Below are 144,179 nucleotides of genomic sequence, written 5' to 3' on the forward strand. Positions count from 1 at the left end.
AGTGTGAAGACGGTGGGTGGAAGTAAATTCATCTAGAAAATGCCCCTTGCGCTGATGGCACAAGACTGCGCTAACGGTCTGTCCAAATTGCTGCAAGAAGAAAAGCTTTCATTTGATCTAGAAGTTGAGATAATTTATCAATAGGCACTAACAAAAAAGAAGTGCATAGGTTCGTGAACCTTGCAAAAAGGATAACTTGCTTGAAGGGTTCTACTCTGATATGCCGCAAGGGGCGTCTGCGATATCTTTGGGGCCTTAGCTGCTATAGGAAACGTGGCCCGACAAGTTTTACAGTCCGCCGAGCTGAGAACAGCATGACCGTAGTCAACGAAGAGTAAGCAATTCTTTATTTTCCTCGTTTTCTTTTTTTTATTGCGTGCATCAGTACGTCTTAGCGATGGAGGCACTTGGCGTAAAGGTGGCCCGGCTTTTGTCATAGTCAACCTATGAACCATCTGGAGTTATATTGGCATGTCATAACCTCAGTTGTCAACTGTGTGAGGTGCAGTAGTTGCTGTTTAATTTCTGAGCGGGCCGTGAATATTCCGCTACAATGGGGTTTGCGCTTTTTAAGCGGAAATACATTCGAGCACAAATTCATTATGGGTGCTTCAGTGATCCTTCTGGTGTGCTGTATAAAGCGAGACTTGAGGCAAATAAGCTGCTCAAAGCTGATTTAGGACAGGGGCCGAGTTTCAACGACATTCCGTTTCAGTCACTGCAGGCCGGGCACTCCTGTAACACACAGGGCTATCTCCCAGTCAGATTTCTTCGTTTTGATTGCAATATTATTGATCGACTGCTAAAGGCACCATGTTGTTCGGCGTCTGCGTCCAGCAAAAAAAGGCCTCCTTGGCCAAGCTTACGTTCATGGTTCGAGCCCAAGTACGTTTACGTTTTTTTTTTATTTTCCGGCATTTTTGTAGAGAAACTGCTCAATTTGATCAGTTCTACGCGTTCTTCTTGTAAACAAGGGTGGTTCTGCGTATAGGTCAGTTTTGGTGTAGGGTAGAGCCTATCACCACTTTTAATTAACGTTCTTCATTGCTATGGGATTGTCCGGCCTCCAGAGCTTTGGAAACGGAATGCCGCAATGTTCCATCCAATGCTGCAAACGACGGTCACGACATTCTCATCGGAAATAACGATTTTTATGCGAGAAAAAAAATGAAGCCGTGCAACAGTGCTCCTTACCGCAACCTCTTACGACTCCTCGGCCCGATCGGTTGCAGTGATCGAGTAAACTGTCTTTGCTCCTAGCGTTTTTTTGCGTTTTTTGCGTAACCGCTCCAAAATTTTATACACCTATTTTGCTTTCAAGAGTTTAAAACAGCGGGTAAATGCGCCTCCATCGTATCTGCCGTGCGCTGTTTTGGTTCAGAAATAGACGTTAAGTAAAGGAGCCTCCAGGGTTGGTGACATGTAAGGCCATGAAGTGCATAACTGCGGAAGATGTAAGCTGTCAGTAGCCTCACCGCTTGTCACCAAAAAAAAGTTTATTACTTGCACAGTTACTTTTAGTACGCAAGTAATAATGGTAAACTGCATCAGTTACGGGAACTGTGTTAAATAATTTATAATAAATAAAACCTACAATGAAGAAACGCGCCCTTCCTCCCCAGAGCAACGACGAGATGTCCGCGTCAAAAACTTTCCGAGCTAGATTTTCACCGAAAATAAACCGATGAATCAATTTCAAGATATCACGAGGGATGTTTAAAACTTGCTGACAATGCGGGGCGAAAGCCTATTTTGAGCTTCTGTCAGTTTGTGGTTGAACTCGGAATTTAACCTTACGGCTGTGCCAGGCCCCTCTTGGCCCTACCGCTGGACGGCATGCTCGAAAGCTTGTCCGACTCGCTAGCGTCCCTCCGGAGCCCCCCATTCGCCACAGCCAGCAGTTTAATTTGCCTAGGAGGCTCGTACAGATGTGTGGCAGCAGCGTACTCTGCTCCGTCACTGCTAATTATTTTTCCTACCTGTGGATTGTCTGTATCTCTCATAACCTTCCTCACACCTGCTCTAGCGCTGCTCTTTCCCTTTCCCGCGGCGCACTCGCTATATCGCCCTGTTATTTTCTGCGTCTCACAATTTTTAGCTTGTGACATTGTGTTACAGGAAACATAAACATATTTATTTATTTATTTATATACCTTGAGGGCCTCTAGGGCATTACATAAGTGGGGTTTATACAGTAATCAGTGACAACAGTAATTTTTAGCAAGAAAAGAAGAAGACAAGAAAACATGCGCAGGATACACAGTCGGTCAACCAAAATAAGCAAAAAAAGAACACAGCAACGTTTTTACAGGCGAGCACATTGAAAAAGCTGCACGACACGTTGTACAGCAGCGAAAAAGTGGCAATGGCTAAGATTGTGGAATACATTCAAGGAACGCAAATAATGCGTTCCTTCTTGAGGCCTTCTTGTTCAAGAGATGTGTAAGTTTATTTGGTTCGAGTCTAAAAGGTGGTTCCCGGCCCGTGCTCGCCTAATCACAAATGACACTACACCCAGGATTACAGATAATGGTTAGAGTACCCGCGGCGGACGTTCACTGGCTAAGAGCTCGTGCTGTTAAGCAGGAGTACGCGGGTTCAATGCGGCCGTGGTGGCCCCTCTTGTAATGGAGGCGAGAAGCAAATAATGCAAGTGTGTATAGATTTCAGCGCACTCTAGAGATCCTCAGATGCACAAAATTAATCAGGAGCCATCTGGCCCCCGTGTAGCTTTTGTGCGTTAAAATTCAAAAGCAAAGGATCACGATAGAATAAGGGTGAGATTTACCAGGTCTGCCCTTTTGTTACTCATGATATGCGAAAAGAATTAGGAAATGTATCGTCATGGATAGCTGTATTCCAAGTTTTAAGTGTTAGCAAAACCTAACTCATTGCTTCCCATTTCAAATGATGGCAAAGAAACTTGCCTGATTATTAGTGGTAGGCGCTCGCCTAACGAAAAAAAAACAGCGAATATTTGTATAAGCAAACAGCGAACTGGCTCAATCATCTGCGTGGGTCGCAAACTCTTTTTATGTGTCCACGCAACTGGTATCGAGAAAAAGGGCGGAGGGTAAATAGTACACATGAGAAATTGAAGTGATGTGAAGCGGGAGAAGGGAGCAAATGCTCTTTAAAAAAGCTCATGGCTGTAAGGGAAGAGAAATGCATTTTTGTCTCATGATGGGGGTGGGCAAAATTAAGAGTTCAGTTGCCCCATAATCTTAGTTCGGGTATCTATAGGCCACCCGAAAAAAGTGTATTGATTCGTGAGTATTTTTGAAGGAAAAGCTGACATCCACCTAATTACAGCCGCACGTCCACAAAGGAAAGCTACACAGCTTTCTCGAAAACATCGCAGATAATTCTGATTATCGAATCTTCATAGTGCGGCACCCTGATACGGTCCCAAGTAGGAATTCTGATATCTCACGGGACACCTCAGCTATCGAAAGCGTCGGTTTGGAGGTCGGTGTGAAGGTCGGTGTGAAGGTCGGTGTGTCGGTGTGCCCGACCGCGTTCAGGATGACAGAGCCAGCAACTATTTTTTACTTTTTTATTGAGAAAAACTACGGACGAAGGAGGCAGGATGGGCGCGGAGTCACAACTAAGCGCCTGCGCCCGTCCTGTCCCCTTCGTCCGCGTTCCATGTTTTACGCGCAGTTTTTGTAAAATTTGTGAGTCTGCGTCCGTCCAATCTCTTTTGTCCTGGTCCTTTCTTTTACGCGTAGTTTTTATATTTGTGAGTTTCCACACGTCGTGTCTTTTATGACCTGGTCCTGTCTTTTACGCACAGTATTTCGTAATTGTATGTCTGCGCCCTTAGGTGGGTGCACAAAGAGCAGCACAACCGTAATCAGAATGAAAGAGCTAGCGGCCATTTTTCAATACTATTCGGTTGAAAAACTGTGCATGAAAGACAGGCACGGAACAAACCAGGGAGGACGGGCACATACAACTACGCGCCTTCCCGCTCTGTGTCCTTTGTCCAAGTAATATCTTTTAAGCCCAGTTTTTCTACTTACAAATTGTTAGTCTGCGCTCGTCAGTATCGTTTCTATAGTGCTGTATTTTGTAGGCAGTTTTTCTACTTGTTGGGAGTCTGCGCCCGTCCATTCTTCTTCGTCTTTATCCTGCCTTTTACCGCAGTATGTCTTTTTAAGATGTGTAAGTCTGCGCCCTGAAGGTCTGTGTGCAAAGAGCAGCATGACCATGTTCAGGATGAGAAAGTGAGCAAGGGTTTTCTTCTTCTTTTAATTATAAAAACTGCGCATACAAGACAGGACTGGGGCAAAGGAGGCAGGACGGGCGCAAACTCGCAACTAAAGGAATGCGCCAATCCTGTCTCCTTTTCCAAGTCCTATTTTAAAAGCGCAGTTTTCTACAGTTTTCTACTAAAAGTTGTGAGCCTGAGCCTGTCGAGTCCTCTTTGTGTTAGTCCTGTTTTCCACGCGCAGTTTCGCAGTATTTCTTCATAAACTAGCGCTGAAATGAATTTGTCAAGCTCCCGTTTATGCTTTCACTGCATAGACTGGCTCAAATAAGCACAATTTTCACCGTTTATCCGGACGATAAGGCAGAATTATGTTAATAAGCGTGAAAGAAGAAAAAATAGCATGCGCGGTTTGTGGTGGCCGCACCAACAAACAGCAGGGACCTCTGTAAAACGCGCTACGTGATTGGAGGGTACAAGATTCGCATTCAAATATGTTTAGGTTTCGGTTGTGTGAAACATGTTTGGAATCCCACGTTATCATTGGATGGACATTCTCGAGATCTCATAAATGGCATACCACGTTTCTGCCATGTTGTCGGCTGTAAAGCGCGTCAGATAAGCCTACAAGGACGGCTTGTAATCATAGCAATCACTAACCGAGGCGTACGCAGTGCGTGAACGCCCTCCGCGTCAGCGCAGAGCTCGAACGTGATGCGCTTTACCATCCTCTTTGGAGCTTGCCTGGCGCACACCTGTTTCGCAAACAGCGTGTTCGCACCAGGCCAAGGGTCTGCTGACTTGGGACTGTGCCCACTGCCCGCACTCAGTCGGTGCCTATGAAAACAGCACGCCAACGAGACCCGCTAGCGCGTCTGCGTCAATAGGCGCGTGTTCTGCGAACTCGCTCGTGAGCAATGAATGTTACAGCTGAAAAATGGCGAATTAAGTATAGAAAACATCGGCCAAAAACAAAAGAATCAACTTCAAAAAAACGTTTCGGAGATATCTCCGTTGGGATCCTAAGATGCAAGGCGCGGTAGTAATGCTTTCGACTCCCACAGAGCGTTTTCATACTCAGTTGCTCCATTTCCAATCTATGCTTCAGCAGTACTACAAGTGATCGAAAAGAGAAAACTAGCAACGAGGGTTTTATATCGCCTCGCACAAGAGAGAGAAAGAGTCTCTGCGCTTTTATGGCTTAAAATGTCAGCCCGAATGAATGCGGATGAGAGGTGTTGATAAGTATTGACGAGGAGGAATCAGTGTCAGTGTTTCTAAATGTTTATTCTGTGTTGTCTATATCAGGATGAACAATTTTGCCTTTTTTGAAGCGACAGAGAAAGAGAGATATCTTTGTTCAGGAAGAAATAATTCTGGAAGGAAAATGGGGTAAAGAGATGGCAGGGAGCTCAAAGGTGGAGCCTGAGTCTACGGCACCAGATGCAGCAGCTCCTTTCCTTGGCCTTTCAATCACCTCGCGCTGATCATGAGGTAACTAGCTGGTCTAAGCTCCCTTGTATGTCTCGAAGAAATGGAATATGTTAATTGAATTGTCCCCTACCCACACCCTTGGACATGGCCAGGTTGTGTGCAAGCTGGTGGCTGTTTCCCCTATTTTAGCACAGTTTTATGTTAAGTCTGACGTTTCCACAGAATACCTTAACGCTGATATATTTAGATGTTCTTGGGGTGGTTTTTCGTCAACGGAGTTTCTAATTCTTCGGCATTGAGACGTCGTTGGAGCAAGGGGAAAGATCGTGTCCTAGGCCTAGCATGACAATTCGTTCTTAACGTTTTTCGTTGTAAGTGTGGTAGTTGTGGTGACAAGAAGCACGGTACGGCAGTTCATGCGCCTTTTGGGCAGTGCGTCGTGCTCTTCCAGACCATTGGGTCTAGGTGTCCTGGTGACTATAACTTTTCCTATTGTGGATGGGAATATGTCACCGGAGCGCTTAGGTATTCTTGGCTGTTCTTGGCTGTTTCCTTTTTTGGCACCCTATTCATTTATTTAGTCGCTTCATTCGTTGCACCGACGGGCGGCGCTTTCGCTCTTTTCTCTTCTGCTGCCATCCTGTCCGTCTGCTCCTCCCGCTTTCACTGTGGGCACGTGTAGAAGTTTTGTAGTATGCCTTGAAGATGAAACTTTTGGTGTCTGTGAGTGCAAAAGTGCTAATAATGTAAGAGAAACTGAGAAAATGACACAACGCGTGCTTCGATGCTGTGCTGTGGGGAAACTCGGAGAGGAATAGCAGAGCGAAATTTTCCCGCTTCCGAGCGGACGGAAGGTCAGCACACTTTTTATTCAGTCAAAGTTATCAAGAAGCAAGCGCTATCCTTATCAAAAAGGTCGCAGGGCGAGCCGACAAACCTTCTGCTGTTGCTTTACAGTGAATTTTTTTTTGTTTGGTACAACACATTTGTCAGTAATGTTGTAAGCGTGTGAAGTTACTTGTCGACAGTTTCTTATGAGCAGATTCATGCCAGCCGACACGCAAACGGAAATTTCGCTTCGGTATCGGTTTGGTCAGCTGTTGCTCTTCATTTTCTTTCCACCAGAGAAAAGCTTGGAATTTATGTTCGCCTAATGTGCTTAAATGCTTCTTCGCCGAACTGGTTTGGGTTTAGAGCATTCCTACGATCAGTTTCTTATAGTGACATTACCACCTTTGAATGTTTATTAACATGAAAGGAGCACCGAAAAGTATTTACGTGGCAGCTGATCACTTGCATTCCGTGTTACGAGAAGTTCGAGTTACCTGCGCGACGGCCGAGCTGCACTCCGCTTTTCAACCTGTGCAACGACACATTTTTTGTACCGTCAAGAGAGTGAAATGCTGGGCTCGTTGGTTCATATTGTTCAATTGTTTGTCCAGCGGTGTTCTGTGTGTGCCTCCTCTTCTCGTCCTGCGACCTACTCGCTTGTTTCCCCTTTTTTGTGCCTTGTTTGCACTCTCAATATTCGTCTCGCTTTTACGTGTTGTTTTTTGGTATCCATGGTGGTATTTCTTCCGTTTACTAGGTGTGACGTACGGCGAAATTACGCATAAAATTCGCTAGCTATAAAAGGTCTTTCTTGCTAGCTAGTTTGCGAGAATAAGAATATGGAGCGGTTGTTAATAGTGGCGAAATGAGCTGGTCATCCCCCGTCATAATCATTTTATTATTCACAAACATGTGTTTTTATGAAATACCGTTTCTGTAGAATTGTATTGTGTACAGCAAATGAATATGGTGACCTCTGCAGCAATTTTCTGTATACGATGAAATGTACGAAGATGTCTCTTATGTTTGTGTAACCGAGACAGAATGCAGATATTTGTATTTATTACACCAGATACATAGCTCTGTGCTATTTTGGCATGTATTTAACTTCGCTTACGATACGTTCCTAATAAAATCAGTGAATAAACCAAATTTTCCGCCTGCTACTTTTTCTGCCCCAAACAAAATTTTCATGCTTCTGGCGTGCTGGCTCGCGCGTATTCAACTAAGAAAGATATCCAAACAAATGTTTTGTGCACGTGCTGAGCGTCTAAGCAAATTAGCAAGTCAAAGCTGTCGAAAACAAGATGTGTAGCAGCAACACAATCTGAAAAGCCAAATGCAAGCGGTGTCCTGTCTTTCACGCGCAGTTTTTGTACTTGTTTTGGGTCTGCGCCCGTCCTGTCTCCTTTCTCTTATTCCTTTCCTGTATGCGCAGTGTTTCTTCTTAAAAGTTGTGAGACTGCACCTGTCCCGTGTTTCTATCCCTAGTTCTGCCTTTCACTCGCACTTTATTCAACTAAAAGTTATAAGTCTGCGGCTATCCTGTGTCCTCCGTCTTAGTGCTGTCTTTTACGAGCAGGTTTTCTGCACCAAAGCTGCAGCACCAACTAGCGCAACAACAAGTAAACTGAGAGTTTTTTGCTACTTGCTGCAATTTCGCTTTGAAACTTTGAATGGTAGTGCCGACGAGGCGTTGCTGCGATATAAAAATTCTAGCTTCGTATTCCGTGGTAAGCCATGAGGAACCTACTTAGACATTGCGATGCCCCTGCTTTAGCTGTGATGTGCACACCGATGAGTCTCTTTTGTATTATGCTTACATGGTCGTAAAGTTCTCCAAACTGTGTTGTGTGTGTACTTTGAGTGAGCCTAAAAAGATTTGCCTCTCTAAAATACATTTACCGCACTTCATTAAAACTACTTAAGCGGTTGGCATCATTGTAGTTTGAAGCGGAAATCATGACAAAAGCACTTAACAAGAGCGCTCTCAAAAAGTATGAGAGTTGCAGCGGAGCTAATGGAAGAATCGTAGCGGGCATTGAACACAAGAAATTCTTTCTTCGTGAGCAAAAATGAAAGAAGGTATCAGCATGCCTTGCGGTGTGGACTGCTTTAGATAAGACGTTTTTGTTTTTCTAGGAAATGAATGACAAGGAGTTACTTGTAGGACGTCGAGATGACTGATTCCATTTGAGATGAAATCGCTGATTTCTTAGTAGAAGTGTGTGTTTACACAACAAAATGGGTCGGTTTGTTTTAATCAAAGCGGAACAGGTGCCAGGAAACTTTCTCGCCGTGTCTACCAAGATCTCTTTGCGGGGTCAGCCTCGTCTGTGGCTCCCAGCAGAAGTGATATTTTGCGCAACAAAGGCGCCCTTAACCGTCCACCGGAACACTGGACTTGGCAGTGAGCTTTCAACTGTCAGACAAATTTCTTTCAGACAAATGCGTTCTTTTTGTGTGTATCTCTGTGTTGGAGCAGTCATGTGTATCCCAGCCTTTTTTTCATATCTCTTCATATCACCTTCGCCCTCATCTGGTGTAGCAATTCCGGATAGCGCCGGACTGGTTAATGATGCACGGGTCTGTCGCTTTAACCGATGGATGGGGGCCCACAAGCTCCAAAACGTCGTCTTCTCGCTGCACGAGGTAGGAAAGACGTGGTTTCTTAACCACATACACACTACCCCAGAATGGGCCAGCTTTACCCAAGACATCCGGAAAATTTTCGGCAGCCTATTCGTCCACTGAGACGTGGCCAAACGAAAGGTTGGGTCTCACACCCAACAGCCTGATGAGAGATTCGCCTCATACATTGAGGACGTCGCTCTCCGCCGTCGTGTGGATGAAAAAAAAAAACAGGCTGACAACCTGCGCCATAGCTTGAGGGGGATAGCGACATTTGCATTTAACGCCCTTTGTATGCGAAATCCGCCAGAGTTAGAGACGTACGCACAACTTGTGAACGGCTGTACCAACTGAAGTTCATAAATGCTTGGACCACTCACCATCATGGGGACTCGGACCTGCGCAGTCTCATACGTACGATCGTACGCGAAGATCTCCAGCACCATGACGCGCCTTGCTTCCACGTGACCATTGTAACAATAAAGCGCCTGAGTTTGAAGATATTGTCAGAGAGGAGCTAACATTCGTAAGGGTATATTCACTCACGACTCCTCCTCTTGCAGCCATCTGTGTGCAGTACTACTCTGCGATTGCGGCGGCACCACCCTTGCAGGTTGAACCACCATCGGCGTAGGCGCATGTGACGATTGAAGCAGCCCCTACTTTCTCGGCTTATTACACCGCCATGCATCCCGACAGCCAAATTTTATTGCGATCGCACCTTGTGTTTTTACTATGGAATTGTGGGCCACGTCGGCGGCTTCTGCCGTCGGCGTCAGCAAGTAGAAGAGGTTGCCCTCCGTAAGATGGCGACTACACCAGCTTTCCCTACAGATATGGCATCCCGAACGTGCTATACCGCCGCGCCGCCCATCGTCGCCTACAGTACCACTCGACCCCCCTCCCAGTGACCATCCTGCACGACACCGGTCACCCTCTCCGTGCCGTCGTTCCTTGTCGGCCCTCCGCCCTGCCATCAGCGCAACTAACAGCCAGCAGGAAAACTACCTACTGTGGTTTTTAGGGGGAAAACTGCACTAGTGGGGAAAACGACAACTCCTCCAGACAGAGCCTCGAACACTGTCAAAGTCGATGTAGAAGGAGCTATTGTCGATGCACTTGTCCACAGAAGAGCCAGTATTTCAGGGATTGATGAAAATTTGTGCTTGGAACTGCACAAACTGAAAACGACGTACAGTGGCCCCACTTGTGTAATGAACCAAGGTTCTATCGAACCTACAGGATATTGCACAGTGAATGTTTTCATTGATGGAATTCGGCACCACATGCAGTGCGCCCTACTACCGCATTGCATTCATCGGCTCATTTTAAGAAAGGGCACCCGCTATTATCTCCTGTCACTTCACAGACATGAAACGGACGAATGCAGATGATTCAAGTGTTCCTGGAGAACCGCATCAGTGGTTAGCAGCCAGAGGGGATAAGGTCCTCGGTCCTGCCTGCGAGAAAGTCATATCCGTTAGTTCCACTCAGTTTTGCGATGGTGACGTTCTCATCATTACCTGTCCTCACTCTCTTCCTAAAAGTCTGGGGATCGCTGCGGGTCTAGCGCGTTTTTCACAAGGAACAGCTGCTCTTCTCGCGCTTAACAACAATTGTAAGCCAGTGATCCTAGTTTGGCGCACCACAATTGCTCCTCCGGTTGACTCTAAAGTTAGCTGTATTTTCACTCTCTGTGTGGTGCCATCTCGCACTCATCTTCATTCTGACTCTCCTGACTCTGCTCTAACCGCCACAGGAGTTCTGACCTCTCCCCGGCTGAGACTGAGACTGGGGCTTCTTAACCAACACAAGACTTTACTTCATTTAATTGTACCCATTGGCGGATACAGAGAGGGGGGGGGGGGGGGGGATGTCCGGATGTCCTGACCCCTCACTTAATTTTTTTATTTATACTCCAAAGAAGATGACCCCTAAGGTCGTACAAAAGGTCTAGGAGATGGTTCTTTTATATTTATTGAAGTTTTGATTTTCCGAAATGTAGGTGAATAAACAAGGCTACTCCTCCGCCTCTTCTTCCTCACCATCATCACTAATAGAAGCTGACAACTTTTTCAGAAAAAAACTTAAATGCGCCCCTGATTGTATTGCACTAGGTCAGACGTCGGTGGCAAAGCATCATAGCGAAACCGGCGAGTATCGCATTATTCCCCGCCGTCGTTAACATGCATCCTCACCAGAAAGGAACGTTAGGAGTGACGCTACCAAAATGCTTCCGCGGAACATAATTCTGCCATCAACGAGCTTCTGGTCACCCCAGTTCTGCTACTGCAGAAAGAGGACGGATCGGAGCGATTTCGCGTCAATAATTGCGAATTCAACACAATTACTCGAAAGGCGTTTAGCCGATCCCACGGATTCATCACGTCCTTGATTGTATACAATTCGCTGAATAGTTCTCACGTTTTGATCTGTGCTCGGGGTGCTGGCTTGCACGAGGGCGATAAAGAGACCACCGAGCTTGTTACCACCAATGGGCGTATGAATTTGTCGTCCTGCCATTTGGGCTTTGGAACACCCCTGCAACATTTTAACGAATGATTGATACTGTCCTCCGCGGTCTCAAGTGGAAAACATGCCTCTGTCCCTTCGGTGGCATCGTCATATTTTCTTCAAGTTTCTCTGAGCACCTGAAGAAACTGGATGGAGTTCTAACCTGTCTATTCAATGCGGAGCCTCAGCTCGACACTAAGAAGTGCCGCTTCGCTAGTCCAAGCATTATTTTTTGGATATCACCTCTTTCTCATACCAATCCTCATCATCATTCGTGGTGCTGGAGTTCTGGGATACGCTCGGAATAAACACGCTGGGCCGACTTCCTTTGAGACGCCCCTCTTGTGCAACGGCTGTCCTTTACATAGCCCTGAATACAAGTGTAACTTACGCACGCTTGATTCGCTAGGTTCTAAAGGTAACACGTGAAAAAGACAGTCAATGGAACGAGGAGAGGAAAACTCGCAGGTGACGACTGAGTAACCGCTTATCTAAACAAGGATGGGTTGTATTTCGTAGTAATAATGCGAACGACGTTGTTTTTAGAACGCCTCCTTGTGTTCACAGTACTACTGGCCTTAAAAAAAAACATCAACATATTTGTAATCTATACGAAACGTGATTCTAAAGAACGGGTAAAAACTTCTTGGAGAGGCGTCCGTCCAGCTGGGGACGTCAGGAAGCTGCGGATAATGGTTAATCACAAAAGTAACGATAGGGCGGGTAGCGAATTATGCTTCCGGTGAATGTACTCTGTTCTTGCGATTTCAACGGGCGTATGTCCTGGCGTGAGGTTAGGCTAACGTTTCGTGCTGCCCGCTAACGACGCCGACGGCTAGCCAGACAGACTTACGTATACAGTGAGTATGCACATGCTTGGCACATCGAAGGTCTTAATGTTACTCCTTTCTCATGTTAATTAATCCTACATTTTCGCCTCAGGCACCCATTGGAAGAGGCGCTCAGCCATAGCAGAGAAAAGAGAAAAAAAGCAAATGAGAAAGAAATACTTATCCCTCTATGAGGTGCCGTCTAATTCCGCATTCCAAAACAAGCCTCTTTTTGTGTGCGCGTGATTCGGAAGACTTTGCCATCTAAGCATCATTATTCCGGATGCATCTAATCAACAGAATATTACATGCACTTTATGTTCTGGTGTAAATCTCGCCTTTGTGGTTCGCGGCCATGCGACGACGTAACTTTCACTCAGCTGTGATGCTGGGTTCTGAAGGTTAATTTGTATCTCTTCATATCAGGACCTTCCGCTACTGAAGTATGTGTACGGTACCCTGGTTCCGGTGCCAGTCCCAGGTCAATGGAGCCGCTTACCGGCAGCTGGACTATTATATATAATAAGCACTTGGGGCTGACACTTTCCACCCACCTACCCTTTGAGGCAAAAAATTTTGCCTACGCAAAAAGGGATATTTCACTTGCATTTAATCTCATCTTTCTGGTGCAAGTCGCTCAAATTACTAAGGAATGTATAATTATTCGGTTATTGGCGTTGTTGGCGTCACAGTGGACGTTCATTTAACGCCTTTAATATATGAAGAGAAATTTTTTCTTTGAGGCTGCATCAGAGTAGAGTCAGCGATTTAGCTATATTGCGGGGCCCCCAATATCGGCGTGTCCGTTCAGCCGTCGGAAACCGACGCTTTCACAATGAAGATGCCATAGGAAGTGGTCATGTTCACGTCCGCGTGCGGCGCGTAATAGGAGCTAAGCGTTCGAACGGATATCTTATCAGCTGACGGTAGCTGAGTTTCCTTTGTGTGCTCCCCGCCAACATTTCGAGATATCCGCGGTCACCAGAAAAAAACGTTTCGAGATAAATGGAGGCCAAATACATGGCGCCTATGGGAGGTAAATGCACGTCAAGGAAAAGTTTCGACCTAACCGATATTTCGAGCTATCCTTGTTCGAGCTAACAAGGTATTACTATACTTCATCGTCCACCACCACGCTCTTCGTCGAGCGCTCCCTCGTCCTTGAAGACCTGCATTGCTTTTTCTGTTGCTTGTTTTTCTGGACAATTGCATTCTCTCCTGGCAGTGCGGCGCCCTTCTCTATAAGCCGCTTTTTCTAGCGTCGGGATTTTCTTTGCAAGCCCCAAAAAGATGCGGAGACAGTTCTAGCGCCGCCCCCGCCGTGGTTGTCAGTTTTATCACCACAGAGGTGTCCCGTTGCAACGCGGATCGAGTGAGTTCAGGAGCAGACGACAGTGGTTTTATCGGCGACGCTGTTTGCTCAAACGCTCTCTGCGACGTGCGCTGGATTTTTGTTTTTCTTTTCTTTTGTGAGCCCCTTATGTTGCGCAAGCCTACGCGCAATCCCGGAAACGTATGTGAGACTAGGCGCTTGCCCTGTAACCGTTAATTCTATTGCTGTTCACAAAGTTAACACTCTTGTTCTGACCTCTACATACAATTTTTTAAACAATTATTGGTTTTGAATATATGCACCTTCGTCATTAAAATACCTACGTCCCTAGTTTACCTTTTTATGGAGCAGGGGTATTAACCTTCCTTGCTCCGGATTCCTGGGCGATCCCCAGCGTGGGTATACGCGCGGCCGCGCGCTTTCACGAGAGGCACACTCACGTGCGCTCGGCATTTTCTTCGGATTTTTTGTGTTCATTCACGGCGCAACCAAGAGCGTAAACAGTCTCTGCTGTTAAAATAATAAAACAATTGAATCCATTGTTGTGTTTGTGATAATCACTCCCGGATAAAGACTTTACGGAAAGCGCACTTTACCACCACGCTTCATAGGCACGTTGCTATCGGCGGTACGAGAGGTACGCAGGCGTCATAACGTGTGTCAGCGCGGTAGAAAAAGATGATTTCTATTGGCCAAAGGTTGACACAGACTACCCATCAGACCATCTAATATTCAACAGTTGAGTCCCAGCTGGTCAGTTGTTTGGAGCCGGCTAAAAAGGAAGTTCTTCTTGTCCCGAACTCATGTTTTTTTTTTTTTTGACCTGGTGTAGTATTATTTCATAAGCAAACACTGATCGGTTTTCCTCACACGGGTTTCACTTTTGACACTTTTATAGATGTTCTCGAAAGTTAAATTGGATATCCCGTGGTCATGCGAATCTGTGAAGTACATAAAAGTTCTTTGTATTGCTTACAAGCGGGCATATTAATTCGTTTTGAAGGGACGCGAAATAAAAGAAGGAGTTGTAGTACTATTGATCCGTAAAAAAATGCTGGGTATGTGGATGAATTTTACAACATGGGCACTTGTTACAGGCAGAGCAATTTGCTTTACCTACGACTACTTTCCAAGAAAAATCTTGCGACACTTTCGGGGAGACAGGTAAATTGGTAGAAAATAAATAAGACATTCAATATACTACGATACAGTGTGACTAGAACGCCCAAGTCTATAAAAAAATCAAGAATACCTGCGACGGGAAAATTCGGACTAATCACTAAAAGGAGGCGCAGTACTCCATCTGCCGGATTAGCAGAAGAAAAAAATTCAGGGGAGCTGGCACTAACGCGCAAGAGTCTAATGGCGAAGCTGGAGGTTGTAGGTGAGCATTGCTGGACATATAATTACGTTTCAGTTTCATTGTGTATTTACATAGTTGCCGTAATTGTGATTGTATGCATCGAAGAGGTCCTCGTCTTCTTCGCGGTGACTGGTGGATGCAAAGGCATCCCCAGCATCGTAGTCTTTCACCATTTCTTCGTCATCTACTCGAGGCAGCGTTGCGGGATCTGCAATTCGTCTCGGGAAGGATTGGCACACTTGTAGCCACGTCTCCAGTCACATATAATGGCTTCTCGAGATTATTTTGTTATTTTGTCTCATAGTTAATGCTTAGTGTTATGTATCGCCCTTCTGTAATGCATGCAAAGGAAAGCAAGCATCAAATAAATAAATAAATAAATAAAACAATGAATAAATAAATGAATAACAATAAATAAATAAATAAATAAATAAATAAATAAATAAATAAATAAATAAATAAATAAATAAATAAATAAATAAATAAACTTCCAGAGGCGCAAGTTTTCCTCCGACGGGTTGGGAACCCTACGCATTCAACCTTGACCAATAAAATATTTATTGCCCTATTCGTTGCAGTATGCAAGGTTTCCTGTATGCATGCTACCATTGCTACGTTATTTGTTTGAAACAAATTATGGAACTCTAATTTTACGCCTTTCCTTGCGTGAACACAGAGGAATACAACTGCAGCCACCTGAAGCAGGGCGTCATTCGCAACGCGTCTAGTTTTTGAACGTAGTATAACATTAGAAGAAAATTAAGTTCTTTTGGACTATTAAGTGGTGTCGACGTATACTCATGAAAACAATATTAAAATAGATTGAAAATGAAAGTACCTGTTCGCTCCTTCTTAGGATCAGCCCTGCGCAAGATCATCAGAAATGTTGATCGAGCAGAAAATGTCTTTGCAAGAAAAATGGGCAAAAACTGGACATACTTTTTTGTGAAGGAGTTATATTAAATGCTCCTGAGTGTTTTGTTGAGAACCAAAACGCTTCGTAAAGGCATTCACACCGGTTTTATATACATCAAAATTGGTCAAGCAACTCTTATAAAAATAGCTTATAAAAGCGGCGCAATTTATCTCTCTGAAATTCAACCCACTAAAGTATGCGCCCTCCGCCGCCCCCCCCCCCCCCCCCAACTCCTCTTTCCCCGTTTATTACAGGTAAGCCGCCCCACAGAGGATATCAGTACCTGGACAATACAACTATTCAAGCTCTACAAAGAACTGAATATTTTCTGTGTTCGGCAGTAAAAGAGGCACAGCAATTAAAGGAACGACAATTTGTGAGCACTGTTTAATAAATGAATTTTGCTGTCAACTGAGGCTGGTAATTAAGCAAGGCTGCGCTGAAAGCTTGACGGCTGGTGGTTGCGCGCTAGCTCACTTTGATATGGCTACATTGGACCCAAAATGCTGGGTTTGGGCTGCTTCTGCACTGCGCGAATGAGTCATCTGCTTGCGCGACATGCAGTGACCGGCTTCAGTACAGGTAACGTACTGTGGCCGAACTGCAATGCCCGTAGCACGGCCGTATTTCCGGTAGCTTTAGTCCGGCTGGAGTACGACGACCGCATCTCGGCTGTCCTCCGGCGGCCGTACTTCGGCCGTACACGGGTGGCTTTGGAATGGCCGGAGCCCTACGGCTGGAATCTGGCCGTATGACCGTAAGCCGGTCGACTGGCCGACGGACACTGGCCGTTGGACAGCCATGGGAGTACGGCCGTATACGGCCAAAAGGCCCACATTTGGACATGGGCCGAACATGGCTGCCGGAAAACGGCCGGACAGAAAATCACCGGCCTGTTTTAGGCCGAACAGTTCTGTGCTGCCTGGGTAAGGCGTTGCGCTGCTGAGCACGAGGTCGCGGGTTCGATTCCCGGCCGCGGCGGCCGCTTTTCTGATGGAGGCGAAAAGCAAAAACGCCCGTGTGTACGAGATTTCGGCGCACGTTAAAGATCCCCAGGTGGTCAAAATTAATCCGGAGCCCTCCACTACGGCGCGCCTCATCGCCTGCGCTGCGTCGGCGCGTTAAACCCTACAACAATCAATCAATCAATATAAAATATATATATATATGGTGTGTGTGTGTGTGTGTGTGTGTGTGTGTGTGTGTGTGTGTGTGTGTGTGTGTGTGTGTGTGTGTGTGTGTGTGTGTGTGTGTGTGTGTGTGTGTGTGTGTGTGTGTGTGTGTGTGTGTGTGTGTGTGTGTGTGTGTGTGTGTGTGTGTGTGTGTGTGTGTGTGTGTGTGTGTGTGTGTGTGTGTGTGTGTGTGTGTGTGTGTGTGTGTGTGTGTGTGTGTGTGTGTGTGTGTGTGTGTGTGTGTGTGTGTGTGTGTGTGTGTGTGTGTGTGTGTGTGTGTGTGTGTGTGTGTGTGTGTGTGTGTGTGTGTGTGTGTGTGTGTGTGTGTGTGTGTGTGTGTGTGTGTGTGTGTGTGTGTGTGTGTGTGTGTGTGTGTGTGTGTGTGTGTGTGTGTGTGTGTGTGTGTGTGTGTGTGTGTGTGTGTGTGTGTGTGTGTGTGTGTGTGTGTGTGTGTGTGTGTGTGTGTGTGTGTGTGTGTGTGTGTGTGTGTGTGTGTGTGTGTGTGTGTGTGTGTGTGTGTGTGTGTGTGTGTGTGTGTGTGTGTGTGTGTGTGTGTGTGTGTGTGTGTGTGTGTGTGTGTGTGTGTGTGTGTGTGTGTGTGTGTGTGTGTGTGTGTGTGTGTGTGTGTGTGTGTGTGTGTGTGTGTGTGTGTGTGTGTGTGTGTGTGTGTGTGTGTGTGTGTGTGTGTGTGTGTGTGTGTGTGTGTGTGTGTGTGTGTGTGTGTGTGTGTGTGTGTGTGTGTGTGTGTGTGTGTGTGTGTGTGTGTGTGTGTGTGTGTGTGTGTGTGTGTGTGTGTGTGTGTGTGTGTGTGTGTGTGTGTGTGTGTGTGTGTGTGTGTGTGTGTGTGTGTGTGTGTGTGTGTGTGTGTGTGTGTGTGTGTGTGTGTGTGTGTGTGTGTGTGTGTGTGTGTGTGTGTGTGTGTGTGTGTGTGTGTGTGTGTGTGTGTGTGTGTGTGTGTGTGTGTGTGTGTGTGTGTGTGTGTGTGTGTGTGTGTGTGTGTGTGTGTGTGTGTGTGTGTGTGTGTGTGTGTGTGTGTGTGTGTGTGTGTGTGTGTGTGTGTGTGTGTGTGTGTGTGTGTGTGTGTGTGTGTGTGTGTGTGTGTGTGTGTGTGTGTGTGTGTGTGTGTGTGTGTGTGTGTGTGTGTGTGTGTGTGTGTGTGTGTGTGTGTGTGTGTGTGTGTGTGTGTGTGTGTGTGTGTGTGTGTGTGTGTGTGTGTGTGTGTGTGTGTGTGTGTGTGTGTGTGTGTGTGTGTGTGTGTGTGTGTGTGTGTGTGTGTGTGTGTGTGTGTGTGTGTGTGTGTGTGTGTGTGTGTGTGTGTGTGTGTGTGTGTGTGTGTGTGTGTGTGTGTGTGTGTGTGTGTGTGTGTGTGTGTGTGTGTGTGTGTGTGTGTGTGTGTGTGTGTGTGTGTGTGTGTGTGTGTGTGTGTGTGTGTGTGTGTGTGTGTGTGTGTGTGTGTGTGTGTGTGTGTGTGTGTGTGTGTGTGTGTGTGTGTGTGTGTGTGTGTGTGTGTGTGTGTGTGTGTGTGTGTGTGTGTGTGTGTGTGTGTGTGTGTGTGTGTGTGTGTGTGTGTGTGTGTGTGTGTGTGTGTGTGTGTGTGTGTGTGTGTGTGTGTGTGTGTGTGTGTGTGTGTGTGTGTGTGTGTGTGTGTGTGTGTGTGTGTGTGTGTGTGTGTGTGTGTGTGTGTGTGTGTGTGTGTGTGTGTGTGTGTGTGTGTGTGTGTGTGTGTGTGTGTGTGTGTGTGTGTGTGTGTGTGTGTGTGTGTGTGTGTGTGTGTGTGTGTGTGTGTGTGTGTGTGTGTGTGTGTGTGTGTGTGTGTGTGTGTGTGTGTGTGTGTGTGTGTGTGTGTGTGTGTGTGTGTGTGTGTGTGTGTGTGTGTGTGTGTGTGTGTGTGTGTGTGTGTGTGTGTGTGTGTGTGTGTGTGTGTGTGTGTGTGTGTGTGTGTGTGTGTGGTGTGTGTGTGTGTGTGTGTGTGTGTGTGTGTGTGTGTGTGTGTGTGTGTGTGTGTGTGTGTGTGTGTGTGTGTGTGTGTGTGTGTGTGTGTGTGTGTGTGTGTGTGTGTGTGTGTGTGTGTGTGTGTGTGTGTGTGTGTGTGTGTGTGTGTGTGTGTGTGTGTGTGTGTGGTGTGTGTGTGTGTGTGTGTGTGTGTGTGTGTGTGTGTGTGTGTGTGTGTGTGTGTGTGTGTGTGTGTGTGTGTGTGTGTGTGTGTGTGTGTGTGTGTGTGTGTGTGTGTGTGTGTGTGTGTGTGTGTGTGTGTGTGTGTGTGTGTGTGTGTGTGTGTGTGTGTGTGTGTGTGTGTGTGTGTGTGTGTGTGTGTGTGTGTGTGTGTGTGTGTGTGTGTGTGTGTGTGTGTGTGTGTGTGTGTGTGTGTGTGTGTGTGTGTGTGTGTGTGTGTGTGTGTGTGTGTGTGTGTGTGTGTGTGTGTGTGTGTGTGTGTGTGTGTGTGTGTGTGTGTGTGTGTGTGTGTGTGTGTGTGTGTGTGTGTGTGTGTGTGTGTGTGTGTGTGTGTGTGTGTGTGTGTGTGTGTGTGTGTGTGTGTGTGTGTGTGTGTGTGTGTGTGTGTGTGTGTGTGTGTGTGTGTGTGTGTGTGTGTGTGTGTGTGTGTGTGTGTGTGTGTGTGTGTGTGTGTGTGTGTGTGTGTGTGTGTGTGTGTGTGTGTGTGTGTGTGTGTGTGTGTGTGTGTGTGTGTGTGTGTGTGTGTGTGTGTGTGTGTGTGTGTGTGTGTGTGTGTGTGTGTGTGTGTGTGTGTGTGTGTGTGTGTGTGTGTGTGTGTGTGTGTGTGTGTGTGTGTGTGTGTGTGTGTGTGTGTGTGTGTGTTCAAGCTACGATTTACTTGGTGGGCAATGAGGGATCTGCATATATATTTGGTTGCCTTACTTTATCTGTGAACTTCGCGCCATGAAGTATTCCATGTTTTATTCTTTGATAACCGCTAAATTCTTCCAATCGCCGGTGGATGGGTAGTTTTAGTGAGCCTAAAATATACTCGTAGGTTATAACCTTCGATGGGAATCGCATAAAAGCTGCTTCGGTGGCTGGTCGGGCAGCCGCATCAAGCGAGATACGTGACGAGAAATGGCCACAAAGAGTGGCGATATCTCTGCTAAAAAAGAAAAGCGTCCCACTTACTGACTAGCAGATTCATTAGCGCGAAGCCGGAACTGCTGGACCGCACTTGAAATACCGTCATGTTCCCTAGTACGTCTTGTTGTTCAGAGATTCTACCCTTAACGGCGCACTGGGGAAATTATTTTCACATGGTCGTGATTGTCGCTGCGCCATCGATGTTCTTTTTGGTGATATACATGGTGTCACAGCTATCATGCGCCAAAATTTCAAAAAAGAGCCATGGTGTAACTCGAACAAAACCTAGCGCATAATATTTCCAGTAAATTGGTGTAGGGGCGAGTAATGTTTTGTAAATGAGATTTAATTAATTTATTATATAAATATTTACCTCGAGAAGTAGTGCCCTCATCATTAAACAGCCAATTTGAGACTTGCAGGCACACGAGAGAAAATTCACGTGCGGTATTTTTAGCGATGAACTAATTTCGTGCAAATACCTCTCACTGATAAAGAAACCGCGCGAAATACAGTTAAACCTGGATGTTACGAATCTGTATGTTACGAATTTTTGGATTTATTTAGTTTGTAAATTCCCCATTGGTTGCTGCATTAAAACACATGCGTTTGCGACCTCAATGTAACGAAGACGTCACGACACTTTACCTTGATGTAACGAATTTGTTACGCTGATGAGCCATTGATTTGGCACTTTTTCTAAAAGTTCGGCTGGACAAATGCACTAATTTAGCGACATTCGCCGGCCCCGCAAACTACCGTGCGTTTCCAGTGCGTGAGTGCGGTGTCGGTAGGGTGCTAGGCCTGCTTGTCGGCGTGTGGTCGCGCGTCTCCACTGCGATCTGTGCTATCGGTACGTCGGTGATGAATTCTTCTGCCAGAAAACGAAACGTCTTGTCTTTTCAAGACAAGTTAGCACCATCAAATGCCGTCCCCGCAGGCGAGAAAGAAGAACGTCGGCCCCAGGTAGTGCAGTATGCCAACTGGCACCCTCTCAGCAATTTTGAGTGGATCAAAGAGCGTCAACTTCGCAGAAAGGCGCCCTTACAGCATATGTTAGGTCCTTGAAACGAGTTAAGGCCCCGAAAAATGTCAAAATGCAGAAGTAATACTTAAGTACCGTTTACGAATACGGAAGTAGGTGCCCTTGCTTTATGGAGCGCCGTGTACTAAGTTCACGGGAAAGCAGGAGAAGGAACTCACGCAGTGTTTCACTGCAAAAAAAAAACCGTTAAGGGTCGCTTCACCAGCAATTATCACTGGTATTTTGGTTTCATTTCTGCCTCATTCACGCAAGCCATAGCTCGAAACATACATGTCACAAAAAACCTGCATCTAACGAAAAATTAGAAATTTTTGCCGACTTCGTTATGTAGAGGTTTAACTCTATGAAAAATACCTCGTCACGGCGCTCCCTCGCGCATCATAAATCAGTGCCCTCCAATAACCTGATTGAAAGCAACTGCTTTTCCCGTCACACGTCCAAAAAGAAAGCGCATCTCCTTGATAAGCAACAGCACGTTTCGCGGGGCGTGTTTAAGAGATAGGCAAAAACTCGGTCACGATGGCTCCTTTCTTTCTTTTCTTTATTTCATTCTGGCCAACTCAGACGCAGATTGTTCGAGGGCATTGCTTTACGATGCACTGGAAACAGGCGTCACGTGGAAATTTTCATATTCTGCTGGGTTTCTTTATGTCAGAGTAAGAGAGTACCCAATTAGTTCGTCGCTGAAAACACCGCCGTTAGATTCTTTTCGTGTGTACCTTTAAGTATCTCATTGACACTTCTATGATTAAGGCACTACTTCTCGAGTTAGATAACTAATTACAATTAATTAGCTGACTCATTAACGAAGGAATACTAACCGGAACACCTCCATACTGCAAATATTATGCGCTAGGTTTTGTTCGAGTAACGCCTGCTCTGTTTTAAAATCTTGGTGCATGGCAGCTAGAACACCCTGTGTGTGGCGCATCAAATTTTCTCAAAAGTATTTTCAGGGTTTCGCCCTAACCAACCCATCTAGTGTAAATCTGCGTTGCGGATTGCATGCTTTTCCGTACATACGTTTGACCAATTGATTTCTGAAATAAGGTTGTTGCAGATAACTACTACTAATGCAAATGTACATAAACCGTTCTAAATTATTTCGCAGGCAGATACCTTTAAAAGGGGAAAAGAGCCAGTATTTTTATACTAAACCATTAACATTGTAAACATATACTCTGCAGGTCCCGGAGGTTTGAAATGTAGTTAGCGCATTCGTATCATGCTCGGGATATTCGGTAAAGCTAAATAAAGAAAAACCCTACCGCTTAGAGGGTGAAAAGGGCTTAAACTTTGTTTCATTGATTTCTCCATACACACAGGCCCGTTGACATGTTTAACTGATTTTGATGGTAGAGATTACCTATTAGGATACATAAAAATGCTTCAAAATGCTTTCGTAAAAGGTTTGGCCAACAAACCTAAAAATAATTTTGGTATGTTTTAAATACGCGTTATCCAGATTTTTCCAGAATTCACCACCAGTTCGTGAAGAAAGTCGAGAGAGTTCTTATCACAGTCTTTCGCTAAGCCAACTGGTTTATGAGGAAATGTATTAGTTTTTGACAGGACGCCATGGGTCCAATGGGTCAGAAGGCCTTTGCTTTAATAAATGATCAGCCCAATGATATGTGTAATTTTCGGTTTGAAATATTCGCCCTGCGAATCGCGAAAATCCTTACATTAGGAATTTCTGCCAGGAAACATGGAAGAATGTGAGCAAGATTTCTTTAAAAATACACTGCTCAAGAAGTGAAAAAAGGCTTAGATGTGATACCGACATCCACACCCAAATAATGGCTGTGAACACATGAAATTACTTTTGGACATTCCCATGATGATGAAGAGGCTCAATTACATCTAATTTCTACCAAAGCCCTCAGAGGAAGAGAACAATTATGTGCGGGTCCGCTTCCTTCCGCGGAAATATCGTAAAAGCTGATGCCGCAGCGCTCGGTGCGACACAAATACCGCTCGGCCCCATTTAACTCCCAGGGTGTTTTTCTCCCCTCTCACAACCACCGCGATACTGTTGTCCAATAAATTCAATTTTTAGCCGTTCACGCTGCTCGCCCACCATCTTCTCGAACGCAGAGCAACTCTGACGCTGCCATTCAGCGACTTGTCATTTGTTAGTTTGCTTTTCAAAAAGCCGATGCAACGTGATTTTGAAACCAAAAGAACTGTGCTACTACTGTTTCGTGTTTACGTAGGACAAAGGCTACAATTTTGAAAAAAAAAGATGTTCGTAAGTCACGGCGTGAACATTGTTGAATGAAGTTGTTGTGAGCGTTGTTGAACATTGTGAACATTGTTGATTTACCAGGGCGCAGCCGCCACGCGTGAAAAAAGAATGGCGCAGTTTGCACTAATGTTGCAACGCTGAAGAGACAGCGGAGCTTGGCGGAGACGTAGCTTCCTCCAGTTTGGCTATGTTTGATAGCTTTTGCTAGGTTTTAGATATTCTTGCTGGGATATGCTAAATCTTGAGGGGTGAGGCCAAGTTTAGCCGTATTTTCAAAGCCCGGTCCGGTCGGTCTTTCCACTGACAGCAGATCCCACAGGGGAGGAAGTTAGTACGACCTCCAGCTTAGCTGTTTCTCCAGCCCTGCATCACTGGGGCAAGCAGCAAAGGGTAGACCGTTTGCGCTTCTTTAGCTTATCAAAGACAATCACGTTTAATGTGGTATAGCAAGTAGGCACACAAAGCGCATGGCCATACGCATATGTTCATAGTTTTTGCTCACACCCAAGCCGGCGCGAATAAGAGCTTCACTGTTATAATGCGATAGCTTTGGTGGTGCAGCTTTGAAAGGCGGCGCAGTTCTTTCATGCACTTTTTTGCTAACGCCACCAGACCAAGCTTACGCTAAACAGCTCCGTTGTTGAAACCATCATTATTTATAACTATCGATTCAGCATTCTTTTCAAATAAGCAGCTTCTTCCTTAACCGCACCTCTTTTGACCTCTGCGGCCCCTCCCTCCGCTGTCGCGAGGAACAGGGTGTAGCAATTCTGGTGTAGCAATTCCGGCTGCTTGACTTGTTGACCTAAGCTGCCAATTAAGATATTTATCTTGTTCTCTTTTCCTAAAATGCATAGGCCGGAATGTAAAGATACCAAATAAAAAAACAGAGAATATTGAGACAGCGTCTCAAGTGACGCGAAACAAGCGATATGAAGGAATATCTGCAGATGGTGGAGGGATAGCAGACGCCGACCAAATAGGCCGAGGTAAAGCACTGCGACAAATTCACAGTTTCAGGGTAGGATTAACAATTCCATAAGGGCAATAAAGGTTTGCTATTTGCAGCTCATATCTGCGGTAATAATAAAAATATCAGAATAAATAAGAAGTGCTTTAAAAAAGGTAATTTATACACTTCAACAACTGGGCTAACGGGGGTCATATTCCCCCACACTTTCCAATGTTTCTCTGTGAATTTGAATGTATCTTTCGCTGGGGTTGGTAGTGTGGCTGGCGACGTTCAAAAGGTGACATAAGATGAAGTGAAAAAGGCATTCAAGGAAATGGAGAGAGGCAACGCCGAATAAGCCGTGCGATATCCTCAGTTCTAGAGAACAGGCGATTTTATAGTAAAAATTCATATTCTACTACACTTTCTGCCGTATAAATATGTATATTGTGAAAATAAGTGTCTGCAATGCGCTAGAGCCAACTTCGAGGAGTCATCGACTAGTGTACTTGTACTGTTTCGGCCAATTCACAGGTGTACTTCATCTGCATCTCACGACCATTATCATCATGTCGTACCTCATCTCTTTCTCACACTCATTCTCATACTAATTCTTGATTCTGTATTTATGGGTACCACTCTGAAACAAAGCGCTGCACCAACTACCTTTAAGACACCCCTCCTCTGTGAATGCTGTCCTTAACGTAGCCATCAACTGGTAAAGGTGCACTCGATCCCGTCCGCTGTTCTTCCCAGTCGCATCCTTGGAGCTCTGGTCGGGTCGCCGCTTGCGTCTGAACGTGCAGCAGGAGAGCGGCAATAACCCTCTCTCCCAGCGCCTCAGCTGCCGCGCCTGTAGCGTGTACCACTACGAACCCCCAACGCGATCTTCCAGCTTTCGCTGGCCTGCAAAGTGAGGACGCGCCGGACTGGTTAATGATGCACGGGTCTGTCGCTTTAACCGATGGATGGGGGCCCACAAGCTCCAAAACGTCGTCTTCTCGCTGCACGAGGTAGGAAAGACGTGGTTTCTTAACCACATACACACTACCCCAGAATGGGCCAGCTTTACCCAAGACATCCGGAAAATTTTCGGCAGCCTATTCGTCCACTGAGACGTGGCCAAACGAAAGGTTGGGTCTCACACCCAACAGCCTGATGAGAGATTCGCCTCATACATTGAGGACGTCGCTCTCCGCCGTCGTGTGGATGAAAAAAAAAAACAGGCTGACAACCTGCGCCATAGCTTGAGGGGGATAGCGACATTTGCATTTAACGCCCTTTGTATGCGAAATCCGCCAGAGTTAGAGACGTACGCACAACTTGTGAACGGCTGTACCAACTGAAGTTCATAAATGCTTGGACCACTCACCATCATGGGGACTCGGACCTGCGCAGTCTCATACGTACGATCGTACGCGAAGATCTCCAGCACCATGACGCGCCTTGCTTCCACGTGACCATTGTAACAATAAAGCGCCTGAGTTTGAAGATATTGTCAGAGAGGAGCTAACATTCGTAAGGGTATATTCACTCACGACTCCTCCTCTTGCAGCCATCTGTGTGCAGTACTACTCTGCGATTGCGGCGGCACCACCCTTGCAGGTTGAACCACCATCGGCGTAGGCGCATGTGACGATTGAAGCAGCCCCTACTTTCTCGGCTTATTACACCGCCATGCATCCCGACAGCCAAATTTTATTGCGATCGCACCTTGTGTTTTTACTATGGAATTGTGGGCCACGTCGGCGGCTTCTGCCGTCGGCGTCAGCAAGTAGAAGAGGTTGCCCTCCGTAAGATGGCGACTACACCAGCTTTCCCTACAGATATGGCATCCCGAACGTGCTATACCGCCGCGCCGCCCATCGTCGCCTACAGTACCACTCGACCCCCCTCCCAGTGACCATCCTGCACGACACCGGTCACCCTCTCCGTGCCGTCGTTCCTTGTCGGCCCTCCGCCCTGCCATCAGCGCAACTAACAGCCAGCAGGAAAACTACCTACTGTGGTTTTTAGGGGGAAAACTGCACTAGTGGGGAAAACGACAACTCCTCCAGACAGAGCCTCGAACACTGTCAAAGTCGATGTAGAAGGAGCTATTGTCGATGCACTTGTCCACAGAAGAGCCAGTATTTCAGGGATTGATGAAAATTTGTGCTTGGAACTGCACAAACTGAAAACGACGTACAGTGGCCCCACTTGTGTAATGAACCAAGGTTCTATCGAACCTACAGGATATTGCACAGTGAATGTTTTCATTGATGGAATTCGGCACCACATGCAGTGCGCCCTACTACCGCATTGCATTCATCGGCTCATTTTAAGAAAGGGCACCCGCTATTATCTCCTGTCACTTCACAGACATGAAACGGACGAATGCAGATGATTCAAGTGTTCCTGGAGAACCGCATCAGTGGTTAGCAGCCAGAGGGGATAAGGTCCTCGGTCCTGCCTGCGAGAAAGTCATATCCGTTAGTTCCACTCAGTTTTGCGATGGTGACGTTCTCATCATTACCTGTCCTCACTCTCTTCCTAAAAGTCTGGGGATCGCTGCGGGTCTAGCGCGTTTTTCACAAGGAACAGCTGCTCTTCTCGCGCTTAACAACAATTGTAAGCCAGTGATCCTAGTTTGGCGCACCACAATTGCTCCTCCGGTTGACTCTAAAGTTAGCTGTATTTTCACTCTCTGTGTGGTGCCATCTCGCACTCATCTTCATTCTGACTCTCCTGACTCTGCTCTAACCGCCACAGGAGTTCTGACCTCTCCCCGGCTGAGACTGAGACTGGGGCTTCTTAACCAACACAAGACTTTACTTCATTTAATTGTACCCATTGGCGGATACAGAGAGGGGGGGGGGGATGTCCGGATGTCCTGACCCCTCACTTAATTTTTTTATTTATACTCCAAAGAAGATGACCCCTAAGGTCGTACAAAAGGTCTAGGAGATGGTTCTTTTATATTTATTGAAGTTTTGATTTTCCGAAATGTAGGTGAATAAACAAGGCTACTCCTCCGCCTCTTCTTCCTCACCATCATCACTAATAGAAGCTGACAACTTTTTCAGAAAAAAACTTAAATGCGCCCCTGATTGTATTGCACTAGGTCAGACGTCGGTGGCAAAGCATCATAGCGAAACCGGCGAGTATCGCATTATTCCCCGCCGTCGTTAACATGCATCCTCACCAGAAAGGAACGTTAGGAGTGACGCTACCAAAATGCTTCCGCGGAACATAATTCTGCCATCAACGAGCTTCTGGTCACCCCAGTTCTGCTACTGCAGAAAGAGGACGGATCGGAGCGATTTCGCGTCAATAATTGCGAATTCAACACAATTACTCGAAAGGCGTTTAGCCGATCCCACGGATTCATCACGTCCTTGATTGTATACAATTCGCTGAATAGTTCTCACGTTTTGATCTGTGCTCGGGGTGCTGGCTTGCACGAGGGCGATAAAGAGACCACCGAGCTTGTTACCACCAATGGGCGTATGAATTTGTCGTCCTGCCATTTGGGCTTTGGAACACCCCTGCAACATTTTAACGAATGATTGATACTGTCCTCCGCGGTCTCAAGTGGAAAACATGCCTCTGTCCCTTCGGTGGCATCGTCATATTTTCTTCAAGTTTCTCTGAGCACCTGAAGAAACTGGATGGAGTTCTAACCTGTCTATTCAATGCGGAGCCTCAGCTCGACACTAAGAAGTGCCGCTTCGCTAGTCCAAGCATTATTTTTTGGATATCACCTCTTTCTCATACCAATCCTCATCATCATTCGTGGTGCTGGAGTTCTGGGATACGCTCGGAATAAACACGCTGGGCCGACTTCCTTTGAGACGCCCCTCTTGTGCAACGGCTGTCCTTTACATAGCCCTGAATACAAGTGTAACTTACGCACGCTTGATTCGCTAGGTTCTAAAGGTAACACGTGAAAAAGACAGTCAATGGAACGAGGAGAGGAAAACTCGCAGGTGACGACTGAGTAACCGCTTATCTAAACAAGGATGGGTTGTATTTCGTAGTAATAATGCGAACGACGTTGTTTTTAGAACGCCTCCTTGTGTTCACAGTACTACTGGCCTTAAAAAAAAACATCAACATATTTGTAATCTATACGAAACGTGATTCTAAAGAACGGGTAAAAACTTCTTGGAGAGGCGTCCGTCCAGCTGGGGACGTCAGGAAGCTGCGGATAATGGTTAATCACAAAAGTAACGATAGGGCGGGTAGCGAATTATGCTTCCGGTGAATGTACTCTGTTCTTGCGATTTCAACGGGCGTATGTCCTGGCGTGAGGTTAGGCTAACGTTTCGTGCTGCCCGCTAACGACGCCGACGGCTAGCCAGACAGACTTACGTATACAGTGAGTATGCACATGCTTGGCACATCGAAGGTCTTAATGTTACTCCTTTCTCATGTTAATTAATCCTACATTTTCGCCTCAGGCACCCATTGGAAGAGGCGCTCAGCCATAGCAGAGAAAAGAGAAAAAAAGCAAATGAGAAAGAAATACTTATCCCTCTATGAGGTGCCGTCTAATTCCGCATTCCAAAACAAGCCTCTTTTTGTGTGCGCGTGATTCGGAAGACTTTGCCATCTAAGCATCATTATTCCGGATGCATCTAATCAACAGAATATTACATGCACTTTATGTTCTGGTGTAAATCTCGCCTTTGTGGTTCGCGGCCATGCGACGACGTAACTTTCACTCAGCTGTGATGCTGGGTTCTGAAGGTTAATTTGTATCTCTTCATATCAGGACCTTCCGCTACTGAAGTATGTGTACGGTACCCTGGTTCCGGTGCCAGACCCAGGTCAATGGAGCCGCTTACCGGCAGCTGGACTATTATATATAATAAGCACTTGGGGCTGACACTTTCCACCCACCTACCCTTTGAGGCAAAAAATTTTGCCTACGCAAAAAGGGATATTTCACTTGCATTTAATCTCATCTTTCTGGTGCAAGTCGCTCAAATTACTAAGGAATGTATAATTATTCGGTTATTGGCGTTGTTGGCGTCACAGTGGACGTTCATTTAACGCCTTTAATATATGAAGAGAAATTTTTTCTTTGAGGCTGCATCAGAGTAGAGTCAGCGATTTAGCTATATTGCGGGGCCCCCAATATCGGCGTGTCCGTTCAGCCGTCGGAAACCGACGCTTTCACAATGAAGATGCCATAGGAAGTGGTCATGTTCACGTCCGCGTGCGGCGCGTAATAGGAGCTAAGCGTTCGAACGGATATCTTATCAGCTGACGGTAGCTGAGTTTCCTTTGTGTGCTCCCCGCCAACATTTCGAGATATCCGCGGTCACCAGAAAAAAACGTTTCGAGATAAATGGAGGCCAAATACATGGCGCCTATGGGAGGTAAATGCACGTCAAGGAAAAGTTTCGACCTAACCGATATTTCGAGCTATCCTTGTTCGAGCTAACAAGGTATTACTATACTTCATCGTCCACCACCACGCTCTTCGTCGAGCGCTCCCTCGTCCTTGAAGACCTGCATTGCTTTTTCTGTTGCTTGTTTTTCTGGACAATTGCATTCTCTCCTGGCAGTGCGGCGCCCTTCTCTATAAGCCGCTTTTTCTAGCGTCGGGATTTTCTTTGCAAGCCCCAAAAAGATGCGGAGACAGTTCTAGCGCCGCCCCCGCCGTGGTTGTCAGTTTTATCACCACAGAGGTGTCCCGTTGCAACGCGGATCGAGTGAGTTCAGGAGCAGACGACAGTGGTTTTATCGGCGACGCTGTTTGCTCAAACGCTCTCTGCGACGTGCGCTGGATTTTTGTTTTTCTTTTCTTTTGTGAGCCCCTTATGTTGCGCAAGCCTACGCGCAATCCCGGAAACGTATGTGAGACTAGGCGCTTGCCCTGTAACCGTTAATTCTATTGCTGTTCACAAAGTTAACACTCTTGTTCTGACCTCTACATACAATTTTTTAAACAATTATTGGTTTTGAATATATGCACCTTCGTCATTAAAATACCTACGTCCCTAGTTTACCTTTTTATGGAGCAGGGGTATTAACCTTCCTTGCTCCGGATTCCTGGGCGATCCCCAGCGTGGGTATACGCGCGGCCGCGCGCTTTCACGAGAGGCACACTCACGTGCGCTCGGCATTTTCTTCGGATTTTTTGTGTTCATTCACGGCGCAACCAAGAGCGTAAACAGTCTCTGCTGTTAAAATAATAAAACAATTGAATCCATTGTTGTGTTTGTGATAATCACTCCCGGATAAAGACTTTACGGAAAGCGCGCTTTACCACCACGCTTCATAGGCACGTTGCTATCGGCGGTACGAGAGTTACGCAGGCTTCATAACGTGTGTCAGCGCGGTAGAAAAAGTTGATTTCTATTGGCCAAAGGTTGGCACAGACTACCCATCAGACCATCTAATATTCAACAGTTGAGTCCCAGCTGGTCAGTTGTTTGGAGCCGGCTAAAAAGGAAGTTCTTCTTGTCCCGAACTCATGTTTTTTTTTTTTTTTTGACCTGGTGTAGTATTATTTCATACGCAAACACTGATGGGTTTTCCTCACACGGGTTTCACTTTTGACACTTTTATAGATGTTCTCGAAAGTTAAATTGGATATCCCGTGGTCATGCGAATCTGTGAAGTACATAAAAGTTCTTTGTATTGCTTACAAGCGGGCATATTAATTCGTTTTGAAGGGACGCGGAATAAAAGAAGGAGTTGTAGTACTATTGATCCGTAAGAAATTGCTGGGTATGTGAATGAATTTTGCAACATGGGCACTTGTTACAGGCAGAGCAATTTGCTTTACCTACGACTACTTTCCAAGAAAAATCTTGCGACACTTTCGGGGAGACAGGTAAATTGGTAGAAAATAAATAAGACATTCAATATACTACGATACAGTGTGACTAGAACGCCCAAGTCTATAAAAAAATCAAGAATACCTGCGACGGGAAAATTCGGACTAATCACTAAAAGGAGGCGCAGTACTCCATCTGCCGGATTAGCAGAAGAAAAAAATTCAGGGGAGCTGGCACTAACGCGCAAGAGTCTAATGGCGAAGCTGGAGGTTGTAGGTGAGCATTGCTGGACATATAATTACGTTTCAGTTTCATTGTGTATTTACATAGTTGCCGTAATTGTGATTGTATGCATCGAAGAGGTCCTCGTCTTCTTCGCGGTGACTGGTGGATGCAAAGGCATCCCCAGCATCGTAGTCTTTCACCATTTCTTCGTCATCTACTCGAGGCAGCGTTGCGGGATCTGCAATTCGTCTCGGGAAGGATTGGCACACTTGTAGCCACGTCTCCAGTCACATATAATGGCTTCTCGAGATGGCGTGCCCGTCGAGCCCTTCTCAATCCTGGTGTCTTTTAAATGTTAGCGCAGGTATTTTTTTACATGCGCGTTAGCGCTTGATGGCAGCCCTAGAGTTGCTTTTACTACGCTAAAGCCACTACGCGGAATGGGAACTCGGCGGTCGTCGCAAGGCACACGCTCACGGACACGCACCATTTTCTCGCTCCTCAGCAATTTTGACAGTTTTTTTTGGTAAATCCACGGCTTGTGCCGTAGACACTGGGCGGTCGCCGAGTGGCAACCCGCTCACGAGCACATTCTTCCTGAATCACAAGAAAAGGTAATAGACTTAACAATGCACCAATGGCCAAACTAAACCTCGAATTCCCGTAAATAAAATGGCGAAAGAAAATATTGAAGAAGTTAATAGCGACGTTAAATAACCGTCTCGTGACTGACGACGAACCTGAATGGCGACGAAACTTTTTAAGGTCTGTTCGGGAGACAGATTAAAGGTTCATTCAAGCAAACAGACTGTGGTTGAGCCTTTACGAGGAGGTGTTTTGGCCCCTGTCGAGGTAACCTTGGACCTTGGATGCAAATTTGGTACTGAGGACCGCTGAGATCTGGGCCGATTATTGGAGGTTATTGCTGGTGAGCTTACCCTGCCATGGCCGGGATGGTTTAAGCTTCGCGCGAAGTTTTGCGCTAATGCGCTAAGGAATTCAGACTTGTGCTTCCGAACAAAGTCGCAGTCTTGGGTGAATATGACAAGAGTATAGGTGTCCAAAAGAGGACCCAAGGAGGGATATCATCATATGAGCAGAAGGAGAAGAAAGAAGACAAATTGGGACTCTGCATCGGAAACGAAAGAACCTAAATAAAATGCACAAAGGTAGGAGCATGAATAAAGAAAACGGCTGACGATTACTATAGTCTCAAAAGCAAAATTTGCGGTCAGCGTGACCTTCAGTCTTCTAGGTCACGGCATATAGCTACTGCATCTAAAAAAGTAATCAAGTGATCAACGAACGCACGGCGGCACACGCTATATTACCGTTATCTGGCAGATCGCCGCCGTCACTGAGCATGTTGTAAATCCTGCCTGGACGTCCGCGAAATTATGTGGTTCGATTGAGCCACGCAGCAAGGAGTATTCCGAAGGACAACATGCAGCACGCAGCAGGGGCTAAGCTTCTGCTCGGCTGCGCCACCCTCACCGTCACCCTTTCGTCACACTTTGTTGCTCTATTTTAGTGCGCAGATCTCACGTGGTTCGGTTGAGCCACGCAGTTAGGAGGACGGCGAAGGACCACGTGCAGCACACAGGCATGCTGGACTTTTTCTCAGCCACGCAGCCGTCTCCTTCGAACTTTCCCCATGCTTTCCTCCGCCGTTTTCCTTCTGATTTCGCCCGCTCGGTGACAATGCCGCCGCCGATGCCAAACCACTCTAACGAGCGCCAAAGTGTTGAGCACTAAAACTAGGAATGTCTCTCTTGCTGTCCAGATGTAAGTAGACATGACCACATTAGCAATTAGTTGCGGTTGAGGATTCACCGAGAATGGATATGCATATCTCTTAGGAATAGATGTACTGTAAAACCTCGTTAATTCGGATCTCAAGGGAGTGAAAAAAGTCCTATTTATCGGAATGTCGAATTATAGAATGAATAACAAAAACACACATACTCTACTCTTTTATTCCATACCTTTATTTTGAGAAGTCCGAAAATGCTTGCTCGTTTTTTGCGGACAACTGAGCGGAAACGACTGGTTTGCGGGCATGCGACAATCCATATAGCGCAAGCGTATTCCCTGGAACATCGTACCTAACTCCTCTTCGACTGTTTTGCTGGAGGTTAAGCGACCCTTCCTGTGGTGAATCGGAACACACATGTGTGCGTACACAGCCGCACGAACCGAAGTTAACGTCCTTGGCGCTATCCGTCGACGGCCTACCACAACTCATATCGCAACTGTTTCTGGAGGAGGCGTTGCCTTGATTTCAGCAGCGTTCCCTATCGTACATTTTCGAAACAAAATCAGTTATCCTTGGCCTCCACGATCAACTTAGACAGCACACCGCTGCTGTTGACGGATGGCGACCGATGGCGACGGGTGGTACTCCGCGATGGCCAAATCGGTCGCTTTTCGCTGCCTCTCAAAAAATTACACCATCCTCCCGTGGGGAACCATGACGAGGATGCGAAGTATCGTAGGGGTTCTATGTAGGTTTTCTTATATATCCGTTACGTTGGTTCATTTATCGGAGCACGAATGGGAACGTAGTGTGAACCCCCATGTAGAGACAGAGAAATGTAGAGAAACGTAGAGGAATGTAGAGAGAGCGAAGAGAACTACACCCGCGTTACCTGATCGAACACCTCCTGGTTCTCGTCTTTCTTTATGGCGTGCTCACGCTCCTACCCCGCGGCCCGCCATCTTCGTCCTCTTCTCTGGTTGAGCTTAAAGGCGCGTGGCGCTTCCCGAAACAGCTTTCCCACGGGAAATTCAACATCCTTCTCTAAAGTTTTCAGTTCGTCGTTTCCGGTGACGTTGAGCTTCGCGTGCCTTCGTTGTATCAGTAGCTTCTTGACGTAGTTTGAAAGAGTGAAGGACATAAGGCGCATTCCTAGCACGTGCTCCCGTCTCGGTTTGTTTGCGCAGTGGGAAGAGCGCCACGTACATCCCGTTGCGGCCAGAGAGGGGTGGGTTGGATACCGGGCGCCGCCTAACTATTTCTTTTATTTATAGTGGACTGCGCTGACGTCAGGGCAAACGCTGACGGGGCTGAGGAGTCGCGCATGCGCAGTAGAGTGCGGACGGTGGAAAAAATGACAACTAGGGAGGGAGGGACAGAACCCCGTGCATGAGATACCTATCTACAATTGGCGTGAAGATGGTTTAAACGGTAACGATACGTGCTCCGAAATCTCGTTTCAGTTGCGCCGTCCTTCACTTGCCTCCAGTCCGAATTAACCGGTGCACGTACAATTTTGCGTCGAATTAGCGAATGTTCGTTGCCATGCGGCTATGCACATTTTTGGAGGGAGGGGCCGGGAATGGCGACTTATCCGAATTTACAAATTAACGGGGGCCGAATTAACGAGATTCCACTGTATATGTTATTTTGAGTCAAGAATAAGGCAGCTGCGACAGTCCCGTATTCTCCCATAATCACAAATGGCAAATACGCAACGCTGAGAATGATCAGGAATAAATGGAACAGAAGAGAGTCGTGTTAAGGTTTGGTGCAGACGGGATAGCCGGGTACGATGTGTAACAATGTGGACCAAATCTTACTAATTCACAAATTCGCGTTTATTCTAACCGAAAAAAATGCTCAGTAAGGGTTACTGTTACAGCTTAGGGAAAATAAAGATGGACATTTTACACTGTGGCCTACGTTACTAATTAAAAGTAGTTGTACCCAGCGCTGTTTATCTTCTAAGCATCTGGTCAAGTGAGCTGGCAAGACGGGACGTAATAAAAATCAGCTCACCAAATACGAGACAGAAAAGAAGGGACTTACAGAATTGCCTACCAATCACAGCTAGTTTTCTTTTGAAGGAACACAGTTGACTTCCCACTTCAATCAACCAAATATCGAAAGGTCCTAATAAATAGACTCATTGGAATGACTGCTCATTTTCAAACTATTTTATCGGCCTGCCTACAGTATTCGGGGCTATGTTACTGACACGAGCGGCAATATAAGCTGCGTTTCTTCGAAAAAACTAGTGAGAGTGCAGCGCTTTCCTGCGGGTCTGTTTTAATGTTTTCGTTCCTGTATTCTGTGCGATGAAGGTTAGTTACAATCATACTACTCGCCGAACTCACGGTCCTGCCAGAATGCGTACAAAGCAGAGAACAGTAAAACCCCGACTTGGGGAAAAACAGAGTTACGAAAGTGCGTGGGCGCAAATACACTTTGAAGAGGCGTCTTGCTGTGATAAAAGGATGAGAAATTTTATGTTTTCTTTATCTTGCCGGGAGGTGTAGGCCTTCAGTTGTAGAGAACCTCAGGCAACTTATCCATAGGTCACCGCCGCGATAAGAAGTGTATAGATTCGTAAGTCAGGAGCAAGCACAGCAGTTATCGGCGGTTCAACGCTTCGCCGCCTGGCATGCGTTGAACGCGTATTGGTGACACCTTCCAGGCCAGTCGTAGTAGAGAAAGCGTCGAAGGACGAGTCCTGAACGTCAGGGCCCTGAGAGCGGCATGTCTACGGTGACCAATGAAGAGTAAGCTGCGCTTCATTCATAATCTTCGTGTTTTTACAAAGATGAGGAGGTGTTGCGCAGAATGTTTACCTGTGTAATATCTTATCTAGGTATATATCTATGTATATATATATATATATATATATATATATATATATATATATATATATATATATATATATATATATATATATATATATATATATATATATATATACAGTAAACCCTCGTTAACTCGAACTTGCATATCTTGAAATCTCGGTCGAAACTTTTTTTCGCCGTGCATTAACCTCCTATAAGTGCTATGTATTTGCCCCCTCTAATCTCGAAACGTTTTTCGGAGGGGACAGCGGATATCTCGAAATCTTCACCGGGAGGGCAGAAGGAAAGGTCCCCTTCTCACGCCCCGGAATCGATCGAAGAAGGCATTGGTGCAGAATTCAGCGGCTGTGATGAGCTGTGCAATGAAGTGTGCAAGGCAACTGGCTGTGTGAGCGATACTGAAGACGGCGAGATCGCCTTTGAGAATTATGCGCTCTACGAGGCGGACGTACCCGTTACCGGAATGCTGTCGGACGCCGATATCGTTGAGATGGCCGTGAACGACGCAGATGACAATGCAGACGAGGAAGAGCCTCGAGAAGTGCCTACGATGACAGAAACACGTAACGTGCTGCGTTTGCTCCGCAACAAGGTCGAATGCAGCGGTGGCGACCAACGGCTCATGCGATGTGTTGAGCAACTGGAGAACGCCAATCTCGCACCGAACGCGAACGCGAAACAGGCGAGCATCACGCAGTTTTTTTACCCTCGGTCATAAATTTTTTTCCCTGCGAATTCTTGTGCCTTTGCTACGGTAGCTCTCTCGTGCAGTGGAGCTTTTCCTGGCAGCACTGGCTTTTCTTTTACAGTGACCTGGGCAAACATTTTCGGCGTTTAGCTTAACTCAAAATACCGCTCATCTCGAAATTTTTCCGGGTTTTTACTACTTCGAGTTAACGAGGGATTACTGTATATATATATATATATATATATATATATATATATATTTATAGTCGTGAAGTGGAGTCCTTAGTTGCGGCAGGAATACGCACAAAGTAGAAGTACGCTCTTCGGAGACTTTATTTCCAACGTTTCGACCTGAGACAGGTCTTCCTCAGGAATGAACGCTTTGGGTAAAATCGTACGGACTCAGAGTGGGGGCGGCTTGTGGCTTGTGTTTCGGGGCGCCGCCCCCACTCTGAGTCCGTACGGTTTTACCCAAAGCGTTCATTCCTGAGGAAGACCTGTCTCAGGTCGAAACGTTGGAAATAAAGTCTCCGAAGAGCGTACTTCTACTTTGTGTATATATATATATATATATATATATATATATATATATATATATATATATATATATACATATATATATATATATATTGATTGGTAAGGCATTCGACATGTAATCGAAAGGCGTGGGTTCGGTCCCCACTCTGGGAGCGTGTTTTTCTTTCTTTCTTTCTTCTGTATATTTAAAAAAATGTTTACTTAATTAACCGTAGTGCAAAAGAAAAGAGCCTAACCACACCCCTATGCCTCCTTTGGCATTGTAGACTGCCGACCTATCTTTCTGTATATATATATATATATATATATATATATATATATATATATATATATATATATATATACACACAAATATATATAAAATATATACCCGCCGCGGTGGCTAAGTGGCTAAGGCGTTGCGCTGTTGAGCGCGAGGTCGCGGGTTCGATTCCCGGCCGCGGCGGCCGCTTTTCTGATGGAGGCGAAAGCAAAAACGCCCGTGTGTACGAGATTTCGGCGCACGTTAAAGATGCCCAGGTGGTCAAAATTAATCCGGAGCCCTCCACTACGGCGCGCCTCACCGGCTGCGCTGCGTCGGCGCGTTAAACCCTACAATCAATCAATCAGTCAATATAAAATATATATATATATATATGGTGTGTGTGTGTGTGTGTGTGTGTGTGTGTGTGTGTGTGTGTGTGTGTGTGTGTGTGTGTGTGTGTGTGTGTGTGTGTGTGTGTTCATGCTACGATTTACTTGGTGGGCAACGAGGGATCTGCATATATAATTGGTTGCCTTACTTTATCTGTGAACTTCGCGCCATGAAATATTCCATGTTTTATTCTTTGATAACCGCTAAATTCTTCCAAACGCCGGTGGATGGGTAGTTTTAGTGAGCCTAAAATATACTCTTAGGTTATAACCTTCGATGGGAATCGCATACAAGCTGCTTCGGTGGCTGGTCGGGCAGCCGCATCAAGCGAGATACGTGACGAGAAATGGCCACAAAGAGTGGCGATATCTCTGCTAAAAAAGAAAAGCGTCCCACTTACTGACTAGCAGATTCATTAGCGCGAAGCCGGAACTGCTGGACCGCACTTGAAATACCGTCATGTTCCCTAGTACGTCTTATTGTTCAGAGATTCTACCCTTAACGGCGCACTGGGGAAATTATTTTCACATGGTCGTGATTGTCGCTGCGCCATCGATGTTCTTTTTGGTGATATACATGGTGTCACAGCTATCATGCGCCAAAATTTCAAAAAAGCGCCATGGTGTAACTCGAACAAAACCTAGCGCATAATATTTCTAGTAAATTGGAGTAGGGGCGAGTAAAGTTTTGTAAATGAGATTTAATTAATTTATTATATAAATATTTACCTCGAGAAGTAGTGCCCTCATCATTAAACAGCCAATTTGAGACTTGCAGGCACACGAGAGAAAATTCACGTGCGGTATTTTTAGCGATGAACTAATTTCGTGCAAATACCTCTCACTGATAAAGAAACCCCGCGAAATACAGTTAAACCTGGATGTTAGGAATCTGTATGTTACGACTTTTTGGATTTATTTAAGTTTGCAAATTCCCCATTGGTTGCTGCATTAAAACACATCCGTTTGCGACCTCAAGACGTCACGACACTTTACCTTGATGTAACGAATTTGTTACGCTGATGAGCCATTGATTTGGCAGTTTTTCTAAAAGTTCGGCTGGACAAATGCACTAATTTAGCGACATTCGCCGGCCCCGCAAACTACCGTGCGTTTCCAGTGCGTGAGTGCGGTGTCGGTAGGGTGCTAGGCCTGCTTGTCGGCGTGTGGTCGCGCGTCTCCACTGCGATCTGTGCTATCGGTACGTCGGTGATGAATTCTTCTGCCAGTAAAAGAAACGTCTTGTCTTTTCAAGACAAGTTAGCACCATCAAATGCCGTCCCCGCCGGCGAGAAAGAAGAACGTCGGCCCCAGGTAGTGCAGTATGCCAACTGGCACCCTCTCAGCAATTTTGAGTGGATCAAAGAGCGTCAACTTCGCAGAAAGGCGCCCTTACAGCATATGTTAGGTCCTTGAAACGAGTTAAGGCCCCGAAAAATGTCAAAATGCAAAAGTAATAATTAAGTACCGTTTACGAATACGGAAGTAGGTGCCCTTGCTTTATGGAGCGCCGTGTACTAAGTTCACGGGAAAGCAGGGGAAGGAACTCACGCAGTGTTTCACTGCAAAAAAAACCGTTAAGGGTCGCTTCACCACCAATTATCACTGGTATTTTGGTTTCATTTCTGCCTCATTCACGCAAGCCATAGCTCGAAACATACATGTAACAAAAAACCTGCATCTAACGAAAAATTAGAAATTTTTGCCGACTTCGTTATGTAGAGGTTTAACTCTATGAAAAATAGCTCGTCACGGTGCTCCCACGCGCATCATAAATCAGTGCCCTCCAATAACCTGATTGAAAGCAACTGCTTTTCCCGTCACACGTCCAAAAAGAAAGCGCATCTCCTTGATAAGCAACAGCACGTTTCGCGGGGCGTGTGTAAGAGATAGGCAAAAACTCGGTCACGATGGCTCCTTTCTTTCTTTTCTTTATTTCATTCTGGCCCACTCAGACGCAGATTGTTCGAGGGCATTGCTTTACGATGCACTGGAAACAGGCGTCACGTGGAAATTTTCATATTCTGCTGGGTTTCTTTATGTCAGAGTAAGAGAGTACGCAATTAGTTCGTCGCTGAAAACACCGCCGTTAGATTCTTTTCGTGTGTACCTTTAAGTATCTCATTGACACTTCTATGATTAAGGCCCTACTTCTCGAGTTAGATAACTAATTACAATTAATTAGTTGACTCATTAACGAAGGAATACTGACCGGAACACCTCCATACTGCAAATATTATGCGCTAGGTTTTGTTCGAGTAACGCCTGCTCTGTTTTAAAATCTTGGTGCATCACAGCTAGAACACCCTGTGTGTGGCGCATCAAATTTTCTCAAAAGTATTTTTAGGGTTTCGCCCTAACCAACCCATCTGGTGTAAATCTGCGCTGCGGATTGCATGCTTTTCCGTACATACGTTTGACCAATTGATTTCTGAAATAAGGTTGTTGCAGATAACTACTACTAATGCAAATGTACATAAACCGTTTTAAATTATTTCGCAGGCAGATACCTTTAAAAGGGGAAAAGAGCCAGTATTTTTATACTAAACCATTAACATTGTAAACATATACTCTGCAGGTCCCGGAGGTTTGAAATGTAGTTAGCGCATTCGTATCATGCTCGGGATATTCCGTAAAGCTAAATAAAGAAAAACCCTACCGCTTAGAGGGTGAAAAGGGCTTAAACATTTTTTCATTGATTTCTCCATACACACAGGCCCGTTGACATGTTTAACTGATTTTGATGGTAGAGATTACCTATTAGGATACATAAAAATGCTTCAAACTGCTTTCGTAAAAGGTTTGGCCAACAAACCTAAAAATAATTTTGGTATGTTTTAAATACGCGTTATCCAGATTTTTCCAGAATTCACCACCAGTTCGTGAAGAAAGTCGAGAGAGTTCTTATCACAGTCTTTCGCTAAACCAACTGGTTTATGAGGAAATGTATTAGTTTTTGACAGGACGCCATGGGTCCAATGGGTCAGAAGGCCTTTGCTTTAATAAATGATCAGCCCAATGATATGTGTAATTTTCGGTTTGAAATATTCGCCCTGCGAATCGCGAAAATCCTTCCATTAGGAATTTCTGCCAGGAAACATGGAAGAATGTGAGCAAGATTTCTTTAAAAATACACTGCTCAAGAAGTGAAAAAAGGCTTAGATGTGATACCGACATCCACACCCAAATAATGGCTGTGAACACATGAAATTACTTTTGGACATTCCCATGATGATGAAGAGGCTCAATTACATCTAATTTCTACCAAAGCCCTCAGAGGAAGAGAACAATTATGTGCGGGTCCGCTTCCTTCCGCGGAAATATCGTAAAAGCTGATGCCGCAGCGCTCGGTGCGACACAAATACCGCTCGGCCCCATTTAACTCCCAGGGTGTTTTTCTCCCCTCTCACAACCACCGCGATACTGTTGTCCAATAAATTCAATTTTCAGCCGTTCACGCTGCTCGCCCACCATCTTCTCGAACGCAGAGCAACTCTGACGCTGTCATTCAGCGACTTGTCATTTGTTAGTTTGCTTTTCAAAAAGCCGATGCAACGTGATTTTGAAACCAAAAGAACTGTGCTACTACTCTTTCGTGTTTACGTAGGACAAAGGCTACAATTTCGAAAAAAAAAGATGTTCGTAAGTCACGGCGCGAACATTGTTGAATGAAGTTGTTGTGAGCGTTGTTGAACATTGTGAACATTGTTGATTTACCAGGGCGCAGCCGCCACGCGTGAAAAAAGAATGGCGCAGTTTGCACTAATGTTGCAACGCTGGAGAGACAGCGGAGCTTGGCGGAGACGTAGCTTCCTCCAGCTTGGCTATGTTTGATAGCTTTTGCTAGGTTTTAGATATTCTTGCTGGGATATGCTAAATCTTGAGGGGTGAGGCCAAGTTTAGCCGTATTTTCAAAGCCCGGTCCGGTCGGTCCTTCCACTGACAGCAGATCCCACAGGGGAGGAAGTTAGTACGACCTCCAGCTTAGCTGTTTCTCCAGCCCTGCATCACTGGGGCAAGCAGCAAAGGGTAGACCGTTTGCGCTTCTTTAGCTCATCAAAGACAATCACGTTTAATGTGGTATAGCAAGTAGGCACACAAAGCGCATGACCATACGCATATGTTCATAGTTTTTGCTCACACCCAAGCCGGCGCGAATAAGAGCTTCACTGTTATAATGCGATAGCTTTGGTGGTGCAGCTTTGAAAGGCGGCGCAGTTCTTTCATGCACTTTTTTGCTAACGCCACCAGACCAAGCTTACGCTAAACAGCTCCGTTGTTGAAACCATCATTATTTATAACTATCGATTCAGCATTCTTTTCAAATAAGCAGCTTCTTCCTTAACCGCACCTCTTTTGACCTCTGCGGCCCCTCCCTCCGCTGTCGCGAGGAACAGGGTAATACATTGAAGGTTCATTTAGTTATATTTTCCCGCGTTCGCATGCCTCGCAGGACATGTGTTGGGAGATGCTTATTGTTTTTTTGCGGTACAACTGTGATTCATAGTAATTCACAACATCGATTGACACAAAACGTATTATGGTTACGTATTTCTTACAGCACACGCACGTAGTACAGTGTTTTAGGCATATTTTTATAAAGGACGACTTCCAGCCATTTTCTACGACCACAGGCGTCCGGTAGGACCGTAGTGCCGACAGCAGAATAAAATTTCTGGCTGAGCGCGTCTCTATAGTCACCTAATTATAAAAGTAACAAGTAACTCAACATGCGTTGTCCGCATTTCTTTAATGGCCCACAGCAGCGCCAACGGCTACTAGCACTAGTTTTTTATAGAATTCTTACTGGCAGTTATCCATGACAATTACTGACTCAAAACTTCTTAACTTCTTACGTGTACGTAGTCGTTTAAGCAATGCCGTGCGATTTGTTTCGGTATAGTTCTGATATAACGCGAGCACTAACCTTTATCTACCACCACACGAATCTGGGTGGGGGCGATGTATTTGCAGCAGGAGGGAATTCGTAGTTGTGTACGACTCATTTGTCAGCTAACTAATCATGTGACAAATAACTCAACACATCCTATATTTCTTGCTGTACTGGTCCACCCAGACAACGCTAATACTAGCGATAGTATGTTATATGATAAACTTTACTTACCCAAACAACAATTCGTGCTTTGCAGAGAAAATGAAAAGGGTAACAACGTGATTACGGTCAGCTACATTATGCAACTCCGCAACACTTCTTTTGTAAGAAGCTAAGCAGGTTAATTGTTAAGAGGAACCTTCCTCATACCTTCTCGAGAGAAACGGCCTTTTCGGATTCGATTTGTAACTTAAACTAGAATTTTACTGTAGTGGAGCAGCATGTGGAAGTGAAATGGATCGACAGGCATGTAGCTTTTATGAAACATACGCGGGAGCCCCGCGTTTAAAGATCTGGGTGTTAAAATGAATTCAAAACAATAACTGCGTCACTGATGTACTGAACAAATGGTTTGTGAAAGTAGTTGTTTTACAAGTGAGTTCTGCCTAGGTACCTGCGTATTGATTGAAAACTAAATATTTAGGTCCATTTGCGTTTATCGTGCCGGTCCGTGGCCGCTGCTTTTCTGCTATTTCTTGCCCTAGGCCAGATAGATTGCTACTTTCGGACTGCCGCCGATCCACGGCGGCACAATCTAAGCATAATATTTTATGTACTCTGATGAGAGCCCTAGGTCGGCGGGAATCCCTAGGCTTCTTGCGGACTATCCGGAACTTGTATATAGATGAGGCACATTATTACAAGTCAGTAAAATTAACGCTTTTAACTTCTTTCCCACCGTTATTTGGTTGTTCGTAGGAGTGCATAGGTGGAATTTCTCTTTTATGGATATTTTGTGTATTTTATTCGACTACAGAACTGGTCACTGACGTTTTATGGGTAGTATAAAGTACGTCGACCTGATTTCGTGATTGGTGCAAAAGTTTCGAGTGAATCAGGACATCTTGCGCCCTTAAGTTTGGATTCTCAAAGCTTGCTGCTCGAATTGAAAGCCTCTGACTAAAACTAATTGCATGTATTCGCAGCGCTGTTTACCACCTGTTTCTTGTTGGTGAATCCAGAGTTGGAAAGTCGAGCCTGCTGAAGAGGTTTGTGGTAAGAATACTTCAAAAACTTTAATTCTTCGTGTTCTTTGTATAGGAGGAGCTGTTCTGGGCTCCCCTAAATGTCGGAAAGAATAATTGTTTCAAGATAAAACTTTCTGTGCCGAAACAGCCTCATTTTTACACAACTCAAAAGCAGGTATTGAAGTAAGAAACAGCGCAATGAAAAAGGTTTCAAATCCACCAATGGTAGCTAAATTGGTGCTGTAAGCAAGCTTAGGTCAGCTTTTATGGACGGGTAGTTTGCGTAGCTTTTTTCCCTAGTCTTCACTTCAGCGTGCTTTATCGCTTTGAATACACCACACACAATATGTCGCCTATATATACCACCTGGTACAAATTTTAAGATTTCGCTGAAAAAGCAGGAGCGTTGGAACACATCATTCAATAAAATAGAAATGCTTGCTCCTTATTATTTTTGAGAATGGTAGATTGACACCTCGCTGTGGAAAAAATGAAACTTGGGAACGATTTTTCAAAGGAGGGTTGATGAGAGTACTGAAATTTTTTAAATTTAAAAACCACACAAAATCCTAAAGGATGTTACAAATAATTAAAGTCTTGTAAAACGTTAACGCAGCGCACTCTTTTTTCGGTGTGTTTTTGTTTGATATAAGATGTAATCTATGTGAAGTTACAAAAGCGGTTTGTTATATATTTTTTCATTCTCACAGCGGGGTACCTACAAAGAAGAGTATTGGCCGACACGTGGAATCGATTTTGTAAGCCGTTCAGTTATTTTATTCTTACTGTTGCTAACTTGATGACGTGAATTTATGCTATTCTTACTGTTTAGAAGTATGTTGCTTTAAAATGACGGATTTCGAGTCAGATACATGTATGAATATGTATTCTGAATGTTGTACTACGTAGGCCCTCTTACACCCAAGATACGAAAGTATCAGGAAAGTGCAGAAATACTTCAGCGATCCGTTCAAATTACAGATCCGCTACAGCTGTTCTTCGTAGAACATAGAAAAGCAGTATACCTTTTCGGCTTCAATATTTCTTGGGTGTGGTTGTTTCAGGGAGAACAGGGAGAGTAAGGAAACAAATTGGGGTATGCTGGAAAGGGCTCGAGCACCCCGCTGTGTGAACAATCGGGTTCGTTGCTGTTGCCCGGTACAGAAAATGCCTGCCATTTTAAACAGTGTGAATTGTAAAAGACTTGAGTTTGTTTGAGGACTCCATCTAGGTTTTTAAGAAGGATTTGTTCGCGTTAGAGAAATGCTGCAAGAGCTCATTGCATTGTTGGAACAAAGGTCATCATATTGAGAGTGGCGCTGGCGGCGGCACAGGTGACCATAATAGCCCTTCAGTGGACTAGGCGCACTCCACTAAAGGAGACCTCTTAGTGGTTTACAAGAACATGGCTATGTGAGAGGGAATAGAAAATCGGTTCATTCTAAGAGGGAACGCCCATATTCACTGTTTTTTGAGAAGCGCCCTCATGCGGCAGCATGTAAGTAGATTAGAGGTCATGAAAACGTATGCATCACGGGACCTTTTTCGTGGTAATTTTCTGGTATTGCTTTTAGAAACCCAATTTTGTTCATTTGGGCCATATAACAAAAACATAAAAATACCATAGTACCTACGAACAGCATGGCGGCTCCACCCGAAGCCCACCAATGTATAATCAGGGGTTCATCTGATCTACGTCAATTTCCGCAGACTCTCAGAGCAGCTCGGGTCACACAAAGTGACCAACGCATACAAAAGAGCATAAGCCATTTAAAACGATATCTAGAAATGATTTATATGACGTTAGAATGTATCGGTCTTGTCAGAGAAATTGCGCCGAGCTTTGTTCTTTTTTTGGTGCGCTCCATCAATTGAGAGATCAAAACGAAGTAGAGGATGACATAGGGAAAAAGCGAGTGGGGAGGACTGCCTTCCTTAATGAAGACAGCGGCATTCTCTACGCTCTTGACATTGCCAGGAAGACGAGATTTCGAAGCGCGGCGTTACTGCCCCTTTGATGGGTCTTGTGACTCCCAGCGTCGCTTGTAGGCGTCGAATAGTCGAGTGTGCAGCCATTGCAGATGCAAAAGAGAGAGCAGTGGGAACGGTGGTGGCCAAACGCCGATAATTCTCCGGTACCGCTAACAATGGTACTACAGTTTAGACCCAAAGCATAAAGTGTAGACTGACCGACCAGTCAGGCGACTCAATATAGACATTATGTTCTTGGTAGAAAGCTGCGGTACCATTGTTATCATTGATATTTTCCTCTTGTAAACTATTTGAACTTGCGAGCTTTTGTGACTGCTTAAAACACCTATTCCTTCTCTTGCTTTTCCCCTAATATTCATAACTGACGACCTCGCGCTTTTCTGAAGCCGCAATGGGCCGACCAGATGTGTACATCCAGGTGCGCCTCTTGTGCGTGCGTCCAGCGGTCTTCTCGTTTTGACTGTTTGCCCCTTGACTCCTGACAGTAGCACCAAACAACTTTTTGGAGTTGATATTTTTTTCCTTCTGCCCTTTGTATGTTTATAAGCACTCATTTCGTTTTGAAACTCCCTGAATGAATGCCTCTGAATGCGCTTCCCTTTCCTCCCACCACCTCTAGCCCAGTCTACTGCTCTCTTATGTTTGAATCACGTGATTATGAATCTGTTGGAACGGGTGCGTATGGTCAGGTGTGCGATATATGCGTGCGTTGACGTCTCTTCTTGTGACAACTTTCTTGATTTACATTGCTACCGGCGTCTTAAACTAGCAATTAATTTTTTCAGTTGATTGTTTTTTCACCCCCTCTCTCATTTTTGAACCACATGATTTTGAAAATGTTTTTTTTTTGCGCTTTGTTTTCTCCTTCTCTCATTGTTTCCGTGCCTTCAAACCATGGCACCATTGTATAAACAGGCTACATTTCTTTTCCCAGCCTTCTCCCTCGCTGAAATTGGTATCTATCACTGTGAGCTCAGTTAGCCCTTTACACTAAAGAAAGGAAGTCCTCTTTTGAAACCTTAGTAGTAATTTTCATGGCTTAAATGTTTTCATGTCTGGCTGGGTCTTTACTTGATATATATATATATATATGTATAGAGAGAGAGAGAGAGAGAGAGAGAGAGAGAGAGGAGGGGGGGGACGAGAAAAACTAAAAAAATCATCAAATTTTACTTACGTTTCAGGAAGAGTACTTCCTTTCTTGAGCTTCACGTGGCAACTCTCTTGAGCTACCTATGGCACCAAAACTACCAGAACAGACGCCCTCACTATGCATGTAGCGAAAAAGAGTGGGTTAATTTCCCATTTTCAACGCTGGTCGACCACACGCGGCATGACGTAGGCACTCGGGACACGGCCCGGGTGTTAAAAAGAAATCCCCTTCACCCCGAGTAGCCCGAGTGGCGCTGGCTACCACCCCTAAGCACAGGAAACAAAAATCATCATCATAATCATCACCAGCACATATACGCCCACTGCAAGCCAAAGGCCTCCAATTATTCTCCAACTACCCCGGTCCTGCGCTAACTGCGACCAATTTATCCCTGCAAACTTCTGTATCTCATCTGCCAATCTAACTTTCTGCCGCTTCCTGCTACGCTTGCCTTGTCTAGGAATCCACCTTGTTACCCTTAATGACAAACGGTTATCTTGCCTTCGCATTGAATGCCGAGCCCACGTCCATTTCTTCTTCCTAATTTCTACTAATATATCCTAAAAACGCATTTGTTCCCTGACCTACTCCGTTTCTTCTTTTCCTTTAATGTGACACGTATCATCTTCCGTTCCCTTGCCTGCTGAGTCGTTATCAATTTAAATTGAACCCTCTTAGTGAGCCCCCAAGTTCCTGCCCCGTAGGTGAGTACCGGTAAGATGCAGCTATCATACACAACAAACAAAATACCTTAACATAAATACCCGAGAAGGTGTAAGAAAAACAGCTCCACCAGGTGGCGTAGTGGTTATCGCACCAGATGCGTAGTCTGGAGGTTGTGTGTTCGTATCCCACCAGGGGGGCACTTTTTTCTCCATAAAGGAAAGTTTGACATCCACCTAAATGCAGCCATACGGCTACAAAGGAAAGCTATACAGCTTTCTCGGAAACTTCGCAGTTGAAGAAAAATTCGTCCTGGTCCAGGATTCGAACCCGGGACCACTGCGTAACCGGAGCAGTCTCTCTACCAACTGAGCTAACCAGAAGGCTAGTCGTTAGTAACGCGAAAGCGAATTGATCAACAACTCGAAGTGAAGGACAGGTGTTAATCGACCAGATTTAGGGGAAATCCCCAAGGTGGAGTAAGTTTCTGTAAAGGAAAGTTTGACATCCACCTAAATGCAGCCATGCGGCTACAAAGGAAAGCTATACAGCTTTCTCGGAAACTTCGCAGTTGAAGAAAAATTCGTCCTGGTCCAGGATTCGAACCCGGTCGAATCTGGTCGAATTTTTTCACCACTTTCTTTCTGTCTTTCAAAATTCTTCATCTGTTTCTATGACCTACCACACCCTCCCCTTTGCTTTCCGAGGCATTCTTGAATGCAAACCCTTATTTCTGCGTTAACTGAACCACCCACTAATTTTCCCATTCTGATTCGCTACATGCATAGCGGCGGCCTCTGTTCTGGCAGTCTTGGTGCCATAGGTAGCACAAGGGGGTTCAACGCCGGTCGACCACTCTCGACATGTCGTAGACACTTGCGTCACAGCCCGGCGGTTAAAAAGGAGGTCCCCTTCACCGCCAGTAGTCCTAGTGGCGCTGGCTGCCACCCGTAAGAAGAGGAAACAAAAATACCTTAACATAAATACCCGGGAAGGTGGAAGGGAAACATCCCGCCGGTAGCGTAGTGCTCATTGCGCCAGACGCGTATTTTGGAGGTAATGGGTTGGGATCCCACCCGGTGGACATTTTTTCCACTTTGCTTGTCTTTCAAAATTCATCTGTTTCAATGACCTACCGCACTCTCCCCTTTGCTTTCCGAGGCATTCTTTATTGCCAAACGTTCTTCATCATCATCATCACCAGCCTATCTACGCCCACTGCAGGGCAATATTATTCTCCAATTATCTCGGTCCTGCGGTAAGGGCGACAAATTTGTCCCTGAAAACTTCTTGATCCCATCTGCTCATCTAACTTTCTGCCACCCCCTCCAACGCTTGCCTTCTCTAGGGACTACTCTGTTACCCTTAATGACCAACGGTTATCTTGTCTTCGCGTTACATGCCCTGCCCACGTGCATTTCTTCTTCCTAATTTCTACTACGCAGTGTCTAGAGTGCCGTCCGACGGCACTCCAGCTGACCGTTTCAGGAATGGCTAGAGTGCCGTCCGACGACATTCGAATATTTAACACTAGGCTAGCACTTGCCAAAGAGTCTCTCGTGGTAGTGTAGAGGATCCATCTTAGCTTCTTGATCCCAAAGTCGGTGGTTGGAGACCGGCTGTTGCTTGGGTTGTTTTTTTTTGCATTATTTAAATGAAGTGTAATTTTTATGCCTTAGGTTAGTTTTGGTGTTTTAAACGATTTCTTTATGTGCGTTAGGTTATCTTATGTTATGTTTAGGTTAGGTTGCCTAGCTTTACGTTATCTAGAGTGATGTACTTCCAGGCGCGGCAATTTTGTTATAAAACGTGGTGGACGTCGATATAGTGGTGTGTTTATAATACCGTCGGACGGCACTCTAGACACGGCCTTTCTACTAATATGTCCTTAACCCGTGTTTGTTGCCTTACCCACTCGGCTGTCTTTTTGTCCCTTAATTTTTCACCTATCATCTTCCGTTCCATTGCTATCTGAGTCGTCCTCAATTTTAGTTGGATCCTCTTAGTGAACCTTCAAGTTTCTGCCCCGTAGGTTCGTAGAGGTAGGATGTAGCTGTCAGACACATTCTTCTTCAAAGACAATGGTAGGCTAAAATTCATTATCTTAGAATGCCTGCCGTATGCACTCCACCCCATTCTTATCCTTCTAATTATCTCTGCCTCATGGTTAGGTTCCGGGGTCACAACTTGACCCAAGTAGACATATTCGCTCATCACTTCCACTGCCTCGCCGCCTATCTGAAACCGCTGTGCTTCCCGAGGTTATTGATCATTACTTTAGTTTCCTGCATATTATTTTTCAGTCCCAGGGTTCTACTCTTTTTGTCCAGTGTGGATAGCCTGCTTTGCAATTAGTCGCCCGAGTTACTCAGCAAGGCAACGTCATCAACAAATCTAAGGTTACTGAGGTATTCTCCATTAACCCTTACTCCTACCTGCTCCCAATCTAATGTTCGGAATACTTCTTGTAAACATGCTGTGAATAACATTGGAGAGATTGTGTCTCCTTGACTGACGCCCTTCCTTATAGGTATTTTTTCTGCTGTCCTTATGGATGATTATGGTAGCTTGCGACGCATTGTAGCTATGCTCTAGTATTTTTACATAATGCTCTACACCCTGGTTCCGTATTGCTTGAACGACTGCTAAGGTTATCTACTAGATTAGTAGATTAGTACTAGATGATATCTTCAATGGGCGACCCTTACTTCTGTCTTTATTCAATGAGCCTCACGTTCCCATTCTTATTCGGTATATATATGTATATATATATATATATATATATGTATATATATATATATATAGATATATATATATATATATATACATATATATATATATATATATATATATATATATATATATATATATATATAACGTGGAGGCTGACTAAGAGGGTTCAACTTAAATTGAGATTGACTCAGCGGGCAATGGAGCGGAAAATGATAGGTGTAACATTAAGGGACAAAAAGAGAGCGGAGTGGGTCAGGGAGCAAACTGGTGTTAAATACATATTAGTAGAAATTAAGAAGAAGAAATGGACGTGGGCAGGGCATGTAATGCGAAGGCAAGATAACCGCTGGTCATTAAGGGTAACAGAGTGGATCCCTAGAGAAGGCAAGCGTTGCAGGGGGCGGCAGAAAGTTAGATGGGGAGATGAGATCAAGAAGTTTGCGGGGATAAATTGGTCACAGTTGGCACAGGACCGAGGTACTTGGAGAATAATGGGAGAGGCCTTTGCCCTGCAGTGGGCGTAGATAGGCTGGTGATGATGATGATGATGATATATGTATGTATGCTCTGTCCTTATGCTCGATTCTTCAATCGCTTGGGTCGGTCAAGTGCAAGTGTGAAATTTGATTGAGGCTGATTTTCGAACTTGTAAAAGGCATGTTGGAACAGGCTTCGCTATTGAGTTTTCTGGTCATGGCAACGTGAACGTTATGTTCCGAGTACCTCAAGGAACAAAAGTTTGTGAGTAAACCAGAAAGCGTTTACCCAGTGCGTAAAATAAGAAATGTTGAAACTATGGAACAATTTTAAACCACTCCCAGTAGTTACTAGTCGTTGTTACACCAATAAACCTTTATTATATGTTTTCAATTATAACAATGTAGCTGTTCTTCCTCGAGCCCTGCATGGGCGAACATGTCGTAACCCGGTCGCCGTGACGCAGAAAGGGCATTGCCGAGCGAGGAGGTTAGCATGCGCAAAGCTCACGTGCAGCAATCAATAGAATGCTTGAATGATACGTTTACACGGCGCAGAGTATTTCTAAACTACAATGGCGTGGCCATGGTATTCATGCCAACCATTTTGAGTAAAAAAAGACATCATCATGTTTCATGCAATACACGAACACATAAGTGGTATTTGCGTTTTTCGTTTGGACTAATATTCATGGCTGCTTCGTTTCAACGTTATCAAATAAAAAGATGCACCGAAAAACAAAAAGCGCTCGCCGAGCCCCCTTGCAGAAGTGTTCTAAGTGGAAAAGTAACACAAAGTGCCAGTAGATGGCGCGAGCAGTGGAACACGGCAAAAATGAATTGGCGTGAACAGAAATACTTCTGCTAGCTTTGAGAAGTTCAATGAAGCTCAGACTTGCGATTGAGGAGTGCCAGGATCTTCGCTGTAAATATTAGCTATCGCGATGTGAAGGCAATGCAGAAGTGCTTTTTTAATTGTTTTATTGAATTTACAGAGGGCATGTTGCGTTCAACTGGAAGGAAAACCTATCAAGTTTAAGGTGGTATGTAGACATCATTTTTACCTTCTATAAGAGTGGCATCTACAAGTACCGAGTCTTTAGTTACAAGAATTTAGGAATATGAAATGCCTGCACCTAAAGTAATATGGTTTCATGCTAAAGTCATACGTGGCGATTGTTTCAAACACCAATGCGGTAAATGGTACAGCAAATCAATAAGTAGCGCAGTTTTATGAATTCCCGAGAGATGCTGCTTTGGTGTAAGCGGTTTTTGTATTCTCACCCAAAACTGGCGTTTCTGTCGCTCCCTTAAAAACTTGGACAAATACTAATTTTGGCCACTTTTTGCTATCTTCAAGGTCTGGCGTCAAGTGATTCGGAAATTAAGATTGAAATTAAACTGATTTCTAACACCGAAACCGCTCTTTGTCGATACATCAAGAGACAAGGAGTGATAACGCTGGCGCGGGTTTGTGCAGAGGGCCTATCCTAGCGACAGGAAGAGCAAGCTCCAAACACCACAACGAGGTGGAGGCTACTCACGTAGTCCGTAGCAAAAAAATAAACGAGTAGTATCCCTCCGCCTCGCGTCGTGGCTTATATGGGCGCGCCGGAGAACGGCGTCTCTATTGCTGAAACGAAAGGCAGGAGTGGCAAAACCGTTCGCGCTGCCCGCTCAAAATTCAGACGCTCTCATCTGGCAGCTGTCTACTCGGACATACGGCGCCATCTATAAGTGTTGTTTTCTTGAAACACTGAACATACGATTAAACTTGCGTAATCTTTGTCTGTGGAGCTAACACCAAAAAAATCCTAATTATAAGTATTGAGTTTAAAGGGTTTGGAAATTTACTGTTTCGATCAGCCTTTCGCTTGGCGTTCCTCTTCGCAGGAACCGCCTAGTCACGCTCACTAGGCTTAAAAGCGTGGACCGCTAGGTATGAAACGGAGTATAGGTTAGGCATGTAAAAATAAGCCTCAGCCAGTCTTAGCTTGTGTATATCTATCTGCCAGGCCGCTGCGCTGCTAACATCAGCGTTCCCGACTTTAGGTGAGTTAAGTTCGCTAATATTATATTGTTGTAACACAATAAATCCGTATCTCCTTCAGTTTAAGACACCCAAACGTCCACGTTCTGCGCTTGTAGACAGTACTATAACACCACTTCTAAGAAAAACCACTTGAGATTTCGCGTCAACGTATTTTAAGTATTCTCTTCTTGTATCTCAAAGGCGCTAGTCATGGGTTAAGGTATTGGCTCAGAAATTTCAAGAAGAAGAAGAAGAAGAAGAAGAAATTTATTTACCGACAACATATTTACATAAAAAAATATACAGAAGGAGGTCCAAAGCACGAGGCTAGAGAGGGACCTCCTATTACACATAGAAAATAAAAACTCAATTTTAGAGCAAAGTCTCCAGTGAAAAGGAAATATATAGTGTTAGTGCGAAATACAACTCAATGAGCTTTTTATGGATGTTATTTGTGCACCATGTGAAATTTAATAAATATCGTAGAAAAAGATGACACAAAAATAGTAAAGTAATGAACAGGTCATGGGTGTACTGACAAATACAGCATAAAAACATCGGCTCCAACAAGTTAAGAAATTATTCATTCAGTTTGAGTAAATATGCACGGAGATTGTTCCTAAAGCTTGGTAAATATAGCGATTATTTTGTTTCTGTCGGGAGAGAATTCCAGTTATTTACAGCCAAAAAGTAGGATTCAGCTCTCCATAATTGGCGCGTACCCGAAGAGAACCTGGTGAAATTCAAACTTTTAGTGAATTGCGGTTGAATATGCTAAATGAACAGAGATTTGAACAGGTAAACAAGGAGGCTGAATTTCACGAGATATGAGACCGTGAGTATACGATATTCTTTAAGTAACAATGAAGCGTTGATCCGAAAGTGATTATCCGAATAGCTTGGTTCTGTAGACGTTGTAAAGGAATTAAGTGGGTCGTATGTATTGCGTCACGATGCGGCTCACTATAAGAAATGACTGTGAACAAACAAAAGCAACGGGAAGTGAAATTAGTGTGGGCTTTTGAAAGACTGGGCGGGCCTTTAAGAAGATGCGAATGCCGAAGGTAGCTTTCCGTTTCATATAGGCAGTATCGTCAAGGTACTTCAAATTATTATCGAGAACAACACGCAAAAATGAACATTGGTAAACCATAGGTATTGAATAATTGTTCGGCAAGATGACGTGATTACAGGTGAGTGGCTTTTGGTTGGAATGGAAAACCATAAAAGTTGTCTCAGTTGCAGTAATTTGTAGTTCCGAGCTGTGAACTGAGCTCGGAAACATTAGTCAGGGCAAGCTGCTTATCCGAAGTGATAGCATCATTCCTGAACCAGAAAGTTGTAATGTAGTAGTCGTGTTAGAATGTCGGAGACGAGAAGAAATACAGGATGGTCGGCTGCTTTCTAAACCATTCCGCCACTCAAACATCAGATTGAAAGGTTCGACGGTAGTTATCGTGTTGAATGAGGTGTAAACATATCAACCATATGAAAGGAACCCAACAATAGAGAAAATGTTATTTCGTAGGGCGTGAACGTAGAATATTGAGACTACCGCGGTGGAAGTCCCGGTAGAAGGAGTCCCGGTGGAAGCTACGAAAAAGGAACGACGGAGTGATAGATTAGCATATACGAACTGTTCACAAATAGGTTCACGGAATCCATGATTGGGGGGTTCTGATGCGAAATAATTAGAATTATAATTTGTGCGTTGGATTTTATTAAAACTGCATGTTTTAAATCGGTTTAAAGGAGCCCCTGGTACAGTTTAGTGAGTACTGTACGCAGCATGTTAACACGGCGATCTTGGTGCAAAGTGAAAATGTTGTGAAAGCACTGGCTAGCAAGGGGGAAGAATTCACTATTGTCGGAAACTGCGTATGTTCCGGATTTCTTTAACCCTTTTCGTAGTGTGGCGAACGCATCTAAGATAATTTCTCGCGTCTTATGACCACTGCAAACAACATAATGTGTACGTAGTCCACTTGGAGGCATTGAATACCTTAAATGGTGTGCCAAAAGTAAACTGAGGACGGATTTAACTGCTCTAAAGAACTATCGGGCTAAGATACTGCTACGCCGTTAACACAGGCGCAACAGAAGGTAGCGGTAAATGATGGATTACCAGTTTCGTTGTTTGGCGGTACACCCGTTTTGGTGTTGTATTTTGAATATTTTTCGCTTCCCTTTTTGTATACCGTATTCTGGTGTACTCCCGCCTGAGAGCGCTTTTTGAGCTCTTTTGAGCGTTTTTTTTTAACCATAAAACCGGTACTTACAACCAGTGCACCTAGTTTCTTGTACACTTTACTGTATCTGCGTAACGGTTTCTGTATTTCAATATTCGGAATGAAAAAGTATCTGAGTTGAGATTGTGATATTTTAGGGCGTCCACTATAGCAGGATATGATTAGTTAAGGTAAAACTGCTTCAGGCGTAGTGTTCAATTTCTCGCCTCGCTGCCTCCTCCGACCACGAAGACGACGAGCCAGCAGCGAAAAACTGGTGATCGTGCATCGAATAAGTCAGGGCACTGATTCGATGCAGTAGTTTTTTTCCGCCTGGAGTGTCGCTATCTGCATTCGTGGCTCAACTTCGGAAACGAATTTTTCTGAGTTTCCTTGCTGCCTTTTATGTGCCCCGAAAGGCAAAGCCCAGTGTGCAATGAGACAGTTTTTAACAATAATTAATTTTTTATTCCTAAATAATCCAGCACTAACAGGGCCAATGAGCAAATGGGTCGGTTGATAAAAAGCATGACCCGACTGCGATCGGCTGCCTAACTAGTTAGGTCAGCCAAAACAGATTCAGCCCTTATCTATCAGGCTTAAATAAAGGTTGAGACTTTCAAAACGTATTTATTTCAGAATGATGTTCCGGGCCGGATGGATTATCGCACTGGAATTCCGAAGTACTACAAGAATGCCGACGGCTTCATCATTGTCTTTGACGTAACCGATGAGGTACGTGGTCTGTAGAAACATCAGCACAATAGCGGTGACCGCGTATGTGGTTGGGTGCCTGGCATGCGGTAGCGTTAATGAGCTTATGTAGCTTCCATATCAGTTATTTAGCTCGTATATGTCCTTTAGCTTCATCTATTCGTCTTGAATTGCGGTAGATAAATTGAATGACAAGGCGACTGGGACGGAGAGCAAACTTGCAACTGTTTATTAACATAAACAGACAATAGAGACGGGGACACGTAAACTGTATATACAAGGCCGTGGTTCACCACTCACGCGGAAAAAGAACCAATATGAACCAATAAAAGCCGGACAGTGAAAATGACAGCCCTGCGTAGACAGCAATGAATGTAAACACTGGCAGCTTGCATATAGCAGTGACTGGGTGCAAGGAGCTACCTTTCTCATGGTGGTGGCTATCTTTGAATGAAGTTCTGTTTTTTTTAGCCAGCAGGATTGACGGAGTGCTAACGCACCCGTCCGCTTCTGTGAGTGTGTGATAAGTGCCTATAATCTCGCGTGTGATTCTGGCGTTAGCGAGTGCCAAGATGTGTATCCTAAGAGGGCGGTGAGCACTCGAACGTTTTGCTAGTTTTGCAATGGAGTGACAGGTTGCTCGTTGTCTGTTGGGTGGCTTGCGTTTCTGTGTTTCTTGAGGCCATGGTTGACGCAGCTTGCCCTTTGTCCCTTTGTCCGATACACGCTTTCCCACATGCCATTGGTATTTTGTATACTACCCGCAATTGACATCCAACAAAGTTTTCTTGGATTTCACGCTACATTCTTTTACATTCTGGTCTCCCGTTAACTTTCCCTCGCATGCCTTTTAGCTTTGAAGATTTTAACATCATTATTTTGTGCAAGCTTGTTTAACCTGTGTGATGTGCCATAAATATATGGTATTGCAACCGGCGTCTTTGTCTCGGTTATATCATTTTTGCCTCAACGCATTATGTGTCTCACCCGCTACCCTCCACGCCCCCCCCCCCCCCCTGGAATTCATTCCGGTAAAGCCTTTTTGGCCCCGCTCCGGGGCTCCTCCTCACCCCCGCCGACCGCTCTTTCACAACGGTAATTCCCCTTGACACCAATGATACCTCTTTCACAAATTGCGCAGGAGGCTGACAGCGGCCGTATCGCAATTATCAGATGATTGCGGAGAATCAACAGCAGCGTGAATGGGTGTAAAAATTCTCGAAATCCGCCGTCGAGAATGTAGCCGGGGCCGTTGCCGCTTGAAATTCCACCTCGCGCACCAGCTACAGGTCCCTGCAGGTTGAAATTAACTTGCACAGTTCGATCCCGGGCGTGAGCACGTAATTCATCTTTAGCTTAAAAGCCATTCCTAGCGACATCGCCTTGGCGTCCCTTGTTGACCAGCTGGGCATTGGTCTGGGGGAAGAATAACAGTAGATCTTAGTCTGGCCTTATATAGTCTTTCTCTCGCTCTTCGCCGGTGTATAGGCCGCCTAATTACGCGTCTATCCCCGGTTGCCAGCTTAGGCGAGTAGGTGTTGGGGTGGAGAAAGGGTACATGCATGCGCAGCCCGGCTTAATGCCACAATCCATGACATACCCATTTCGGTGAAGGGAGACTTAAACGTGGGATTGTCATGGTTCAATGCGCCCTTTCAGTTGTCCTCCTCAATTGAGCGGTTTGGGTCAGGGTTGGTATGTTGTACAGACAGTAAGATGCCTTCGACTGGGATGCGAATAGGACAGTCACATGTGTGTCCGCTAGTGTAAAAGTCGATGCCTTTGAGGTGTTAACTCTGCGATAGGACGGATTCATTTCGTTCGCTTGGAGGAAGAAGAGCGGAAACTGAATAAGCGTCAGCCCGATCAGGAGCGTGAATAGGCGCAAAAACAACGGAAAGCGGCTGCCGCCGCCCTTAGCGACTGATGTTTCAGCTATTCGAGTAGCTGCGAATTCCTCCAGAATGAACAGCAACAGGCCTCTTTGAACCATGACGTGGGTGAATTGACTTGTTCAGCTTAAAGGGCTTTCAGAGCGACATGGTCGACGGTGTCTTTCACTTCTAACCGCCCGCTCCTGACTGGTTACCGGTGTATACCTGCACGGGTTGGCAGTAGAGGGAGTGTAGGGGGTGGCGGGTATACGCAGATAAAGTTTTCTTGGCCTTACTGATGACACGTCCGTTGTGTGGGCCTGAGGTTTAAATGTGGCCGTCAAACTGCCGAATGTGACTGGTCCGGTGTCCTCAGTGGTAGAATGGATTGGGTGGGCGTGTTACACAAACTGTAAGATTTCGATGACGCTGGAGGGAAAGAGATAGCTCTGCGTTTGTCCGCTAGGATAAACCTCGGGTCTTTCCAAATTTCATTCAGTTTATAGATTAGGAAGTGTCCTCAGTCGTAAATTACAAACAAACTTTTTTTGTTTCGTACACTCCGTGGAGGGCGTGCCGCTTCGCAGCTCATCCGTTTTCACAGAGTGGAAGGAAAGTAAGTTTTTCTTTGTTCCCCCTTTCTTCTGCAATAGACTGGAACAGCTGTTTTCTAAACTAACCAAAGCCAGCAGACCATCTGGATACTCCTGATTCCTAAGCCCAGAAGTCTATAAGTCGTAGTATTTTTCAGTGCAAGAGTAGCATGCTGTTCGAATGAAATGTGCGAAGCAGGAGACTGCAATACCCCTTTTAACTGTTTTTGAATGTGCCGAGTCGTAACGAAGGAGCCCTTTTCTAATCTACTTTAGTACATCGAGTAGTTGTGCGTCGTACCCATTTTGATGATTGGGTCTAGGGACCTCATGCACAGATTCTCAGGAATCTCGTGGGAAAAATTGAGCTTGGCTAAGGCATCCTTCTAAATGTTTACCAATCATTCGCAGGTTACTGCAGGTTCGAGCTCAATATCAAGGCAGATCAGGTAGCCATCAACATTTCTCTAACAGGTTGCCACGAACGCGTTCCTAAGCTTTGCGTTGATTCTTCGATCCCCTTCTGAAGGAAAAATTTCTGATAACACGGGTGCCCCACAAGGTCCAATGCAAATACTGTCTTCTTGGACAATTGAATTCCCGTCAACGTCTACGTACAGCGACTTCAAATATAAATCCAGCAGTTGTAAGGAATCCGTAACACAAAACCCCTATAAACTTTGGAACTTTACAGCTCCATACGTTTCAATCGCTTCTTCCACCGCGCTGATTGTTTCGTACGGGGGTATGCTGCGATAAAGAACCTTAATGTCTGGATGCGTAGGTCACTGGCAAAAATTTCCTAAGCTATTCTACCGCTTGGTCAGAGTTTCTAAACAGGAAATGGTCGTCGCGTTGGAGAAAGGTGAGCTTTGCATGAAGGAAGGTTGCGAGAGTCCTTTGTCATGTTCCTTCGTCCTAGAGGATATTTCGGAATGGATTGTTACCTTTGTGGGTTTGACCGAAAACATAGGTTTACTTAATCCGTATTTTAAGTCTTTGGTTACCTTGCCGAGGTTTCTGAGGTCCGCACGCTCACAAATGACCCTGGCTTTCCCCCTGTACTCTGTGGTAATCTCGTTGTCTTTCATTTTGCTAAAAGTCACCTCTAGATTTCGCCGAAATTTGTTGGCATGTTTTAGCATGCCGAACTACAATTGCGTCTGTTTTGTACGAAATCAGGAGCCCGCAGCTCCTCCCTTTTTAGGAAACTGATGACGCTTCCTAGCCCTGTGTGTTTCGGTCGAGGCATGTTCTGCTCCACAACCTTGACGGCTTTACCTATATGTAGGCCCGCTTTTGTTCTTCTTCAAGGCGTCTAGCTCCAGTTCTCACCATAGCGATCAGTTCACCAGGTCGGAACTTGGATTGAACAGCCAACCTCGGGCCTTTTTATAACGCGAGGATCACATTTTCTTGAATCAAGCCTTTTGATAAATTTACGAGTCTTGTCCTTACTCGTCCTTTGTTTGCAGGTTTTGGCCAACTTTCAAAAGACGCTTCCCAAATAGGCTCTCATTTGAATTCTGCTAAATCAAAAACACCATCTTGTCATGAATATTTACGCGCCGCTGTCCAGTTTACTGTAAGAGATGGCCACTATGTGGCGCCGTTAAAGGCGGCGAATAAAAGATGAGTAAGTACACAAGTGATAAGAGCGAGATCGGTCCGATAAACGTGCGAATAAAAGGCGAGTAGGCACGCAAGTCCTAAATTTGAAAGGAAGCAAGATTCCATAAAATGAGCTCGTCACATTAGAGAAATGCCCGAAGTTCGCAGTAAAACCCAATGTTCGATTGATTGAACTCATCCCTACGGTGACAACAATTTCTAGTTGACTTAAAGAACACAAGCCGGCCTACATATCTGATATACAAACAGCGTCGGAAACAAGACCTAGGAGACGAAGGAAACAAGACCGCGAGATGCAAGCCTAAAGGTTTTGTTATGTGACGAGGAGGGTTGATTTTGTGATGAAGTGCCCGTGGACGAAGAGGAAGAGGAGACCGCGAGCGCGCGGCTGCAATGAGTGCGTGCAGAAAAATCGAACCAGGCCGGTGATCAGGGGACGCCTGTGACGCGCTGGGCTTGAGAGCGCGGCCCTGTGACCGTTTCTGGGAAGACCCGGAGCGCAACCGCTGCTGTTCCCGAGAGCCGTCCGCCGCTGATCCCGACAACCCGTGGGCTGGCCATGCCTGGAGCTGGTGATGCGCTGGGCGAGAGAGCGCGGGTCCGGATTCACCTGGAGGTGGAACCCTCCGCTCACACCCCCTGCTACGCCCTCGAGCCGTGACTCTTCGGAAAGATCGACGATGCCTGCCCGACGTCCCGCGCCTGGTTACGACGGGGCCTAGAGCCGGTCATCGAGCCAGCCTCGCCGTGACGTCGTCGTCGACTCCGCACGCATCGGGACTTCAACACCTTGAGGGGCTGCGACAAAACCCCGTAGGACGTTTGCTTTCTTTATTGCGGACATTTTACCGTTAGCCTCTTGCATTTTGAAATCCTATATCTTAGCCTCGCGTCCTTGCTTCCGTGCCCTCTCTTCTGCTTCCTTCGTGTCATGCATAAAGCAACGTTTACTCGCGCACGGACTGGCCACTGACTCGTGACTTTCACGCCAATCCTGGGCCCATTCATTACAAAAAGTGGCGAGCCTGCCAGGATGTCATGTCGCGGAGAGCTACGAAGAGAAGGCCAAACAAGCGACCATTGACCATTTCCGCTAGGTTTCTGACGTCGATCCGCTGAAATTAAGAAAGATGGTACTGAAGCGCTGCGAGGACATGGGGCTAGGCAGGCTCCTTGCATCGGTCAAGAAGAGCCACAAAGCTATTCTGCCGCTTTTTTTTTTTTTGCTGCCAAGACACACAAGCCTGAATGCCAATTTGGGGTGATTGTCCCTGAGCGTGGCAATTGGCAACACTCCGCAGGTCTGTTTTTGCAGCAGTGTCTAGGTATGCTGCCGATTGATGACCCATTTTGAGTTAGGAAGGCACAGGACATTTCTAACTCCCTAACAATACAGAAACCGCAGGGGATGAGTGCATTTTCAATTATACTGAAAGATGTGTATAATACTTGCTTCCGCACGCTTCGATTTGTCAAGCTGTCGAAGAAGGCATAGTCTGAGTAGGTGCCATTCGGTTCCAGAATGAATGCGGCATTAGGGTAGGGCGCTGCATTGAATTTCTCTCATTTTACTTGAACTCCACGTTTGTAAAATTCGAGGATCGGGTCCACATTTATAACAAGAGTGTGTGCAGCGGCTCTGTTATCGCTACTATACTAAGCGATGTTGTGCTCACCAGACATCACAGTACTTTGGATTCGGATATAAAAGATAGTGCGGTGGGTAAACATTTTTGCTTCGTCAACGATTTCATCATTTACAAGCCGTCTAAGAAAGAACCGGCGACCAAGATTTGATGACAATATGCGTTTGCTAGCCCAGAACGTGAGCGACTTCGTGCTAGCAAAAAAAGGTGCCCACTAATGACTAACTTCAGTTCTTGGATGCGGGGTTGTTTTTGAATGCTAAGCATCTATGCTAGAGTCATGCCCCCCGATGTCAAAAGGGTTTCATGCCATTTACTTTTGCGCATTCAAAGCTGGTCAAGTGAGGAGTGGCTACTTCGGCCTTACAAAACTCCTTGTCAAGATCCTGCCATCGCCATGTTCAGAGCACCCTTGTCGCCCACACAAGCCATTTGTGTAGGGCTGGCTTTCCTTATTCACTACTTGTTAGAATGGGCTACAAAATCATCAAAGTAGCAAGAAAAGCACCTCGGGAATAGGAGCTTCGTTTATGAAAAAAGGAGGAGAGCCTTCACACCCTACATTCACGGTGTGCGCCACAGGCTCGAGAAAAGAAGCCATTTTATTAACGTTGGGGGGCTGGGTGTTAACCTTGTTTTTCTACTCCTGACAAATTAAGTGCCCTTTGCCTCAAAGTGAACAGTGATAATCCAGCGACACAAAGGTGCAGGAATAAACATGCTACCTTCAATAAAGATGTACTTTCAATGGCGGAAAGAGGTTATCTACGAAATACCGTTGTCATGCCAGCTGACGTACGTGGGACAAACGGGGCGTCGCTACAAGGATTGTTTTCGTGACCACGGGTGGGAGGTGGTCACGAAAGGGCCCATGCTACAAAGGGCCCAAGTTACTCGCCTTTGTTTGAAACAAGTCAAGTGCTAGATCGATAACGGGACAGGATGCGACTAGATATAAGAGAACCCAGGGACAGGATTGCGTCAAAGCTCCGTCCATTGCCTTCACGTCAAAAGACATTGACTCTTTGGGTGATAGCGGAGAAACGTAGGGCGATACGCGGCGTGATTGCTGCTACAGGCATGTTAGTAGTGCAGATTACTTTGCCTTATAGAATAGATCGTACATTTTTTGCACTTCATTTTCCATTCTTGCTTTTTTTTTTCTTTACTAGGGTTGGATATAACGTGTCTTGCATCTTTTGTTTGTCACTCATTATTGATTGTTTATTGACATTAAACTCAGTTGTTAGAGACCACCGGGTCTGTCTTACCTTCCTGTTGTTTTTCCGCTCTGTTTGTAAATCAGTCATCTACCATTGTGATAAATTCAAATACGAATAACGTAGCGTGTAGCCTTCGTAAATGCTGCGCATCCTAGCGACGGGCCGCGTATGCTCAGTGCACACAAGTTGCGAATGTTCGTAACCAACCTTGATGTGGAAAGACCATCGTAGTTCCACCGTTCGTTGGGCGCTCAGCACGAAAAAAAAAAGATTATAACTGCGTGCGCCGTTTTCACTCATCGCAGAAACAAAGCTAGACATCGCTTGCGTGAGCGGGCTCCGAACACGGTGGGAAGGCAAACCAGAACGCCCACCCACCGAACAATGCTCTTTCCGTATCAACATTGGACAAACTCTTGTAAGGCGTTCGCACCGCGCATACGCGGCCCGTCGCCAGAATGCGCGGCATGTACTGAAAGCCACGTTCTCCATTGTTCGTATTTCATTGATCCAGATAGTACCTAGTGGCCCGCGTTCATTCCGTGTTGCCGGCCTATAGCTGAAGCCATCAAGGCTGTGAAACAGAGCGTGCTCGAACCAAATCCACAAAAGTAGAGTGCACCATTAGTTTTCTCAAAAGGAATGAGGTTCGGCTGCTGATGTTGGCCGAAACAGGAGCGTTTGCAGTCCTGGCACTAAAGCATACCAAGTGAAGACGGCGAGGTCATTATAGACGACCTTCAGCCAAATGAAAAACTAGAAGATTATCGCAAAGCACAGGGTAGAAGCCAGATCCATTTGTAAGCGTATGGGCCTCAAAATGCTGCACAAGGCTATCAAACGCCGAGAAGACGGAACTTCGAAACCTGTTTCCTCGGTCAACACCCACAAAGCTAACATCCCGTTCTGATTGTTTGTACAGGACAAAGGAACAACGCAAAGGACGCTCGCAACCTTACAACGATAACAACCGTTCTGATTGTTCGTCGAGGACAAAAGAACATGGCAAAGCACGCTCGCAACCTTCCTTCTCGCAAAGATCTCCTTTCCACTAGTCGACGACACCTTCGCGATGAGGAACTCTGAACAAGTGGTGGAATTCCTTAACACTTGTTCGCCAGGGACCAGGGATCGACATTAAGGATCTCCATTGCGGCATACCCCAGAACTAAGTATTCAGCGCAATAGAAGAAGCGATTAACACGCATGGAGCTGAGTTCCAAAGTCTATGTGGATTTTGTGTGAGGGATTTCTTGCAGTTGCTGCGGATATATTCAAGTCGTTGTACATAAACGGTGAGGGGGATTTGATTGGGCACGATGACGTAATTGGAATTGGATCTTGTGTTGCCCCACTGTTATCAGTTATTTTTCTGGCAGCAGGGTATCGAAGTATTGAACACGCTTCTCGTACTGTAGCAGACTCCTACACTCAATCGGGAAAGGGATATCTGCTTATGGCTCTTGTCCGCCTCCTCTATATTTCAATCCATCGCGTCGCTAATTGCAAATTTGCAAAGAGCTATTCTGTGCGGAAAGAAGTCACATATCACAGAGTAGGCTGAGCATTAGCACTGGACATGTTGTTTTAACAGTTCTCTTCTTTGCACACGTCTTTTGGCACGGATTTCGCATTACATCTTGAAAATTGTTAAGCTATACCTGCATTTATCGCAAAGTAGTGAATCAATGAAAGCAAAGAGTAAACGCTTGTTGCTCGCGTGGAAGACGCTTGGATTCGTGAGCAATATTCGTGAGCATTTATAGCCGACATTTACAGTCAGGCATTTACAGCTTAGGCATTTTACAGCCGACAACATGGCAGAAGCGCGGTGCGGCGATTACTGAGATATCGAGAATGCCCATCCAACGATGCCGTCGGATGTGAAGCATGTTGTTTTACAGAACCGAAACCGAAACTTGTTTGAATGCTAACCTTGGACATCTTGCAATCACGGTGCCATCTCCTCCCGACGTCACAGCCTTTAGTTGGTGCGGCCGCCACAGACCACGCATAGTAGTTTTTCTTTTTTTCTGATTTATAATATAATTAACGACTTATACCGGGTAAACGATGAAAAGTGTGGTAATTTGAGCCAGTGTACGCAGTGCAAGCAAAACCGGGAGCTTGACAAATTTATTTCAGTGTCCCTTTAACTCTGGTATCGACAACAGCAACCCGGTACTATCACTTCTTTTCTTTAATCCTACTATGAGACAAAACCAAACGCACGGTACGGTAGAGAAACTAAAAGCTCGAGAATCCAGTTGGCCGAAGTTATTGTCCTGGAACTTTGTAAACTGCTCGAGAGCATCCAAAATCGGTACCCACTCCGGATGTTCCGGATTAATTCTTTAGACTTTTCTTATATAAGCAACGCTTTCAGCGTTGCTTATATAGCGTTGCGCACTCTATTATATAGCGTTGCGCTCTCATAGCGTTGCGCACTCTATGAGAAATTGTTGCCAAGGTTTCTTGGGGTATGTCCTAGTGCAAAACTCAATCCCAACAGCCTAGAAAGATGTGCACTATCGTTGCAGGAATTCGCATGATCGGCAGTCAAGTGTCCAGGGTTGTGCATACAATCGTTGTTCCTGTAACCAAGGTATCGGTGGAAGCGTTCCGCTTTGAAGCATGAACAAGGAAGATTTAATAGCTGTAGGAAACGGCATTCATTTCCCTGTTTTAAGAACATTTTTCGAGACACATTGCAGATGACTGACGGTAAATGAGAACATGCATAGACACATCACTAATATTTTTTCAAACGCTTCCGCATTTCACCACTCAAATACGCCAAAGAAAACGTAACTTGCAAAAGCCTTAAAGCATAATGTCGTGGTGCAATAAAACTCGCCCACATTCACCACTAATTTCGGAAGCTGAAAAAACAAAACGTCGCGTTGCATCACACATTCAGAATTGTACAACAGTCCGTTGGAAGTAATCGCTCTGCTCTCGCAGAAGCAGAAATCCTGTACACGTCTAATCCTATACAGTATTACCTCGTTAACTGGAAGTAGTTAGAAACTGCGAAATATTTCGAGATAATCGGATATACGATATAAGCAAAGTAGCGCGTACGGCCATGAAATATCAAGTAAAAAAAAAGCCCTACTACTTACCAGCTCTTCAACAGCAGCTTCCAATCTTGCTTTTTATAAAGGTTTGAAATAGAAAGAAAACATACAAGGGGCGTTCACCGGGTGGGTTTTGTGGCACTCTAATTTTACGTAGCAGAAAAGAACTGCATATTGCTAGTCTGCTTTGCGGTCGCACTCGGGCCTCGTAGGGAGTCCTCTATCTGCTTGACGCATTACAAGAGCCGGTCTTCTCAGCCACTGCACTCCGCCTTATTTCGCAGCAAGCGCAGCAAATTCCTTGTTTCGGCAGATGTCGGCACCTCTCGAGGAGGTTCGTCGTCGTCGTCGCCCCCGTGTTCGTCATCCTCTCATTTTGCGGCCATTTCAACGATTTCTGCGTCCGTAAGTTTTTCTGCCACGGCCACATCCTGTTGTACCTCTGCGCATGTCTCTACCATCACATGACGTGACACAGTGTTGCTTAACGAAGTTGATACGCCTCTATGCTCAGACTTCACTTCCGGGAAAGACGTCGGCTTTGTGGTGGACGCGGCTAAACGAGAAAAAACTCCAGGCACTTAGGCGCGGCAGCATCGCACGGATCTCGTGAAATGGTTCGCGGCGGTGAAATTTCCGTTCCACTCTCAGTCAATATTTCGAGATATCCGCAGTGTGGCCCAGAAATACTTCTAAATGAAGGATAACAAATACATGGGACGTATAGGAAATGGTTCGGTGTCACGAAAAAAATTCACTTAGGCGATTTTTTGAGATATGCGAGTTCGAGTTAACGAGGTATTACTGTACATGTGAGCCTCACCTAAGCCATCACTTTCTGTTACTCGGTTAAGCGCCGCAAAAAAACCACAAACACTCTGTGTAAATATCGCATGTTCCTTCACCACTTACTAATCCCCAAGGAAACGTACCTTTACCTTATCAACAAAAAAACACATTACACACGGATACACGAGCAAACATTCACAGATCCCACACACCTACTTGGTTAAGGTTTTATTACCTCTGTCAGGTTAGTCGTACCAGAGTCCTCTAGCTTCCTGCTATATTTGAAGTGGGGTGCCCAGATACCTCGTCGATCACTTTACTATTAACATAATTTTCTGTTGCGCTGCTGAGCACGAGGTCGCGGGTTCGATTCCCGGCCGCGGCGGCCGCTTTTCTGATGGAGGCGAAAAGCAAAAACGCCCGTGTGTACGAGATTTCGGCGCACGATAAAGATCCCCAGGTGGTCAAAATTAATCCGGAGCCCTCCACTACGGCGCGCCTCATCGCCTGCGTTGCGTCGGCGCGTTAAACCCCAGAATCAATCAATCAATCAATCAACATAATTTTCTGTATACTACCACCACTTGTTCCAGCCCTAGAATAAATGTGGTCATTGTTGTTGTATCTTCGTGACACAAACCGACTTAAGAGATGCGAAACAAATCGGGAGCTTTGACAGGCCATTGTTGGAACTTCAAAATACAAAAAAATCGAATTTATAACGTTGCTGTCGTAGAATTTAGGTTGCAACGTCGCTACCGAACGCTTTAGCAAAATAGTTGGTACTCATTATCACCAGGACATCGCATTCAAGGCGTGAAAGCAGATGTAATCTCCCTCAGCATTTTATATTTATTTGCTCTTTACAATGGCGGCCATTCTCTTGACCTCCCAAGAACGGTATTTTGTAGAAAGGGGAACCTAAGGCTTTTCCTTTCAAAAGGCAATGCGTTGCTTTGTGTCCACTCTAACCTCCGCGAAATATCTTAAGAGCAAAACCCTGTCTTTAAAATTTGTGCTATTAACGTTATCTTTAGAAAGGTGACGTCACATCTCAGAACATTTTTATTCTGTGTTTTGCCAGCAACATTTTCGCAAATAGTGGTGTCTGGGGTGTTTTTTCTTTCTTTTCATGCTGCTTCGACGCAACTGTACTCGTCGTTATCCAACGGTCATCCATATCCGTGCGACTCCAAGGAATCATTTGCAAGAGTGAATGATTGGCTTCTTGAGCTTGACAAGCGGGCAACCAAAGATTTCACAAAGATTCTAGTTGGCAACAAAAGTGATATGCAAGCAGAAAGAGTAATTTCCTTCGAAATGGCAGAGGTAAGTAACTCTCTTTTTTTCTCTTCCATATGAAGTTCCACTCAACGCTTTTTATGAGCTTCAGATGGGTAGGTCATCGGTTAAAGAACAAATATATAATAAAAATACGACGCCCGAAATGGAACAAGCTGTTCACAATGCTAGGAAAATGTTCGTTAGATTGCACGAAAATTCACTATTCTGGTAATAAGTAATTCTCGGAGATGACTTTTTATGAGGGAGTAATTGTAAACAAATAAGTGCGGTTGAAACAATGAGCCATATTACACCCAACCATCGCCTGTCAGTTTACGAGCCCAGAGGCAGCCGGTAGCCCACTGTAAGTCCGCACAAAGAAATCGAACAACCACAACTACAAGAAAAAGATAGAAAGATAGCGTGGGTAATGCTGACCTCTTCCTATACCCTTCCACCGCAGTCGCCTGCTAGGCTATGATTGAGCGACCGTCGTGTTTCCTGGATCCAGCACATTTGTCTGTGCGCTTCACGCATCGAAAACATATTCTGCCTTTGTTCGATTACACAGTGAGACTCTAAAGTGTTAAAATACCTGAGCTGTATCCCTAAACTTCGAATTGTCAGCAAATCACAACAGCCCCTCACTGCAAGCTTATCGGCGAAGTGCAGGGTCCGAAGCTACGGATTACGTATTTATACATAAGGGACTTTAAGGCGTTTCTGATTCATTGTGGAGTTTAACACGCCGAAGCCACTCCTTGGCTATGAGACGCGCGGTAGTGGAGGGCTCAGGAATAATGGTGCCCAAATGGGAATCTTTAACATGCACGGAAATGTCAACACACGGGCTTTTTCATTTTTGCTTACAACAGAAAAGCAGGCACGGTGAACGGAACGGACCCCGGGTCATTGGGACCAACAGCAGAACGCCTTGCTTAGACAATGAGCCACAGCGGCGGGTTTGTGCTTCAGTTTTTGTGCTAAAGTGTTTGTTTGTGCTAGGCTATCTGGTCGTGCTAAAGGGTTTGTACTAAGCTAACAAGGATGCTGGGTATACCATCTTCTAGTAGAGAGAATGAAGACACCAAAACATGGGCGCCACCACTTTGAACGCACATCAGCGGCCACATTCTCGACTGCGTGAATGCTCCCTGAATTCATGTATTCGCCGGAAGCTTTTTTGGTTGGATTTCAATTTTGCTGGTGTGCTTCCGGCTGTCCAGCTGGCTGCGTGCACTTTTCTCATGTTGACGTTTCATGACGCTTACTTGCACCAGTTTTAATGTAAGCCTTATTTCGCTCTATTGAATTTACATATTTCCCGATTGGCATTGAGAAATATGCGCAATGCGGGGACACAAGAATGTAGGCCTGTCTGTACTATTGAACAACAATACGGCTTTGAGGCCGTGCCTTCCCTGTGGCGAAGACACGAGGTATTATAACTGTTTGTGGGAACGCATGCGTCACACATTGGCATCTTGAGCACGCAAAAAAGTGATGTAATATTACGTACCAAATTGCAAATCGCGGCTCCCGTTGCCGGTAAATAAACAATACATTTTACTGCCCTTCTGCTCCGTGAAATCACCGGGAATTTACAAGCGCAAGTTCCCACGACGCACTTTTTAAAACCGCTATCTAGAGAAAAAAATACCAGTTTTAACTGTTTGCAAGTCAGCAATAATAGGTCAAAAAATAACGCGTTTTATTTTGTTTTGACGTTCGGCAATAAAACAGCAATTATTGGTTGGGCGTAACAACAATACAAGATAGTAGTACAAGCCTCTCCATCACAAAGAATTAAACGCATGGTGTTTGCGCACCCTCGTCTTGGTAGTAAGCTGTTGGTCACGTGATCGAATTCAGGAGAAAGATAACAAAGAAAACTGGCTGTTTTGTTCAATACTGCGCTGATTAATTTCAAGGCCTAATAAATGAGTGAGTCGGTGGCGTCAGCACAATCTGCAATTATCACAGGTAGCGTTTCCCTGTCCTTAACACGTCACACAACCGACGGTCACGGCCGTATTTTTTTGTGGTCACGCGATCAACTTGCAACATGGCTGCAGACGATCGTGTAGCGGGGGTGACGGCTGGGAAAGTGAAAACGCAACAAAAAGCTTCGTAGTTAACGTTTGAGCAGAGAGCTCTACTATGCTACTATAGATGCTTTTGAAAAGAATAAATAGAGACTGAAAAAATGTTTGTCTTATTCTTCATAGCTCAACGGATGCCTTTTGCTGGATTTTGGGCCAACGTTACTTGATCGCCGTGTGGGGTTGACGTCGATTTGGCATAAAAATTCTATTTCTTCCCCAGCCCCACCTGCCGTCCTAATTTTTATAATACGTAGAAAATGTTCGCACATAATTATTCGCAATATCCGGTGGCTTGGTAGTGAGCTTTGTAAGCAAAACATCAAATAACAGTACATGTCGTCAGAGCTATAAGTGCCCAAATGACTGATAGCTTACACTTTGCAGACGAAAAAAAAGAAACATGGTGAACTTATGATGAATTCACAAATCGTGAATAGAACTGATGGAATAAACTTTGTTCATTCACAGCCGATAGAGAGCCCATGAAACTATTGACTCCTCCAGTTATAAAACGACGTCAATGGATGCTTCGAGGGCCCTATTCTCCACATCGTGAAATATTCGTGAAAGCGCCATGTTTTCTTGCGCAAGCAACACGTATGCAATCATTGACAGTTGCACTTACAGCTATGATCACATGCCGGGCAATTTGATGCTCAGGTCACACGGCTCGCTACTAATCTACCAGATATTGCAAATTGCATTATTTACAATTAATTAATAATCAATACCAATAATTATTTATTTATTAGTTAATTTATTAACTAATACTATCACTCGTATCTTCAGGGTCATTACACACAGGGGAACAAAAGACACCGACAACAAATACAGGCATTGGAACTTTCACCAACTTTAAAAGGGTGCAATCACATGTTGATTGCTGTGCAAAATAAGCATCAACAAAACTTTCAAATTTATTGACATCAGAGCGTTCAACAATTTCCATCTCCTGCTAGTCACCGATGTTTTGATGTGTATAACAAAATAAAGGGCTAGTGCTTTAAACATGTAGTAAAGGGTACAGGAGTAATTAGAGCATGCTGATAACATAATTTGTAAATCACTTTTACGTAATGTGAAATACGTTGGGCTTACAGTGCCAAATAAATAAACTAGAAAGAACACTAAAACAAAGCAAAAAGCAAAGGAAAACATTTGGTCTGGGTAAAGGCGCTATGACAAACACTTTTACAGGAAAATACTACAGTAATTTCAGCGTTCTAATTACAAAAGTAGTAAAGGCCATTTACGCTAATAGCGGCTATGTAGTCTAACAAAACCAATCGGCCAAACCTCTGTGTCATGGTAAATGCTCAAGGGAAGAAACCCACGTAATCGGGAAAGCATCACGACGCTGATTATGAGATCCCACCATCGTACCACTGAACGGGTGTCTGGATGCCAGTGCTGTCTCCACTGTAGCAGACGCTGAAGCCTCTACGTGGGTGAAAACTGCACTGTATTTCACCAGGGCAGTGTGCCTCAGAAAAAGATAGAAAGGAATACTAAAGGGCCGACGTCGACAAAGGAGGCAGACGCTCACTGCTCCGCCAGCCACGACCTTCCGTTCCACCGTAGCCTCACCGCCGCGAAGAACACAAGTAGACCCGTATATTTCTTTCGGCGGAAACCTTGTCATAGTAGAAATTTACCTAATTGTGGCAGGGCTAACCTGATACATCGGGTATGGCATATCTTGAAGTATAACGTAATTTGTTCGCATTCCGCTAATTTAAGCTTGGGTCACGAAGTTTGCAACATCAGCAGTGTGGATATTTGCACTCTAAATTACTGTGCTAAGGGTACGCGTTGGATACTTCTCCTAGTCGCTACCGTTTCGCTGCGGCCTTTGCAACACTTCCCACGTTGTTTAACAAATTTCTTTATTGAATGGTCTGGTGGCCATTGTTGTTGAAAATGGTATTCTAATTGATTGAATTTCTCTACAGGAGCTGGCGAACAAATGGAGAATGAAGTATCTGGAAGCCAGTGCGAAGGTCGGCTCAAATGTATCTGAGATTTTTGTAGGAATTGTAAGTGAGATCAACAATCGTCTGCATCCGCCTGTAGAGGAAGAGTCGGCTTATGGGAAGATTCGGCGCTCTTTGGAGAGCATGCACTTGAGCAGACCCCGTTTTTCTGACAGCCAAGGTCCCTTCCGCACAAAAAGATATACATATGAACCATGGTAATCCTCTCATTTCGCTTTTTATTGACGATATGTTTTCATGGGCTACAGTAGCACGAACATTTTTTTTCCAGCTTCTCTATAGCCTGCCCGACAGCTGGATCAGGCAGAAATGTTACCTGTGGTTGAGTTCGTCAGATAGTCAGTTGTTTCTAACAAGCGGTTCTGAATGAATGACTCCTTGATGAAACACACGCGTTTGGCAGGTGGGTCACGTGACGCAAGGGTGGCTCACCTACGAAAGGCTGAATAACGGTGGCAAACATGTAGCTACCCATAAAGGCCTAAGCCTTTAGCTGCACGACCCACGGTTATATCACGTCTCCGGAAAGCGGACGGCTGTTATTTGGGAAGAAAGCGGCAGTAACTACAAAATCCAAGTTTGTGTGGCATGAAATAACTAGCCTTTGGTGATTCAGTAAGCTTCATTGCAGCCCTAAATGCAAAACGCATAATATTGAGCAATTTTAACATTTAGTGCGAAAGCGGCGTGATGTGGGCAGGAGTACTGCAACAGAGGCCAGCCCTCTAAAATTATTTTCAGTGTGTTAACTACAGTTTACCATTTAAATGGTACGATAAGGCGGATTCAAAGATCCTACGAGAATCACCCGTCCGGGTTCCTGAATGGTGGCAGTGGACAGCGGGCGACAATGGCGGGTGCGCACGTCAGAGAAATGTCGCCGGGAAGTGTTTGGGGAGTCGCCACAGCTTCATCTATTTTCCCTCATATCTTCAATATTTGTTTGAAGTTTGTGATAAACCTGACATCGTTTTTACTCAGACAAAGCAGACTTTTTAATAAACCCAACTTGCATTTTGTCTTCGTGGCCCCATTTAGGTAGATGTACGATAAAAGGAGTAGAAAGCGTGACTATGAGCGAAGCGAGAAGGAGATGGGATTAAACAGCAAGAAGAATAGACGGCAGAGTAATGTTGAAGGGCTGGGGAGGCACTCATCAAAACTGTTACTGACATTTAATTAAATGTTTGTTGAAGAATGTTGAAGAGAGCTAGCGCGATTGATCCCACTGTATACAAACTGTCTATAGACTTCCTAGCAGCAACGTACCAACTTTTTTCTGAAACATTGGTAACCGTGTTTGAACTAAAATGTTGGCGTAAATTTTCTACAGAAATTTTGATGTAGACGTTCCACTGAAAATTGCGTCTAAACTTTCTAATAAATCACTCTTGCTAACCAAACCTTTTTGAAAGTACACTCAGAAATGTGATACGTTCTATTAACATTTACACTGCATTTATATAGCAGCACATAAGGTATAAGACATGCTCACTCTAAGAACAAAGGGTACGCCAGTTTCTCCCAAAGTGGTGTAAGTGGGGTGTATCACATATTGATCTGCTTCTGCTACGAGCTTGTCGTGAATGCTTTGAGGGGCATTCTTGAGCGTTGCGAGGATCGCTGCCTGCGTGCTTCAGCTGCTGTGAAAGCCTTCGTTCAAGTAAAAAGCTTGGTATTGGTGGTGAGCGCGACCACGGACGGCGCTGCGAAGCGCTCCTCCGTGACGTCGGCTTAGGGACTCTCGCCTTTTTAGTCTGCTCCACTCGGGCTGGCACGCTCGGCTGTTTCTTTGCGCACGGTTGACTTTTCATGTCTGTCCGCACCAGATTTCGCGTATGTGCATTCTTTTCGTAATAAAATACTCCAAATCGCACACGCTAGCTGAAGGAGTGATTTAAAGCATAGTTTTTGATGCCACTCCAGAAAAAGCATTGCCAGTGTCGTCCCATTACTGCGAAGCAAATCTTGCGCAGACCGCGAAGAGTCGGAGCTAGGCGTCAGCTGCCGTATTCAGCAATCTTTGGAACAAAGGTAACAGCCGGAGTGTAACAACCGACAACGGCGGAAATGCAAGACCAAAACAAATTTTAGGCATTCGGGGCTGGCGGCCTTTTCAGAAGGCATTACGATTCCAGCGAATCGTATGTAAGGTAGAACAGGTTTTGCAATTTTGCATAACGTTCGAAAGTATTGTATCACGTCACTACGTTGTGATTGCATGAAAGTGTACCGACATGCACTATGGGGTACAAAAACTTTAGGTTTATTTCCAAATAACCTACTGTGTGTATGTTAGCGAGCGCTGGTTTTCTACCAGGATTCTAACCGGTATGGAGCCCTATTGAGCAAAACTAGTCAACTGTATGGTAAATATACAATAACACTATGCTTACTCAGACTTAGATGGATATTTCTGTAGATTTCCCACAGCTATATCTTCCCAGTATTCAAATAGGCGTTATAGTACACCTGCACTCAAGAGAAGAAGCGAGAGGAGGACGAGAAAACTTTGTTTAACAGTAAAATCGAGCTGGTTAGTTAGGCGGGTACCTCAGTCCAGGACAAGAGAGTAAGAGTAATTTTCTTCAATTCATCGAACGTGATCCCGCGTAGGCCAGGATTTGTTCTTTTCGCCTGAAGGGGTTGGAAAACAATAAAGAGCTGCTTGGAGGTACAGACCTTTTTCAGAAAAGTTGGCAACATAGTACGTACGCGAACTTTCATGATGACAACAATGATGTAATTCGCAAACGTCGGCCATGATAAAGGAAACGCGGCTCCATCATAGCGCGGCCACTGTAGCGCGGCTGCGCGGCGCTCTCTCAGAGCCACTTGTAGTCACCTCGGTGTTCAGTCTGATCGGACAGGTTTCTGAGCTTTTGCTTGCTGTTTTGATTTTATCACCGCATGCGGTCAGAGATCTGCAGGAGTCATGCCGACCCACTGCTCTGTCGCCCTCTGCAAACGGCACGGATGCTCTCTTCGCTCAAACGCGGTATACCAGAGAGGTTGGTGTCCCACGCGGTGATAGGAAAGACCAATCTCCGCGACGCAGACGCCATATCATCCAGTACCCCAGTACTGCGAGTCCGTGAACTCCGAGCTTAGGCGATGCGTGAGCGCGCTGAGCAGAGCAGCCCACAGAACAAGGGGGCAGCCGCCACAATCGCTGTGTTTCCGTCATCATGGCTGTGCGCAATGTTGCTCGACTGGCCTTCCGCTTGTCCGCTATGCATTATAGTACTTTGAAAAGGGTCTATTCATTGGTTTCGAATTGTGTGATAGCGAAAACAGGCGCTTCTACTATTTATTGCGTTTGTTAGCAAGTATACCAAGCCTTCAACACCGTTATCACGTGATAACTGTTCGGGTTGAGATTCAGTTTGCTCTGATAACGATGGCTGCGATAAAAATTCAGGCCATTAAAGCAGCCTTCGAGTACTCTGCACAACGTTGTCTGCGCCGTTTCGCGGCGGCGTAGCACAAACCTTCTCATTGCATTTGCATGTGCATAAACAATGCACGCTGTGCGTACGTAACACAGCCACAATAAAAACCGGTTTCTGAAGAAGGTACTGTATGCCTTACAGCCTCACATCTGGTACCAGTCAACAACAACGAAACAAATAGAAGACAGCCGGCTTATTTGCTGCTGTGCGATTGGTTGCTTGGTGCCCAGCATTGGAACGTTGAGTCTTCATAGGAGCATCTAAAAAATATTTTAAGGAAGCCTACGCCTTTTCAATACTTATCGAGGATCTCTGAGCACTGAAACTCGCAAATACCCTAGAGAGGATGAGGTCAATACGATCGTCTGAGTGATGCTCTAAGAAAGCCGCTCTAGCTCTCCTCGTGTGTTGTAAACTTGCGGGGGTACAGCTTGAAATTATTTAGAGGTGTCAGAAGCTGGCGGTAAATACGCTTTTTAAAGCGCTAAAGCATAAACCTGGGTGATTTCTAGCACAGGCACTGCTGGCAGTCCCAAGCGACGACCGGGGCGCTGGTGCAGCAGCGGGGGGAATGTAGCAGACGACAGCAGAGCGAGTCCCTAAGCCGACGTGAGAGACAGGGGGCGCCACTCAAAGATCTCACCGCCAAAAGCGGGCGATTTGAGATGCCCGCCGTTACTAGAGGTACCGCAGTCGGTCGCGAAATATTTACGCACAAAATTGGCTCCTTTCAAGCATGTGGCGCTAACTTTGCGTGTGAATGGCTGATGCCGCTGACTTCGGTGTATTCGGGTCCGCGGGAAAGCAGGAAGAATAATGAATGGGGAAGCGGTAAGGGGGAGGGGACAGTAAGGCCAGAGGGAGGAAAGTGCTTTTGAGAGAACCAGTGCCAGGAAAGTTTTTTTAAACCATTGGAAGCAAATCAAGTGTGCTCGAAGCCACGTTTTGAAGAGTGTCCGTATGAAGTTAAAATTGTTAAAATGCATTATTTTAATAATTTCTCTGCCATTAAAATGGGTCGGTCGGAAGAACCTTGTCATTGTTTTCAAAAAACAACTCAGCAAGTAGGGAAGTTCCCCTCTGTCGTAAAGCAAGGAAAGTATACACGTAGGAGGTAAACGAAGCCAGAACACCTTGACGGTGCAGTACTGGTGAAATGCAGTTTATCATCAATGAAAACGACAACATAGCAGCTACAGCGGGTGAAAGACGACACAAAAGATCAGCTCGCTGACAGATGAGCTTGCGGGCCGAAAGTGGGAGAGCGAGAGGTAACTTAACTTCAGAGACCTGGTACCAAGAACTCTTTTGTGTCTATGGTAGGGTCAGATGAACTTATCTAGTCCCGGTATTTTTCTGTTAAGTCCCTGGAGGGCGGGCTCATGCATCACACCAAGAAAGCCATTCAATGGCAGGAATTCATCCGTAGAGGATCCCAGGTGGCGTGCATGAAGTCTACATTCGTTTTTGCGGCACTGCCCGCCGTGGGGTCATCTTGGAAGGACGATGAACGCATGCAGAAAACATCTAATTGTGATAAGTACGATATTAAAAGAAATGTGGATGATAAACAAAAATGTCTGGGCCCCACAAGCACATCGCGATATCTGCAATTAACTAGTGCGTATCATGCCCTGAAGCAACCAGGAAAGCAACTTCGCTACACATGTGAACTTCTAAAGCAATGTCGTTTTTACTAACATTTTTTTTCGTTGTGCAATTTTGTACACGTCCTCTACGTAAGGTCGTAAGATTGCTCGTGTTAACGTCCAACGTCTACAGCCGTCTTGCCAGTGGAAGGGAGGCATTATATATTCCGTGATGCCTTCAATGAGACCACCTGTAATGTTTGGTTCCATGGATTCTATCGCATGTATTTAAATTTAAGTCGATTTTGCAGTTACGCCAATGTTTTCGTAGATTTTGGCAGTAGAGAACCGAGGCATAAGAAGTGACAAGGCGCTAGAAATCTGAGCAGTGTTCACTGTTATTGCAATGTTGTTCGTAATAAAATATTTTTACTTACAACTTATTATCACTTTGCTTTGGGGATGACCATACCTTAACTTCATTAGGGATATGAAGTGACTAGCAAGCTGCAAGTATTAGGGGGCAGATGGTAGGAGTATATGTTGATGAAAATTTGCGGGAAACAAAGACGGTGCTGGAGATTCATCTCTACATAGTTTTCTTAAAGCATTTCTACCTATGCACTGCATGTGTTGCTGCAATTGGCCTGGCTTTTGTCGTATAAGTCACAATTCAAGGGTAAACTCTAACGAAATTGGTACTGCCGCCAAACCAGTGACAGCGGTATTTCGTGTTCAAAGTAGTACTGACTGCATTTATGCGCGCAAATGTGTACTTGCCTGGTCTGTTTGAAAGCAATCTCGCCTAATTGGTTTTTGTTTTGGACTGCTTTTTGTGGCTGCTTAGCTCGCGTCCGACGTCTCTGATTTCATTTTCACTTTTCAGCGACTATAACTTGAACATTATACTTCTTGGTGATGTGGCAGTCGGAAAATCTTGCCTAATGCTTAGGTTCACGGTAAGTGTTTCTGTCCTGTGGGGTATGCTTCCGTGATGTTGCATTAACTGGTGGAGTTTGCTTTCACCTTTTACTGGCCTGTGGATGAGGGAAGACGTCCCCGATAGCACACAAACTAGTGACAAACCTACAGAAAACACTCTGTTACAGTTAGAGAGAAGAAAAGGGGAAGGCTATGATTTGTGTTCTGAAGCAGCATAAGGCGCCATCAGCAGTATTTGGGATAGACCGCAGAAAATTTGTCGGAAGGCTCAAAAACTACGAAATTATCCGCGTGTTCATCCAAAATAAACGTAAAAATAACCCCACACACTTATTGCTAGACGCAATAAACAAAACATGGCAACATCTGTGCAGGCTGGTCAAAGTTGTGTCCCGAACAAATAGCATTGGAGGGCGCTGGTTACATTTAATACCAACAGGTATACTGCACTGATAAAGAGAAGTATTATTTCGAACTGATGGCAGCCGAATTCCTCAATAATAATTAGCTCACTTAGAAGTGATTGACCCCACGCAGCTATGTTGAAGACGAGAGGGCTCTCACATAACACTATACTTCCGCAGTGTTGTTTAGGTGTAAACGTAATGAGGCATGGCAATTTTCGTCCTGCGATTCCACCACATGGGCGGCCCGGTCCAACCTTTCCGGAGAAGAAAGAAGATAAGCTTGCAAATTAGGTTAGCGTTGGCCCTTGTTTCGAGCATGTGTGCTATGCAAATGGCTGTTTTCTTGTGCAACAAAGAGAACCAAAAGCACGTAAGGCAGTGGAGCAGCCAGAAATATTTTTACGGGGAGGTATTATTCTCCGTCAGTAAAAAATTAAAAAAAAATATTCTCCGCTCGAAGATTATCTTTTTTCCTTCCTTATTTTATTCTCGTTTTAGGTTTACATTTATAAACGAATTGTATGCAAACAATGGCCAGAAAACAATTCCCGTTAGCAGGCACTTACGCGCAATACTTGAATGGCGAAACTGTTGTAGGTGAGCATTGCCGAACAAATGTTTAAGTTTCAGCAGTATCGTTTATTTACATAGTTCCAGTGCTGGTAATCGTCGTCATATGCATCGGAGAGGCCGTCGCCTTCCTCACGGCGTGTGGTGAATGCAAGGTTATCTTCAGCAGTGTAGACTTAAACGAGCTCTTCGTCATCGAGGCAGCGATGGCGAGATCTGCAAGTCGTCTCGGGAAGGATTGGCACGCTCGTAGCAATTTTTCCTATTTTCCATATTTGTAGACATGGCTACGAGCTTCTACAGAATCGTGCGGCCGCGGTGACCTCTCCGAAGCAGGGTGTCTGTTCATCTTGAGCATTAGCGGGGGAGTTTTTTTACATGCGCGGTCACGCTTGACGAGAACGCTGGAGTTTTTTTTTTTGTACTAAAGCCACTGCGCCTGCTGAGGAAGCTCGGCGGTCGCCGTGAGGAACGCGTGCATGAGCGCGCGCCATTTTATTGGTATTTTTTCTGCAATGGCGAACTTGCCACCTGTACAACAGCTTCGCTGTTAAAAAGGCGAAAGAAGGGACTGCATTCCCCCAAAAAAATTTCCTGGTGTTTTCTGACTCCGAAACGCCCCCCCCCCCTTGCTCACGGGTATACGATGATATTGATGATGATATTGAAGATGATGGTAATAGTAATAATTCCCGGACACGTTCCGCAATTGGACACGAATTATTTCACACTCACTACATCATAAGATGTGTTAAGATGTCTGAGTATTTTTTTCTTTATATTCCTAGACAGCATGACCAAGGTATTAAGTAAAGTTTCTGGTTGCACGAAGTAGGCTGTGGTGTTTTGGAAAACCGGATTAATAGGACTCTTTTTATTCCTGTAGCGGACGTGCGGCCACCCGCGCCAGACTGATGACTGTCAGTTGAGTTCCTCATGTAGTGTTGGGAACCGCAAGAAAGATCGTCTCTTTGCCATTTATACTCGAGGTCCATACTACTTCTTTCTTGTCCCTGTCTATTTTTCGCTGAACTGTTCGCCATAGAAAGTCAACTAGTCCAGTAAATTACGTTACTAAATCACATACAGAACCCTCCAATGGGTTGAAGTTAATTAGAGTTGTCGAGGGTACCCCGTATGAATTTTACAATTCCTGAAAATTTAGTTGACGCTGGGTCCAGGCTGTATGCGAGGGGAGTAAATTATATTGCCAATACCTTATTTGAGGTTGCGAAGATTGGGTTTCTGCTGCAATATTAGTTCTGAAAGGTGTGTTGAGGTGGTTTGCCTAAACTAGACAATGCAATAAATTGTAATCCCGGAAAGTTTGAAGGCGACCCTTGGGGTAATTGGAAAACTTACGTTGGGCTGCATTGCAAGTTTCTCTCCATTTTCCCAACCCTGTTGGTGGTGCTTTCATCAGTGCTGCTGTCTGAGGAGACGTTTTGTGTTAGCATCCAAGCTTTCGTTACTTCGGGGGGGGGGGGGGGGTACGCTGATCCAAAAAATAGAGAAGGAACTAACCCTCGTGAATATAGTCCTCCCTGCGAGTAATCTGCTTGGCACGTTAGGACCGGCTTTCGTGTCAATCCGTATGTCAGACAACACGTTGCATCTTTCAGAAAAAGGAAAATTTGATGTGGCTTTAAGTTTGCCAGTATGCCAGTTGTATTTTTTGGCCCGATCATATTTGGACGATGTATAATCGCCCACAGGAGTACTCGAATTATGTCGTATATAGAACCTTTTGACTTTTGACCATTCTGCCGTCTTTTCTGGGCCGAGGGTTGAGTTATGGTAGTATAATAGAGATTATTGACGCACGAAATAATTTGAGGTGGCGGTGAACGCTTATCATATTCATAGAAGTATGAGGCCAGCGGGAACGCAAAACGAGTTTAAACGACACTAGTCTCACGTCCCTGTGTTTGACCAAATATGTGGCCCTTCTCCAGAGTTAGGCTGGGATAAGTTTTTTTCGCCGAGCATCACTTATATCCAAAACACAGCCGTTATCTCTACCACACCTCCCACGACCGTGGCATGCCTAAGGCCATCGCTGCCATCTCAACAACGGATACCACGCAGGAATGCAGGTCGCAATTCTAATTGTAGCCAACGCTACTCACTCAACTCCTCAGTGTATGCTACGTTCTGGCCCTGAACACATTTGGGGAGCTCTAAACTGTCATTTCACGGATGCGGTTTTTATTAAGCCCTCTTCTGCTAGCGAGTACATGTAGGAGGAGTTCGGTCATTAAATTGTGCTATTGGAAGCTCCACAGCCAGATGATGCGGGAGTGCGCTGAAACATAACGGTACGGATTGAGTGAAGCGTGATTCATTGCTAATAAGCTCGCTATTATGGGCTTAGATAGGTGCACACTTGTTCTGAACGGCTGTTGTATGTAGCAAGGCAAGACAGGCCGTAATGTCTTAGAGGGTGGCAAGAATAATGACGAGGGTTAGGGTTGCAGCGGTAACAATTTTCGGTAAAGCCAGACTAGAATACGCCATCCCACAGTGTTTTCGTCGAAGCCTATTACTCCAGGAACAAACTCAGAAAACACCTGGTATGGTCACTCGGCCTTTAGGCAAAGCGAAGTTCAAGCAAGCACCTGGTTACTTCGTTTCTTTGTCCAACCATTTCATGACGCCGACGTGGCCTAGCGAGAGCAGTGCGTCTCCTTTGTCAAAGCAAAAAAATACTTTAAAATGCGCGTTGTAGGGGATGCAGTCGAAACCCGCATGCCACTGTAGCGCTGTTTCATGTCAGCGGGATTATTCATTTTTTAATACCGGTGTTCGTGATAATATTGTGGATTGCATAAATGGTATAGGATTGACTGGAAAAAGGGATTGATGATGGTTGAAGAAAAGTTACGGAAATAAATTTAGGGAAAAGAGAGGGTTGGTGCGGCGCAAATCGCCTTTAGGAGCAATGGTTGGTGAAGAATTAGTGCTTGGGCTGCTCATCTGCATAGCTGGGGGAGGGCCTGGCTGACCACGCAATGCAAAAGCAAGACCAGAATCTGGCGCTAAAACGAGGAGGGCCCACGTGGGCATGAACGACACATACAAACGCAACTTTCCTCATACGTCGTTCGCGTCAACCTGCATTGTCGTCTTTTTAGCGCCCGACTTATTTACGGCAGAAATGAGCAAACTACCTCAACAATTTCTGTTGACAAGGGGGTATATATGCACAATGCAGGGCCAAAACAAAAGGGTGATTCACGGTATTTTGGGGGGAAAAGGCTGGTGCCAAGGATTTACTTGTTGAGGTACTTCTAGTAGTGGTTGTCGAGACAACTTGAACTTCGCTTTCTCCGGCTGCGAGGTTGTCACAAACGTTTGGTCAGTCGCTCAATGTATTTGTTCTTGCTTCCGCCCATTGCGTATTCCGCCTCAAAGGACGGCCATTCTTTGTCGCGGGTATCTCGCCTCCCACGCCTAGTCCCCCCCGCCCCCTTTTCTTCAATTTAAGCTTAGTTTTTTTTTTTGTTTCCGTCGTCGCCGCACTGAATGGTGGATTGTGGCGGGGCCGCGGTACTTCGGCGCACGTGTGGCTAGCTCGTTTCCTCGAAGGCAACGTGAGCGGGCCATAATGATCCGGGAAATATGTCCCTATGTCCAGTGCGGACAGCTGTGGCAGCTGTCCCTCTTTCGCATGTGGTGCTTTCGGGGATGCCGTCGGGAACCCAAAAGTGAAATGGTCCGCCGCGGATATACGCGGCAGCCTGATGGTCGGAGGGAAGTTTCCGCGAGAAAGCGCGAGCGGTAGCTAGAGGCAGTCAACTTGAGACCTACAACGTGCAAGTCGCTCGGAGGAAGGGAGGGGGGTGAGTCCGGGGTTGAAGCTCCTTTTGGGAAAGTCTATTGGTTGGCTTGTGGCGGAACGACCAGCGCCTCCTCTACGGAATTGAGCTCGCGTCGTCGTCTCGAGGCACCAAGCCGATCAGACTCCGCCCCCCTGGGCCCCGTAAACGGCTGATAGCATTGTGAGCTCATCTCTTCAAGATGCGCATCGTAACCGAGCTCATGGTGAGCAGACCCCACAATAGGGCCTTTTAGAACACTTCTGCCAAGCGTTCGCGCCGTCACTTCTCGCGTGCTCTTTTACCCGCCAGTTCACGGGCGTTAATGCCTGGTTGGATGGGATGCACAGATGCCGAAATCGCTCTAGGGACGCCGCGTTTGCGCAGCCGATTGCGGCGGGATCAGGTGCGTGCTAACGTGGTTCACTTTGGGAGAGGTATTAAAGCCTGCGGACATAACTATACGGGCCTGCCGGTCATGGAGAACTTTCAGCGGCAAGTTGAGAATCCATAGGAGGTGCCACAGCCGGATTTACAACGAAGGGAGAGAGACCAACAGCTCTGCTGTTTCACCAGCTTTGCACCGCTAGGGCAAGCTTCCCTGAATATTTCCTTTTTGACCAAAATGAGCTTATTTTGAGCTTTAATTTCTTCGAAATAACTTCCTTATTATTTAACGTTGACCACTGTCACTGCTTAGCAAGTACTATATTCGATCATGCTATTGGCACATCTGCGTCAGCATCAGCTAAAGGCCGTCTATTATCATCAGTATATCTGATAAAAGTAATGTAGGAGCCAAGGTGTCCACTGTCATTAATGTATGTATTATATATAATCGTTCCTATTACACTACCTTCGGGTACGCTACACGTAATTGGCAGTCGGGTGGAATTGTGATTATTGGTATATGCAGACTTTTCTGTGCACCTGAAAAAGATACGAGCAAATTTAATGGCTTTCTGCAAATTCTATGCCAAGGTAGCTTGTTAAAAGGAATATGATGATCGAGGCAATTGAAGACCTTAGAGAAATCCGTAATCATGTCCACCACGTACGAATTTTTTTGCTATATTCTTGAGAATTCTCTTCTCTAGGATAGTATAGCTCTCTCAGTTGACCGGCCTGCAGTGAATCCTAAGTGCGAGTCTCTTATTAGTCAGTGTTCGTGCAAGAAATGTGGGATTCGGGCAAAAATGAATTTCCCCAGATGCTTCGATAAGACAGGTAGGATGAATATGAACCTATAATTGGAGGGCATCTTCCGATAACTGGCTTTATAAATGAATCATACCCGTGCTATTTATATGCCACTTGGAAACAAACTGGATATAACGACCAGAATGTAGACGTGAGACCACGCGAAAAGAATAAAACGCAAGATATGGTATACAAGTTTAGTTAGCAAATTATCACGGTCTAACGCTGGGTTATTCTTCAATGGCATGCTTAATTAAGGTGCACACCTCATGCACATTCGTACGATGAAAAAAAAACGCTTTTTGGAGAGCAAGATAACCCAGCACTCGTTATTTGTAGGGAAATATAGCACGGGGGAATGCAATTTACCAAAATATCATTGAAATATTAAGAGAAATCTTGTACTTGTCATTTTTGGTGGATGACAGTAACTGTTTTAGGAACATTGTTATAGCGGCGCCTACCCTAAACCGTGTTGAACGCCTTCTATGCAGCGTCAGGAGCCTGTTGCGTAATATCAAGAAACAATTGCTGGTAATAGTTCATCTTCACGAGCCGTAGTTCTGAGTTATACTGATGCCGTAATCTTTTAAATAATAATACATTATGGTCAGACCTTGTCCGCAAAAATGAGAAAGAGAGAGAGCGAAGCCATCATTTATTGGAAAGTTGAGCTTTAACCAAAAAAGCAGCTGGGTGCAGCAAACATTTAGTAACTGAGAAGTACAAATGTGACTTAAGGAACCACACGATTAGAAGTAGTACATTGAAAGGGTAACGGCTGAAATATCACACACGCGCTCCGTAAAGTACTAGGTGTGTAAAGTACATCTGTTTTCATACAGCAGTAATATGCCAGTAATATACACCACGTAATGGCTGTTTCAAAGAATCCTCCAAATTCTTAAAAATAGGCTGTTCGAAAAAAAAAAGAAAATATCTTCAGAAGGAAACGGCTGCCTGCGGCGGACGCCAGGAAGCATCAAGGGCGTTAATTAAATTGGGTGGGTAATTAAACTTCAAGAAGCATCAAGGGCGTTAATTGGCTGGTTAATTAAACTTCACTAATAAATGATCGAATTAGCTTGGTTTTTGGTGGCTATTGTCAATTAATATTTTGTAGCCCTGGAGAAGACGATGTCGTATCTGTATTAAAAACAAAGAAAAAGTCGTTGTCTAAAGCCCTGCAGTGCGAGGAACCAGGCCGTGTTTTCCCCCTCAGAAACGAAACTCGGCGCGTGAGGAGCACAGGAAGGAAATGCAACGTCCGCTGGTGGCGTCTTTAAATGACTTCAGCGGGCAACTCTGTATATACGCGCTGCTTTCATAGTGCGGAAGCATCGAAGCCTCGTCGTCCAGCGTAGGCAGCAGCCAGCGTTATATTTTGTTTACTCAACGGGCGTAGGGCAGAGGCTAGTCATCACCAACTACGCTGCTGGCGATTTGGAGATGCCGTTAGGCGCAGGCCTGGCACTCTGCCAGATCAGCTGTCTCAAGAAACTTTAAGTTAATATTTATTTTCATGAGGATAATTTTATTAAAAGATTAAATTCACGCTTTTGTGACAGTGCAGAGTTTGTTTCCCGGTGCCGGTGTCCTAAATACTCGTAAATTAAGCCTTCAAATTAAAACTTGTAAATAAAGCCTTCCCCATTTGGTGCACCGGTAGCAATATATATCTCCATGTTTCATTGCAACATCGGAATGTAATGCGAACGATCTATATAAATCTGCATGCAAACAAGAGGAATGTGCACACACTGAGTACTGTTTGCACATCTTTGTCAATTTAAAGAACGCTCTTCAGGCAAGAGAGGCTTTGGTTTCGTTACGTACACTCTCCCACGGGACCAACTGGTTCTGCAAAGGTAAGGGTGTACGCGGTAGCACACTAAGCTGGTCACTGAAGTTTTTCCGCTCGGTTGGATATAGAGGGCCCTTGAGCAAAACATGAACCACGTCTTACGTTTGGCGTCCGCAAGCAAAGAATGTGTGCTGCGCAAATCAAATACGGTAAAAAAATTTCTCGACGGGCCCCGTTAAGACGATTGCGAAGTAATAACGTGTAAACCGAACGACAGAAATTGGACCAACACGGGTATGCAAGGGATGGGTCCACTAGGTAAAACACCGATGAAGAAAATTTCTCAGTCATCCTGTTTTCCAAAGTAACGCGTGTCCTCTGTTATTTAAAATATTTTTTTTCACATCACCTCTAGTAAAAGGCGCGGTGTTACATGGGTACTTTGAATGAGCAGTTGCTGCTGGTTTGTCAGCTCGTGATTTGCTAGATATTCTAGTTTGGCCGGAAATACACGGAAAAGGAAATATTATTCTTAGCTCTACCTACTCGAGTTACAATGACATCACAGATGCGCCTTGACAGGAGATTGTGATGAGTGTGAGCCGTAATTGTATTTAGGGCTTGGAGAGACGCTTTTGAATCTGTGAATAGTGCCTATTTAGTCGGTGAAGTCATGGTAGCCATAAATTTCTCGGCAAGGTGTATAGAATAAAGCTCTGCAGCCATCGACTTTTGGGGCGGGAGTTCTTGCATTCCCGATTAATGTTGGGTCTCAGTATTGGTACAGCTGAAGACAATTAGGCGGCATTGGTGTCATTGCAGGCAACCCTCCTTGGAAGCAACCAAGTGCTGTGTTGCCATTGAGACAAAAGCGGCAGGGCCATCACATCCCCAAAGGTGGCTTTGTGAACATTTGACAGTTAACGCTGTTGAAGGCGGGGAAACAAACGTTGCGATTGATGCTACCTAGTAAGGCGTGGGTAATGGCGGCGCACCTCTTGCAATCGCGAAGCATTTACATGTGGCTCACTCGCTTCCACGAGAACCATATTTCTTGACGCCGGCCTAGGCTCTCCGAAGAAGAGACAATGGTTGTAGTCGCTTCCCTTGGCGAACAGACAGACCAAGAAAAGTCAATGAAAACGGTGGTTGTTATCTTTATCAATTTTTAAGTGTTCTCTGTTGACCCAATGAAATATTTTGAACGTGCCCACGTTCCCAGCGAAAATCACGTCTCATGAATCAGGACAAATCTTTCCATTAAGACGGTGTACGTCTCATTGACATTCTTTTTATTCAACGCGAGTGACGAGTTATGATTAATTAATAATGTCAGTTTTAAACAATTCCAGTGCAAGTTTTGTAAGGCTCTGAACAGGGGCAGCCTCCTTGCGATTTTATATTATTAAAGAAAACAAGTAATTGTCAGCAACAGAACGTTTGGCATAGAATTAATAAGAGGTTTACTATGTTTTTGTGGACAATTAACTTATCATTTTCCCCACTGCCTTCATCGATGCAAGAAATCATTACGGCCGTTGTCTTGAAAAAGGCGTGTTCAGTGAGGAATCGAGTAAATTATTCTCATTGCCATCGAACTTTTCGTTGATACCGGAAAAATACCGTTCGTAGGAGGCTAAGTAGTCATTTGGCGACGCGTCACAAGAAACGCTCTTTAACCTGCTTACCTGGGTAGGGATATAAGTATTATTGCTACACCGTACACTTCTTCAGTTCTGAAACCATCAAGCTTTTTCTGGGATGAAATTCCAACTCATTTGCGCGCTTGAAATGCTGTTAATACGAGACAAGCACAAAGTTTTGCTGCTTTGACTTTTCTCTTCTTATATGCGGCCAACATGAGAAAAATACTAATTTTGCTCGCACCGTCATCCTATTGGCACAATCGTTCTGAACTTTTGTCTCGTTTCAGGAAGATCACTTCTCAAACTTGTACGCCCACACTATTGGCTTGGACTTCGTAAGTTCACCGTTTAATTTGAGTGGTTGAAAACCAATTTCATCTGCGAGCTCTGCGTGAAGAATGTTTAGCATAGCATTTCTTAAATTAACCTTAAAATGAACCTCGCAAAGCACAGAGGTTTTTCACACTACCCGTCATGAGTGAGCAAGCAAAAAAGGCAACAAAACGAAAGTGCGTTACGGAATTCCGGAAATACGAAGGCAAAGTACAAGCGGAAAATAGGACACCATATAACCCAAAGAGACGACACTAAATCAGGAATACGACACGTTTTCATGCTTTCCCAGCGCCATGCAGAGAAATACTTGGTCCGTAGCTATGCAATCCTGCTGCCGATTAGAAACTCCAGCGAGGAGGCAGTGATGGCAAAATCCTCCGCACGCAACATGATACGAATCTGCTGGACATACAAAGAAGTATCTTAGTGCCAGTGGTATGCAGAAGACATCTTAAATTTTCAAAACAGCGGATGAAGACTAGGAAATGGATGGCTAAAATGTCAAAGGCAAATTTTGGCAAGTCAACATCGAAGAGCAGTTGCGCACAAGGTTGAACAACTTTCATGCCATGCCGGCTTGTGTGTGCGTTAGAAGCAGCAAAAGCGACTGCTGCAGATCTGTCAATGAACTGATTGTTTACAATATTCATAAGCTCGGCTAAGTATCAATCGTGCCCAGCAGTTAACATCGCTTTCGTTATACGCGAAGGCAAAAGACTCAGTCACAGACTTGCTATATTTGAAGGGTCGCCCTGCTTTAAAGAACGCGCCGTTAGCCCTGCACAGACACCCTGCCGCCGGCACGTTAAGGCCACTGCCTGATGGGTTTTTTGAGTGCGGATTGAAGTGGAGGTTTCGGTGATATATGTGTATATATTGTTACGTGGCGCCAGAAGGAATGAGGCGAACCATGGAGGATGACGACACGATCTATTTACAGTACGAGATGACCTATTTACATTATTTACAAGGCAGCTGTTGCCGATCGTTCGCCTAGGCTGCACGCCCCACACACAGCTCTTCTTCGTCGTTCATTATCGGGCCCAAAGCGGCGCATACCCTACTGCGCCCTTCTTCGTCACCTCGTGATATAGTCGCCACGTCGAAGGCAACCGTCCCGGTCGACATCACAAGAAATGTTCTGATGCGTCGAGGATGAGAATGCGAGGAGAAGAGAGGGGTAATGTTCTGACCGCCACGGGTTACGATGGTTCGATGAGCTGCGGCCCCTGAACAACGCTTTCCGCCGATGGAGCGAAGCAGCGGCCAAAGCCCTCGGAGCTCCGCCGGAGAACTGGGCGAAGGATCGGCGTCGTCGAGTCGTTGGGTCGCGGGTGGTCGCGCCGGAAGGTCACGGCAGGTCATTGGCTGGGGAAACGGGGCTGGGGATGGTCATGTTCATGTTTCACCGGGGCTGGGGCGGGCCTACGGGATCCAAGAGACTTGTAGCAATGGCTTCGGGAGACGAGACCGGGCGAGGCTGAGACCGCGATGGGGATTGAGACCCAGCAGCTCCACCAGAATGTTACGTGGCGGCAGGACAATGATGAGGCGAACCATGGGCGACGATGAAGTGATGTATTTATAAGGTGTTGCCGCAGAGCGATGCGATCTATTTACAAGCGGCCAGGATCGCTCGGGCCAGCCGCATCCCCTTCGTCGTCTTCGGTGACGGGTTATGGCGCTATGAAGCATTGATAGGCGTTCCGTGACATCACCCCCCCCCCCCCCTGGCGGAGGACGACTGTCCCGGTCGAGGTCAGGGCAAAGACAGGGTGGCGACGTGGATGAGGCACGTACAATGCAGTCCTTGACGCCACTATACATTATATATATATATATATATATACGACGTCTCTCCACTTCCTCCGCTTAATAGAGAAGAGATAAATAACGGATGGTACCTACCCACTGAAGCCACCCTAGTTCCTCTTGCCATGGGCTCCCAATACACATACATCCCTCTCGTCGAGGAATTACAGTTACTTGAAGTGTTTCAGCACTGAAGCCGCACCGACATGCACCACAACTGCATAAAACTTTACTAAAACTAGTTCTAAATTCTACTATTTTGAATTTCACTCATCTTAACAGCGAGTTTTGGGAACCAATATCGGCACGGCTTTGAAGCCAACTTAAGCCAATACTTTCATTTCCTATTCTCATTTTTCTTGCTCACTTCCTATAACTTTAGCCCACGGAATACAAGTGTTATCCCGCGGAAGCTCGCACAGACTCTCTCGAAAACTTCTGGGATAACTGTGTATCTCGATGGAATTCTTTCAAACCCTATACCGGACAACATTAGGGTGAATTTACCCTGAAAAAAAAACGCTTTTATTTAAACGTCACTGCTTGACGTGATTATGTCCTGCATATTGAAATGCAAATTATTCGTCTTATTTTTTGCATCAGAAAATAAAGAGGATGGAGCTTGAAGGCCAAAGCGTGAAGTTACAAATTGTAAGTAAACGTTGTGCCAAATTTCACTTATTTTCAGCTTGCGTTTTCCGGTGTTCGTATGGGCTAGATAAAGTTTCCTTTCAGCTTACTGCATCACTTGGATAATTTGAAAATAATTTTGACTACTATCTCGAACAGTCGTTCGAATTTGAACGCCAGTAATTTGAATAACCTAAAACATTTTCTAGCCTGCTAGATGCATGCCGGGAGTTACTTAGGTTGTAACAGTACACGTTACCAGAAAAAGACAAGACGAGGACACTATTGCAGGAAGACTGCTAAGAGGAAGCACTGCCCTAACAACTCGGGAACAGTAACACGAAATGCTGTAATCCAGCTATGCGTAACTTGTTTTCATGGGGCTTGAACCGTTGCGCCCGAAATACAAATACATACCAATAGCATAAATGTATCCTTCCTCAGTAAGCTTATTCAACAGCGTCTGTGAGAACATATTACTTGACAAAAACACGTTTGTGTGATGGAACTGCTGCGCCGTTATTTTCGCATGTTTCAATTGATATCGAGGTATTATAAATCAAGGAAAAAATATTAAACTGCGAGCCGCTTAATCCTGTACTCAGTCACCAGAAGTTTTGTCATGAACGATGTGACTACGACGTGAATCAGCATTTATTAAGTCAAGCGTCAGCGTTCGACAGTTCTCTTCATATTTTGCCCACTTAACTGTGAACAGACCGACTGGAGCACGTTCACACAATCAAAACTGCTGAGACTATTTTTGGAAGAACGAATAGCATGTGTATCTTAGAAAGTTTATTTGCTTAAAGACACTTCGCTTTTGCGCACACATTTAAGGGAGGAGTGTTTGTTCGTAACGGTTGAAGAACCGCACTAACTCGATACTGCTTCAAAAATGCGGCGCCAAGAAATCGCAACAAGAACTATTAGATCCCCGAGATTCGCAGCGGAACAAATACTGGGTTAAGGAGTGCAGCTGTCTTTCTAACCTCGAATGTGCCTCATGCATGTTGCAGGTGGATACAGCGGGGCAAGAAAAGTTCAAATGTCTGACATCTAGTTTCTACCGTGGTGCGGATGGCATCATCATAGTCTATGACATCACAAACCCGGTATGTTGCAGCTGTGTTTTTTATTGAGTATTATCAGTGAAAGATGCACTTGCCTTGTTATACGCGGGCTCTTTTGAACATAGTAATTAAGGCAACTGGTTTGTCGTATGCGCTTTATTTCACGTAGGGCAGGTTGGCTCTCTCAGCATTCACCAGTCTTAAATAGTGATAGTGCCGGAAAAAATGTGCACAGTGGTCTGGTCAAAACATAAACTTGCCTCTTCAGTAACTTAACAAACAATTTCCTGCTGAGCTGTAATTTGTCAAAAACACGGGTGTTATGGCCTGTTTTTTTAATTAGCACGCGGGCACCAGAAATAAATTCCAAGTTTCTACAGACAAAAAATCAAATTTGCCTTACCCCACCAGGACAATTATGCGGCTTTCTACCATTCCGCACACAGAATCGTGTTTAAACCCTTTCTCATGTGTGGTATGGCGTGTATGACACAAATTAAGAAGTTGATTACCGTTATCGCTTGTCGCACGTTTGGCGTCGTTCATTTTGGCATTAATTCTATCCTTTTCACCTTCAAAACTGTACCACTCGTGGAAACAACACATAGAGCGAGCCACCCCGTGACGCGTTGCTAATGCCGTGCTTGTACCAGTTGTATCGCTGCTCCGGCAGGCGGCAACACAAGTCAAACCGGAGCGCAGCGACGCAAAGATTATTAAAGTGGTGTCACCCCATGCGAGGACGTCATCACTCGACGAGGATATTGTGCGCACGTTTGCCGGTCAAACCACCAGCATAAATACCATCGGCTAATAGAGAAAGAATTGCAGAACTGCAAGAAAGGCTCGCAGGGGTCAGAGAGTGACACGGCTTCGTTAAACTGGGAACCCTGGAGTTGTGATTTGTGAGAAAGCCGGAGAAGTTATATGTATAAAGCGATATTGGAAAGGCTCCTTTCTAGAAGTGCAAACAAAAGTGATTAAGCCGAAGAAAGTTAAAGGGTTGCATAGCCATAAAATTTCCCGTGTCCCTCATACATTCAATGCAATATTGCACACAATACGGAAGTACGCGTACAGATCTCTGCACCACAAACGTTCTTGTAGTCTAAAAATTGCGTGTCTGCAAAGGAAATACCTAGAAATAAATAGTTTATGTGTTTTTTACAAATGCTTTTCCCTGGCTTACACTGGTGTGCGATAAAGATTTCTCTTCTCAAATGAACCATTTAAAACAGGAATAAGTGAGTCACCACCCGGATTTTGTATTAGGAGAGCATTAGTTACCTATTTAAATCGGAAAGTTTGCTTCCATGGTCATCAAAGGGGGGCGGGGATAGACGGAGAATCACACAGCCGACAGGAGGCACAGAGAACGGCAGACCTAGCATTGAAAAACAGCAGACTTCCTGGGCTTAGGATTATTGCCCCATTTCTCAGAGAACCTCTTGGAAAATTCGATTAGAATAAAAATTTGGTAAGGTTGGCTCTAGGTGGTATTAAAACATGCTTTACCTGGACAGCGAGAGGAACGCCGAACCGTTCGTCTCCTCCAGGGGCGTAGCCAGGAATGTTTTTCAGGGGGTGGAGGGTGGGTGGGCGGTGGGGACCGCGGTCGACCAAAAGATGGGAGAGGGAAATATGTAGGCAAGGCTTCTTGCGCGTGGTTTTTCAAATAAAGCTTGAAATAACTGACTTCAACACGCGATTTGTGTATGCTGAACGCTAACAGTAAAGCCCATCTTAAGGAGCTTACATGACGATGATGATGATGACCTAAACTCCCATTCGCCGGTCTATGGGTAGGCCATGTTTGCCCTTAGAGCAGGCGTTTATGTGGGCACGCGCTCGTGAGCGTGATCATGAATATGCTCGTGAGTGGCGCGCGGTCCCCGAAGTTCGTCAGGCGAAAGTGGAGGCCAACACTGGGTGTTTACTATCAAGATTTGCGTGTTTTCGATTTTCCTTTAGGAAAGGGACTAATAAGTTTTCTTATCAGCTATGAAGTGCAGTAGAGCATGATTTGAAGGTTATCGCACCAGCATCGAGTGGCCAAGGGTGTCACCAGTCTCGTAGGGCGGTGTAGGCAGGTGGCACGCTGGGGCAAGAGTGGCATGAGTGCGAAATCTAGATTTTTATGTTTCCGAAATGAAACCGTAGGCGGCTCACGGTTTCGTTTCAGAACCATGAAATCAAGATTTCGCACTCTTGTCTCCCTTGTTGGCTGTTCCATGCTACAACAATGGCCCGCACGACTGACTTGCCTTACGCTTTGGGTTTCAAGCTTCACATTCGTTGTTATCAAGCACAGACTTGGTTGCCTTTTGTCTACGGCGACAATAACGAAACTGTCGCGGAATATTTGCTAAAGATGGCGTTCTGTTTGCTTCTTTGAAACAGTAGCTTTCTCGCGATAACCATCGAATCGCACTACATGGACTGTACGTTCGGCACATTTGTATATTATGGTGGTGAAGCTAGCAAACCTGCGCCTTCATCCTTAAGCAATCGCCTTTTTGTTATTTTTTGTGCTAGTAACGTGAAATTTAGGCTTAGCGGAACACCTAATTGCACTGCTGCTGAATGTTGAGCGTATTGCCCGTTTCTTAAATTTTATTCTATTTCTGGCCGTTTAAAGGAACAGACATGGCTTCAGTAAAATTCCTGTTAAGCCCATACAGAATGCTGATTCTAACCAAGAGCGAGGTCAAACAATATAATGGAATACTGCCAAAAAATACAAAGCTCCCCAATAAAGATAAGTGTATAGTTTTGTTGATGTGGAGGAAATAGAAGATGGGTAGAGCAATGTTTTTTATATAGCAGAAATTATGCAACTGCAATAGTCAATTAAATGCGATGTCGGTAGAAAAATAAACATATCAAGTATTGACAGTTGACTGAACAAAATACAGTCACATGCTTTGTCATGTATTACCATTTGTACCTGTGTAAATACAAGGAATGACACGCTAAAGTCTAGATCACATGTATGCCTATAGTATGAGGCTTTTCCTGCTTCTTCGCCATTTCCCTGCCGTGCTGTTCCGCCTGTGAAACAGCGGGACTGCTTCGATCGGCTCGCGGCAGGTTTCCGGCGTAGCTCGGTGTATCCGGCGCCAAATTCAGCCGGGCTGTATATGTTGACATGTGCAGCATCTGGAGCGGGCACATGGATAAGACGTTGACGTAGCCCTCGTTTTCAGCCACATATGAACAAGAGTGTCCTTAAAACTGCAGGTTGCGCCCCTGCAGGCGACTTCAGGCGGTTCGTCAGGGTACTTGAACCGCACCCCACCCTGGCACGAAACATTTCGGGGGGAGGGTGGGGCACGGGCCTGGCGTGCCCCCCCCCTCCCCTGGCTTACGCCACTACTCGCCTCCAGCCAGACGAATCCAACTGGCATAAAAATAAGGCCTTCGTCTTAAAAACGTGTTCCGGACAAGTACTGCGGCCTACAGGAGTGCTTTAAAAGTGGAAATTATAGAATAAATTCTTATGGGAATAATCAAAGCCCACTTCAACTGGTAGAGGAAAAAAAATTACACCATCTTCCCCTGGGGAACCATGAGAAGGATGCGAAGCATCATGGGGATTCCGTGTAGGTTCTATTGTGTTGCCGTTATGTTGTTTCATTTTTGGGAGCACGAATAGGAACGTAGTGTGAACCCCAATGTAGATACAGAGAAATGTAGAGAAATGTATAGACCGCGAAGAGACCGATACGCGCGTTACCTTATCGAACACCCCCTGGTTCTCGTCTTTTTTTATTGCGTGCTCACGCTCCTACCCCGCTGCCTCTGGTTGAGCTGCTAGGCGCGTGGCGCTTCCCGCCACAGGTTTCCCACGGGAAATTCAACATCCTCCTCTAAAGTTTTCAGTTTGTCTTTTCCGTTGACGTTCAGCTTCGCGTTCCTTCATTGTACCAGTAGCTTCTTGGCGTAGTTTGAATGAGTGAGGGACATCAGGCGTGTTCGTAGCACATGCTCCTGTCTCGGTTTGCGGCGCAGTGGGAAGAGCACCACGTACCTTCCTTTGCAGCCAGAGAGTCGTGGGATCGAAACCGGGCGCCGCCTAAATATTTCTTTTTGTACTGGAGTGCGCTGACGTCAGGCCAAACGGTGACGGGGCTGAAGAGAGGCGCATGCGCAGTAGAGTGCGGACGGCGGACAACCACAAGGAAGGGAGTGACAGAGCCCCGAGCATGAGGTGCTTCGCATCTAAAATACTGATTCGGCCATCTCTACGTCCATATCTAGATGAGGGGTTCTGGTAACAGATTGCTCTGGCAGGGGTGGGGATAATTGGGCTTGAGTGGCAAGTAGTCGGCCCTGATAATGTGGCATCGCGGGTACCAGTGTAGGCAAGCTTGTGGTCTAGTCGTGCGGAAAATACTGATTCGAACGCCTCTGCGTCCATGTCTTGATGAGGGATTATGGTAACAGATTGCTCTGGCAGGGGGACCGATAATTGGGCTTGAGTGGCAAGTAGTCGGCCCTGATAATGTGGCATCGTGGGTACCCGTCTAGGCAAGCTTGTGGTCTAGTCGTGCGGACGTCTTTTTTTTTTTTGAGCTACCACGTAGAGCGACGTAGGACATATATCATGAAGGTTTTCCGCGGCATCGGGATGCAGAGGAAACAGCAGGAAACATTTTTAGTATGACTGTCGCTGACATGCCAACATAAGGTGCACGTGATGAGGCGGAGGATTGTGACCGGGCTCAAGTATGACGTTGTTGGTGCTGCTACAAAGTGCAGTCAGTTTTCACTCTTGCCCATCATTTCAACGTTGCAGGAGTCCTTTTTCCACTTGGAAATGTGGATGCAAGAAATCGATGCTTATGCCCGGGAGGACGCCGACAAAGTCCTCGTGGGCACCAAATGTGATCTCACCGACAAAAAGCTTGTCGACGACAAGCAAGCAAAGGCAAGTAACGATTAGTGAGGACGAAGATGCGGTCAGTGACCAAGTCACAATAAAAACACAAAGGCGTTTTGTGACCCGTACGGGTTCTGTGATCCGACTAAGCAAGCACGAACCGTAAGTCGCTTCTTATTCTTAGTTGTGGTGTAATGAACGGGTGTAGCTTGGCGGCAGATTGCCGTCTCTCCTATTGGTAGTGTTCTCGCTCGTCTGAGTAAACACGGATTCCAAAAGTAGCCTCGAGGTTGAATTCTTTTCCTTGGCTATTGTAGCGACGTTATCCCAATCGATGTGATGACCATTATTATCGGCGTGGTCGGCCAGGGGTTACGACATTTTCTTGTTGTTGCCAACGTCTTTTTAAATTTCCTTTAATCTTCTGATGAAGTTGCCAATTTCGCCGATCTAACTGCGGCTACAGACTGCGCAGACTGTAGGTGCAAGAACCCGAACGAGTCCCGATACGTCTCTGTATTTTCACTATTTTCACCTTGACTTGGTCAGTGACCACATCTTGAGTACATAACTTGACTGCATAAGTAACGATTAAGTAAAGCTGCCAGAGTAATTATTAAGCGTAAAACAAATTTTGTTTGACTGCCAAGAGAAAGGAAAGCTAAGTCTGTATTTATTCAGGAGTGTTACTTCTGCGTCGCTTTTAGTCACATAAACTATAAAACCAGGTGTGTAGACACATCCAAGGATTGGTTCACGCTAAATTTAAGGGCCCTGGAAATTGTATACCTGGATGCCTACATGGGATTGAACATCGTTGTTTATGCGATCGTCAGGGGCGGTTAGCTGTGAGAGGGTTCGTTGCATCCATTCAAACGCAAGGATTTGGCTTGTGGAGAGTTTTTTCTGAGAACCTAGTGCTGTCCCTTGCGTTAAAAAGGTAATCTCAACCGTAATGCTACGTAACTTGTTAATCACACTTAATAAAGCGCAAGAGGCGAGTTCTGAAAAAAGCTGTTTGTGGTTCAAAGATTCTTCTTCGGCGAATACGACCAGCATGTCTTTTTGTTTCAACATGTATTACCCACTCCAACGCCTCAGACTACTGCGCCATTCGGTTCGTTTACCCATACCTTTACCGCGATAACCGGAAGCCACTAACGGGGTTGTTTTCAAGGGTGCGGCTGCAAAGACAGGACCTCAGATCAGTGCAAGCAAGGGAAGCCCAGCGCACAGCAGCGCGCTGCACAAGCACGTCCACTGAAAAAGGGAGACTGAAGGGATGTGGACAGAATGTGGGATTACTTGTGCAAATTAAAGTACGGGGTATCTAGGCCACGTTTCGAGCACTGTGGGTGCGGCTATGTACATTTATGCAGTATATATATATATAGCAGAACAGAAAGATACGGGACGAGGGACTCGGTAAGGACACATTTCAAGGTTGCTGTGTTCATTGCCAGTGCTACTCGGCTGAATGACTTGTGTTTGCAATCTTTCATTGATACAGTGAAAAATAATCGAAAATATAAGTCGAAAAAAATCCGCCGTTCTTTCCGGAAGCGGGAGTCGAACCCAAATCTCTGCATAACGCGTGCGGTACGCTAACGAATTATGCTATCCCGCAGGGGCTCCTCTCTCGACTTAGCCCGGGGGGATTTATATTTACAAGTGCTCTGAGGAAGGTCAACGGTCAACTCTGAGACGCCCTGCTGGTAGAAGTCATTGCGGCCACCGCATTCTCTAGAAGATATGGATAATTGCAGAGTTGGCTACGAGTGTGCCACTCCTTCCCGATACAACTTGCACATCTCACCACGGGCCATCCCTCGACCCCAAATCATGCATCCTCACCAGAATGTTCTGCCTGGCAGGCAGGCGGGCATGTAGTTTACTGGCAAGCGGGCGGTCTCTTTGGCGGGCAGAAGAGCCTGTGTGCCCGCCATCTTTTTTAGAATCCATCAAATGTTACGCACGCACGCACGCTCGCACGCTTGCACGCTCCCCTATTTTCGCACAATGAGGTAACAAATCTTGCATTTTAAGTAAATTGGTTGGTCTGCTACGCTTTTCATCGACCCCAAGTTTCAACGGCGCTTTAGCTTTGACAGGAAATCATTAGCACTGCTAGAAGTAGAAAACAGTCCGCCGTCTGCTTTAATTTCTGACTGCTAAGCCTAGAAGGTGGAATTTAGAGCAATTTCCTTCTGCTCATCTTTCATCTGCTAACAGAGCTGTTAGAAAGAAAGAACGGGTATAAAGGCTCATTGGACGGCGTGTATAGGACGGCATTGGTTATGAAACCACCGGAGATGGGAACTTGCTAATGGCCCTTCAGCGACCGCTGACAGCGATTGGGCTCTAGGAAAGATGATAGCCAAGTGAAGTCACAAGCAGCAGTAATGATCACTTGTAGAGAGAGAGACTGAAAATGAAGTTTAATTAAATTGAGACAAAGGTGCAGAGAGGCGTCCTCATTCGAGGAGGCCGAATCGACAGCCATTTCTATCAAGAGCAACTGCTCTTCCTGGCCGAAGCTGGCCATGGCTGTCTCCCAAAGCTCTATGGAAACGTGGAGATTGGGCGGATCTACGGTACACTTGTCGCAGCTGCCTACTATGTGTATGAGGTTCCCTGCTTCTCCAGAGAAGCGACGAAATGGAGAGAGTTGTGTCTCGTCAAAGAGGTGGAGTCTGGTGGTGTGTGGGAAGGTGTATGCCCTCAGGGCCCGGAGTAATATTTCCTGGTTAATCGCTAGCGATTTGTGCGCGGAGGAATATATTCAACGGAAGAGGCTATAGTGTAGAGTAATTGATTGATTGTGGGGGTTTAACGCGCCGACGCAACGCTGGCGATGAGGCGCGCCGTAGTGGAGGGCTCCGGATTAATTTTGACCACCTGGGGATCTTTAACGTGCGCCGAAATCTCGTACACACGGGAGTTTTTGCTTTTCGCCTCCATCAGAAAAGCGGCCGCCGCGGGCGGGAATCGAACCCGCGACCTCGTGCTCAGCAGCGCAACGCCTTAGCCACTGAGCCACCGCGGCGGGTATATAGTGAAGAGTAACTTCCTGGTCTGTGACTGCAGGATGCATGCACTCGGGCCTGGCTTCATGAGCGCTGGCTAAGCGGGTCAAATCTCGAGCCACGAGGTTGGTGATCTTGCTTGCCGGGGATGCCACTATGAGATGGTGCCCATACAATTGTGACCGTCTCGTTGGTGGTCTCCCATTGATCACTGGAAGTGTTATAACATGCAATCGATCGTTGGCAAAGTTGGGCCACGCCTGCTAAGAGTCTGTGATGATAGTGTGGCAACACGAGAAAATAAAAACTCCCAGCCACAGGACACATATATTAGGAACACTTCAGCAGCTGACGGGCCAGCGGCAGCTATGCCTGGGCAGAACGCTCAGAGTTCCCGGGAGCACTGACTGCTCGCGCCACGCAGAGTGGTGCTTCGTCGTCTTCGCTGCGTTGATGCTGCTACAAGAGTTTTGGCGCTGCTTCCTCAGCTTGAAGGGGGCTGTGTTGGGGGGTTGAGATGCTGCACCTGTGGGAGGCTGGAGAAAGGTAGCACAAAGAAAGAGAAGCTATTGAATAATTCTGTATGGCGTCTCTTTCGTCAAACCAGTTGATCGTTCCTCCCTTTTTTTCTTTTAAATTAGTTACTTTCCAACCGTCTCCCCTCATAAATATACACGTTTTTAAAACCCTTTCATGAATATGAAATATGCATAAGGCAATTCGTTATTAACTTTAGTGCGAGATGCCAATTTTAATATAGAAACAACATAACAGCGCAATACGGGTATAAAGAACGACCTTTTATAGCATTCAGGTGGTCGTCACATAACTTTGGAGCTACTTTGCGCTTGAAGAAATTTCCTGATTGGTCCAGAAGGAGAATGCTGCTAAATTTTCAAATGCCACGGACCCCAAAGATATCATGTGTGGTCCGACCGCCTAATCCGCCTTAACTGACCCGCTAATTCCTGTAATCCAAATTAATCAATACACCCGTCAAACTAATTCACACTAGCTCATTCACTCACCTAAATACTCCACACCAGTCTACCCGCTAACCCGCATTAATCGACTCTAATCCATCCACCTCTTAAGTTTAAGGTTGAGCAGATTCAAGATAACATGAAAATGCTATAAAATATAGTTTAAAATTGAAAATTTGCATCCCCACTTTTTACATCTAGTGTTCTCTTAGAGCAGTAACCAAAGGACACAATGGCACTGTATAAAAGAAAAAAATGACGTTAACTTTGGGAACTACGAGTGTTTTTGTCTCAGTGCTGTTTGTATATAACTGCCCATTCAAACTAAAATAAGTGAAAGATATGGATTTATTGTGAATGGTGCCCCTGAAGGCCTTCACAAGCGGACAGGGATGCATGTGGATTAACAGCACATTGAAAACTTTACAGGGTTTTGAACACCATGCAGATAGAAACCCTGAAGAATATTCCATGATATGCTGCCTCGGAATAGGCGTGCTAACTTAAGTTATATAAATGTAAAAGATAATTGGGACAGATGGCCAGCGCCTAACGCAAACTGATAGTATATACGGACAACTTTACATTAAATTGAGGCCAATAGTTAGAAGAGAACATCGTGGGCCTAGGGAACTGCAGGCTATGCAAAATATTTCATGGTGCTGTCTGGCGGGTGGCAAAATATCTTCAGACGCAAGGTAGGGTACCAAAATGGAAAACTAGAAATAATATTTTTGAGGCCCCGGAACCTTTTCGGAACAGTTCCTTCGATTCGTTCCTGTTCGGGTGCAGTTTCAAAATGGCATAAAAAATACGGTTCCGGTTCTGGGCAAAAACTCTGGTTCAATTCGGATTTTCTGTTCGGTTCAGGTTCCGGTTCGACACCCTGGCCATCACATTTATCCAACCTAACGAATATGACCTCATTTAAAACTTCCCTTTCAGGCTCAGTTGGTAATGAACTCCTGTGATGCTTACTGATGTATTGCCGTTTTCTTTTTGTGCATTCCTGCTTTTTCGGCGCCTGTCGCCTATGCTATTCTTTTTTCTATTTAATGTCATTTTTTGTGTTCGTATTATTATTTCTCAAAACATTGCTGTCAAGAAGTGTTTTATTGTTGTGTTGTAAGACAAAACCCCTATGTTGCCAGCCGGACCCTAAGGGTAAGCATAAATAAATAAATAAATAAATAAATAAATAAATAAATAAATAAATAAATAAAAACGATAGAACGTGTGTTTATTTCAGCCCGTCTCGAGACACAATTAAGACACAAATAGAAATAGGACAAATTGTCTTCAGTGTCCCTTCCCAATAGCGGCTACTAAATGCTGTATCAGCTTACTAACATGCCCTTTACCATTGATCCAGCTCGCTAGCGTGCGGGAGGGTTGTTTAAATTTGGATCTTACCTCTTTCATCTCGGTGAATAAATTTTGTATATTGAAATTTGATGCTGGTTCTCAGGTGCCTTCAAGCTTCTCTTCTGTTAAAACCACCTTGAATCTTTGCGGCATTCTAGTTACTGGCCTGAATAGCCTAAATTCTGTAAATTAATTTAGGCAGTTCCGGGACTGGGTTCCCTCTGGTGTTATTGGCACTTTTACTTTGTTCCGTTTTGCAGTAAGGTTGTCATTCCCTCAGATACTTTACCCATTTTTTCGTATATCCTCCTCTTCGATCAACTACTGCATCCTGTGATCATCATCGGTTGGTTCTCAGTAAGCAGGTTTACGCTATTTGACTGTTTGCGGTTGCGTCCGCACATTTGTTCCCAGGAGGTATTATAAACTCGTGTAATTTCTCGTACAGACTGCGGTTTCGGTTTCACTCTTTTAGCTAATTTATTCCTCTTCTTTTTGCGACCAAATCCAATTCTACTCTTTCTTTTTCGGTGGTAAGTCGCCTTAACATTGTATTCTAAGCACCTCAACACTATGCACAATAACTTTGTTGTCAGAAGCAGGAGAGCCGTTTTTTCATTGTTTTCCCGTTGCACTTTTTAAGTTGATTTAGCAGTCGTCTTGAAAAATAATGTATTAATTATCGTAATGCTATCGCTATCTGTAATCTAAGAAGTCCATCTCCCAGATTATTGCGAATTTAAACTGCACGTTCCCCTACGTACATCTTGCTTTTGCGGTTAAGTGTCCCATCGCTGCTGTCTACTTTGCATTCACGCTAATCTTTGCCAATTTGGCCTGCTTCTAGAAGTCGTACACAGCCTCGTCCTTGTAGGCGGAGGTCGGTTGTAAGCTAGCACAATTTAACAGTGAAAGTCACCACTGCCGCATTCTGCGAAAAAAAATCAGTTTTGTCTTTGTATGGTATAGAAATGGGCTGGTACTATAAGCAGTAAATCATACAGATTTGGGATGGGGTAGGATTTATATCCGGGTCTCCAGAGTAGAAGCAGACCGCGTTATCAGCTCTCTACTTCACAGCTTTGCGATCGCAGAACCACAATTAGCTTAGCCTAGCGTTTGTGGCGCTGCCGTAATATGGCGTCGCATGCAAGCGTGACGGCCCGTGGGTAGAAAAGGTGCACGCCACCCACACTAAGGACTGCGACTCTGTTTAAGCGGCGGCGTAAATTGTTGCCACTCTGCCTGTCGAAGTAATTCGCAATGAAGACAGGAAAACAACAACAGAGGTGAGGCTGAAACACAGTGTAGCCGTGGAAAGGTTTTTGCATTATCGCACTTTTGCCGTTCGCCTAGTTGGGTACACATTTTATGAAAATCCGCCGAGAAAACTTGGGCGAAGTAGAGGAGAAGCACGAGCACGCAATCACAATCGCCAGGCGAGGCCCCTCAGTGCTTCCGCCCTCAACGATTGAAAGTAGACTTAAGTGCTCCGCGAAGGTTTTTGCCTAAAACTTCTGTTTGGCACTATCACAATGGTTGCGAACCTTCTGCTGTTTATTGAACTTTTCCCCATTCCCTACAATCTTCTTCTGGATCAGGACACCCACTTCGGAACCCTTCCTTCCTTTCACCAAGCCATCGCTAGCAAGAAATCTACCGCTGTTTAGCACCCCAAACACGACCTCTAGTTTTTGAAACATTGTCCAATCTAAACCTATTCGATTTGCAGTTGAAAGCGAGTCTAATCCCACTTCTAAGGTACCCTCACTCAACAAGGTCCTAACGTAACACGTTTGCCGATTCCAGTTGCAGTGGGAGGCTGTCCGCCAAGAGATTTGTAGCTCCTTCGGCTGTACTGCTTGCGCGGATACCGTCCTGGACGCTTGATCTAATGACATCTGGTAGGGGTGAGCCCCATGCATTCAGTTCCAGTTGGACGTGTAGTGCTTTCGATTTATTACCTGCTTGTCGTGACCAGCCCGTGGACCAGCCGGCTTGGCGAGTACGATCACAGATTTTTCAAACGAAGAAGAAAACCTCGCAGATCCGGATCTCAAATATTCAGTCACCTATTCCAATTGTCAAACATGTGGGTATAACTACAAATAATAAACACGCACGGTGATGTGCAGCGTCGGTAAAGCTTAGTTCTGTCGGCCATCTTGACCAATAGTTGTCATACTTGAGGACCAGCCGGATGCAAAAACAGGAAGCTACAACGTAAGTGCACCCTATCAGTCGGCGCTGCGGGTAATTTCCCACTTATTCCACCCGTCCAAACCATTCAAAACATATAAAACGATCAAATGAAGGCAGCAGGGGGAGTTACACAAAATATGTCCGATCATAGTGACATCCAGCACCACTCCTAATATTTGCGCATTCTAAACGTTATAAGGAATGATATAAAAAACTATACATAATTTGAGTATGCGTGTAGCGAAGATTCAAGACGTTCAAATCATACAACAATCAAAGCATTCTCAAGAGCCATTTTGTCTTGGGTAGGGAAGACGGAAATACCTCCGTTCTCGCATCCCTGTAGTTGCTAATAGGATTCAATCTTATTTAACATATTGCTAGACATTTTTAACATCCAATATCAGCATACCAGCTGCAGCCCTTCTAAAGTATGAAACCTTTTGATTAATTATGTAACATCGGTTTAATTGTAAACATGGCGCGTGCTGAACATGCATACAATTTTCTTTCTTTTAGCTAGATTCCGGTGCAACTACCTGTGAAAAAAGTGACCAGTTAGGGGCCAGTACAGCCTGCACTTGTAGCTGTTGGTACCTTCATTCGGCAATTTGCCTCTCATTGATTTTCGTGAGTCGCAAAGCAGACATAAATATATTGCCACATGAAGGGCATGTACACCCCGAAAGTGATCCGCTGCATGCAACCATTGGCAATACGTTAATATTTTCCAAAATAATGTGCTGGGTGCATGTACTGTTGCATTAAGAAAGGCTGGTAGTCCGCTTCCTGTATTGTCGAACACAAATGCACTTAATAAAGTTTTGCCTGAAATGACAATATCAATTTCGCACTTTTTTGTTTTTCCAGAGGTTTGCGAAACAGCTTGGCATCCCGTTCTTTGAGGCCAGTGCGAAGAACGCTACTAATGTGGAGGAAGTCTTCAGAACATTAGCGACGTTGATAATAAAGCGGATCGGCCCCCCAAAAAGGAAGGACATTGCCGCAAGCCGGGAGAACTTGACCCTTTCGGACGCTCCCAAGAAACACCGTTTTCGATGCTAGCGAACCACTTCTGTGTTTCCTCTTCCTGCATAAACAGAGCAAAGCATTATTTCCTAATTGTTTGATTGGTGCTGCTTGCCCTTGTTCATTTTCGTGCCTTTTTCAGATTTATTTATTTAGGGCTCGCTTATATAAACGCGGAAGCTAAAAAATGCTTCCCACGTCTGGCACCGCACCCAAGCTACTACTGTCTGGTGTGGAAGTCAGAAAGCACCCCAGTGGGGCCATGCCATCATAGGAAACTGATCGATGGCACCGCACCCAAGCTACTACTGTCTGGTGTAAAAGCCACAAAGCACCCCAGTGGGGCCACTGCCATCATAGCAAACTGATCTATAGATGATGCTTCTGATTGATGCTGTACGGATGACTCTACCACTGTGCAGAAAACAAATGTATGCATGAACATGGGTGTCCTAACAATAAGGGTTGTTCACGCCACTCATATTTTTACTGCAAAATTACGAAAAGATCTGCACTCTACCAAATAAAGGCAGTGCATTCTGCAACATGTTCTAACATTTGCATTGTATGGTACACACAAGCGCCCCTGGTTAAAAAAAAATGACGCCATATACAGTATAATCCCGTTGATACGTTCCGGTTCATACGACATCCCTGTTACAGCGCTCTCAATTGTGAACACTAAAAATGCCCAATAGTGTAATGGCTGTTTTTTTCCCGATCACTACGTTCCTGGATAACACGAGTTTAGGGTAAGTACGTCCAAAATTTTAATCTTTTTTAAACTTCGACGGAGTGATACGTGTAAAAGTGAACATAAAACGTGCTGACCTGCGTGCGGACCGAGCCTCACCGCGTGCGGCGTGCGGTGACCCAGGTTGCCCAGCCGCGGCCGGGCAACCTGGGTCACTGTGGCGGCTTTCCCGCAGTGCTGGGCTTCCCGGAGTCACTTATAACGCAGCTGCATTTAGCCAACATTGCCCCTATAACAGCGTCCAAGCGTGCGAAACGCTATCCTTGGAAGAAATCGTGGTGGAATCACGCCATGAAGCATCGCCGGCGCTTGAGGAAGCCTCAGAGAATGATGGCGGCGACGATGGGAAGAAGAGGTGGCTTGTCTTGCGGGCACATATGCTCCGGCCATAATCAGCTTGGAAACGGTGCGGAGTTATTGCGCGCGAAAAACAATCCCAGTATGAACAAAAGTGTGCAATGTTTTGAATATGAGCTCTTGATCTCAGATGGCCACAGCATGCGCCAGCAGACGTTGACAGACATGTGTTTAAAAAAAGCCATTAAATGCTCATGGTCGTCTCACGATCGCTTTTAAAGCAAAGCTTTTTGACCTCTACCCCCCAAGGGTTCTTTCGCGACCGTTGGTGCCACCAGAAAACTCTAGCGACCAAATAAAAGAATTTACTGCACCGCCGGGAATCAAACCTGGAACTAATAGACTTACAAAGCGAGAGCCCGTTGTCTTACCGATTTAGTTACGAGCCCAAGCGAAGACGGGTTAGACTGGTGATGTACTCACCAAGCACATCTACAGGGTTTACCCCCTGCGTTCTCGCTGAATGCCACGTGAAAGCGTCGCGCGCCCACTCACGCCCGTCTAGCGGCCCTGTGTGCACCTTTCTCATGTGCTAAGAGTTAGAAAAATTAAAGGAAGCTCACACCAATGCATGACATCTCACTTCTAGTACGACAATGTGCTAAAGCCTGTGGCCTCCAGTCCCCACGTAAAAAATCACAGCTCCTTGTCGTCCGCCCTCAGGCCAAATCAAGGAATACATTCAAATACTCCTTGATGGCCAGACCATCAGTCCAAGCCCAGCATCAAGATCCTGGGCCTACATCTCGAGGCTAGCACCAAGAGTGACTTCTTCTTGCAGCCTCAAAAACATCATTAATCAAATCATACACATGATCAGGCGAGTTGCCACCAAGTAGCGAGGCCTAAAGGAATCCGGTACCTTTCGATTAATTGAAGCTTTTGTCCTCTTGAGAGTCACTTACGTCAACCCCCTGTGTTCTCCTCAACAAGGAAAACATAGAAATGCTTTATATAATGATTAGAAAGGCGGTCGAGCAGGCTATTGGTCTTCTCATGAGTGCGTCCACACAGAGGCTGCTTAGAATGGGGCTCCATAACACGGTGGAAGAGCTGATAGAAGGCTATCTTTCTAACCAGAAGGTCCGACTCAGAACTGTGGAGGGTAACCGCATGCTTCACCAGATTGGCTGGGCAGCCCAGAATGTCGCTCCGCTTGACCTGCTCCCAGACTCTTATCGACTAAAACTAAAGATGCTCCATTTGCTTAGCAACATCAACCCCTAACATGACGAGGGTCACCGAAAAGCACGGGCTCAAGCGCTAAACACCACCCTCAGTGGGGATCATGCAGTTATCTACACAGACGCCTCGAAACAGCGAGAGCAGCAATGCGCCATCATCGTGGCTACCTCCAGAACCAACCTCCTTGCGTGTGCCTCGCTTAGGAACCAAGAAATGACGGCAGCAGAAGAGGCAGCCATCACCCTGGCTCTCACTCAACCAGGGGTTCGGAGGGTAGTCACCGGTTCCCAGCAAGCCTACTGGAATTACCAGTCGGTTTGGGTGTCCTGACCTGTACTGCGCGTGCTAAAAAACCACTCCCCAAACGATTCCACTCAGCTCATCTGGACACCCCCTAGTGTTTCAATAGAGGGCAACGAATACGCCCACCCAACAAGCCTGCGCGTTTACCTCCAGTGCTATGGAGCTTCACGAGGACAGTCACCCGCTTGTCACGTTCAGGTAGATAACCAAGGATTATCGTCTTCTAAGACAGACCGCTCCTTCGCCTTACCCGGACCTTTCTAGAGAACAACAAACTACCCTAAGGCTCATACAATACGGGCTCCTTCCCACAGCCTACGCGTCTTCACTTAATTCATCCGACGCTGAATGTAAATTTTGCTCAGAAGTAGGAACACTCCGCCCCGTAATCGGGGTGTGCGACTTTAGCCATGAGCACCCTCCTCTCTTTCCGTCAACTACCCAACAAGAGCAATGGGAGATGCTGCTGTCTCTACCTACCCAGGTTCACCGGGTGGACAGAACACAGGCCACGCGGCGAGCATATGGCCACCACACAAGAAGGAATCACTCCCCAGGGCTGCACTCTGGGCTGTTCAGAAATCTGAACAGAAGTATTTCTTCCACCTTCTCCTCCTTCTCTTCTTCAAATCTCGTCGCCTCCGTCCGCGGCGCAGAGACGGAGAAGTCAGATCGTCTGACACCGGGTTACAGCTTTAATTTTATAAAAAAAGTTTCCACTCTTGTGCTACAGAAATAAAACTCAACCAAACACCGTTCATGCATCATGCATTAATTTAACCTGACCAAGAATCTATCCTTGAAGCAATAAATGGCGTGGTTAAGTGCATTTCACTTTTCTCTGGTTTTACTAGTTGTAGAGCGATGTGAGCGAATTTAAGTGACGTCGCATGGGTAATCGTTAAAGGTGCCGTTTACAGCTTTGCTTTCCAACCACATTCACGGGGTGGATTGGCGCAATTTTTTTTACGGCGGATCAGACGTTTTCCCGGATGGTACGTTTCTCCCACGTGTTTTTTTGTGGAATCATCATCATCATTGTGAAATCATCATCATCACTTTGTGGAATCATCATCATTGTGGAAACTTATCAACTAGGTTCTGCTGTACAATCTTCAGCTTCTTTTCTACCCCTGCAAAGAAAAAGGCGAGGCCGCACGGATTCAAACACAAAGTTTAATAAACAAGCTCCATTGAGCAGCCTCACTATAACCCAAAGATATATTACTGAAGTAATCTTCATAATTACATTTGAATGCATAAACGTGATACAGCTTACTGCATGAAAACGCAGGCTTCGAATGCCTGCAGTAGCTGAGCGTCTACTGGGCCGCCAACTAACTGACCGCAAAGCGTACCACGTACATGCATGGGTGTTTTTTCCAATGGTTTGCGACGGGATATTTAGTTTACTGCAATGTTACATAATTACACAGGGTTACAAACCCACAAAGACCAAAAACCAAAACCAGCGGACTTGCACAAGCAACGTGTAGTGTGCGACGTGTAATTATGCTCTTCACGGGAATATGAATTGAATGCGAATTTTAGGTGATTTTGGGTGTCGGGAAGCCTCAGGACAACACCGCTGTGTACGTGTCACGTAGCCGCAAATGTAACACAAAGAAGAAGGTGGGCGTTGATTGGATCACCACAGATACGGTTACGTGCAGCACCTGCTTCCACTACGGCCGCTGCCCTTAGTACAGCAGTAAGTAGCGGAAAAGACGGCTTGAAACAGGGAACGGCAGAGCACACAAATATGATTTCGGCCATTGGTTATTATTTCTGCTTCCGCATTAACAAGTCATACAAAGGGGTTAAGTATTTTTAGGCTAAGTACAAATTAGGGTGTTGGAAACTAAGAACAATGGCGTAAAAAAAGGGTGTAAGAAAAAGGGTATAAGAAAACTCCAAATTCGAGGCATTCCATACCCGTTTACACAGGTGGACAGAACATTTTCGATGAGCGGAGTACGTTTTACATTTCACGATGTTCCATGCAACATAAATTTGCATAATTTATTACAAGTTAAGCTTTTAACCTTGAACTAGGTTCGGTGGCGTTAGCAAAAAACGACAGAAAACGAACTGCTCCCCTTGTAAAGAGTGCACCACCGATATAACGTATTGTACAAGTGAAGCCGGCTTCACTTGTATAATAATAAAATTTTATAGCACTTGTAATTGTATTTTTGGCCTACCTGCAAGATACAAAGTTACAGCCGTTCCACTCTACGTGAAAACTGTCGGAAATGCAGAGCACTGATTCGCCATAATGGGCTGTAGCGCCGTTATCCACTCACTGCTACCATCCGACGCATTTCAAATTTCCCGCCTTCGCAGTGCTGGCGCGCCCCCTTCCTGAAACTTCGCCAGCAGGAGTTCTGTTCTGTTTGTGCTTGTTTTCCCTCCCGCATCGCCGCCCGACGTTCACGAATGGCTGCGGCTTCTCGCTGGCGAAGTTCGGCGTCGGCGGCTCGGTTGCGGCGCTTGCGCTCAGCATCGGCAGCACGCCGCCGCGCCGCCTTCTCTTCCAGCGTAGACATTGTCGATGAAGTCGATGGTGAAACGTGAAACCTGCCGTGAACCCCCTGCCGCGGCTATGACGCAACAAAATCCAACACAATCAACTTTAATCCAATCCAATCCAAATCCGAACCAATCCAATCCAAGCCAAGCCAAGCCAAGCCAATCCAAGCCAATCCAATCGAATCCAATCCAATGCCAGACGGACGGGGAGCGATGCGGACTACGACTACGGACGTCAACGCGGGTGACATCGTGAGTTACTGAAATGCTCTGCATTTGACAAGAGGAGCGGCGGGTTAGCTCAAGGGTGACCCTAAAATGGACGTGCAGATTACTGACAGAACGACTTCGTTTACCGCACTAAGGGCGTACCTCTCGAATCGCTCCCCCGATGTTCAAGGGGGGAAACAATGTAATGTACGCTGGATGGGGCCGTTATTGAACCACATGCAGGAACGGTGAAAAGCGGCGTGAAACGCCTACGCAACTCATTCTGCCCAACAAACAAATAGTGTGGGCGAAAGGGACAAGCGGAAATAATAAATACACTGCCGTCAATGCTCTCCGTCGTCATCGCTCGTCACTGCCAATCGCTTGCGGGCCGCTGCTGGCTGGCAAAAAGCAAGCGACAGCGACGGCGCGTCGCCTGCCGCTGTAGTCGACCCCGGTGGCCTCAGTTCAAATTTTTTCGCCTGTCGCTGTCGCGCACACTACCTGCTCTATACCCAATGAGGTTGTATAAGCTCCTTGGCTGCACCCACTGAGTTACGGTTTTTGCGTCGCTCGCCCCCGCATATGATCACCCCTTTCCAAAAGTGCACTGCATATCCTGGTGTTCAATGTGGGCCGCCCGTGTGTGCAGACTGACTTGTGGATATAATAAATATTCGTAAAGTGGTTGTTCATCGCGCTTAGCCGGACAAAAGTTCGCAACGTCAAGATTCGCTGCAACGAGAAGTCCGATTACTTACCTTGCCCGTCGGACCGCCTGAATCCAACGCTATCGCCGCTCCACCTCGTATGGTTTCGACGGAGAGGAGTAGAACATAATATTCGCATCAAATCCTTCCCGAATGTGGTGCTGGTAGACACAGCAATACCTTACTTTACGAGGCTTTCTACGAGGAATGTCGTGACCACCGCCGCCACCACTCGCGTCTGCTGGTGGTACTACCATAAATAAAATGGAGCTCCCACTAGGGCGGCGCTATTTGTCAGTCAAAGATCCAGCGCCGGTTCCCTATACGCAATGCCTAATGACCGCGAGTGTACCGGAATCTTGGGAGAACGCGAACATCATCCTAATCCATAATAAAGGTGACATGAAGGACTTCAAAAATTCCACGCCGATCAGCTTACTTCCAGTAGTCTACAAGGTACTTACCAAGGTAATCGCTAACCGAATTTCTGCCACCTTAGATTTCAGTCAACCTAAAGAACAAGCAGGGTTCCGTAAAGGCTATTCAACAATGGACCATATTCACATGATCAGTTAGTTGAAAGAGAAGTGCCCTTAGTATACTGAAGGTTTATATATAGCCTTCATAGATTATGAGAAAGCATTTGACTCGGTCGAAACCTCAGTAGTTATTGAGGCATTACGGAAACTGGGTGTAGATGAGTATTATGTAAGAATACTAGGGGATATTTGCAATGGATCCACAGCTACCATCATCCTTCATAAGGAGAGCAGTAAAATACCTATAAAGAAGGGCGTCAGACAAGGAGACACAATCTCTCCAATGTTATTCACGCCATGTTTACAAAAGTTATTCAGAACATTGGATTGGGAACATGTGGGCGTAAAAATTAAGAATACCTCAGTAACCTCAGATTTTCTGATGACGTTGCCTTGCAAAGTAATTCGGAAGACTAAATCCAATGCATGCTTTCCGCACTGGACAAACGGAGTAGAACCATGGGCCTGAAAATTAATAGGCAGAAAACTCAAGTAATGATCAATAACCTCGGGACAGCACAGCTGTTTGAGATAGGTGGAGAGGCAGTGGAAGTGGTAAGCAAATATATTTACTTAGGCCAAGTTGAAACCCCAGGTCCAAACCATGGGGCAGAGATCATTAGACGGATAACAATGGGGTGGAGTGCATACGGCAGGTATTGTCAGATAATGAATGGCAGCCTACCATTGTCCGTGAAGAAGAATGTGTGTGACAGCTGCATCTTACCGGTACTCACCATAGGGCGGATACGGGTCATGCAATGGAATTGCCGCTCGGCAATCTCTTCGTCTCCGGATCTTTCGTATCAAATTTATACGCTATCCCTGGACATCATTCTGCTTCAGGAAACGTGGCTGTCTCCTTCAAAATCTTTCGCTGTTCGCAACTTCAGATCGTTTCGCTTGGATCGCAATGGTAGGGAAGGAGGGTTACTAATTTTAATTTCAACCGCCTTTCGCCACAGGGCGTCAATCTCGTTCACGTTGTCGACAAGTGACTGCAAAATCCTCGGTGTTGACCTCTATCTCCCGAACATTGCTCGCTTATCTGTGATCAACGCATACTTCCCATCTGGAGTAATATCTACGAGACCATTGGACGCAGCCCTCGCTTCTTCCAAACCCCACAGCGCGCTAGCAGGTGATTTCAACTATCACTATATATCCTGGGACTTCCGTACAGATGCCTGTGGGCGGCGGTTGTGGGAATGGATTGGTGACGAGAACATGGTATGCTACAATTCTGGTGCGGAAACTTGCGTGAGGGGTGAATCCCGCTCGGCTGAGGACTTGACTCTTTCAAAGCCAGGCCTGGTAGTTGATTGGGAAAGAATCTCGGATGCAACCAATAGTGATCATGTTCCTGTGCTTTTCGAAATTTTATGCCCCGTGCGTACTCCCAGCCGCAAAATACACGCATTCGTAAATATGAACCGCTTTGCTAAGGAATCACGATTTGCCCTATCTACGATGGCCCAAGGGGTCAGGAAGAGCACACTGCCGCGGAGGCTGCAGCAGTGAGGTCTAAATTCACAGTCTCGGTAACTAGGGATACGATCAGCCCGTGGTGGAACGAGGAGTGTACATGGGCACACAGAAGCAGAAATGCTGCATGGAAGAGACTGCTCCACAATAAGTGCCAGCGAACTGGAGTAGCATCAAATTCATCCGCGCTATATTTAAGCGGACTATCAATAAGGCAAAAGAGGAGTATAAGTCGCGCCGCTTTGCTTTACTCTCGAACCCACGGAAAAAGAGAAACCTGTTTCGGTTTTTGCGCAGTTGGAATGTGACTCCTCCCGAGCAAAACATTGAATCAGCTATCAGCTCCCCGGATGAAACCCAGGATCTTATTAGCCAGATTGCGCAGGGCTTACATGCAAGTTTCACTTCGGCATTACCACCAGTCCTTACGAGACTCTGTCAAGACATCTTTGAGGAGGTGACCCTGCAGGAGATCGGTGAAGAACTGAGCCGTGTCCCTGATGCGGCTCCTGGACCGGATGGTATTACAGCCCATATGCTAAAACTCTTGTTCAACGAGTCCCCCCACTCACGGCTGCAAGTGGTTAACCATTCCCTACAGCATTCATGGGATCCATCGGAGTGGCGGCTGGCAAAGACCGTCCCCCTGCTTAAAAAACAAGTTCTTGGATACGCGTTAGACGTTATCAGACCCATAGCCCTTACATCGAATTCCGTAAAACTAGTAGAAAGAATTTTGCTACATCGAATTGAAAATGAAAACGTTTCAGAACGCGAGAACGTCTTGAACCCTAAACACATAGGATTCAGGCCTGGCTTCTCAGATAGTATTCAGGCCTGGCACTTTTTTGTCGGAAAGAAAATTCTTTTGTTCACAGCAGTGCCTGTCCTCTGCAATATACAGTCAAACTCCAGGTGTTCCCCAGAGCTTTGTTCTCTCTCCCGTGCTGTTTAATATTTTAATGATTTCGGTTCCGGTAAATACAGACATTCAGGTGTTTATTTACGCGAATGATATTGATTTTTTCACTTCTGACAGAGATATACACACGTTGTATCGGCGTATGCAGTCGTATTAAGCGCCTCAGAGGCTTGGATGGATGGCCTTCGCTTGAACCTAGATGTGAACAAATGTGCTCTGCTTCCATTCCCAGTGAGCGGTCCACTCTTCATATCTCTTAGTCCGGTAACAGGACGTTCCGCAGGTCAATTCCTTAAAATATCTGGGAATTTTATACGAATATACCCTGAACTGGCGTCCACACATAGGTTACACTACTACTAAAGGGGGTCGGGCCGTGTCATTCTTGACAGGGCTATGTTACAAAAGATTGGGCATGCGTCGTGACACCCTACTAATGATTTACAAAATGTACGTCCGGCCGATTCTAGAATTTGGATGTGTGCTATTTTACGGAAGTCCCCACTACAAACTTTGCAGTTGATAATGCTCGAAAGACAAGTTCTACGTTTATGTCCGCGTTTCCCCGTTATGTACCAAAGAAAATTTTATACATGGAAGCCCGTATTCTTCAATTAGTCTCAGGCATGCATGCCCTCACCATAGATGCATTTTTACGAGTCATGGAATTGCCCATATCCAGGCCGCAAACTGCCTTCGTTACATTGCCCTCGTTGTTCTTTGGTAGTTCATGGCCGCGGTTTAAACAACCACAGGTGGTCTTTGTACAAACTCTGCTTGGCCCATTAAATGTGGCCCTCTTGTCGGCCCCAGTACTTGACAGAGTGTCGCCCTGGGATATTTGTTTATGACGTTTTTCTTTCTAAAGCGAAATTAGTCCCTCTGAACATTTCAACAGGCCTTCTACAGGATCATCTGAACGGTTTCCCATTCCACGCCGTTATTGCAACCGATGCTTTTTTCGGAAAAGAAGGCACGCGTAGGTATTTTTTTCTCCCGGTCTAGATTGCACCTTTTCCCTCCGGCTGCGTCACTTTGCTACATCTTTCCACGCAGAATCTCTCGCAATAGCCTTAGCCCTTCGTAAGCTTGGTTCCTCAAAACGACAGGCAATAATTCTCACGGATTCTTTTCTGTTTGTTCTGCCCTTAGTTCTTCAACTTCATCCCCCCTACGTCGAGCCCTTGCTTCTTTATCGCCTTCCTCCCTTCGTGAACTTCGTTTGTGTTAAATTCATCCTAGCAGCCAATTTCAGTACGTTTTGTTTTCACGAAGCGCACACTGGATTGAGAACTACATACAGCGCATTGCCAGAAAGTTTGCGTTGCCGTAAAATTCTATGGGTGTCTTTCGTTGATGCACGCACTTATGGTGAGAACCTAGCCTGTAAAAGCTCCACGGTGAATACCTGTTCCCGAGCGGGCACACTGTCAGGTGCGAGCGTGGTATCCCGTCCTCTCCGCCGTGTGCACCTGTTATTTGCCCCACAATTAATGCGCCGGGATTTTATCGCTACTATTGGTAGCGCTCTGGTCGGCTATCGAAGCCGCATGGGAAATTGCGTTACTTATGGCATCAATTTCGGCTATCGGTTATTCTCGTAAAGGCATCACTGGTGCTAATGAAGGAACAGAAACAATTTTTTCCACAGTTTTGCTAACATGACGAAAGTGGCAGCATGAGCGCTACTTTATAGAGCCTGTACCGTCGCTGTGATGCTGGTTAAAGGCCTCCTGCGCTGCCCAGGGGGCGCTGCGCAAGCGACTTCCGGGCAGTACTCACGGGTATGTACAAAGCTGCCCGGGTCCAATAGGATCGCGTGTTGACAGAAGAAAAATGAGCTCGATGTTCCCGATTGTTTTGCGGCATGGTCACCAGAACATCCCCGACGAGTCCGGTCTCTTCCGGCGATCAACTTGGCATTAGGGGAAAAAGCTTTGCAGCGCTAAATACTTTAACAGCGCGAACAAAAGTGCCGGGACGGTAACGGCGCTCTCTTACTCGCAGGTTCACTGACCATTTTACGTAAAACTTCTAGTTTAAACTAATACTCTAGGTGACAAGGACTTTTCAACAACAGCCTATCAAAAAATAAGAGGGACGCAATCCGCGATGATTGCGCTTTAAAAAGCCAGCGAAGCGGCGGACCGCTGTCTCACCTGCTGCGGTGCGCCGCTCTTTTGCGTACCTGCGCACCATGCGTGCACTCTCATTAAACAGTGCTCGTTTGCGTCGCCGTTACGAGTACATAGCGCAGCGTTAGCTTGCCGTTTTGTTTCGAGTCTCAGTGACAAAATGCAGCGAGCGCCAGAAGTGTGATATCTATTTGGCGATTCCGAAATTAGTGGAGGTAAAACAAAGTGGTCGGGCGAACTGAGAGGCCGCTCGCTTTCCTTGTTTGCTCTCACTTTACTTAATTACGCTGTTGCATTATATATTCCCAGTTCGCAATGAATACGCTAGAATGAGGTTCAGCAACGTTTTGAATTGTACGGCCGAATTGCTTAAAGCGGACACGGCGGAGGGCTGGACGGCAAATCGGGCGGGAGGCGGAGGGGGGCTTTGAACGCGAAAAAAATAGCGAATTGGCAATAATATTTGACAATAATCTGCGAAGTGTGCAGATGGGGGACAATTCAACTGGAAGCGACCAATTCTCTGCTCTTGTCTCGCTGCCTAACTCCATTTGAGGACAAAACTGGCGTGTCGGCGTTCAGATTGTTAGCGACGACCCCTGCACTAGAAGATAACCAACAGAGTCGGTGATGATCGTATATTGGGGCCGCGCCCCGTGTATGCGGCTGTTATGTTAGGTAAATATAGAAGTACACGTCTGTGCAGGCAGCGGGCATGCGATTTGGTGCTTGTTTTGCGTCCTTTAGTAGCGCCTAATTTGTTTATTTGACGCTATTGCCTCACCTACTCGATAGTATACATGTACCCTGCCGTTCGTAGATCGTGAGGTGTAAAACGTTGCGCAAAAATCATTTAGTTTGCGAAAATACAAAACAAAATTTCCACTAGTTTTCAAGGTGGTGCCAGGCCAGCAGTGTCAGCTGAGTCGGCTGCGCCATTCTTACGTTCGCTTGCATGCTCCCGCTGAAGCAACGTTTTGCAGTTACCAGCAGTGTTCCGTGTTTATGCTACTTTTGAACTTTCCTTTGTCGACCGCAGGCAAGACGAAAGAACGGTAATGGTCGTCAGGAAGTTAGACCAACCGACCTGGTGATACTGTCCCACGCCGCGACAACCGCGACAGCTCGCTGAAAAGAAAGCCGATAAATCGGCTTGTTTTAGCGGATAATATTTTGTTTAGCCCCTGAAACTACTCTAAGGGCTATTTCATACAGCCATTTAATGCAGCTATTTAAACACGCCATAATGCTTTGTACTACCCAGAGGCCTCAGCCACTAGGGGCGCTGCATGTCGCCAAAACTCCAGCGCAAGAGGCCCAAGGGAATGGGCTCGTTAACCCGAAGATGCCCCGATATAGCGCATTCCCCTTAGAGCCAGGCCTGCGTGAATGGGCTTGTGAATAACTGTTCCTTACGAGCCTGCGTGCTGTTATCTCTTGCGTTTCCGTGTAACCAAAATCTAACCATGCAGCCGCAAGTGCACACAACAATATGGATCACAGTAGCTCCTTGAGCTTTCCATAAAAGACAGTTTCTTGTATCTTCGAGCCCTGATGTTCTTACCAAACAATATACACTTCGTCTGGGTTTCATAAAAAAGAAACGGTGACAGTGCGCCAGTCAACAAATTGCGGACTGACTTCTACAGACACGCGTACCGAGCTGATGAGCGCATACACGCGAAGGCGTGCACAGCAACGCTGAAAAAAAAAAAAAAAATACCGCTTTGTAATTTCCGCAAGAAGTCTTTACTTGGTATTGCTGATGGGTATTACGTAATTGTAGCCAAATACTAGCGGAACCCGCCGGTGTGTATCAGTGCCTAGGCTGCCGAGACAAAGCACTCGGGATCGATTTGCGGCCGCGTGGGCCGCTTTACAGGTGTAAGCGCAAAGGGGATATTTCGGTGCACGCTAGGGATGCCCGAGAGCGCAAAAAAGAAATCATAGACCCCTCCGCCTAGCGACGACGATAGTTGAACGCGAAGCTATGTCGCGACGGATCCTTCGGTTGTCATCCGAGTTTTCCAAACCTATTCGCCCACGTAGAAATCGAGCAATCGGAGAGACGCCGGCTTCATAACGCGAGGGATTCAGGTTCGATTCCTGCTACGGGAAGCGTTTTATTCTTTCACTTCACCCACGATCTTTCATCATCATCATCATCATCATCATAAAAAGTTGGTTTTCCTGCAGGGTGTTTTTGCGCTACGTACAATTATTCCGGATGCTCCACTACGGTGCTCCCCAAATGTAGATTCGGGGTTCAAAACCGAAGTATGCAATGTTTTATAGGCTTGAGAAAATTGTATTACTACATTGCAATTATACACGTGTGATTCGTTAACCGTCTTTATGCATAGGATTTACCCTGAAATATGGTTCATTCATGGTATGTCCCTTTGGTTACAGGCTTTTTCGCAGGCCGGACTAGTAACTCACCACCACACGGGCAGTACGTTACTAGTGTTCCTAGCCACTGACTAACAAAATATGCACTGATAAAATGTGCAAAAATATACAATAGTACAAATAGGCACAAGTTCAAACATTGGTAAGCCACAGCCTCGAATTCAACAATAAAGCAGTATTTTTAACATGGCCCAATTTATTACACGGACGGTATATTTATGAGCGACTGCAATTATGTCCGAAGTTTCGCTCCATTCTTCGCGTAACAGCGGTTCTATGCCATTGGTGTCAGCCGTGCGGAATCCCGTCTCCCCTTACACTGATTTTTTTTTGTACCTCGGCGGCGCCCACACGCAGGGGCCTGCTTGCTCTGCACCCTTTACTTTTTTGTGTGTGTTTTCCTTTTCTCGCTGTCGGCGACACGGACGCACATTCGAAACAGCGCTGGCGCGTCGTATTTCCCCGCCTTCTCCTCCCCTCCGCTCTCCCCCCTCCCCCCCCAAACACGCACTCACTAATTTGCAATACTGTCCCTCTGTCTAGACACTAGACACACTGACGCCTTAGCCCGGGACTCCGTCGACGGTCGACAAGTCTGCAGGTCACTGCAGCACGCAGTCGTACACAATAAACTGTGTGCCACCTTCCTCCATACACACACACACACACACGCAGAGAGAGAGAGAGAGAGAGAGAGAGAGAGAGAGAGAGAGAGAGAGAGAGAGAGAGAGTAGACTTAAAGGGACTCTGAAGTGATTTGTAAACATTGCGAGATTAATAGCGCAAATGGTAGTCCGGAATCCGTAGGCCATGTTTCGACCACTCTGAGCGCGTTTACGCGAATTTATTTATTAGAAAAATCAATTCGAAAATGCTGTCCTCTCTGCACCCTCGCCCATTTTCTGTGGCGTTCTCGTGTGACGTCAAGAGGAGATGAGCTGGCAATTCACGGCTCGCCGACCTTCCGCGACCGAGTCAGTCGGCTCAACGTTTAGTCCGCCGGCCGCCGACGGGTCGTCGCAGTTCGCTCGATCATTTGAAACTAAGCCACAACAAATATGTGAATGGAAGAATGTGCCTTTCTTTACTTTGTTAGTTTGTACCCTGTATCATGCTCCGAGTCCGTGTCGCTCCACACAAGCGCTGCACAAGTGCACATGCGACGCTTCGCTGACTTTACGCTAGTAGGAAATATAATGCCACTTGAAGGCGGTACTATACAGGTACTAAGGAAATAAAATCAACTGAAACTTTTACCGTACAGCGCAAAACGTGAGAGCCGGCAGCACTTTTTTGCGCTGGGTGAACAAGCACAGCGGTCAGCAGCACGACCACACATCTGCGAACACTTTTTCATTTAAGAAATGCAATTGCTAGACGTAAGATATTGTGGAAGTTTGGGCGACGCTTACTGCAGGAACGCTGTACAACAAATAGTCACCTAAAGTACTTGAAATGCTTAAACTAAACAAAAGTGTAAACTGGTTGTACATTATATACCTTATATATCCCACTTAGGCAAGGTTGGCTCGTGGCCGAGCCAACCTTTGCGCGACGAGACAACCCATTTCTTCGAACGTAGATGCAGATCAGATTGGGTATAGCGATGCCAAATTTTATTGTAACTACGACATATATGAAGAGATACGCAGTGAGTGGGTTTTTGCGCTAGGTGGTAATGTCCTTCAGGTTTTTAAGCGAGCGATTTTCAATTCAGTACTTGTCAAACGTTACGCGTAAACGGTCATCCTGTGATGTGGTAGAACTCCTGTGTCCCGAAACAGTGTTTAGAATGAAATATCTCCGAGGCCATAAGCATGGTGTGCTCAAACGTGTCAAGAAAATGATCATACCCGCAGGAGTGAAAACATTCTTTTTTAAATTGCACACTGAGACCTTACCAGTCCTAACGTGGCTTGACCAGAGGGGGTTGTTTTTGCCTTGGAGCAAAGATTGTCGACTGTGTAAAGAGCCAGAAAGCGTGGAACATGTTTTTGTCGATTGCTGGGACGCCGTCTTCTTCTGGGACGTCCTCCAGAGGACTCTAAAAAAGGACATCCCGATGACACCGAAAGACATACGTTTTCTTGAAGTTGAATGTGATGAGGCTCCTTACGATGTATTCTTCCTCCTCGCCCTCCATGCTATATGACGTAGCAGAATGGATGTCAGAAACAGTGATGAGAATGCCAGGCCAGTGGATTCTTACTTTGCAGAAAATGTTTGCAAACTGAAGGAAGTGTACACCAAACAAGAATATGATGATGAGGTTTTGTCGCTTATGAGTGCAATAAGCGTAATTAAAGCCCACAAGTATTAACTACCAACTAAAGGTTCGGCATTGTTGTTGTGCCAACCTGAAGTGTTTTCGCGGTGTGTGAGACCAAACCAGGCTCAGAAAGAAAATGTGTGAGTAAGGGTTGTGTACGACTATTACTACACACAGTTGTGAAATTGCCGTAACTCCGGCTTGACAAGGCCAAGCCGGAGTTACGGTTGGCCGCCTTATGCACAGTATGTTTTGAACCAGGTTTCGTTGTTGGTACCTTTTCTTGTCTGTACCGTGTGTGCTTATTGATAAAGGACCGGCAATATAAACAAAAAGGCTCGTGGCCGAGTGGTCTAAAGCGCTGGAACTTTTGTTTTGTAAGTCGCAAGTTAGAATCCCCGAGGGTGCATGCTTTTTTTGTAAGTTGTTATTTTCGTTTGCGGCCAATGTTTTCTAACCAGAGTTCACCATTTTTAGGCCGTAACGTTCACTGCTCCACGAGCGAGTTCGCAGAACGCGCTCAGACTGACACTGGCGTGCTAGCTAGTTCTCGTTGGCGTGCTGTTGCCACGAGCACCGACAGCTTGCGGGCAGTGGGCACAGGCCAGAATCAGCAGACCCTTGGCCTGGTGCGAACACGCTTTTTACGATACGGGCATGAGTGAGGCAAGCTCCGAATATGCGGAAAAAGCGCATGGCATTTCAGCGTCTACGGTGAAGCGGAGGGCGTTCATGCACTGCGTAAGCCTCGGCTAGTGATTTCTACTATGCCAAGCCGTCCTGGGAGGCTTATCTTAGGCATATTACAGCCGATAACACGGCATAAGCGCGGTACCACGATTACTGAGATATCGAGAATGCCCATTCAACGATGCCGTTGGATGTCAAGCATGTTGTTTTACAGAACCGCAACCGAAACTTGTTTGAATGCAAACCTTGGAGAACGCCCTATCACGGTGCCCTCTCCTCTCGACGTCACAGCTTTTAGTTGGTGCGGCTACCACGTACCACGCATGGCAGTGTTTCTTCTTTCCCGCTTTATAAAATAATTACCGACTTACCAACATGATAAACGATGAAAAGTGTGGTAATTTGAGCCAGTCTACGCAGAGCAAAGCAAAACCGGCAGCTTGACAAATTCACTTCACTGTCCCTGCATTGGCGGCATACGGGAAGCCGAAGCAGGATCGTCCACGTAAACGTAACTGTTGGTCGCCGCCTCTCCGAGCTCCGAAGCGAGACGCCTGGCGCCAGTGGTGGTGGAAAGGTCGGGATGGCGACGCCGCCCGCTGGCGCCTGTTGGCGGCTGTATACAGCCGCCAACAGGAGCTGGCTCATGAAAAATGATTCCATTTTCTGTGCTCATACTGTAAATGCTAGATCAAGATTCCCCCTCAGCTTTCTCTGCGAGCGCCTCCTCCCTCTTTTCTAGCCGTCTATCCGAAATAAAAAGCGCTTTCATGGCTCACTGCCACACGCTCGCTCGTGCGCCCAGCGGCTCCTGTACGCAGTAAATCCGCCTACATGGCACACTGGAAACATTTATTTGGAATTACTTGCGAAGAATGCAAACAAGCTGCACACTAATGATGCTCAGCGCAAAGGGAAACAGGGCATGAAGAGTAGGAGAGGCGCTGTCTATAGTTGAAGGGTTATTATTAAAACACGTAAGTTAAGCAAAAATGGGGATCAAAAACAAACAAACCCTCAAACAAAAAAAAAATACAGACGGCCCCCAAACGTTATCTCACACATAGACTCACGCACATGAATTGTCTAGCAAGGGAACCTCATGTTGAGTCGGCGCATTCTGTGTCGTTCCTACTTAGGGCCAACGTTTTGTGTAAAGGCTTCACCGGCCCAGAGCTCGGACGTTTTTGAGAGCTTGAAGACTTCCAGGCAGAATTTATAAATTAGCAACAAATGAACAACGTTAGGGTCAAGGCACTTGAAATTGAATGGTGTGTGAATGTTTACGGCTCCAGTTTTGATGCTAGCAGGAGATGGATAAGCAAGGTTATAAAGCACAAGGAATATTTATGGTACAGCTGCGCGCCTCAAATAAAGTGTCTTCTACCAGGTACGCGGTGTCATGAATTCACGTTATAATTCTTTTTCCTACATACAATCGGGGGCGTGTTAGAATCGTGCAATTACGGTAGTACAAAAATGCGGCCTCATCGTTGCATCCATCCGCAAGAGCCCCGCCGACTGCCGACAATGATGCAATGTTGGATGGCCGGTCGCCGTTTGGGAGCTTGAAACTCGACGAGGTGACCCTCGAAGCTGCAAATGATGAGAAAGCTTCTTGTTGCCGCTTGTTCTACTCATCCAGGCCTGACAGAAACTCTGCGGGCGTGCAAGAATGCTAAATATTCCCCTACCATAATATAAAATAGCCACATACCATGTGTGGGGCCCTCGTTTTTACATACGATCGTCACTGACTCTGTTCGTTATCTTTTCGGCAACCTTCTGGTCGGCAATCTGCAGCCCATGGGGAAGTATTATGCAGTCCCCAGCACGCCCTAAGACCCCCTTCCACCCCCCCCCCCCGCCTTTGTCACCTCCTACTGAAGGCCGACGCGCCAGTATTGACCTCAAAGAGGGTTAGACGGGAGACAAGAACAGAGGATTGATCGCTCACTCTTAGCATTGTCCCCCATCTTCCCACTTAGCAGATTACTGTGAACTATTGTCAACTATTGTTAGCAATTCTCTGAATTTTTTCCTCTTTGCCTGCAAAGGCCTCTGTCCCTGCCTACCGATTTTCCCCTCGGCTTCATAGAACTCGGCCCTCCACCGAACCTTGTTTCTGTTAAGCGCGAACTGATAATAAATGAAGCAGGAGCGTAATTAACAAAGCAAGAGCCAACAAGGAAACAAAAAGACCTTTAGGTTTGCCCGAACGCTTTGTTCTACGGTTTCTGCTTTCGGAATTATAAACAGATTTCACGCTGCTGACGTTCCCGGTATTTTATGTCTGCACCACGATACAAAAAAAATTGTGCCCTTACACTCTGTGAAGATGGATGAGCTGTGGAGCTGGACGAGGTTAACGAAATGCACGTTGGTTTGTAATTTGGGACGGTGATGATGATGATGGTTGGGTTTTTATGGCGCAAGACCGACTAAGGGCAAAGAGCGCCAGAGAAAAGTTTATTTAATGTAGTGAAGTGGTTACCACAAAAAGGTAGGTAAAAAAACGTGCCAACCGAACATAGCAAAATCAGTTAAGGATAATGGTGATGGCTGGTGTATAGGGCCAGATTTGATTATGCGTGATAGGAAATGAGGTTTAAAAACTTAACGTCTGACAAATAATCAAACACACGTTTCACAGAAACCCTGGCATCGTCACTTAGAAACAGCGATGGATGTAGTGGGATATGTTGTCTGTAGAGTTCTCTGAAGTGTTTGTGTCGTGTTGTGTGAAGTGCTTACATGCATGAGGACGTGGATCACGGATAGGGCCTCTCCGCACCTGCTGCACAGAGGCTTGGAGATGCAGTGGGAAGGTGCGAGTGCGTTGCATGTGTGTACCCTATCCGTAATCTGGCCAAGGCGACTTCAGTGTATCTATTGCGTGTGTCGGTGGTGTATGGTCCCAAGTGAGGTTTTATTACGTGTAACTTGTTGTCTGTTTCTTCACTCCAGTGTGTTTGCCATGTTTTGCGAAGTTGTCTGATGTGTGGTTTCACGTCGGTGTAGGGTAATGTGGTTATGTCTTCTGTATTCAAGAGTGTAGCAGCAACAGCCATTCGGTCCGCTGCTTCGTTCCCGGCTATACCACAGTGGTCAGGGACCCAGCAAAGAACCAGTTCAAATTTGCGTACGTACACAGACATAATACCCTTGACGATCAGAATGACAACGTGGTTTTTCAAAGGCATTGTTGACGACAGTGCCCGCACAACACTGAGGGAATCTGTATAGATAATGGATTGTTGGATGTGGCTTTGAAGTATATGATTGACAACAAGAAGTACACTGTAAGCCTCTGCCGTAAAGATACTAGTATGACTATTTAGAGTTCTAGTGACACTAAGGCCGGGCCCATGCGCCCCGCAGGACACAGAGGTGGCAGGTCTAGAAGCGTCCGTATAAAATTTAGAGCACTCATACTTCTGCTGCAAATTCAAGAAATGCTGCAGAATTGCACATGTGGGAGTTCGGTTTTTACCTACATGTGTGAAAGATGTGTCGCATGATACTGGGCGGAGATGCCATGGTGCTATAAAATCCGTTAGCGAAATTTGGATTGTATCTAAAAAGGAGACAGCAAGCTCTGACGCTTCCTCTCTAACTCGGTAAGAGAAGGGCGCAGAGAACGATGGTCGATTTAAAAGGAGTTCAGTCATGAGCATCTCATGAAAAACCGATTTAAAAGAATGGTGAGGCATGGATGAAATTTTAAGAGCATAAAGGAGATTTGTGTATGCTCGCTGACGCTGTAGGTTCCATTTGTTGCACTCCACATATAGGCTTTCGACTGGGCTAGTGCGGAAGGCGCCACACGCCAGGCGGAGCCCGAGATGGAGCACTGGGTCCAGCATTTTGAGGGATGTTTTACTTGCTGACCCATAAACAACACTACCATAGTCCAATCGTGAACCTATCAAGCTGGTAAAAACACGTAAAAGAAGTTTTTTGTCAGCACCATGTTACGAATCGGCAAGCGCCGCCGTACTTTTTTCCCGCATAACTCCTCTGCTGTGCGGCGAAGCCACTGCGTGCGCCTTTCTGCCGTCAGGCGCCACCATGTCGGTGACAAGTTTCGACAAGCCGAGTCAGATGCTTTGCTTTCGGCGCATTTCTAAACTTCGGCGGCTGCCGGCGAGGCTCGTCTCAACGCTCTTCAAGGACACAGGGGCCCCGTCGATCGCAACGGAGACCTCCTCTCTCCCCTCTCCCGGACTCAACGTGCGCCGAGGCTATGAACGGCTTACGAACTCTGGAAAGAGCGTTGTGTGTGTCTGTGACGTTCGTGGCGTGTTCCAGCTTGTTGGCGTTTTGACCGTTACCGCTTTTGGGTATAAATAGACCCCCGCAAGCGCTGTAATTCATTCCTGTTAGAGCAGCGATTCGATGCTGTCGCTCTGCTCGAGTCCTGTATTGTAACCTCGCCCGTCGGGGCATTGTTCTTTGGCTTCGGCTCACCTCTCGCTATGAAGTAAACAGTTACGTTGGCCTATCAGCTTTGGACCTCTTCCCGGCTGCAGTTGGCCTTCCCGGTCGCAACAACCAAAAGAGATGTGCGACAGAACCTTCAGGATATTCATTGTTTTTAGGCATTTATGTTTTAGTTGTTTATGTTTGGGATGACTGTGATCTTTTCGTCAAAGATAATACCTAAGAACTTGTGCTCCTTTTTTACAGGAATAGAGACACCGTGGAGTTGAATGTCTGGATCCGGCCGAATGCCACGTCTCTTGGAAAACAAAACACAAGTGCACTTCCCTGGATTATATTTAAAACCGTTGCTATCTGCCCAGCCGGCAAGCTTGTTTACACCAAGCTGGACTTCCCGCTCGCAGACAGACAAGTTACAAGACTTAAAAGTTGATTGTTCGTCGTCTACATAAATTGAACATGAAATCGACGGTGGCAATGCCTTCCGAAGAGAATTCATTTTCACAATAAACAAAGTGCAACTTAAAACAAACTCCACCTTGCGGCACACCGTTTTCCTGCACATGAACCCTAGAAAGTGCAGTTCCAACGCGCCCCCGAAACGTTCTTCCAGACAGGTAACTGGCAAGAGTGTTCATCAAGTTACCCGACATGACAAAGGACTTGAAATCGCTGAGGATGCCGTACCGCCAAGCAGTATCGTACGCCTTTTCCATATCAAAGAAGACTGTCATACAGTACTGCTTGTGGAGGAAAGCATCTTTGATATACGCCTTTAATGCAACGAGTTGATCGCTGGTAGATCGCCCCGCCCTGAAGCCTGCCTGGCAGCTCTCGAGAAGACCATTGTACTCTAAGAAGTGCAGAAGTAGCCTGTTTATCATCTTCTCGAGGAGCTTACACAGGCAGCTTGTCAGGGCAATGGGACGATAACTGGCGGAATAAGAAGGGTCCTTCCCTTCCTTTAGGAAAGCAACTACTATGGCCTCCCTCCAAGAGCGTGGAACGTGCCCCGAAAGCCATATTTTATTGTATAGGTTTAAGAGTGTTTCAAGAATGTCTGGGTGTAGGTGTTGTATCATAGTATATGTAATCTTATCTGCGCCTGGGGCTGAAGGTTTGCACGTGCTCAGGGCAACCCTCAACTCATAGAGAATGAATTCAGAGTTGTAAGAAGTATTTGATTTGTCTTTGTCTTGTAAGGGTTTTTTTTCTGCAGATGTTTTGTGTTTCATGAAAGTACTTGTGTAGTGTGCAGAACTGGACACGTGTTCGAAGTGTTGTGCAAGTGTGTTAGCCTGGTCTTCAAGTGTGTCCCCTGTTGTGCTAACCAGGGGCAGGCTGTGTGTCTGTTGTCCTTTGAGCTTACGTATTCGTGTCCAGACTTTGTGTGTGTCCATGTATGAATTAATGGATGTCAAGAAGGTGTGCCAACTCTCTCGTTTTGCCTTACGGCGCACACGTTTTCCGAACGCCTTGGCCCGTTTGAACAAAATAAGCTTACCCGACGTGGGGTACCGACGAAGGATACCCCACGCCTTGTTCTGGGCCTCTCGCGCCCGCCTGCAGTCCTCATTCCCCCACGGCCTCCTCTGGTTGCACGGGGCACCAGAGGCGTGGGGAATGGACTTTTAGGCGGCGTCGAGGATGTGCGCCGTGAAGAGCTAGGTAGCTTCTTCAACGTGCAGGTGTCCTATGGATGTGTGGTGTAGTTTCGATGTCTCTGTAAATGTGTTCCAGTTAGCTCTTGCTTCATTGAACGTATTATGGGAAGATGAACTGCTTGGGCCTTTACCTATATATGTTAGTGAAGTGGGCAAGTGGTCACTGCCATATGGGTCAGTGCCCACTCCCCACTGAAGACATGGAAAGAGAATTGCCGAACCAATAGCCAAGTCAAGATTTGAGTATGTATTGTGTCCTATGTTATGGTATGTAGGCTGGTTCTTGTTGAAAAGGCATCCTCCAGAGGATGTTAAAACTTCTCTATCAGGCGACCTCGGGCATCCGTGCGAGAAGAGCCCCAAAGAGAATTGTGGGCATTGAAGTCGCCTGTTAAGATGTATGGTTCAGGAAGCTGGTCGACCAGCGCCTCAAAGTCAGAGCTCAGAAGTGCAAGATCAGGAGAGATGTAGATGGAGCATACCGTTATCAACCTATTAAAATTATTGTTCGGACGGCTACAGCCTCAAGGACGGTGTTCAAGGTGACAGGGTGGCATGCTAAGGATTTGCGGGCAATTATGGCCACACCCCAGAAGAGTGTGTGCAGTCCTCCCTGTCTTTCCTGTATACCAGGGAACTATTCAAGAAATTTGTGTGTTTGGAATTCAGATGTGTTTCCTGGACCCACATTAAACTTGGCTGGTTGGCATGCAGAATCTCATGCACGTCGTCAAGATTATTCAGAAGGATTCTGCAGTTCCATTGAACTCAGTTTTCTCTTCCCATTATGATGTGTTAGAGCTACTGGAGTGTGATTATTTATGTAGGGTCTTTCGTGGCTTGGACTCTTAGGAGGGGCTTTCTGGCCTTCTCTACTGACCTGGACGTCGCAGCCCGTTCCTTCCGCTGCGATGAAAGCCGGAAGGGCTCGACGTCCATGTCGTCATCTGATGGCAAGGGGGTGCCCAGCGGACTGGGCCCCCTTGACGTGGTAGCCTTTCGGGTGTTCTTTGCCTGCGCTGCCAGTGCCGAAGGCGTGGGGAGCACCACAGATGGTACAGGCAGTGAGGCGGGGGAGGGGGTCGCTGCGACTGCCTCCGTCTCCATCTCCGTGCCCTAGCGTGTGGTTTGGGACGGTGGAGCGGAAGTTGAGGATGGAGCATCACTCGCACCGGACGTGGATGCCACCACAGCCGCTTCTTGCCCAGCGAGCGGTGCGGAGGCGGGTTGGGCTGCAAGAGGAAACCCAGGGGGGAGGGGGACCAAGTGCGACTCTCGGTACTGGGTCCCCGCCGAAACAAGACGCCGCTCCGCCCCCGGCGAGCTGCGTCGGCGTACCTGCCCAGAGGGGATGAGGCGAACCTCTTCCGCGCCTCTGAGAAGGTGATGTTTTCGGTTACCTTTATGTTTATGATTTTCGATTCAACTTGAAAATTTTCACATTTCCTGGAGTAGGCCGCGTGTGGACCCTGGCAGTTTATGCAAAGAGACTGTTGCAAGTTACAATTTTCGGACGCGTGGTCGTGCTGGGCTCATTTCGCGCAGGTAAGTCGGCCGCGACAGGAGTTCGTGCCGCGCCCGAACCCTTGGCACTTGAAACAGCGCCGCGGGTTCGGGATGCAAGGCCGGACTGGACATCGCACGAAACCTGCATTGATGTATTCCGGAAGGCTCGACCTGTCAAAGGTTAGGATGAGGTGCTTTGTTGGTATGTGTTTATCATCTCTTCGTATAGTTATTCGCCTGACCGCTGTTACGCCCTGGCCACGAAGGCCCTCCAGCAAGTCGGCTTCAGTTTCATTCAGTAGGTTATAGTCGGAAATCACGCCCTGGGAGCTGTTTAGGCTGCGGTGGGGCGTGACTCGGATTGGCAGATCGGCGATGCTGGTTTGAGCAAGAGGTTTTTTGGCCTGATCCTGGCTACTGACCTCGACAAGAATTTCACCGGTTCGATGTTTTTTGGCCTTATACGACCCTCCAACAATACCATCAAGAAACTTTGAAATGAGAAATACCGACTGTGAAGCAAGAGGTTTTGATTGGTCTACAGATTCCATCACGATGAAGCGAGGATAGTTGTTCGGTTTCGGAGGACTCAAGTCAGGAAGTGGTGGAAAGGAAACTTCGGTGCGGCCCCTTTTCGGGGGCCGATCACGTCTTGTAGCGGGGGGGGGTTGCAAAATGCCATATGATACATTGGAAAGCAGGGAGGCGGCGGTACTTTCTCCTTTGACCTTACCCTGGTAGTCAAAGAGGTACCGGAGCTCCCTGCCTGGTAGACAGGCATGGAGCCCATCGGCCGGAGCTTGACCAAGGCTCCGACGGCCACCGTTCACGACTTCTAACCCTTCACCTTGCAACTTCTAGCACCGGTAGGTTACAGCTTAAGTATGGGGGCCTCGGGCTACGCGGTGTCGCCACTCACCGTCACCAAGATTACTCAAGGTTCCCCGTGCGGGGAATTTGGGATGGAGCAATTAGCATTTAGCACATCGAAATTGAAGGACTAGAAATTTATTCTACTGGAATAACATGGAGCTGTCTGTTTCCCTGCCGCGTCGTAAGCCTCTTAGTGTATGCGTAACACCGGCCCAATCCGATGGACCACGGATGACACCGGAAAGTTGGCATTGCAATGGGGCGGTGGACGGACACTTTAAACCTTTCGCCAGCACAGCGGAGTCCGGACATGTCATCAGTGAGGGCATGAAACCGATATCTGTGCGTGCACCCTCCCCCCTTCTCTCTACTCCCAGCTCGTGGCTGAAAACCGGCAACCAGTTATTTGCGTGTGCTTAGAAGTGAAAGGCACCGCCAAAATTGTCGCTCTGAAGGCCCTTTAAGCTGAACAAGAAATATTGGCTCACGTCGACGCGGCTGTTCATCCGGGAGAGAATCCCAGCTACTCGGCGAGCTGGAACGTGCGGTAGAAACGGTGGCGGAATCGGTTTTCTGCTGTTTTCGCACCCATTCGCGCCTGTGTCCCGGCAGACCCTCCTTCGATTCCCGCTATTCTTCCTCCGACTGAACGACACGTATCTGTCCATAGGGAGTTAAGACCTGGAAGTTCTCGAGCTTTATTCTAGCTAGTGGACAAAGAGGTTGCTGTCCGTTTTCGTCCCGGGTCGTAAGCATCCCACTGTCTGTGTAACACACCAACCCAAACCGCATTCAGTACAGCTGACAGGTTGATTTGAGCCGCGAGAATTCCATGTTTAAATTTCCCGCCAGCACAATGCGTATGTCATCGGTAGCGGCATGAAGACTAGCTATGCATGCACACCCCCCTTCTTTCACACCAACCAGTGCACGCATAACCCGGCAACCGGTGATGCTCGTGTGCTGAGGCGTACAGGCGAAAATATCGCGTGAAAGCCTCTCATGCTGAAACATTATTAGCTCACTTTGGCGTTCAAAGACGGCAAGTTTCTCTGGAAACACCTGATAAGGGTGCTGCCGCCGTTATCGGCCGATTGCGAAGCGTGCGAAAGGTTAATCGGTGGTGGCGAGGGGAATAACAGTTGTGAAAGGGGTGTTAGCAGTGGCGAGGAGAAGTCTAGTTGGGTTCGCACTATTGTGGGCTGCGTTTTAGGTTTCATGGTACACAAAATTAGCGAGATCACACGAACCAAGGCGACAGCACAAACGCAGCTATCAACTGATTCATTACAAGTACAATATTTGCATGGACATCATGAGGGACAGCAAGATGCCTCAATAAGAAGCTTCAAGAACACCGCTACACATGACACACAACAGCCTCCTCAGGCAATCTGTCGCTGCACTGGATTACTGAGAGTGCAGCCCAATGTTTGAAAATGATGGTTTTGGAAAAATAACAGATGAACCCCACGCGAAACTCCGGAAGTCTATCACATATAAAGTGAGCAGCTAGAGCGCATAAGTGAACTCATGCTCAGTTATTCTAACCGCGCCTGAAATAGACCTAATCAAACGCAGCTTACAGTGGCGAGTCGACACACAAAAAGAAATAGCGCCACGTACGCGGGTTCGATTCCCGGCCCCGACGGCAGCTTTTCTGGTGAAGGCGAAAAGCAAGAACGCCTGTATTTTTCGAGATTTAGGCCCACGTTAAAGATCTCCACGTGGTAAATATTAATTCGGAGCCCTCCACTATGGCACGCCTCATTACCTGCGTTGTTTCGGTGTGTTAAACCATAGTAAAAATCAAAAGCGTCATGCAGAGAATACACTTGTACTTAAAATTAAACAAAGGAAAAGTGCCTTTTACCAGCTTATGATGCTTTGCCGCCTGCCACCTGTGAGATATAGTGAAAAGTTTTCCCACACTTGCCCCTCCCCCTCTTCTATTTGTATATTGTAACACTTCAAACATGTTTGGTCTCCAAAGCAATAATGTACTTGTAATAAACCAATTTACAGTAGCGCTAACACTGTCCACTTCGTGTGTCTTATTTTTTTTTCACCATGTAACATAAAGCGCACTGTACAAAAGGCAGGTTAAATTCATTTCTATGTCTTCAGGGCGCAATAATCGGCCGAGCAAAATAGCAGACGCCACTGCCTGGAGTTAAAGCTGAAAGACTGTCGCCATAGAGAAATATTTTTTTAGCTGTTGGGCTTAGCAGCTTCATTGCCGCTTTGGGAGGTTACGTATTACTCCTTTTTCAGCGTGTGCTTTTAACAGTGAGGCTATTGTTGCAGGCCCTAATGTGTGTGGTGTGCGGCGTCATCAAACAAACTTCGTCATAGTTACTACGGCTGTTTACCGAGCGCACGAGCAAGCGCCTCACGAGGAGCGCCCGGCGTCGTCCTGGCTTACGCGTGGCGCTCGCAAGAAAATACCAATACAACAGGGGACTCGCCACTAGGTGGCCGAGCGAAGCCGACGCATCCTACCCAAGCTCCGTCGACTACGGTAAATGTAACCGGACTTGTGTGCACCGGGCCCGCATACCCGGTCTCCGTAGAACCTCCTACAACCATGGATCCCGCCGAAGTTGTATCGAATGCCCCAACCTCGGAGGACATGGATCTGCAGCTTCCCAGTACCTCGACCGACGAAGACACCATGATAGGCTTACCGACAAGTACGGCACTGGCCGCGGTCGTTCCAGCGGCAGATTCAGTCGCTGTCATGCGCGCACCACTGCGCATTCACGAGAACCCTTTCGCTCCTCTCTCCGCTACTGAGCCCCCGCAAGACAGCGAAGGCAAGTGCAATGTTTCACTCACTTCTAACGTACGCATTGTGCCAACTGCAGCGCACGGCCAGAAACGCTCCCGGGGGACGCTTTCCTCACTGGACGTGGGGTCCGCGTTTAGGCCTAAACCTTTCGATCGGCACGGCGGCGCCCGAATTGGGCGTGGACAACAACCTAACGTGGTCCGCCGCGGCCCTAATTGTCATGACGAGACAGCTGACTACAACTCATACAATTCGGATTCAGATCCAGCAAATCCACTAGACCAAAACGAAGAAGGGTGGCAGACAGTCACTTACCAAAGCCGTAAACCGGCGCGCAGTCAACCTGGCCTAGTCGAAGAACGCCGCGCGACCGGCGGGTGTACTGTTATTCTAAAACCTCAAGAGCCGTGCAGAATCATGGACGAGAAGTTCATTCTACTCGACGCGGCAATTTCGAAGCACGTGAAGATTTCCTCGACGCCAGAAAGGACAGGCGATCCGCGCATTCTGATCCGGTATCTCGACAGATGCAACCAAATAGCTGTGGATACGGACGACTGCGGAGTGCGAGATGCCCTTCTAACCATAACGCAACTTCCTATCAATGGAAAACCCACATCGTTTCAAGCTTACGAAGCCATAACGAGAAACCAGATACGGGGAATCATCCACAACGCGGGCGGAATGACAGCTACTGAGCTTAAGGTGAACCTACACTGTCGAAAGTGCGAAATGATGAGCGCTCGCCTTTCAGGATAGGTAACCTTTCAGGGAAGGAGCCTCCCTTTCAAGATCGTACTCAAATCGTTTACGATTCGAGTTTTCCCTTTCAAGCCAACAGTCTATGCTTGTCAGACCTGTCACAAGTTGGGACATGGGAAAGTACAATGTCCCAATGCAGACAAACCACGTTGTCCAAAGCGCGGCGGCAAACAGCATGACAGCAGTGGAGAAAGTCCCAACAACACACCGAAATGCAGGAATTGTGGTGGGAGCCATCTAGCTACGGCCCGAAACTGTCCCAAGCGCGTAGAGATCAACAAAAAACTAACCACGCGGAAATCGCCAGCCGACGCTAAGCGAAACCAACGCTCAGGACCGAAAACAGACCAAGGCCCACTTTCGCCATCGCTTGAAGGACGTTCGAAAATGGTGGCCGTCAGGCGCAGTGCCGATAAAGCTCCAAGCAGCGCGCATTCAACACCCTCCGGAAAATCTCTAGGGAAGCTTGTAGATCGCGAAGAGGGCACGCTTAGTTTTGCGGACGCAGTCAAGAGCACTAACCGGAAAAAGCGCGCACAAGAAAGATCTTTAAGTCGCGCACCCCCGGAACAATCGCCCCCGCTTGCGCCCACTACCTCAGCAACAACTCAGCCCACTGCCCACTCTCACAAGGAAGCCCCTCAATCCCCACGCAGTGCAACATCCAGTGAAAGTACTAACCACGTCCTGCAAACTTCTCAGCAGCCACAACCCCAGCCTGATTATAAGGCGGTATTCTCAGCACGCCTATCACAACTAGAGAGCAACATCATGACACGGGTTCAGGCTATGATTGAACGCGCAGTTGAAACATGTGTTCGCACTGTCATGGAGCGTCTCATGTTCACTGGAACGCTCCCTTTTGGGGGCTCCATGGCCACCCCACCGACGAACGGAAACTCCCTTTCTCCTGCGAATGCCAATTCTCCCAGTCAACCCTTCAACGTGAACCATGGCTCGCTTTCAGTCTCAAAGTAGCGCCTCAGGTCGTGGTCGGGATGCAGGGGGAGACATCCCGACCGTGATTCAGACATCCCGACCGTGAAAAAGAAAGCGGACATGATATTACGATGGGGACTGTCACACAACGGGCGCAAACCTGCTGTGCTGTGTTTACAAGAGGTAAACGAACCCATACCACGTCTTCCAGGCTACGAAGGCTATGGTTTTCCAGAAGATCCGGGCACACCAACACGTACGGCCATGTATGTAGATAGAACCCTGACGCACACTAGGCTGGATACTGATCCTTGGTGCTCAAGCAGCGCCAGCGTCACTGGATGTAGACTTCAACTCGCGTCAAAAAGAACAATGGTCGTTTTCTCGGTATACCTCAATCCATAAAATACCAGAAACAAGTCTAAGCGCAGTCCGGCAGACCTCAGCTTCATACCACACTTCCAGAAGGTCTACCGTAGTGACGAAGTGCTTGTTTGAGGCGATTTTAATGCCCAGCACATAGCCTGGAACTACACCAAGTGTAGCCGACGTGGAAGGCGCATTCTAGGCGATCTCGACCACTACGGACTCACGCTTCTGAATTTACCACAAGCTCATACTAGACTTGGACAGGACCGACGCCAAGCTGACACTACTCCGGACCTGACATGGGCCTCGCGACCAAGTCAATTTCGATGGAGCCTTCTTGAGGATCCGCTGGGTAGTGATCATCTCCCCATAGCAATAACTGTGAAGAAAGATACCACGTCCACGCGAGGGTCTAATAGGCTTAAAAGGGAATGCAAGGTCACTCATTGGGACAAATATAGAGCACTCCTGAGGGAATGTGACTCCATACAGAGCATAGATGCGCCTAAAGAAGCCATGGCTAATGCCAAACGCCAACCCACCAAAACACTTCGCGTCTCTTTTGACGATCCCGATCCCGATCGACACCTTCTTCATTTATGGAACAGAAGACTACGAATACAGTCTACCTTCCGAGCCAGGGGGCGTCCTAAAACACTAAAAGCAAAACTGAAAGCAGTCCAAAGAGATATCGAGCAGTATACCGCTAAACTGGCGTCTATACAGTGGGCTCGAATGTGCGAAAAAATCCACGGTTCAATAAGCTCTCGTCGTGCTTGGGGCATACTTACATCCCTTCTGGGGCAACGTAGGACTGCAGATGGGGCAGCCCGCGTGGCTCTCAAAGAAGGCATTGGCTCTGAAGCGTTCGCAGAGAAAGCGGCTGAGGTCTTATCTCCACAAGCGTCGAGTCCCAACTCCCTAACCTACGAGAAGGACGACAGTCCAGCTGGGAAGGACGAACTTGACCAACCTTTCACAATGGCAGAGCTCGAAGATGCCCTTACGCAGAATTAACACGCATGGCGCGCCAGGCGCAGACGGTATCACTGGATCGCACATCAAGAACCTCCCAGAAGAATGCAAGGTGACTCTCCTTGCGGAATTTAATCGCGTCTGGCAAGAAGGCTCCATTCCCGACGACTGGCGGCACTCAATTGTAAAAGCAATACCGAAGCCAGGCAAAGAACCTAACTGCCTGGGGAACTTGCGACCGGTATCCCTTACGTCATGCTTGTTTAAGCTTTTGGAGAGCATGGTTAACGCTCGCCTTGTATGGTGGCTGGAGGAGCTTAGCCTTCTTGCCCCCACACAATACGGGTTCCGCTCCGGTCTGACGACGCAAGATATCATGTTACGCCTCAAGGAGGACGTTCTTGACCCGTTGTCTACGTGTCCCCGTATGGTCGCAGGTGTTGACATTAGGAAGGCCTTTGATGGCCTTCCTCACACCTCGATCATGCAAGCCGTAAGAGATCTTGGCATCAAGGGATACATGCACAATTTCATTGCCGCCTTCCTTCGGGATCGAACTTTCCAGGCCAAAGTTGGAAGTTCCCTCAGTCGCTTTCATTACAACCGGGTAGGAGTCCCTCAAGGCTCTGTCATCGCTCCTACGTTATTCAACGTAGCACTGGCGGCGCTTCCTGGAAGACTGGCCAACATCGAAAACGTCGAACATGCAATTTACGCAGACGATGTGACGCTTTGGACCAAACAAGGTTCTTTAGGTGCACAAGAGCAGGCACTACAAGCGGCCCTGGATACTGTCGAAAGCTACACACAGCAGATAGGGCTAACGCTGGCACCCGAAAAGACAGAGTTTGTGGTCATCCACGGTTGCAGGAAAACCCCATCCAAGGATGAGGAGAAGGCTAGCGTCTACCTCACAATTGGGGAAAGGCCTATCCTTAGAAAACGCTCCATACGTATACTCGGGATGTTTATCGACGAGCAGTGGATAGCATCCACCTGGTTTGGCCGGACAGTTCGTGTCACTAAACAAGTCGTCCAAGTCCTACGCAGGATCGCCAGCCGCACGAGAGGAGTCAAAGTGAACGAACTGCGACATTTTGTACGTGCATTTGTACTCTCCCGTATCATACACGGAGCACCGTTCCATCCGATCACGCGCACGCAGCTAAGCCTTCTTGAGCGCCTAAATAATGAAGCCAGGAGGGTGAAAACCGGGCTTCCGAAATATACGCCCCTTCCGGCTCTCAAAAGCGGCAGCGCGTTGAGCGATATAGCGGACCTAATGTCTACTCATGAACTCACGCATATTGCGCGATTAAAGTCCAACAAAGAAGGCAGATTCACTCTGAAAAAAGTTGGTTTTGAAATCTCGACATTACCGCCACTCCCAGAAATATCTCCCCCCTGGGAGCACATCAACATCGTAGACTCCAAGCCGCTACCCCAGAACATGGGACAAGAACAAACGGCAAGGAGACAAGCTTTCGCAAGAAGACACGACACCCAAGCAAGGCAACTCATCGATGGCAACGACCTTACTCGCAAGACCCATGTCATCTATGTAGATCCAGCAATCGGTGAGCAGGAGCAGCAGCCAATGTTCACCACGGCATGGACAAGCCATGATGCAACAACGCGAGGAAACAAACTCCACCTCACCCGTGAAGCCGTCAGCAGCTCCCTTGCAGAACTGTGCGCCATTGTAGATTTTGCCGAGCACGTCAGTTTGGCTCAACACCAAACGGGGGAAGATTGCTCCCATCACTACCGAGTCTAAACGGACTGGCAGGAAGCCTATCGTGCCTGCCAAAACACTCGCACTACTACCGTCGTTGTCAAGAAACTTCGTCTCCACGTTAGCTACCTCCGTGCTCTGGGACATGACTTTCACGTACACTGGATCCCAGGACACTCCGGAATACCAGGAAACGACCGGGCCCACCGACTAGCGCGCGCTTTACTTCTATCCGCGCAGTCGAAACCACCCGAGCGATTTTCCAGCCGGTTAGCCGACTACGTGGAGACACACAATTAGTGGCTAAATCCCGCCATAACGGTTTCTTTTGCCAAGCAGCACCGACGCAGCTTTCTACGCAGCACGTGCAATCCACTTAATATCCCTCCACTTTCTCGCAAGGCTGCTACCCGCTGGCAGCAAGTTACGCTCCGGCGGGTACAGACTGGCACCCTCCTTACCCCCTACCTTTTGCAGCGCTTCCGAAGCAAGGAAAGCAGCCGTTCCCTCGACCAACCCAACACTGGAATGTGCAGCCCATATGGAACCCGGGCTGACCTGGAACACCTCCTGTGGTTCTGCCCGCTGTACTCGGCTCCCAGAGCTCGGCCCCTGGCCTCACTCCCGCGTGAGATAAGGCTGAACTCCCTTCAGAGCTGGGCTGCACCACTCCCGTGTACAACTGCAGCGGTCGCCAACGAACTTTGGCGGTCGCCAAACCAGTGTATGGATGATGCAGAAGCTCCTGCCACCGGTTCCCGGCTCGGACACACTGCCAGAACCACAGCCCGTCACGACCGAAGCCAGTGATCAAACGACGAAACGTTTACCTCTTTTTTTTCTCTCTTTTTTTTTCTTTCACAGCAGCCTTAAATTGGCTTCAAAATGTGAAATAAACGTGTTCAACAACAACAACAACCAATAAACAGTTCACGTATATCTGCGCCTCAGGGGAAGGCAGCTCGCTCACAGGGCAGCTCGTGCTACAGACGCTCTGTTCGCGAAGTAGGTTTCACCTGCGGACAAAACGAGACCGGCCGCCAGTCATGCTTGAACAACGGTATAGATGGATATGACAATGACTACTACTACCGCAGCGAAAAGCGACTATGCAACATGTAAATAAACAATTTCTAACCTAATGCAATGCGTCTTGCTGCTTAAATAGAAACAGAGTGCCTACAGAGGAAGAAATCATTCAGCTTCGTTGTGGTGTAAGCTTTGCCCGACTTAGTGCAAACTTCGCCATTTTTTTACGTGAAGCTTTTATTCCTCGCTGATGGCGTGGGAGCCTCAGCAAAAGCCCTGTAGGAAAGCCAACTTTACACACCGGGTTTCAGAAAACGATGATGATGTTAAGCGAAGGCACATCAAGCGCCTCAAGAAATACATTTCCCTTTGTGACGATGGAACCTGGGTTTCCCGCGATATGAAGCCGACGTCTATTCAATTGCGCCATCCTAACACTGTTGAATCAGTTTTGATTTCAAACTGCGACTTTGGCTCAGGTTGCCTGGGAGAATGCTTCGCGCTTTAATTCTCGCAATACAGGCTTTTTTTTGTCAGTTCGATCCAGTTGCTAAGAGTTAAGCATTGTTTTGGGGCATGCCTCATAGCCATTTTGAAGCTTATCTCTTAAGCACCCAATTTTTTTCTCGCTTCACGTAACATAGTGGTGTCGGTGTCAATAGGGCCGCATTGAATGTCTCCGGAAAATGGAATGATTCATGTGGTTAACAATAAAGGCGAAGTTTGAACTCCCATGCTGTAAAAAAACAACGTCAGCTCGAATGTGAATTAATGATGGTTGTGAGTGAGCGTGAGTGTGTGTAAGTGAGGAAGCGAGTGGTGATTGCGAGTGAGTGTGAGTGGCCATGGCAAGTGGCGAGTGCGAGTGCGAGTGAGTGCGTTAGGATAAATATATTTTTTTGAGTGAGTGTGAGTGAGTGGCATCCAGTTTTGCCGAGCTATGACAATTACACTAGAGATTTCCTCCCGAGCCGCACTGCCACGTATTCGATTCCTAGTTCAAATGCTACCCCTTTCTATTTCACATTGGGGACCCCTCAGGGTTCTACAGTCTCCCCCACCATACCTTGCCTTTTCATCAGTGCCCCCGTCACTAGCCAGGATCCCCCACCTAAACACTCCATCTACGCGGATGAAATTACCCATTGGCTGAACTCCGGCTGTCGGGCACATATCGAGGAAACCTTAAAAATGGCCTGTGTCACCATTCTGGACCATGGATGTTCCATCCATTATTTACCTGCATTTAAATCTGCCTTTAGTTGTGTCTAACCGACGAGGCCCTGACCCGGATGTCTTTTTAATATAGCTATCAATTGGCGCGGCCCCTCTGAAACTAGCGGATTCAATAAAAATTTTCGGCCTCTCCCTTACACGCATAATATATGCGGTTCCTCAACTACAAATCCTCCCCTCCTAGATCTCTCATGTCTCATCTCCTCAAGCGCGTTTCTAACAACACACAAGGCCTCAAAGACCCTCATGTTTTCCACATTTTGAACTCTCGCGACATTTTGCGTCCTGTACACTGTGCCTTACCACCCCCCTCTCACTTGCCCAAAGAAACCGCCTTGAAGGAACCCAGGGGCCCTCTGTGCCCTGTATCGTTTGGCACTGGGATACCTCAATATGCCGCCACACAAGGCGTCTTAGCTCTAGGCATCCAATATACCCCAGAGGAGCAGATAGCATCTAACCTCCAGGCCAAGACCGAGCGGTTTAAGCTCTCCGCTTCAGGTCGCATGATTCCCACCCTCTTAAACTACCGAACAGACAGTATTCCCCCCATCCGTTCTGAACCTCCTCATTGGTCCTTCTTCCCAAACAAAGTTATTGAACGTATCCCTCGCCACATGCCCCTGCTCACAACCAGTTCCGTAGGCAACAACGCACAAAATAATTGAACAGGCGAATTTATTGGCTGAAACAGAATGATGCGACAATCTACTTCACAGGCGCCAGTTTTTGATTCCACTTGTACAGATGGTGCTATCGCCCTGCATAACCCTACCGGATCCGTTGACACCATTGTTCACTTCAAAAACGCCACAACTGGTCCAACCGTGGAAGAATTTTATATAGCCGCGCCGTCCAATACGCTGTCTTAGTCGAACCCCTTGCCCCACAATTTTCATGCCGGGTGACTCGCAGGAGAAGCTACAGAATATATCTCGATACACCACACACCCTCATACATCTGACACCCTAAACTACGCGCTTCGCGACCATCCTCCCCACAGGATAATGCTGGTATGGGTCCCCGGCAACACCAACTTGGACGAAATTGTCGAGCACACGCGCTTACCCGAGTAGTCTCCCCAGGTCCGTCCATGTCGTGGTACAATGTGTACCACCCTCGCTCTAAAAAGATTTCACAACATCAGGCATGCCGACACCCTCTGTGGGCGCTACGCGCAAGCACACAGTATTTCCCGGTCCCCCACCTCACCCTCTCCCATGAAGCCGCATCGCTGGTCAGGAAAGCACAAACCTCCTCTTTTATCCCTCTACTCCATATCGACTACATAAAAGCATCCTCGGCCCTTCCTAGCCATCAGTACGAAACCTTTACTGGGAGTGTCATCCGCCAGACCTACCACCACACCCGCGTTCCCCCACCGCTTCCTGGGAGGACTGGCTGAACCCGGTTCCTGGCGTGGATCCCAAATCGACGCAAGGGCTTTCGGCGGCCCACTGCCTTCGTGTTAGTGCAGACCTCTGGGGGTTCTACTCACCAGCAGTCTTCTAATAAAGAGACTGTGGCACGACGGTCTGGTCTAGGGCTGTTTAGAGAATAAAGTTTTATCTCGCTCTTTCTTCCTTGGAAATATTTTGTGCAGACACAAAGGTATGCTTTTGAGCAAAGGAAGCAATGATTTAATATCAAGTATTTTCTGGTCATACCAAGTGGAACCGCAGTAGAATACAAGAAAAATCTTTGTTATCGTACTCAAGGAAAAAATTACAAGTCAAGTTGCGTCGAGCATTCTGATTAGCCTAAAACATATAAGATTATGAAGATCCGTAAGCCAGCTCCAGTCTGTACGTCCAAAGAGTGCACTGGTTCAGCAAACATCCTTATCTTACAGTAAAAGCACTCCTAGAAGGGGATGTTGGACCACACAACTCAGAGAGACCATCTACGTTTTGGCCGCAAGGTGTGAGACGAGATAGCGTTATTTTGCCAATACATGGTTTTGGTGAGGGGCTGTTGCATTCGCTATCTAACCTCTCAATACGCTCAATGTATGCTTTGAGAACGATACCAAGAGCAAGAGTTTTAAACACCGCGTCCCGAAACCAATAACTGATTATTGCGAGCCCAAGCCGGGTAATAAGCAACAACACTGCTCAGGCAGGCGCGCTCGAACCTGACATCTTTGTTGTTTTGCCTGCACCGCGTTATACTTTTGGGCAAGCTCATAAACAGGCCTCGTTGCTGCGTTGAGATGTCACTCGGCTCCATTTTGTCTGCATACAGCCACTCTCCTGCCCTTTCCACTGCCGTTTCCAGTTGGAATGATTACGACATTTCGGCGGACGCCACCGAAGCAACGCTGAGAAGCATGGTAGCTTGACACGGCTGATCACGGCAAAAAATTCTTCACTGAGCCCAGTAACAAAACTGCGTAGAAAATAATGCTGTATTACCCTCGGGTAAACTAAAACTCTTAACCTATTTTAGCAGAATTGCTAAAATAGACGCCGTCCTTCCTCATCAATATCTGGAAGTTTGCGAGCCATTGAAGCAGATTTTAACTTTTCGCAATTTTCCTAAAATCTGTACGTCACGAGATATTGCGCTATAAATTATACCATTAGCTTTGCATTATTGTTAGACAAGTCTTAACAGTGCTTTTCATGCTCACCATTATAGATTTCCATATTTCAAGATGTATTTCGGAGCGTCATGCAATATTGACGTCTGTGTGTGCGCCGAAGAACGCAGTTGTTATTTTTCGGGGGGTCCATATTAACGTTCCTGCGGTATTTCTTGCGTCGAAGACGGTGTGCACGACCGAGCGTGCTGCCTTAGCTCTTTCGTTGACGGTGCACTACTGTAGACTCTTATCCAACGGAACCACACATAATTGCTCCAGTCCACGAGGTACACTAGGAATAAATACTTTGAGGGGTAGGCTCTAATAATCTGTGTTCCTTTAGAAAAGTGCAAGAAAACTGAAAACGAGGACGCCCATTGACGCGAGCTGGTGAACGGGAGTGGGGTTATAAATAAACAAAAAGCTTTCGCTCACCTCATTTTAGTAAGGGATAACTAACAGCAAGGAAAACGAAGTGCATGATCTGCCAGATAATTTTATCCCGACTTGCCCATACTCGGGAATTCCCCTTGCTGAATGTGCTATTGCCTCTTTGGGTCTGTGTAGTTCTTTCTGATGCCACTGCACCGGCTTGAGATAGCTGCCTTTGATCCACATTTATCGGCTGTGCACTCGCTTGATCCACCCGTTGTCGTTGTTATTTTGTCTTTTTCTCAGTCGGTACGTTGGGCGCATTCTTTCGCGGTTCCCATGGGGAAAGCGCACACGTTCTGCTGGTTCGGCGTTGTGTTTACTAAAATTATTGTAACGTGAAATGTTTAGCCACGCCTCAGGATGGCATTAATCGAACTCGCACCGATTCTCATCTGCAAGGAGGCCCCACAAACGCGAAACTTTTGCTAATGCGTTCCATATATAGCGTTCCCCGCATTTCGTAGCGCGTGTATATCACAAAGCATAGAACACCTAAATAAATATGAAGCGCTTGTTGAAAAAATAAACACGAAGAGGCGAAGGAAGGAAAGAAGCAAACTTATTTTCCGAAGTACCCTAAGTCAAGGGCGCCGTTTTGGGAAGCTGTGGCCATGACTTCCTCCGCTGGGACGTCAGCAGGAGCTTTGATGCAGCGCTGGGGTCAGCCAGACTTTCCTCCCAAAATGCCAGTGTTGGATTCGGGATGGGGGTCAGCGTTGGATCTCGATCACAGGCCCATATTGTGTGGAATATGTTTGGGTAACCTCCGATTAAGTAGGGGGGGGGGTAAATTTCGAAAGCGATGTGTGATACGTTCAGTGGGTAATGTGCTAGTCTGCATCTGTCGGAGGAGGACGTGCTGCCGCCTTGTTAGCATACGAAGAGGTGAATGAGTGAGTGACAGTGTTTTATTAACACTTTTGATGGATCAGGGGCCGGCTGCTGTACATGGAGGAAAAGAGGAACGAAGCGGTAGTCAGAAGGCGATGTGTACTTGAGGATCGTGGAGAGGAATAGTCACTTCATGAAAGCGTGGTGGGGATGGTATACACCGGCTTCACAAACTTTCGGAGGCCACTATCGAGAGCAAAGCGTTCAAGGGCGGCGAAAAAATCACGGTCGCTGAGTGTATTGGGGCTATATTGTATGGATTGGGTAGGGCGTTCAGCAGGATGGGGTGAAAGTATTGGTCAGTAAAGCAATGCCAAATGGGGTGTGTCGCATTTATTAGTGTAGCAGTGTTGCAGTATGGGCAG

General features: G+C 46.3%; 1 protein-coding gene across 3 annotated transcripts; it reads left to right on the forward strand.

Annotated features, from left to right (window-relative positions):
• Window positions 1-272: 272 nt before the first annotated feature.
• LOC144150161 (uncharacterized) lies at window positions 273-105,171 on the forward strand. Of its 3 annotated transcripts, none has more exons than XM_077682001.1 (13): window positions 273-334; window positions 44,060-44,129; window positions 44,812-44,859; window positions 52,114-52,161; window positions 56,018-56,113; window positions 68,127-68,258; window positions 72,271-72,509; window positions 78,240-78,312; window positions 88,028-88,075; window positions 90,492-90,539; window positions 91,538-91,633; window positions 96,390-96,521; window positions 104,920-105,171. In XM_077682001.1, the coding sequence occupies exons 1-13, from the start codon at window positions 315-317 to the stop codon at window positions 105,112-105,114; spliced, it is 1,245 nt and encodes a 414-aa protein (XP_077538127.1). In that variant the 5' UTR covers window positions 273-314; the 3' UTR covers window positions 105,115-105,171. The 3 variants fall into 3 exon arrangements, with proteins under 3 accessions (XP_077538127.1, XP_077538128.1, XP_077538126.1); XM_077682000.1 differs by lacking the exon at window positions 273-334 and adding an exon at window positions 35,912-36,082; XM_077682002.1 differs by lacking the exons at window positions 273-334; window positions 88,028-88,075 and adding an exon at window positions 35,910-36,082.
• The last annotated feature ends 39,008 nt before the right edge of the window (window positions 105,172-144,179 follow it).

This window comes from Haemaphysalis longicornis, unplaced genomic scaffold (assembly GCF_048455015.1).
Source record: "Haemaphysalis longicornis isolate Haplotype H1 unplaced genomic scaffold, Haemaphysalis longicornis Haplotype H1 scaffold_8, whole genome shotgun sequence".
NCBI lineage: Eukaryota > Metazoa > Arthropoda > Arachnida > Ixodida > Ixodidae > Haemaphysalis > Haemaphysalis longicornis.

Bases quoted from the DNA above. Each gene is read 5' to 3' on its own strand.
- LOC144150161 (XM_077682000.1), top strand. From the start codon at position 36,060: ATGTCTACGGTGACCAATGAAGA. The intron at 36,083-44,059 runs GTAAGCTGCGCT...ATGTATTCGCAG, and splicing joins TCTACGGTGACCAATGAAGA to CGCTGTTTACCACCTGTTTC. The intron at 56,114-68,126 runs GTACGTGGTCTG...TGCGACTCCAAG, and splicing joins TCTTTGACGTAACCGATGAG to GAATCATTTGCAAGAGTGAA.